This window comes from Euwallacea similis, unplaced genomic scaffold (genome assembly GCF_039881205.1).
Source record: "Euwallacea similis isolate ESF13 unplaced genomic scaffold, ESF131.1 scaffold_55, whole genome shotgun sequence".
Lineage (NCBI taxonomy): Eukaryota > Metazoa > Arthropoda > Insecta > Coleoptera > Curculionidae > Euwallacea > Euwallacea similis.
The window spans coordinates 129,441-273,619 of record NW_027098680.1 but is presented as its reverse complement, the minus strand read 5'-3'; the positions used below and the strand labels follow the sequence as shown (position 1 = coordinate 273,619).

The 144,179-nt window shown below is 35.0% G+C and overlaps 7 long non-coding RNA genes and 2 pseudogenes across 9 annotated transcripts; 6 read left to right on the top strand and 3 right to left on the bottom strand.

The window, feature by feature from the left end:
* Window positions 1–18,288: 18,288 nt before the first annotated feature.
* LOC136418991 (uncharacterized) lies at window positions 18,289–20,269 on the top strand (annotated as a pseudogene).
* A 3,126-nt stretch (window positions 20,270–23,395) lies between these two features.
* Window positions 23,396–28,870, top strand: LOC136418995 (uncharacterized). The gene is made up of 5 exons (XR_010753030.1): window positions 23,396–23,929; window positions 23,984–24,182; window positions 24,232–24,394; window positions 25,463–25,831; window positions 26,513–28,870. It is a non-coding gene; the product is annotated as an uncharacterized lncRNA (long non-coding RNA).
* A 2,358-nt stretch (window positions 28,871–31,228) lies between these two features.
* LOC136418997 (uncharacterized) lies at window positions 31,229–49,088 on the top strand. Its single transcript, XR_010753032.1, has 3 exons — window positions 31,229–31,302; window positions 31,358–31,682; window positions 49,020–49,088. It is a non-coding gene; the product is annotated as an uncharacterized lncRNA (long non-coding RNA).
* Window positions 49,089–68,333: 19,245 nt separating this feature from the next.
* LOC136418999 (uncharacterized) lies at window positions 68,334–69,330 on the bottom strand. The gene is made up of 3 exons (XR_010753036.1): window positions 69,239–69,330; window positions 68,859–69,172; window positions 68,334–68,794 (listed from the first exon to the last, which is right to left on the bottom strand). It is a non-coding gene; the product is annotated as an uncharacterized lncRNA (long non-coding RNA).
* Window positions 69,331–69,441: 111 nt separating this feature from the next.
* LOC136418998 (uncharacterized) lies at window positions 69,442–72,804 on the top strand. Of its 3 annotated transcripts, none has more exons than XR_010753034.1 (5): window positions 69,442–69,970; window positions 70,026–70,220; window positions 70,292–70,418; window positions 71,452–71,712; window positions 72,659–72,804. It is a non-coding gene; the product is annotated as an uncharacterized lncRNA (long non-coding RNA). The 3 variants fall into 3 exon arrangements; XR_010753035.1 differs by lacking the exon at window positions 72,659–72,804 and having other exon boundaries at window positions 70,026–70,115; window positions 70,171–70,220; window positions 71,452–72,208; XR_010753033.1 differs by lacking the exon at window positions 72,659–72,804 and having other exon boundaries at window positions 71,452–72,208.
* An 8,000-nt stretch (window positions 72,805–80,804) lies between these two features.
* LOC136418996 (uncharacterized) lies at window positions 80,805–100,063 on the bottom strand. Its single transcript, XR_010753031.1, has 3 exons — window positions 99,698–100,063; window positions 81,839–81,998; window positions 80,805–81,790 (listed from the first exon to the last, which is right to left on the bottom strand). It is a non-coding gene; the product is annotated as an uncharacterized lncRNA (long non-coding RNA).
* Window positions 100,064–103,743: 3,680 nt separating this feature from the next.
* Window positions 103,744–109,064, top strand: LOC136418990 (DENN domain-containing protein 5A-like; annotated as a pseudogene).
* Window positions 109,065–119,985: 10,921 nt separating this feature from the next.
* Window positions 119,986–123,046, top strand: LOC136419000 (uncharacterized). The gene is made up of 6 exons (XR_010753037.1): window positions 119,986–120,188; window positions 120,261–120,506; window positions 120,562–120,756; window positions 120,828–120,954; window positions 121,687–121,947; window positions 122,898–123,046. It is a non-coding gene; the product is annotated as an uncharacterized lncRNA (long non-coding RNA).
* A 19,671-nt stretch (window positions 123,047–142,717) lies between these two features.
* Window positions 142,718–143,411, bottom strand: LOC136419003 (uncharacterized). The gene is made up of 3 exons (XR_010753039.1): window positions 143,248–143,411; window positions 142,861–143,153; window positions 142,718–142,800 (listed from the first exon to the last, which is right to left on the bottom strand). It is a non-coding gene; the product is annotated as an uncharacterized lncRNA (long non-coding RNA).
* Between the last annotated feature and the right edge of the window lie 768 nt (window positions 143,412–144,179).

The window sequence follows — 144,179 nt, the reverse complement described above, 5'->3', positions numbered from 1 at the left end:
AAATTCGTTTTGTCGGCAGTACTCTACCTTCCAGTAATTCACGCTGTTTCTCGTTCGAAAGACCGATGAAAAAATGAAAAAAAAAAGAACTGCTGTGGAGGACCACCTTCTATCTTTATTCGTTTCTCTAATTCTTCTGTCACGCCCGACTACCCCAGCCGCACTCACTCGACCTCGACTTCCCTCACTTCCCGGTGTTGCCAATTCTTAAGCCCTTCCTTGCTTCAAAGTCTTAACATGCCGCCCGCGTTGAAAAGTTTGTCTTTTCAAAACACTATCCACAAAGGAAAAAGTTTGTTGTGGGTGAATGACAATTTATTTAATGTGTGTCCGTGATCTCATCTTTCACTGGTAGGACACAAACTTTTTTCAAAGATCTTCGAGTAATGTTTCCATTCGATAAACGCACAGACACAACTCTTGTGATGCTATCTGCTCCGAGATGGATTTCTATCACACGCGCCATGGGCCAACGAAGAGGTGGTACATTATCCTCCACAAAAATCACCAAAGAGCCAACTGTTACGGCATTGCTTCCATCCTTCTTTCACTTGGTTCGATCCTGGAGATTAGCCAGATATTCCTTGAACCATCTGTCCCAAAACTGTTGAAATATCTGCTTCAAACGCTGATAGTGGTCCAGTCGATTTGAGGCGAGGTCTTTCAACTTTTTCTCTGGTGGCAGTAGCAACGTGTCTCCAATGAGAAAATGTGAGGGTGTAAGAGGTAAATAATCATGGATATCATTAGACATGGGTGTCAAAAGACGCGAATTTAAGACTGTCTCAACCTGAACCAGCAACGTATACAGCTCTTCAAACCTCAAATTAGCATTTCCGATTACACGTTTAAGATGAAACTTGGTAAACTTTACCGCTGCCTCCCATAGACCTCCCATATGGGGTGAATGTGCGGGGATAAAGCTCCAGTTAATTTTGTCGTTCGCCAAGAAGGTTGTAACCTCATTATTGTAATTTGAATTATTCAATAGATTATATAATTCTATAAATTGATTATTAACCCCAATGAAATTAAGACCGTTGTCGGAATATATCACATTAGGTTTCCCACGTCGTGAACAGAATCTTCTTAATACATTTATAAAACCATTTGTCGTTAAATCGTTCGCTAGCCCGATATGCACTGCACGGGTCGAAAAACACACGAAAATAAAAATATAAGTTTTAATCAGCCTACTTCTCCTTAAAGTATTCTCTTTAACGTATATTGGACCGGCATAATCCACCCCTACAGTACTAAAGGGACGCCCAGGTGTAACTCTTGGTGCTGGTAAACTGCCCATTAAAAAACTGCAGGGTTTCGGATTTGCCTTAGTACATATTACGCATAACCTTACTACCCTTTTTACCATGGTTTTTCCTTTTATTGGCCAAAACCTCAAACAAATTATAGACAATAAAGTTATTAAGCCTACGTGAGCATTTTTCTGGTGTTCATTCGTGATAATAACTTCCGTGAGTCAATGTTTATATGGGAGAATAACAGGGTGTTGCTGATCGTAACTTAAGTTCGCGTTTGATAACCTACCACCCACTCTTAGTACATCATTGCGATCGAGACGCGGGTGTAAGGTTAGAATATGGCTGTTATTATTTAATAGTTTACCTTGTCTCAAACATTCGATTTCTGGTCTAAACAATTCAATTTGAGCTTTCCTTATCAACATATTAAAGGCTTGCTTCAATTCATGTACCGTCAAAACTTCCGATCTTGATTCTAATTTCTTTAGAACTTGATTTCTAAATCTTAGTATGTATGCAGTGACTCGTTGTAATTTTAAAAGTTTAGAGTATCTACCAAAAATATCAAACTTTTCGTTTTCAACTCGCGCTGGGTTTGTTACTGCACTCAGATTAACCTTTTGCGTTTTTAATTCAGGAATTGTGATTAAATCAACCCTTAAATTAATTTCTGAATATTCGCCTTCTATATTTTTATCTGTCCTTAGAAATTCTGGTCCATTGAACCACACTTCGCTGTTAAGTAAATCAACTGGATTTAACCCGCGGCTTATGAGATCGGCTACATTATCTTTGCTTCTTACATGTCTCCATTCCGAGATATTTGAAAATTCCATAATTTTAAAAACGCGATTTGCTACAAATGTTTCTAATTGCGCAGGTTCAATTTTGAGCCAACTTAGTACAATAGTAGAGTCGGTAAAATAAATCGTTTTAGAAATATCCACATTCAGGGTCCGTTTAATTTGAAAGATAAGTTTTGCGAGTAGATGAGCCGCTAGAAGCTCTAATCTGGGTAAGGTCTCCCTTTTAATTGGAGCAACTCTTGATTTCGCCGTTAACAGTTGAATATGTTTGTATCCGCTTGAATCATAAGATGCTAAATATAACGCGCAACCATATGCCTTCTCTGAACTGTCACTAAACCCGTAAATATCTATTCGATTACAATTTGGTAGTAAAACGTGCCTATTAACACTAATTTGATTTAAAACATGTATTTCTGATATAAATTTAGTCCAACTTTCTTCCAGATCCTTTGTTATTGCTTGATCCCAGTCCAGTTTTGAGCGCCATAGTTGCTGGATTATCAGTTTTGCCTTTATAACTGCTGGTCCTATAAGTCCTAAGGGGTCGAACATTTGTGCCACCGTTGATAAAATCGTGCGTTTCGTAATTTTGTTTTTATTTACTGACAGATGAAGGTTAAGTTTTAACCTATCTTGTTGTGCGTCCCAAATAATACCTAATATTTTAAGATCTTTTTGCTTGTGACATAGTACAAAATTTTCTTCTGAGGTTAAATTCTGGCTATCGATATAATTTAACAAATTTATATCATTTGATGACCATTTCCTTAATTGAAACTTCGCGTTATTTAAAATTTCCGTAAGTTCATGGAATATTTCTATTGCTTCCGATTCTAGTCAACACTAGTTAACAGATCATCCATGTAAAAACAAGAATCTATAATTTCGGCCGTGCGAGGATATTTTAGTCTATTTAAATCCGCGAGTTCTTTCAAGCAACGTGTAGCTTGCCATGGTGCACTAGACGTACCATAGGTTACCGTATTGAGCTCAAAAATTTTGATAGTCTCGTTTGTATTTTCCCGCCATAATATTTTTTGAAATTACCTTTCTGATTCATCTACGAGTATGCACCTAAACATCATTTTTATGTCCGCGCTTAAAACGCATTTCTTTAACCGAAGTTATTATGATTATAATCAGTAATATATTTGAAATTTGTGCCGATGCCGACCGATAAGGTTCCACCCGTAATCATATTTTCTTTACGAACTGCAAGTTTGGCGGCAGCCTTATATGATTGCTGGGACAGCAGTATGATAATTGATATTCTACCTATATTTCTTTTAACTCAACACTTTTGTTTTTTTTAGTTAGTCGTAATAAAGCTTTGATCCCATAAACTTGGTTTTTGTTAAACACTTACAACGAAATCGTACGAAGGACTTTGATTTAACAGAAGTTTTAACAAAATTGCGAACAAATTTGACTGGATTGTGGGTCCTACTAAAATTAAATCGTTAAAAGAAGTGCCAGTACTACTTTGTACGCTCGCGTCAAACACTACCCTGCATTTCGTAGTAAGGGCCGTACTCCTAATTTCCGCAGTATGTGACATAAAATAAGCTTCGCTTCGAAAAGTATTATCTAATTCTAAATTTTCAATAAGTGTCATATGACCTAGGTCCTGTTATCGTACGTAAGTGGATACATTTGTTTATTTTCTTCATGGTTTTGCTGGAACCTTGCATGTTGATAACATTCGGCCATCCTGACAATAAAGTGACCACACTCGTGTCTCGTTTCTTTCTTTCTCTCCTTCTTCCTTCCTAAGGAAAGAAACAATATGTACAATAAAAACAAGGTCACGGTGCTAGAGTATCGCCGTAATAACCGCCGATAATGATCATTTTAAGCACTGTCGCTCTGCAACCTGCCCACTGTTGTCTGTCCCTGGACCACCTGAAGACCTGTTTTATGTGTTTGCTAAATATTAAGTACGTTATATACGCTTCTTGCAACAAGGGTCAATGTTCGTCCCAGGAATGCACGCGAGTATACCAGGCTCCAGAACCGTTCCGGAATATCGGAGCTTACGCCCCTATTCCCCGTTCAACCCTATACTCGGCCGCCACTGAACATTAAGCTTTTATGCTCCTTCCTAGCAGTTATTTACCTTGCACTACCATATATGTATTAGAGTTGAATCCAAGGCTTCATATTTTCTACACTGGCCACGCCTAAATATGGCACTTGTGATCTGGTCATCTCTGGAATGTCCCTGACTTCATAGCGATCATTCCCGAATCGCTTTAAAATTCGAAACGGTCCCCGCCGTTTCGGCAGCAGTTTTGTACTCGACCCCATGGATTGAGTGGATGTTATTTTTAAGAACACCAAATCTCCAACTTGGAACCGGTGTGGAGCACGTCTTTGCGCGTCAAATCGTTCTTTTGCCTCACACCCTCTTACGCAAAGCAGTAACATCAATTTTCTCCGGTACATCTTCGAAAGAAAATTTGACCTGGCCCGACACGCGGTAGCCCATTAGGACTTAACTAGGTGTCGCCCCTAGAGCCTTATTTATTGTTCCATTCAAGTCCAGTTGAATATTAGCCACATTTTCATCCTATCGGTCATCCTCCAAGTTGGCTCCCATCGTCGATAATGAATTGAGGATTGTACGATTGTACCTCTCAACCTGCCCATTTCCTCGCGGCAATCCTAGAGCATTTAGGTAGTGAGTGATTCCCCGAGAATTGCAAAATGCTTTAAATTTATGGGACGTAAATGATGTACCCCGGTCACTTATTATTCTTCTAAGCGCTCCAAATAATTTAATCATATCAATGAAACAGTCTATATAACATGACACGTTTTAGTGCTTTCCACCGAGTAGATTAAAATAAACTTTGTAAATGCATCAACGATAACAAAAAAATGAGTGTTTCCTTTTCTTGTCTTTACAAAAGGACCTAAGTGGTCTATTTGAATTGTGTGAAAAGGCCTTGCAATTTTAGGAATCAGATGTAAGAATCCCGATTTTTTATTTCCAGCCGCCTTTTGGTAGAGGCAATTCAAGCAATTTCTTATGTATTTCTTGACAAACCTCCGCATTTTCGGAAACCAATATAGGTGCGCCACTGATTCGTAGGTCTTATCGAAAGTAGAGTGGCCTAGGTCGTCATGGCACAAACGCAAAATTAGACACCTAGCATCTTTTGGAACTACGCATCGTGGACCATATGGCGTTTTTCTGTAAACCTTTCAACCAATTAGTTCATTTTGCTTAAAAGTCTGTTTATTTTCCTGAACATCGCCCGACGATAAAATGTCTTTTAGCTTTTTAATGTCACTGTCACCCTCTTGTGCTGCTAGGAGTCGGTCACCTTCGGTTATATTGATGAAATTGATGCGCATGTTAGTTTCTTGAGAATTAGAAATGGTTTCGGGTATCGGGTTTCGATTTAAAGCATCGGCATGGCGCAGATATTGGCCGGTACGATGTTTAATCTCGTAGTTGTATTCGCTTAATTCCATGACCCAACGACCTATTCTTGAATTTAATTCGGCCTTTCTAAATGCGCTCACCACGGCGGAACAGTCTGTTATGAGCGTAAATTTTCTACCAAATAAGTAGTGACGAAATTTTTACACTGACATTACAACAGCTAACGTCTCTAATTCGAAAGAGTGATATCGCTGTTGTTCTAAACTAGTTTGTTTGCTAAAATAGGCCACGGGATGTTCCTTACCGTCGTTTAACTGCACAAGGATCCCACCAAGGTCGATCCTGCTAGCATCTGTATAAAGGCGACATTCTAACGCGTTATTGAAAATACGTAAAACTGGCTTCTCAATTAGTGCCAATTTTAGTTTGTCGAAATATTGTTGCTGTTTTAACCCCCACTCCCACGTAGCATCTTTATGCAACAATTTACTTAAGGGTTTTGATTTTTCTGCATATTTTGGAATGTATTTGCGGAAGTAACTCGTAAGCCCTAGGAATTGTCGGACATTGTGAACATTTTCTGGGTCTGGGAACTGTTCGACCGCGCAAATTTTATTTTTAACCGGTTTAATCATTGAGTTTGATATTTCATAACCCAAAAATTCTATTGTCGTATACAAAAAATAACATTTGTTTAATTTGAATCTAAGCCCATGTTTCTCAAAGAATTTTAAAACTTCGCCCAAACTATCTAAGGTTTCTTCAATTGTTCTCCCCGGGATAAGTATGTCATCTAGGTAAACTAAAACCTTATTGAACCTTAAATTTCCTGAAATTTGATTAATTATTTTCTGAAAAACTGCAGGCGCGTTTGTCAGTCCAAACGGAACTTTTAAGAATTCATACAGACCATCCTGGGTAACGAATGCGGTTTTGGCAATTGACTCTTTCGCAACTTTTATTTGATAATACCCGGATGCCAAATCTAAACTGCAGAAGTATTTATATCCTGACAAACAATCAATTTGATCTTCTATTAAGAGAAGAGGGTTTTTGTTTGGTACCGTTATTTTATTTAGGGTCCTAAAATCTGCGCAAAGCCTTTGCTCGCCATCCTTCTTGGGAACAAGAAGGACTTGGCTCGCGTAAGAAGAGTTCGATTCTTGAATAATGCCGTTCCTTAAGAGTTCGTTAACGATGTCCCGAATAATTTGCCTCTCCTTTTCAGGAAACCTTCGCGGTCGGTAAATTATCGGAACAGAACTAGTTAGTTCAATGTGCATTTCCTCCATACACGTGCTAACGTCAAACGAATTCCTGGTAAAGGACTCATTAAACCTATTTAAGAGTTCTAAAAGAGAACTTTTAACGCCCGCAGCCTCTATCCCTATTTTCACATTGGTCTCGTCTAAGAGCTTGGGCCGATTGTTAAAGTTTAGGGTGGACCCTATCTCGAAATATGTGATATCGCTTTGTTCCGTGAAGTTCTGTCCAATGAGTATGTCAACGCCTAAAATTTGTTTATCAATAACTAGAAACTTAATGAGCTTCTCCACTGAGTCGATGTTCACGTTAGCTTGTACCTAATGGGTTACTTGTAAATTTTTATCGGATACGGTCTTAATAAATATATTTTCTTTAAGGGGGTAAATTTTTAAATTCAAGAAAGGGATGATGATTTTATTTATTAACGAACATTCGCTTCCGAAATCGATAAAACATTTTAAAGGTTTATTCTCAATAAGAATGTCCTTAATATACTTTTGCATTGACTTACTTAGAGGACGCTCCACTTTTAATTGTCATGTGTTATGATAGAACCCCAATTCTTTACCGGTAATGGCTTTATTGGTTCTGTAGCAATGACGCTTCAAATGACCTTTTTCGTGGCAACCGAAACAACGACTAGAATTTTTGTTTTGGTATTTATCGTGATGGAAAATTTTACCCTGATTCCTGGAAGAATTTACTCCTGAATTTTCAGGGGAGATACGAAGACGAGAATGTCAATTAAGATCACCTTTTTATCAAATATTTTTAAGAAGCTGGCTAGTTTTGCTGGACTTTTAATTTCGGAGGTTTCTACTGCAAAACGAATGTGATCATTATCGATATCACCCATGATTAAATTAACCTTATCCTCCTCAGATAAGGGGATTTTCATGTGATTAATTAACACTAATTTTTCAAACACATATTCATATAGATCTTGATTGGGGCTAGGGACACAACTCAACATTTTCTTCATATCTGTGTGCAAATTTCTTTTAGGAATAAAGTTTTCGATTAGCAGTTCTTTCCACTCAGACCAAAAAAACAAACGTGTCGACAGGCCTCGATACCATGTTTCTACCGGACCACGCAGCTTACTAAACGCCGAGGGCCAGTTACTTGGTCTGACCAGTGATTAATTTGGGAAAATTCATCTACCACATTTTACCATTCCCTAATATCTTTGTCAATAGGATTAAATTCCTCAATTACTACATCATTTATGACCCCAGATCGATTTCTATTTGCAATATTATTCATACCTTGTAGTAACGCTTGGCTTAATGAATAAACAGACTCGTTACCATTTTGCTCGTAGGAGAACCGAGGAGGCGTGAAGCTTTCTTCCGGGTACTGATCTCCTGTCCGAAGGGAATACCGGGATATTTCACGACTTCTACTTCTTGAATGACTACCGTTGCCGGCACTAGGGGAACTTCGGGAGTCTCTGCGTCGGTGTTGCTCACTTCGGTGCGAACGATTCATTTTTTTTTCTTTCTTGGAAAACAGGCAAAATTAACGTCACTAAATTGGCCGTATGTGCACTAAAGTCACTGGATAAGATAATCCCACTTCTAATGTTATCGACGAAGAGAAAGACTTAAGTCTCGGACTGAATTTATTAATTTCACTTAGAAAATGATTGCCAGAGTTAAAGATATAACGTTCCCTTTAACCGCCGGGACCAAATTGCCCTCCATCCCTGGTTCCATCCCTCTCCTCTAACCAACACCGCGCCGCAAACCCAACGTAAGTGGGTATATCTGTTTATTTTCTTCATGGTTTTGCTGGAACCTTGCATGTTGTCCATATACTCACGCATAAACTGTACATACTGTGTTTTTAATTCACTGTCTCTAATCAAGCGAGTCTCTAAACGTTGAAATCTTCTTAAAGCCATACTTTTAGAATAGCCTAAAGTGGCGTCGGTGTTTTAATTGAACGAATATTTCACTATAAACCTTCCATCGTGATTTCGCGTCGTGATCTTCTTAAAATAATCTTCGCAATATTTTTCGGTTTGTGTCAAAATTTGTTTGTCTTCGAATTCTTCTAAATCCCAGAATTTCGTCAATGATTCGTGTAAGACTTTGTTTGATACTTTTGATAAATTGCAGACAGAATGTGAATTTCTTTCATAAAAATTGAACAGACCTACTAGCACCCAACTCAAGCATGTTTCTTGCAGCACGGGTTGATGAGCTCCTAACCTGATTTTTCCATTTTGCAATAAATCGTAAAAAAACTTCTGATCCTATTAACATTTCGATTTCCTTTGGTTCGTTAACCTTTTCAACTGCTAAGTTAATATTTGTAGGAATATTTATCAACGATCTACTAAATCCTACAATAAGTAACCTTTCTGTTATCGAGGGCAACACTAAAAATGATAAAGTTTTTTCAAATTTCTCGAATCGCGATTTTATTGTCGCAAATGTTTTACCAGATATCTTCGTCTCTATTTGATTAATTCCCGATAATGGTATATTTATCTTTTGACATGATAAGTTTAATTTATTTACAAGTGACTGAGAAACTAGATTCGACTGACTACTCGAGTCAAGTAATGCGTGACATTTCACTCAATTTCCCTTAACATCTTGTACTAACACAGTGGCTGTCGATAATAAAATTTGATTTTCTACTATAGTTGTATAAGTTGCAATTTGCTCTGTATTCGATTGATTAGACTGATTAGAGTTTACTTGTTCGTAATCGCGAACAAGTAAACACACACATTCCGTGTTGTGACTTTGCTCAATTACGCGCCTAGTAGGCCGAACTGGATGCGTAGATAAGGTTCCATGATCGCCAGTACAAGCAGATTGCGGTGCAAGTTGAGCCCTTGTAGATAAGGATGGAGAACTGATTTCGCCTATTGTCTCCGTTGTTAAATTTATGACCGGGTTTTTTGTGTATCGTTGCCACTACCATGGTTATAGTGATTTTGCGAGTTCGGGGAATTATCGTTATGGATTTGGTTTCGACCGACATGCAATGATGTATTGTGTTTTAAGTCACATTTTTTGCATCCGCATGCCCGACAATCCCTTTTCCAGTGATTTGACCTTAGACAGTTGCTACAAAGTTTGTACTTGCCTATTTCGTCGTATTTTTTCGATACTGACAAATTGCTAAACACAGGACAATGAAATATAAAATGAGATTACTTACAAATACAACAATTGTTGTTATCGTAATTATTTTCGGTTACTGGAAAAGATACCTTTCGTGTTGTTAAAAATTCTTTGTTTACCGGTTTCATGTGAATTTTTTCCGTGTTATTGACTACATCTCTTAACGTGTCAAGTTTCGCAAATTCATTCGAAGTAGCTTCTAAAGTCAAACATTTTTTTGATAGAAATTCTGTTAAATCTTTAAGAGTTGGTAAAATTTGATCTGATTGCTTATTTTCCCACTCACGTTTCGTACGGTCATCCAATTTTTGTAAAACTAAAGGAATCAACAACGTGTCCCATTGATTAATTGATAATTTTAATTTTTCGAGAGCAGCCGTATACTGATGTAGCGTATCTACAAGCGTGGATGGTATCTACAATCTTATATGCGTGGAAGATTCCTTCAGTACATTTGGTAAATCAAATAAAATATTGTTGACGTGATGGTTAATAATGGCTCTTCGATTATCATATCAATTTTTTAGTATTTCGAGAGCGATAGAGTAATTATCAGCCGTGGCATCTAGAGATTCAATTAGTTTTAATGCGTCCTCTTTGCAGCACAATTTAAGATATAAAAACTTGTCAATTTCGCTTAAATCTGTTCTCTTATGAACTACTGAATAAAAAATATCCCTAAAACTATACCAATTTTCGTACTTTCCTACAAACACCGGCAACCCTAAATCCGGCAGTTTGGCAATCGCGCCCGGACCTGTCGCACGAGGCTTATTTTCATTAATTACGGCGTTTTTATTTTCGTTTTCGGTGATTATTATTCGTTTTGTATTATACAGGGTTATTCACGTCATGCTACACGGAATATTGTGGCTAAAGTATTCGATATTTCGAATTTTTCTTTTTTGCGACGTGTAGAACTCATATAGAGGTACACTCTCAAATTATTTTACTTTTATACAGGGGGTTGTAAATAAGTGAAAAATATCAAAGTTATATTTTTTTAAATGGAACACTCAATATATTATTACCGTTTTAGGTTCCTTGAGAAAAATAAATGTAAGTTTGATTAAGGTTTACCTACCCTAAACCTTAAGGATTTTGAAATAATTGAAATTTTGTAAAAATGTAATGCAAATTTAAAAACTTTGCTTTAAAGAAAGTTTAAACTGGAGTAAGTCGAAATTCACATCAAGCCTCAGACATAAGGCATATTTCATGCCATAGTCATGAAAATTTAGATATCTTATACAGTGTGTCCAAAAAATAAATTGAAAAATGTACTTACTTTAAAGGGTATTAACTTGCTTAATTTAAATGGAACACCCTATATTTTATTACTCCAAGTTTCAGATTGAAATATTACCGATCGAAAACTATTATACTTTCCTATACCTTTAAAAATTAAGATTTTTAAAGAAAGTAGAAAATCCTATTACTTTCTGCATCAGTTGCCACGGTGACATCTAAAATGTCAATATAAAGAGTCATATTTGTACATTCTTTTTTCGGATAATTCTTTATTTATGATATTTTCAATATCATTTTGGTAATTTACAAGACAACTTTCATATTTAATCAAAAAAAGTATCGAGAATACTTTGAAATAATGATCAGATGTCACCGTGGCAACTGATGCAGAAAGTAATAGGATTTTCTACTTTCTTTAAAAATCTTAATTTTCAAGGAAAACTTGCACATTTAGGTATAGGAAAGTATAATAGTTTTCGATCGGTAATATTTCAATCTGAAACTTGGAGTAATAAAATATAGGGTGTTCCATTTAAATTAAGCAAGTTAATACCCTTTAAAGTAAGTACATTTTTCAATTTATTTTTTGGACACACTGTATAAGATATCTAAATTTTCATGACTATGGCATGAAATAAGCCTTATGTCTGAGGCTTGATGTGAATTTCGACTTACTCCAGTTTAAACTTTCTTTAAAGCAAAGTTTTTAAATTTGCATTACATTTTTACAAAATTTCAATTATTTCAAAATCCTTAAGGTTTAGGGTAGGTAAACCTTAATCAAACTTACATTTATTTTTCTCAAGGAACCTAAAACGGTAATAATATATTGAGTGTTCCATTTAAAAAAATATAACTTTGATATTTTTCATTTATTTACAACCCCCTGTATAAAAGTAAAATAATTTGAGAGTGTACCTCTATATGAGTTCTACACGTTGCAAAAAAGAAAAATTCGAAATATCGAATACTTTAGCCACAATATTCCGTGTAGCATGACGTGAATAACCCTGTATATTAGAGAGTAAAATAACGGTTCAATGTCCAATCGGTAATTTTTTTCACTTCGATCATAAAATTCTAGATGTGTTTGCAACTTTTCGAATTCTGAGAAGTCTTCTATCTACACTTTTTAGCCTGATTTCTAATTGAATAATATCGATATTCCCGACATTGCTATTTAAAAATATTTGAAACTGTTCAAGTCTTTCACAAATGACAGAACGTGCATGTAATAATTTCTCGACTTCGATATTTTCATTAGGGTTAATGATCTCCACAACTTTTTCATTCTTATTATTTTTATTTCGTGACATTTCGATTTTTGGCGATCGACAAACTAACCTGGTTACGATAAATAAACACGTGATACGGGATCGATATGGTACGGTTATTACCCCTATACGTTTTTAGAACTGCAACGCTGCAGACACAAATCATGACAAATCAACTGGTGTATAGGATATGAACATGGAAGTCGCATTTATAATTGGAACGTGCTCACCAATTTTCTTCCATCGAGGTAGGTATTGCTTTCCATTTCGTCTCGCTGTTTTCCATAAATCCTTATCCGGCTCTAAGGACCAATGTTTCTTGTTTGAAGCACCGATGAAAAAATGAAAAAAAAAGAACTGCTGTGAAGGACCACCATCTATCTTTATTCGTTTCTCTAGTTCTTCTGTCACGCCCGACCACCCCAACCGCACTCACTCGACTTCCCCCACCTTCTCCCGGTGTTGCCAATTCTTAAGCCCTTCCTTGCTTCAAAGTCTTAACACACGCAAATAGTCTTTCTCTCTCTCTTCACCGAAGTTCAAAGTACATTTAAATCTTCAGTTGGTACAGTCAACTTGTTTTTGTGTTTTATTTTTATTAATAATATATGGCTTGCTCGTCTTTCTATTTTCTTTAGTAATATTTTTCCTCCAACGTGTTCTTTTCTTAGCCAAAGACTCACCACTATCTTCATCTTCGTTTTCTGGAATGTACTCGTCATCACTGTCCGTCATATTTTTAGTTTCCAACTGATTTAAATGTATATCTTTGTTTTGCCGAATGACATCTTTGCTTTGAAAATCAGGAGGGCCAAGAAGGGGTTAGTTGCACTTAAAAAAGTTTATTCACGTTCAGAGTCACGTAATCACGTAAAATAAAGGGTGTCTCTCAAACGTCTTTATAACGCTCTACCATAGGTAATTGAGATCAAATCAAAATAAAACGATTTAACCACATTTGCCTTAGTCCAAAAGTCCAAACTGTTCAAAATGCCCACCATTTACACGCACACAAAAATTAATGCCACTAATAAAATTAAATTGTATTCTTTGCATTACTTCGTCATTGCCCCGAAGATCATTTACTGCATTTTAAATTCGTTGCCGAAGTTCTTCTTGAGTAGTAACAGATGTTCGGTACACCACGGACAGTTACTTAAGTAATTTTTTAATATTATTTTTAATATTAAAAAATAAAAATTTAGAAAATTACATTCCTTTCCATTTACTTTACAAGCGTTTCTCTCGAAAATGATTGCAGTTAGCGACTTGATTAAGGTATACCTTTTTTAAGCAAAAATACCGCGCAAATACGTTTTTTCATCCAAAACTGGTTTACCGTTAAAAACAAAAAAGTTTGAAGGACCTAAACAATTACCTAATGCGTATACATGGGGTCCTCTGCGATTTACCGAAATTTTGTTTTCAGATATGAATTCCTCATCCCGAAAAACTTCCTTGTAGAAAATTTCATGAGTTTTCCTCTTGTCATTTAATAATTATGGCTAAAAATTGAATTTTACATTTCAATTTTGCCACCCTGTAGCTCGATTATTATCAACTTTTAGACTAAGGCAAATGTGGTTAAATCATTTTATTTTGATCTCAGCTACCTATGGTAGAGAGTTGTAAAGACCTTTTAGAGACACCTTGTATATTCACGAGGGTGGTGCTCGCGCCAATCAAGGAACGAACCCCAACCCGAACAATTATTCTGAATTGATTTTACCAAACATACCTTTATGCCATATGTTACAGTTTTCCTGATAATTAAGTTTTTAATTTTTTTTAATATCATCGTTCTTTTCTATAATTAAAGGCCCGTGTCGATAATATACTGCGTGACATAGAAAAGAGAACACCCCGTAAAAATGGTTTAATTTAAATAATTTTTGGTATGCATGTTTGTTTATATGTATAGCAGAAACGATCAAAATTTCACTCATATTTATCTACGTATTTACGAGTTATTCGGAATTTTAGGTTTTTTTTAAATATAAAAATTGCAATAAAATATCAACAATACAACTGGAAAATAACATTTATTGGAGTGTAGTGTGCTTGGAAACTGCGTAGAGATATGCCTAGAACCAGAATAGAGCGAAATTTTCATCAATTGAGCGAGTTTGAGAGGGGTCGAATAGTGGGTCTACGAGAGGCTGGTCTGTCATTTAGGGAAATCGCCACTAGATTGAACCGTAGTGTAAACACTATAGTGAGATGCTGTCAGGGATGGTTCGAAGAAGGGCAAACAGGCAGAAGAACAGGTACTGGGCGACCTCGAAGAACTACAGAACGCCAAGATCGCCGACTCCGAATTATGGCACTAAGAGATAGGTTCGTCTCGTCGAGGACGCTGGCGGATCAGTGGTTCGCTGAGTATGGAAGGCCCATTGGGATACGAACCATTTATCGCCGCATAAGAAGTTTTGGATTGATTTCCTACCGTCCCTATCTCGTGTTACCCCTCACCTTAAATCATCTTCAAAATCGACTACAGTGGTGCCAAGAACGGATACATTGGACTCTGGAATGGGATAATATCGTGTTTAGTGACGAATCCAGATTCTGTTTCGGTATGCATGATGGTCGGGCAAGAATACGAAGGAGACGGGGTGAAAGATGGGATCCTCAGTTTGCAATACAGAGGCATGTCCATCAGACTGTTGGGGTAATGGTTTGGGGTGCCATTGCATATGGTAGCAGGTCACCTTTAGTTTTCGTCAGAGGCAGTATGACAGCCCAGCGATACATCCAAGAAGTCCTGGAACCTCATCTTGTGCTTTATCTGGAAACTCTTGTTGATCCAGTTTTCCAACAAGACAATGCACAACCACATGTGGCTAGAGTGACTATGGACTTCTTCCAACAAAATGCAGTCAATTTGCTATCTTGGCCACCTCGATCTCCAGACCTCTCACCGATCGAACATGTATGGGATATTATAGGTAGAAGGTTGCATAATTTACCCCATCCCTCGCAAACCCTAGCGATGCTGTGTCATGCTGTCCAGTTAGCCTGGAATGAGATCCCCCAAGAGGACATCAATCACCTCATTAGATCCATGCCTAGACGTGTACAGGAATGTATAAGACACCGCGGAGGACCGACAAATTATTAAATTTTTTTTAGTTTTTAACAATTAAATTTGTTCAACTTTTTAATGAAGTATTTGTTTTGGCGTAAACAACATGCATACCAAAAATTATTTAAATCAAATCATTTTTACGGGGTGTTCTCTTTTCTATGTCACGCAGTGTATTAATACTTTTGTCTCTGTAAAATTACATATTACTCTTATGTTTGTAATAATATGTACAGTAGTGGTCAAAATTATATCAACTTTTTAGAATTTCAAATAGTTTAGACTTAACGGTCTAAATTCAAAATAGGTTTTGAAAATATGGTTCTACAATGACTGTTGGTGATAGAAGTATATAACAATAAAACAATAATAATTTGTATACAAAAATAAAAAATATATTCATTGCGACCTGGACAAAAATATAGCAACTTTTCCAAAATAGTAATAAGAAGAAGAGTAATAAAATTTTAACACATTACAAAAGAATTGTTCAATAATTAATATTTTATATAATACCCTCGCTGCTGAATAACTTTTGCACATCTTCGTGGCATTGAATTTATTAAAATGTTGATGTAATTGTTATCGATACTCTTCCAGGCTTCTTGAAGTGTCTGAAATAAATCCTGTAAAGTGAAATATGTATTATTCCGAATTTTATTATCCACATATTCCCACAAATTTTCTATGGGATTGAGATCGGGAGATTGCGATGGCCAAGCAAGAACTTCTATTCTTTCCTCTTTAAACCATTCTGAAACAAGTTTGGATTTATGTTTGGGGTCATTATCTTGTTGGAAAATGCTTCTTAGTGGCATGGTTTCTTCAAGATATGGTTGTAAATGATTCCTGAGGATATCTCGGTACATGAACCGATCCATGCGACCTTCTATTTTGTGAAGCGGACCCATACCAAAATCAGAGAAATAACCCCAAACCATAATCAAACCTTCGCCATGTTTTACGGTTGGTAAAACAAACTTTTTTTGCAACCTTGCGCCTTTGGGTCGTCTAACGTATGATGGGCCATCACTTTTAAATAAGTTAAATTTGGACTCATCGCTGAAAACTACCAATTTCCACTGTTCAGATGTCCAGTGTTGGTAATTCTGCGCAAACTGAAGTCGGGCTATCACGTTCTTCTTAGACAGCAATGGTTTTTTCGCTGGTCGCCTACTAAATAATTCATTTTCCACTAATCTTCTTCTTATGGTCTTGGAACTGATATGAGCTAGGCCCGTTTCCTTTAAATGTGATTTTATATGAGTGGATGATAGAAATGGATTTTTTTGACACATTCTAATTATCCATTTATCAGTTCTTTTTGTAGTTTTCCTTGTGCGTCCTGAATTTTTTACAGCTGCTTCACTTCCTGTTTGTCTGAATTTGTAAATAATTTGAGATACAATTGACTTATGCACACCCAAACTCTTTACAATTTCGCTTTGCCGTTCGCCACTTTTATACCGCTCAATGATAATTTTCCTGATCTCTAATGAGATTGTTTTACCTCGACCCATAATGAAAACCGCCGATTTAATTTAGAATATAAAACGTTTTTAAGCACACAAGTCTGTAAATGAAGTGAAATTTTAAAATTCCAAGAGTTGCTATATTTTTGTCCGGTATTAAAAAAATGTGTTTTGATAGTTTCTTATAAGAATTGTTGATATTTTATTTGGATGCATTTTAAACATCAACAGTTGTGGAAGATAAATAATATAAAAACGTATATTGGGTTTAGCCGAATAGATACATTTTATTTAAAATTTTTAAAAGTTGCTATAATTATGACCATTACTGAATATTTTCCATATTAGAGTTTTAAATTTTAGTTTGTATCAGAATAAAGTTAAAAGTTAAAGGTATAATGTAGCATTATCTGTATGATACATATTCTTTTTATTTATGAGATATAAGGCTCTATTTCAAAAAATATATACTGTGCCTGTTTGGTCCAAATTTGGCGCGTGTACGTGGTTGGGTCGATTCACCCCTTTCGATACGATAACCGTGAACTACGTAGATCGTGGACTGGATTGATCGATTATGAAGGACCACCCTGAGTTCGCAGTCTCAGAGACACTGTTTTCGCGTATAAAAGAAACTAAACCTTTTTAACTTAACAAAGGTTTATTGGTAACATTAACAACTATACAATATCGAGAAATGCATTATTTATAACAATATCGAGAAATGCGTTATTTAAAGAATATTGACGAGAGTTTAACGCGTACGAGTCCGTGATGAAGTGGCGAGAAAAGAGAGCTTCTTCCGTTTCGCACCCTCAAGTACTGGTACGGAGGTGTAACACCCATAGACGTACCCCCGATAAGGCACCATTAGCGGCTTCTAGGCTACCTTGTCGCGTTAAAGCGTAGCACTTAGAGGCACGATCGCTGGGTTTTATTGGAGCCCAGCCATTGTATTCGTTTGGCGGTACCTTTAACTTAGATTCGCAATGTTAGTCCGACAAAGAATAGTGCTGGAAATCCCAATCATAAAATAACTTCCCTAAATCGAAGATGGGTGTTAAGCGCTGGGAATTCCAACAGTATTACCCAATGGCTGGGGTTGTCCATGGGCGTAACATCAGTTTCTTACGCACTTTGAACATTTAAACTAATAAATAATCCAACCATAATCCGTGATAAAACAATACGTCGCAAGTCCTAACAGTGCCAATACTTTTGTACACCACTATACCTAAATTGTAAAAAATTGAAAAACAAACTTGTTTTTTTAAATTTTGGGATAAAATGGATACACCAATAAAAGAATAGATTGAAATTCAACAGTTTAACAAAATGAATTTCATAGTGAGGGTAGAAACTAGTGAGAAAGAGTATTATGCGAATTTGCGAATATTACAAGATATGCTTTTATTTACCCCTCAGGATGAAAGTATATTCATTTTTGGTTTAAGAGAAACCGATATGGATGGTTTTATTGAAATCGACACAAGAGGGTTACAGTTCAATTTACGATATGGAAAACCACCTATAAAAATATTTTTCAACAATACGAGGAACCGATCAAGAGCTATTAAAAAGATTAGATCCCTCATGTGGTAAGTAACATTCTAACCTAATTTTAATCTTTAATATACAGTACAACTCGCTTAATACGAGTACCCAAGGGATAGATAAATTTGTTCGCTATAACTGATTGCTCGCTGTATTGAGTCCATTGTATTTCCAATGTAGTACATATGTACATACGCGTCACGATGCTATTCAAGTTCCTATCTGTTTGTTAATACGATAAGCACAAATAGTTTTGCACAGATTATTGAACTGGTTAATTATAATATAGCAATAATTTCAAATAGATAATTTATTTATAATATATAGCATAATTTTGGAAGCTAGTAATGTTTAGTTCACCTATTAATCATAATAGCCAGGTGGATAGCGTCACAAGTAATTTCGTAAAAGGGAAAAAACGTGTCCGACATGATAGTGACCATCAAAAGGCAAAACGAAAATGTCTGAGAAATGCTGGTATGGAATATATTACTAAGAAAGGGCAAGTTGTTCCTGCAAAATATTTTTAAAACAAAATTTGTAACTGTTTAAAACGTTGCAATGAAATGATTGATAATAACGACAGAAACAGTCTGTTTACTCGTTCCTGGAACTTAAATGACTTCTCAAAGCAATATGCATATATTTCGGGACTTTTCCAGCGACTTGCAGTGATCCAACGCCGCGCAAATGCTCTTGAGGGATTGCCAAAAGGACCTAAATCTGTTACGTACAAATATATCGTTAACATTAGAAATGACAGTATTGTTGTATGTAAAAAGTATTTTTTGAAAACATTTCAAATCTCGAACGGAAGACTTCAAAAACTATTAAAAAAAGAAGAAATAGGTAAGGCACCAGGCGAGGATCTTCGTGGAAAAAAAGAATGTCCTAGGAGAACACCTGATGATGCGCTGAATATTGTTAAACAGCATATCGAAGCGTTTTTGAGATATGAAAGTCATTACATCAGAACTCATAATCCAAATAGTAAATACTTAAACCCCGAACTCAATATTACAAAAATGTACAATTTATACGTAGAATACCACAAAGACAGGGATGTATCTCCAGAAAAAGTGGTTAAAGAGCATACATACAGAGATACATTTAACAAACAATTTAATTTATCTTTCCACAGTCCTAGAAAGGATACATGTGCAAAGTGTGATAAGTACAAAATCCAAGTGTCTATCATATCAAACAGTTTCAAAAAGATGAATTCGAAAATCAGCATCAGCTTCATTTGAGAAAAGTAGAAAAAGCCAGAACAAGTCTAAATGATGACACCGAATTTTTCAAAAAATTTAACAACATTCTCGTATTGACATTCGATCTTGAAAAAATTTTAGCTTTTCCCAAGCTTACTACTTCCAACGCCCACTATAAGAGAAACATGTACATTTATAACTTTGAGATTCATCACACTACAACTGGAGCTTCATTCATGTATATTTGGAATTAAACAATTGCTTCTAGCGGATCTCAAGAAATCGGTTCTTGTATCTTAAAACACATAGAACCTCATTGTGCCAACTTTAATCACATCATCGCGTATAATGACGCATGTATTGGACAGAACAGAAATTTGAAATTATCGCTGATTTGGAAAACAATAGTGGAAAACCCTGAAAATAATATTACAAAAATTGACCACAAATTTATGGTGTCTGGTCATTCGTTCCTACCAAATGACAGAGATTTTGGAATCATTGAGAGAATAGCAGCAAAGTCGGCTCTAATATACACTCCATCTGATTAGGTACGAATTATTCGTAACGCACGCTAAAATAAATTCGACGTGTATAAAATGCACAGACAAGATTTTTTCTCAACCCAAAATTTAGAAAGCCAGATCACAAAAAGGAAATTTAATACCAACAAAATGCCTTTTAAATGATTATAAGTTCAGGGGCTGCGATTTGATAAAACTCCCAATGTGATTATACAGGGTGTTAGTGAAATAACTTTCGTAAATTTAACCACTGATTAAGAACATCATTTTGAACAAAAAAGTTCCTTACAACAAGGGTCGAAAACCTAATAGTTTTTTCAAAAAAAAATGTCAAAGTTGGTAACCGAAAAAGCTATAATAAGGTTTAAAATTTGAATAAAATGTGGAAAAATGTACTTGACACATTTTGGTTGTTTGACGTGTAACAAAAAAACTTAAAATTATTCAACAATAACATTGCTAAAAGCAATTGAAAACTTAATTAATAACTTAAGCGGTAAAAAAAAACGTAAGTGGCAACGCCGCACTGAACGTTACCTAGAAAAAAAAATTTATTTTCGTTATGGTTGTTTTTTATGGCCTTTATAAGGGTCGCTCACCCACGTTGCGGGTGAAGTGATAAGGCATTGGAATGCGCAGTAAACAGATTGACTTAGTACCTCAATAGTACATGAGTTATGTAACCATCTGCAGTTTATCCCATTTTATGTGACATATGATCCTGGGCAAAGATGCCTGGCGCCATGGACATGTGGAGCTTATTAGTGACCATCAAGAAGGGACAAGACAAAAACCACCCTTATTTTTCAAATTTGTCATGGACTGTGTCCTTCCATACTTTTAATATTTTAGTGTTATTTCGGTCTCGTTGAATGCATCTTCTGTCGGTACACGTAACAGATTATTCGCAAAGTTAATTTGGGCGAGCTTTAAGTGATTTTATTCCGACTTATTAACAGTACCTAAGTGACAATGTATTCTGTACGCGAGTATCATGACATGCTTTTGATCTATGTAGAGGTATTACAAAATTCTAAAGAAGTTAGGCGCATTTACTACGGCAATCCTTATCCAGAAAGAAAACTTCCAGCTCGACAAACATTTGTGCGAGTTTCCCAAAATCTTCTGAATACAGGGAGTGTTGTTTCTGCATATCAAGGACACGAGGTCGACAGAGAAAAGTTGGTGCTGAAGCCGAAAAACAAATTTTAAACCTTGTTCAAGAGTTCAACAAGGAGTACCCGGAGTAGAGCATGCATGGACTCAAATGGTAAACATTTAGAACATTTAATGTACCAAAAACAATCATAAATGTGTGCTTTGAATGTGATGTGAGTGGTGTAAAATGTGTAATGTGTCATGTTAAGCTAATTAAAGATGATAACAATAATTTCAAGGTAAATGGCTTTTCAAAATAATAAAATAAGAATCATACAATTTTTAAACTCCATGAATTTAGTGCATTTTATTAATTATGTACTGTAAAATCTATCAGACCCAAAAAAAACGTGTAAAAAGCAAACCCACTTCATGCGGCTACTTAGGTAGGTGTGAAAATGAAATGAATACTAGGCGACGTTGCCAATTCTCAGAAAATGTTTTTTTGATTTTCCAGGGAAATGGTTGTATTTACGACCCCTGTTGTAAGGAACTTTTTTATTCAAAATGATGTTCTTAATCACTGGTTAAATTTACGAAAGTTATTTCACTAACACCCTGTATATAAGGAGACATTAAGTCATATTGTGGAATTTAGCAGCTTAGATCTGAAAAATCGAGCAAAGGTAGAACCCGAACTTCTCTCTCAAATGCTGTACATATGTATGCATTATGTAGGCAACGACTAAGTTAACACTAGTAGGAAGGAAGGAACCGATGTATTAAAGAAGAGAACATAAGATCGAATGAATATTGAATTTTTATAGGAACCAATACTGAATTTGCTACAAGAATTAATATAGCATTTTTTGTATTTCAGGTTTCATGTGTGTTTGGAGACAAAATTAATTCGAAGCTCTAACAGTCATCCTAGTTAATTGGATTATTTACGGAAGTAGGAAGTAACAAAGGAATACAACATACACACAACAACAAAACATTGTTAATCGGATTCCCAACATAAATAAACGGTAAGAAAGCTTTCAAGATTACATATTCATTGCAAATATTGAAATAGTTGCCTGCATCAGTGCGAAACTTTCTATTAATAATAGTTCTAATACATATTTTCAACAATTTAGCGAAGGAACATTTTTCACAGCGGTGTCGTAACTTGATGGCTATGACTATTGTTCAAAAGAGAATTAAATTTATTAGATCATTAGATGAATCAATTGGTGAGTTTGTATAGATATAATAATAATAGGGGGGGTTGTTTATTAATTTTATTTAGTGTAAATCTATGTGTTTGGAGGTAGCGACGAGGTATTTCGACAAGGGGACGCTCTTCTCTAGATTCTAAACCAGTGTTCTAGAGACTTAAATTTGTTTTATTTTTATTTCACAGAGAAAAGAGAAATCAGATGTGACATACATGTAAGATTTTGGTTTTCGTAAAAATCAAACACCATCAAATTTCTAATCCACTCCTTTATTATCAGCAAACACTCAAAGGAATTCAATAAAAACTGAATCCCGATACAACCAGTCATAATCACCTCCGACCGCATTCTTTCTTTTTGAGAAAATTGATAAGCGATATTCCAGCCTTTTTCCCACGGGTACCAAACCCTTCGCCATTTTTCTCTCCCGTACGTCAAAAGAATTCAAAAACAACCCTCTATAATTTTCAGATAGCATCAATTAATCATCTTAATAGAAATAAGGATTGCACGCAGGTATATTAATCATGAACGTGACATGAAATTCTAAATTCTGAGAAAGCCGCTTGCTTTTTTCGATGAATTGATTTTTGAAATAAGAAAAATAATTGTTTAGTGCAAATGTAAATATTATCGTTAAATAAAATGAGGGAAATGTCTGTGGAGTTATTGATTTTTCGACTTGTGACTCCATCTGCGAACTAGGATCGTGAATGCTAGCGGATTTATTGATTTTTAACTTTTGGCGTCATCTGTAAACCAGGATCGCCAACACCTGAAGATTTCTGTGGTTAGGATTAGCTAAAGCTCTATCTGTTAGCTACGTCGAGGGTTAAATTCTAATAGACAGCAACATGGCAAGGGCAACTTCCCGCCCAATTATCATCAATGTTATTAAAGATAAAAGAAAATTATAGAACTTAATTATTACATTATTTAAATAATTAACTTATTCGTACTCAGTAAATGCATCGACTATCTGCAATAAAAGGCCCAAGAAGAAACGAACCAGTTGCATATACCTATTTACAACGTAAAGAAGGATGAAATAAATAAACCTTAAATCCCCCTATCCTTTGAATAATTATTTTTAACAATCGAATTTGAGAGGTGGAGGATCAGAGAAAAGTATTACGAAGGTAAGGACTAAGCTAACATTAATAACTTTAATAGGAAGGAAAGGATAGACATGTTAAACGAACAGTACAAGAGAAGCTCGGAGCACACACCAGTAGATCTGGAACAAGGCTTGAGCTTGATTTATAGATGTCAAAGAGGGCTAGTACGAAGGACGGAGAGTAGGGAAGTAACACACTCAAAGAAAGATGGTTTGTTGCTATAATAGGTAAAAGGTATTTGGCATAATGTAAGATAAACTAGAAATTAAAAACATGATTACACCACTAAGCCGATACTTCAGGTCCTTGGATGGATCTCCAAAGAGTAAGGGGAGTAAGAAAGATACAAGCAACTTTGGCCGAACCTTCCATTCAAAGTTGAATTGTTGCCATGGATGCTCGTTTATTGTTCTACACATTTAGCTATTATAAAAGGTATATTTTCAGCAGGTAATATGGCTGGAAATTTGACTTGAAAAAACCTAACTTGCTAACAAAAAGGTAGCTTTTGTAATTATTTGAGTGGAGTGCTTTATTTATTCCATTTCAGAAAAAGAACATCATTTATACATATATACATATACATGGAAATAATAGAAGGAAATGGTATACTTATTATACTTGCTTGGACAAGTAAGGAGCCATAGATATGTGTCAAAGTTTGGATCATGGCAATCGAATGGTTTATTATAAAATTATTTCTTTACAACAAGGTAAATTTACATGTGGTCTTAAGAGGAATAGGAATTTGTTTCTAATTTATACAGGGTATCTCAGAACTGAGATCAAACTTTTAGGGATGGTTAGGTGCAACAACAGAAGACATTTGAGTATAAGAACCCACATCCAGAAATGTCTCCTTAAAGTGCTACACCTTTAAGAAGTTTTAAGACCATTATGTGCAAAAAATGTGTTTTATCAAGTTTTGGTAGGTTTTATTTTTATTTGTTTGTACAAAATAATACTCATAGTAATTGTTGAAAATGTCGTTCTTGACTGTCTTAAAGCTTCATAAGGGGGTAGCACTTTAGGGAGGCATATCCAGACATGAGTTTTTATACTTTATACTAAATGTCTGCTATTGTTACTCTGAAAAATCCCTAGAAGTTTGATCCTATACTTTTCAGACGCTCTGTATATTGGGCAAGTTTAATTGTGGAACTCGATTAGGAATGTCAGGTATTTTTTGGTAGTAGAAAGAGATTTCACCAATTTATAAAAAAGGAGCAAAAAATGATGGAAAGGATCAAAGGAGTGGTAAGAATAGAATGCAGAAGACTTTAAAAATTAGGTCTCATTTTGGAAGGGAACATGGAGTACTTATTTGGAACACGAAACTACTGTGTAGGGTTATTTTATTTCAAATTTTTAACTCATTATAGTAGTTTGTTTCATTTACAAGTACCATATTGGTCCGATGGGCATTTGGACGTTCACAGTGGAGGTTAGCCATTACACAAATTAATATTGGAAATCATACATACTTATAGGGAATAGATGATATTAATGTTAAATTAGGATATTATACCATAAAGAATAGGATCATCGATAAGGAATATTTACTATTTCAAGAAGAAAATAAATATTATAGATTAATTTTTTAGAATTATTTTGATTCCCTCAATGAAAAGATAATAATAATTTTTTCGCAAATACGTATTGTATAAAATAGAATTTTACGGCCAGTTGCTATTCCTGTTAAGAATTTTTTTCTTGAAGTTGTGTATTTATAGGAAGCGAAAGGATGGGTAAAGGACCTTTTAAATTAATTTCCTTTTTAGGAAGTCGACTAATGTTACTAGAAGATACGGAGAGAGTGCAAGTGGGTGTATAAAGTTGGAAAAAGACTTATAAAGAAATATATAGCAAATAAGATCCAAAGCTCTACAGAAGAGAGAAATGGAAGGCATGTCATGTGCGGCACGGGATGTACGTAAAGTAAGAAAAGGGGATGGATTAGAAGTACACGGTGGATGCGCAGAAGAGGAAAGATACAGGGGAGGATAAACAAGAATGCAAAGTCGTCATTTACGACACACAAGAAGGGGGGGTAAATCAGTTAGCCGTATAACAGAAGAAATTATTGTGCTAGTATATTATTTATGTATTTTTCCTTATTAACTAAGTATGGATCAATGTTGATTTCAACGGTAAGTGTAAATAAAGGAGGAATATAAATTTTAGAAGAAATAAGAGGAGAGTCACTATACAGGGTCATTCATATAATATAATATAATAATAATAATATATAATATATATTAATATAATAATAATATATTAATATTACTTATATTAATACATGTATCGAGTGTAATTTATGAGAAACACATTAGGAAAGATAGGACAACGGAAGTGACTTTACATTTTTTATATTTTATTAGTAGGGAATGGTTTATATAGGGTGTTACAGAATGTTGTGAGGAAAATTTAAGGACAGATTGTACACCCACAAACCTGAAAAAAAGCTCACATAAACATGGGTCCGGAAATGCTTCGTTTTTATAATACGGAGTGTTTTAACTTTTCCGTCTTTAATAGTTTATTTTACATTTATCGAAAACTTGTTGAGATATTGAGATGAGTTTTGGTACATGCAACTGTATCATTAAAGGTCAAATTTACATGTACAAAATTGTTTTCTAAAGTACTTACATCAGTGACGTTCATGCAGGCAAGTCTTTATGTTTAGCGAGAAAAACTGTATGTCACTGGTTTTTACAAAAATTAGTGTCGCTTTCTTAAAGTCAGATTAATTCCGCTTAAAAAGTGCCTCTTAGAAATTTATGACGTTTATAAAAAATGCCAACTAGATTACTATTTTTTAATTACAGTCGAACCTCCATAACTCGAACCTCTATAACTCGAAATTTACTATTGTCCCCTGTACGTTTTGTCTAATTTCACCCGACATCCATGGATGAGTTTATAAATGTTGATGATAATCTTATTACCAGCGAGATTGCTATAGATGAAGAAATTGTTGCTAGTATTAGCAACCAGGCTGAGCATCAAGAAATATCCGATGAAAGCGACAGTGATGATATTCCCAGGAAAAAACCTTCCCTTCACGAAATGTCAAATGCATTTGAAACACTCCAACTTTTTTTTAACATGAATGAAAACACGACAGACGATATATTTCTTTTACTTGATAAACTAAAGAAATTTTATGAGTTAGACTGTGAGAAGAACGTAGTACACCAAAAGTTAATAACCGATTACTTTAAAAAGTGATCACATAACGAATAATTACATACATATGTATAGATTTAAATGTTTTATTTAGTCCAATATGTAATATATTTTTTTTAATCAAATATTTGTATGTGTAATGCAATAAATATTATTTATTTTATTATCCACTCTTTTCTCTTTAATTCGAAATCTCTTTAAGTCGAAGATATTTTGCGGTCCCTTAAAATTCGAGTTATGGAGGTTCGACTGTACTTTAATTGTATCGATTAATAAAATAATTTTTATTTCGAAAACGGTGCGCCACTCTTAAGGAGCTATTACAAAAATGGTAGCTCCCTTAAGGAGCATTTCCGGACCCAAGTTGATCAGAATTTTTCTTCATATTTTTTTTTGTACAATCGCCCCCTGACGTTTGGCCATAGAGTTAGGAAACACCCTACATAGGTACATAAAAATAGTGTCAAACTTGAGAAGGTTATAAGGGACGGCGCAGTAAAGAATTTTTGCATATAAACCCCTATTCGTTTTGGCCAAAACATAATGTTACCTCGTCGATACCAAAAGATTCGGATGTTTAATCCACTTTTATGGTGTAAAGGAAATGCAGTTGATGGAAATACTTAACAAAGGACAAAAAAGTGTTTATTTTTAATGAAATTAATTGTCTTCAATAAAAAAATAGTCATCTAAGTCTTTTAGTATCAACGACATAACATTATGTTTTTGAAAAATTGCTCCAAGGTCAAAACGACTCATTTCCGACTAAAGATTTGTGTGCAAAAATTCTTTACCGTTATGTCTCCTATAAACTCCACAAGTTTGACACCACTTTTTTGATTCACCCTATACAAGATGTCCCAAAAATATACCGACAAACTTTAAGGGGTGATGGGAAACATCAATACAAACTTTTGTCTTTAATAAACATACGCCCATAAATGAGCCGTTCGGGCAGAAAAAAGGCAATATGTTTTAGTAATTATAATCATTTTTTGTTTTTATCGCACTTTTTTTTATCGATAAATAAACAATAGCTTCGTTCAAAACGTTGACCATTTGCAATACGTGAACATCGCCATGGAAAAACATTGTGCATTTTCAATACAAATTTTGATTTACCACACAACAAAATTAATGTTACTATGCCAACCGAATAATGATAAAGTACGTACAATTAACACGTCCTACGGTCTTAAAATTGGCATCTTTGGAATGCTTAATTGTGATAAAGAAATGTTTGTGCTCTCCAACAATAAATATAGTTGAAACAAAACAAAAATTTCAACGAAACACGGTGGTGTCCAATTAAATCGAGAATTAATTAAGTTATTTGATATGACTTAAAATATTTGTCCTACAGCTCACACGTCTCATTTGCGAGAATTAAATGAAACACTCTTCGAGACCCCTTTAAAAAAACAACTTTTATTAAAAAACAGAACCTTAAAACCCTTAAACTAAGACGAATAGCTAGCTTTGACACAAACTTAGGGCAAGTTGAACAGCACAGCTTTGACAAGTACTTAATGTTGCATAGAATTAAACTAAAAACTACAGTTTAAAGCCACACTAAGAACTTAATAATTTTTTTTATTCTAAGCAGAGGTATGCTTTTATATGATATTAAAAGCATGTTCAGCGCTATATGGTCAGCGATTCCTTTGATTGTGGGCTATTTCTCCTTCACCCTTAGTTTTTTCAGCGTTCTCATTGACCATTTTTTGGAGCCTAGTTAGAGGGATGAACTTAAGATGCTTGTATTTTTTCCACTGATAAAATAGGAAACTTAGCACACTTACAATGATAATGCTACTTATGGCTATTAAAACGTAGTGCGTATTGTTGGGAATCATGTTTATTAGGTCTTCGGAATTTACAGGGTCTAAGAGGTAATCCTGAATGGAAGCTAGATTCTCCAAATGTTTTATTTGAATATTTAATGAAAATTTGTTATTTGTGCGTATCGAATTTCAGGGAATTTTGTCGTTACATTATGCATAGTCAGTGAATATTTATGTTGATTAATAATGACATCGCATTGACTTTGAACAATAGAACATTTTTCCACCTGTACCTTGGTGAATTTAAAGCAATTTTTGTAAATTACATCTGATGTTTTAATACAAATTAATAAGACCTTTTTATGTGTCAAAGTACGTACTTGATAATTATTGTGTACAGAAGCGTAAGGACAATCGTTCAAAGAGCAGCCCTCAACATGCGGATCTGAATATACCCATTTAGTACTAATCTCCTTACAGTTTGTACCACAGTTTATTACAATAATACTTACTAGGACTAATTATAATTCGTGATTCGTTATCGGAAATCAGGTATACTAATTTTAAGTCAAAAACATCATATTCAAATATAGGTATCTTAATTACAAGAATGACCATTTCGCTTGCTTCTCACCGAATGTGCATTTGTCAAGGTTGATAGATAGCCCAAATTCTTGCAAACAAGCGAAGACAGATTTGAGGTATTCCTGGTGTTGTGCCTCGTCCGTTGATGCGATAAGAATGTCGTCGATGTACGGAAAACAGAATTCTAGGTTTGCAAGTACCTCGTGCATGAATCTTTGAAAGGACTGAGCTGCATTCCTCAGACCAAATTGCATTCTGGTAAATTCAAATAGGCCGTCTTGAGAATTGTCTCTTTTGAGACAGGAATTTGATGTTAGGCGGGGTTTAGCACATCGTCTAAACTTGTTCCTAAATCTCTGATGATACCAGCACACTCCAAGATCCGCCGATGACGATCTGGATTCAGTCCTCCGTGTCCTGGACTTGCTCCTGCTTCTTCTTATCGGCTTCAGTCGTTCCATTGACTGCTCCAGTCTGCTGATCCTTTCGATCAATTGGAGGGCTTGTGCTTCCTTGACGAAGGCTTGGACGCTATAGGCTTGAGGTTGCACGATCTCATGGATTCTGTCTGCGAGGTTCGCCATGTTGTCCAGGGGCTTACTGCTTCCTGCCAGGATGGGCTGTATGGACGTGGGTAGGTGTTGCATCCACAGGGTCTTTCAGATCTCTGGGGGTACTGCTGCTCTTCCTAGACTCCTTATCTCATTCAACAAATGAGATGGTTTCTTGTCGCTCAACTCCACCTGCGATAGGAGCTTCCTGAGTCTTTCCTTGTCTGACTCAGCAAATAGGGAGATGAGTCTATGCTTGATTTCCTCATATTTGCCGTTGGAAGGTGGGTTGTCCAAGAAGCCCGAGACCTGATCCAAGATTTCTGAGTCTATCGTGGTGACCACATGGTGATACTTCGTCAGATCTACCGTTATATGCGCCAGAGCAAACTGTCTCGAGGGTCCTGAACCAGGTTTTAGGGTTCGTTTTCCAAAGCAGGGGGGCCCGTATGGAAAGCTTGTCTACCGGCGACGTTATGCTGCTCTCTTTCTCCGGGTCCGGGGCTTTAGATGGATGGGACGTCACCATAACTTTTTGCAATTCAACTGATTCGAGTGCTCCTCCAGGGGGGTGTTCTTTCAGAGGGATCACCAATTGTGTGTCCCGTGGTCACAGGATAGGATCGCTAGGCGTTTTCGTTAGTTGTCTACGCCAACATGAATTTCCAAACGGAATTCGTAAAACGGGAACTTTTTGAATGGTTTATTGCAACACTTAGAATAAACTTATATCTACTGTGTATAGAGTATTATTGTTTCCAGTTGTTGGAGTACATGTAGAGGAGACAAAGCCCAAAAGAGAAAAGAGGAAATTGTTGGTGTGATCAACGGTTTTATAGAGTTTTGGTCGAACAATCCGGAATGTATTGCCGGAAATCGTTACGGAAAATGTTTTCCCGCCGTTGTTTGAATTCTCTACAGAACCGAGATGTTGCTCTGATTCGCAGTGCACCGTCACTGTCATTAATAGATGGGTGACAATACACCGCGCTGCTGGCTCCGCCACACAATATTCCGAAGTCTTCCCGGTGTGGTGTATCACTCGAGAGATTGCCCGCTCCGAAAACCTGCACCGGCAAGTGACACTGTCAGGAAAGTGTCGATTGCCGAGTGACAGTAACGGACGAACAGAAAGAGAAGTTGGCCTTTAAAGGGGAAAACAACCGCTAAAAAATCTTTCTTTCTGCTCTGAGCTCTCTCTAGGTAAAGTACCACAACGTCATCCTTAGTATTAGTGATATCAAGCTGTGATAACTAGCGCAAATAAAGTGGTTTAGTAGGAAAAGCGCATATTCAATCTACTGGATCAGTTTCTCTGTCGGGTTGAATACTGATCCTTCCTGCATTTCCACCGGGAACTATAAAACAAATCGAATCCGTTTACTCCATGTGCACGCTACACTGTTACCGACATCGATACATTGGTAAACACACAAACATAACCCCGACACTGCTTTCTGCTATCAACACAGTGAATTTTTTGTTGAGTTAGACCCAACATGGGGAAAGGTACTAATACTTAATTGTAAAAAAGGAAAAAAAACTTTTTTTTTTTAATTTTCAGGTAAAATAAATATGTGTGTGGAAGATTGGATTCATTTCCAACATCATTGTGTACGTAAAATGTCGCTAAAAAAAGTCAGAGTGGAAATCGAGGAGCAGCAATTTTATGCTCGCTTAAAAATACTAAAAGATCACGTTGTCATATTTCCTGATGACGAAGAAATGGACCTAATTGCTTTCCAACCAAGCCAGCTCCGTGGGTTAATAGAGGTGGGAAACAGGGGTATCCAAGTTAATAAACGTTTTCAAAAGCCCCCAATTAAAATCTTTCTGAGGACCCCAGCAGAGAGAGATGTTGTCATGGAAAAGTTTAAAAGCTTCATAAGGTATGTAATATTCTAACCAGTTTTTAATTTTTAACATGCAATTCAACTCCATGTGAGGACTCAAGTGACTGGCAAATTTGCTACAACTGATTGCTCATTGTATTTCCAAATTGAATTTTCAACTATCACCTACAAAAGTAGCAGACCAGTTTGAAATCAAAATCGGTTGGGGTATTATAGGTGAGGTAACTTTTTTGTCACACTCGGCTTGGATTGCTTTTTGTTAGGTTTCTTTTTTGTATTTATCCATCAATATGTCGTATTGATGATCAAATATCATGGGCTTATTGCCAAAAGTGACCAAGTTAAAATAGTAAGTTCTTAGGAAATAGCATTTCAATATTAAAGCTCTTTGTAAAATCAAGAAATTTTGACAAGTATATGAATTTTGGAATATAGATGTATGAGATACCGTATTTTTTAATAAACTTACTAAAATGTAAGTTTTTGAAAAAATATGATTTGGGCATTTTATAACGTAAGATAAAATAATTCAAAATTAAGTTGGTCATGAATAAAAAACCAAAATAAAAATAATAACATTACATTTTATTTTTATGGTAAAATTTTCTAAATCACTTATTGGTTCGGGTATGCTCACAGTTTTTTTTCTTATCCACTGGGATAGATTTATACCAGGCATGATATTTTAGTGGGATGATGTTGTTTAAGCATAGCTTAAGCAGACTATTTTCTTTTCAGGGATTGCTAAAAGTGACATACAATATCAAAATATCTTCGGGAATTTCAGTCACTCTTCCTTTGCCAAAAACCCTTAAGACACGAAATTTAGGGTTGCTGTAATTATGCTAGAAAAGAATACAACTGGGTTTCGTCTTTTCATATCTTGTCACTTTTACCTTTGAACACGAAACTTGATTTTCTAAATCGTCTTTATTACGATTTTTCAAAAAGGCTGACGCCAAATATTTTAACTCCAAAAGTCACAGAATCGTAACTCCTCGACGTATCTTGTCGAGTCGCTTGTCTTATTTTTCACCCTTCTTGAGCGCGCCGGCTTAAATACATTGAGAAAGTCATTCGTTCTTTAGATTTCACAATTTTTTTTTTGCTTTTTCTATGGCACTATGCATAGAGTCCACTTCCATCTAGAAATGGCCTTTCTCTAAAACATTGTGTTGTATAACCTTGATATTGGTATGTCGTATGACATACAACGGTAATACAGCAATGAACTGATTATGATTTTGTTTACTACACGCATCAGAGAATAAACTAATCTCTTTTATAACTTGTGGAATTATTTTAATCCATCTTAACAATGCGGTTCCAATTTCTGCACTACCTCTTTGCGTGGACCGTTTATTTCGGTCCACGCAAAACAGAATACATTATTGGGAAATGCCGCTTCATAAATTGTGAAGTTATTTGCACATAATTTTAACAAGTAATACATTTGAGATATTCCAGTGGCAGGTATCTGAAGTATACTTTGTAAGTCAAAAGTAGCGCTAAAGAAGGTACTATCTATCTTCAGTAGGTCGAATTTTGTCTAAATTTTTCGCATTGATTGCCTCATTTTTTCGTCGTAGATGTTCATTACAGATCTCTTCTGGAATTGTCTTGTTTTCATGTTGCGTACAGATTTCGCACTAGTCTTTTTTGGGGTGGAAAAATGTCATGTCGTAGTTGTTGCAAAATGTTCTCCGCTATGTTATTTCCGACACAAAATGTTCTTCGTTCTCTTCTCTGCACCACTGTACATAGAGGTCACACATTTTGCTAATGGACAAACTCGGATCTAGGTATAACTTTTTACTACTTTTCCGACAATAACGTGATTCCACAGTCAGAAAGCTTTCAATGTGGATCTTTACATTTTTTATTAGATCATCAGGTGTTTTATTTTTGGCAATTCTTTTACACCTCCTGTCGGGCAATTCAAAAACGCCTGTTTCGTTTACCCCTCGTAATGCGTGATCAACAAGTCCGTGGCTGATATATAGTCCAGTAATTCACGCAAATAGTCTTTCTCTCTTCACCGAAGTTCAAAGTTCATTTAAATCTTCAGTTGGTACAGTCAACTTGTTTTTGTGTTTTATTTTTATTAATAATATATGGCTTGCTATTTTGTCTTTCTATTTTCTTTAGTAATATTTTTCCTCCAACGTGTTCTTTTCTTAGCCAAAGGCTCAGCAATATCTTCATCTGCGTTTTCTGGAATGTACTCGTCATCACTATCCGTCATATTTTCAGTTTCCAACTGATTTAAATGTATATCTTAGTCTTGCTGAATGACATCTTTGCTTTGTAAGTCAGGAGGGTCAGGAAGGGGTTAGTTGCACTTAAAAAAGTTTATTTTACTTTAAATAATTTTTCACTTTTTTTTCATAACTATACTTTATACAAGGTGTTCCTAAATATCATTTGCAAACGGAGGGGGTGATTTCCAGACTTAATAATTTTAACCTAGTTAGAGCCAAATTAGCTTTTTATTACTACAAACGCCACTACCAAATTTCAAAAAAAAAATCGACAACAGAATATTTCAGATATTTTTAAAACACCGTTTTTTGAAAAACAATTAATTACCTGTATCTTGGAAACAATGTATTTCCGGACCTATGCTTATAATAATGAACTGTTTTTCGTAAAATGACCTGAGGAATTACCCCCGTTCGTATGTACATGATTTTTAGGAACACCCTGTATGAAGTTAGTTTCACCCGAGTCTATTTTATTTTCTTCCTTGTATAGCTCAACGTCTACTGAATCTAAAAGTAAAATAAATCATAGTTTTACTAACAACTAAACCAACAAGGTATCAAAGATTCTTTATGATAGTTGAGTTATTGAATGTTTTATGCGAGCCCAAAAAATATCGGTGGCCTTTACTCTGTACTATAAATCTATTTAAGTCCGAATTTGCCACTCATTTTTGTACAATATTTGGTCTATTTGTTAACAAAATAATGATATTTACACCATTCAAACCAGAAGGATGACTTATCAAAACATGGTTATCACTACAGCAAAAATTGACCAAGTCGATTTGATCATTTTTATCCATTGGAAATTTGCATTTTCGCTGACATCATAAAATGTCAAAGCTATTTAGTCACTTTTAACTGATGTTAGAAGTACATTATTATTTAATTTGGTGACTTTGGGTGTGTTTACTTGAGTAACGTTATGATGACGTATATGTGAGCTTTCATAAAGAAAGCCATATGGGGTTACTTATCAACTTATTTAATGTAAATGCAAAAAACATGTTGTCTCATAATATTGTAACTTATCCTTGGACATGTGCGGAATATCAGAGGCAGCTACTGGTGCCCCATTGTAAATTAGAAATGGACTAAACTTGTACTAGTCAAAATAGATCATTAGTGGTAAAGATAAAGGTCTGTTTATCATCTCGCCTAAAAACATATGGAGGTGCGAATAAGATGATTAAGGGATGTAAGCGTGGGAAGAATGTGGAAGGTATGGTGACAGGCTTTTTGGAAGAAAAGCAGATGCACCCGGGGTGACCCTCATGCATCAAAAAGGGATTCATTCGATTCCCGATTCTAGAGAAATAAAGAAGTACCGCCTAAACTTGTGTTTTTGTTTCTCTACAAGTTAGGGAACTTCTGACATATATGACTTGGTTAATTCTTTTTGTAATACATCTATGATTTTACCTGTTACTTGGTCACTTTACGCCCACGATATGTACGAACCCTAACACATAAATGTTCGGACGTCGACGTTTAACTTAATAATTGATAAAAAAATTAATAACACCGTTCAAAGGCTTGTTGAAACGAAAAGATTACGTTTATTTATCATATCAAGTGTATTTCTTTAACAACAAAACATATTTGAAGGACAAGTTGAGTTACTATAACAAATGAAAAAAAAACAATTAAATTGGCAACGCATAAATGTTCGGGTTCTTCATAATTTTTGAACAAAAACTAAGAATTAGTAGGAAGTTATGTCGCCTTTCGACTTAATAACTGCCTCTATACGATTAGGCATTGATTTGACCAATGATAAACACGTTTCCAGTGAAAAAATACCTCTCATGTGTCAGTGATTTTATTTTTTAACTCGAAAACGGTTCGTTGTGGATAGTTTCTTAATTTCTACTTCATTTTATGCCATATGTTTTCAATGAAGTTAAGATCGGGACTATTGGTCTGCTTAGAAAGAACTTTTAGCTTGTTTTCCTCAAATCATCTTGTAAATTTAACTGTATGGGATGCAGCACCATTCTGTTAGAAAATGGTAGTCTTCCTCCGGATACAAATTACAAACATGACGCGCTCGGCAAAAGATTTTCTTGTAGATTGTTTTGGTACTTTGCGGCGTTTATAGCTTCATCTATGAACTGAAATTTGTCCAAGCCCCGTGCAGACATGCACCCCCATATCGTTACACTTTTTGGAAATTTTACTGTTCGCTTAATGCAATCTTTGTGGAATGTTTCTGAACTGTATAGACCTAATTACTCGTTTGCGATAATCCCCGACACAAACGTTAAATTTATATTTATTTTTTATAAACGTTAATTCGTCGGAGAACGTGACATTTGACTAGTCCTCTACACTCTACAAACGTTTCGATTTTGCCCATATTAGCCAATTCTTTTTTTTTTGTTTTTCGATAAGAAGAGGTTTTTCCTTAGTTTAAAATAATTCGTTCATATTTTAATTTTGGCAAATAAAGTAATAAAAAACAATTCGGAATGTAATAAAAACCTAAATCGAACTTGTGAATCCGTCTTCGGCATGTTTCTCGCGTAATATTAAGCCCGGTTAATTGTTCCTGTCTGCAGTTATTTCGCGCAAAGTTCTTCTTCGAGATGCTTTGCACACTTTTACAAGTTTTCTTTGAGATCTTAATGTTGGTTGTTTCTCTATATAGTTTAATTATGTATCATAAACTGTAAATTTTGCCAAACTCAGCTCTGCAACGATCTTGCGAACGCTACTATTTTCAATGTATTTTTTAATGATTAAATCGCGAATTTTAGTATTTGTTGCTGCACCACGTGCAGTTTTCACTAAATTATGATCAACAACCAACAGCAACTGTCAGTAAACAGAGATTCCATATTTTGTTTTTAAAAGCCATTCTTAGACATGGGATTTTTAGACGATGTCCGAACATTAATGTGTCACGATTTTTTGCCGAGGTTCAGAGATTGGTTATGCAACCTGGTTAAATATTTACTAAAATCCATACTCATTGTAGATTATAGACAGAAATATTCATAATAATTATAACTTAGCATTTAAATGAAATAAAATTTAGTTTATTTGTTATTTCAAACTGATATATTGCATTAATCGATTGAAGTGTTCGAACATTTATGTGTTAGGGCTCGTATTGCATTTGCCAGCAGTTGGTCGCCGATTTTCGAAAGTGTGGTTTTCGACGGACATCCCAGTACGCTGTACGTTGAGATGTAAGTATGGACACCATCCGGAGGACTCTTCATAGAGAGTCTTCTTTACAATTGGCGACCAGCAACGAAACTTGCTCTGACAGAACAACATAAACAGGCCCGCTTAGTATTGCCCAAAAGTATTTAAATTTCGATGGGACAAATACTATTTTTTCTGACGAAAAAACTTTTTTGTCAAGTGAAAACGTCAGGCTACATTTATGGCGACTTCATAATACTCGGTACGATGAACGCTATATTGCATCGAACAGAAGGTCCGGTCGAATACGAATACGGTTAACCTTTATGAGCGGATGTCTGCCGAGGATTCTGGCGAACTGGCAAGTTTTGAAACAAAGATGAACTTTATCGAGTACGTTTGGATGCTCGACGAAGATATGCTTCCTTCTGTTCGTACTTCGTATCCTGTGGCAGAAAGGCGTGTCGTCAATTGTGTTGATAACAATTGCAGGATACGTCCCGCAAATGTCGTGAGGGACTGATATTACGAGCATCCAGACATAAATAATCTTCCTTGACCTGTATATTCACTAGATTCAAACCCTATGGAAAATTTTATAGAGTCTAATAAACCACATGTGGCACAATACTAACACCGTAATACAAAATTAAGGTTCATAATTTAAAATGGGATGAAATGGAAAGGAAATTAAAGTTTAAGGTTCCCACTCCAAAACCCTAAAATGATTTTTCAAAATTAGTGTAGGTTTTTTTTACAGAGTAGTTCATTTAAAACCGTATCACCCCTGTAAAATCTTTATTTACAGTTCGATTTTGATATATATATATATATTTTTTTTTTTAATTACAGGACATCAAAAATTCTATTTTGGGTCAAATCAGTGGCGTGCTCACTTAAAATCCAACGTTTACTTTTCCGCTTCTTCATGCTCAAAATTCAAGAAAAGGCATTATGGATATTTTTTTACTCATATTACTAAAGAAGTATTGCCATGACAAACGATACCATTTTATAGGAAAAACTGTTTAATTTTTTTTAAAGTAAAAATAGTTTTTTTTAATTAAATCTACGCTACATCTATTTTCTCATTACTCTCTTCTTCATCGATAGTTCTTTTCAACCACCAACACAAATCGTCTAACATTCTATCAAGATTTTTTCCTTTGTATCTATTTTCCATCGTCAAGGCTACTTGATGAAATCGTGCACCATGTTCGTCAGACTCAGTAGTCAATTGCTTTTCAAAATAATCCATATGATAATGAAGGAAATGAATTTTTAGGACATACTCATATTAACACTTTGTTCCTTAATTGCTTGTAAAATACATTCTACTCTTTGTCTGTGTTCATTTTCTGTTTTTACCAAGAAAACCAGTGACAACTTCTTGAATAGCATTCTAAGCAACTAACTGATTTAGATTTAATGAATTAGCAAATTCATCATTTTTCATTAATCTTCTAATATCTGGCCCGTCAAACATACCTGTAAATTATTAAAAAAATTATTCATTTTAAGAATTTAATTTATTTTGTATTATTCTTAACCATTCATTGTATTTATTTTTTACCTTCTTTTACTTTGGCAGCACTAAGTCATGGAAAAATAGATCATAAAGTTGTAAAAGCTGGTTCGTCTGTAGAAAATGTTCTTACGAAATTTTTAATTAGACCTAATTTTACACGGAGTGGTGGCAGCAAAACTTCTTCTGTTGACACAAGAGGTTCATGTATAACATTGGTTGATCGAACATCATAACGATCTCTACGTTTCCAATCACGTTTTTGGTATTGATTGTCTTTATAACGTGTATTCTATAAACATATAAAGCACATGTCCTTCGTATAACCTGCTTGTAAACCACACATTAGAAATATAATTTTCATTCAGAACATAAATGCCACTTATGATTTTCATAATTCACTGTCTGCTATAGATTCTCCACTGATTTATATGTTTCCTTTGTATTTGTATTATAAGCTATTGGAATATTCGGTTTTTTATTGTTATAATATAATAAAACTGTTTTCATGCAAGTTTTTGAAGAATCGATAAATAATTTCCATTTATGAGGAACATATTTGATATTCATTTCATCCATTAGTTTAGGACTATTATTACAATAAACGAATGTACAATTTTCATCATTAGTAGTGAAATATTGTTAAAATGCTGCTTGACGATTACGATAATCAGTTAATCTTACATCTGGTTCTAGTAAATTGTTTTGTTTTAATTTACGTGCTAGATACTCTGAATCATGCTTCGACATATTTATATGTCTTAGTACTTCAACCATCCGCTGTTGTGATATTGGTGTCATGCGATTTTGAGCTTCAAAAGGTTCGTAATCTGAACCTACTTGAAATGAATCTTCAATTGTAGACCGTTTACAAATTTCATCAGGGTTAGGGGTTTTGGTACTGAAATAGTATTTGAATGTTTCGATGGTAGTGTTACGTACTTTGTACCAACATATTTCATGGATCTTCGTTTTATTCCATTTTTTTCTTTTTAGTTTAAACATACATAACACTTTGATTGATCGTGTTCACCTTAAATGTTACAAATATACAATATAATTTAAGTCTTATCATAAAAACAAATGATAAAAGTGTAAATATGTATTTAACATAAAAAAATATCTGGATCACTCCATATCACTGGTACACCAAAATTCATCGATTCTTTTTCTTTTTTCGCTTATTTAATTAGATAACCATAATAAGTTCTACAAATTTTATACTGGGCCCAATTTACGTTATCTATTACTGGCATTCCACAATGTTGCAGATAAATTTCTTTCAGATTGTTATGTATTGTAACTAGACTCTGTTGTATTTTATATTTTTGTAATGGATCTTCTCGAAACAAAACTCGGGAACATTTTTGGTAGATTTTATTCCACTCGTTATGACACACACAACCCTTAATCGTTTACAAAAGTAAAGATCTTGGGATTAAACTGACATTTCAATAGGGAAAGCCACGAGTTAATCAGGGAGGTTACAAAATTGCGCATGCGTCGAGTTATATTATTATAATGGTCATTTTACAAGGTTCCGGGTATCTTAAGTACCAAATCTGGGGGTCAGTACCCATAGACGTACTCCGGTTTCAGGCAATTAACAGATGGTAACTTTCTAAATTCTTAACCCGTAACGTCAAGAGAATTGTAAGAAATGGTGATTTACGGGGGTGTTACAGTTGTAGTGAGATTTTGGCAAAATATGGATATTTTAGACCTTTGCCTTGACGAGGAAAAGGAGGGAAAGTTTTTTATGAAGGGTAACCCTTATTGGAAGATAATGGGTTCCCAACATATGGCCATCCCGGGCATATCACTAAAGTAGTGCAGCCTAAGGGTACATTACATTTTCCACAAACATAACAGTAATATTTTGAAAAACTCAAACATTGATTCATTTTTGATTTTAGTTGCAGAATACTCAAATATTAAAATAAAACACAATTTGTTACTTTGATGACGTTAACAGGAGCGTAAGGGAAATTTATATACAGGGTGGTCTTATGTAATGGTACACAGACTAATGAAAGATACTTTACATAAAAAGAAGAAGATTTGAGTTATGAACCATGGTTCGGAAATCACTTTTGATCGAATTACAGGATGCTAAACTTTTATTGTATTTCTCTATTTTTTTGAATAACTTACAATTTCTTAAAGAACTCGTTAAAATTTGGTACTTAAGAGTAATTTGACGACTAGAATTCAGATTTAATGTTTATTTGGTGGTATTTGTTAGGGGGCACCACTTAACTCACATTTCGCATGTCTAATTTCACATAACTTTTTAGCCACCTACTTTACCAATTTGGTGATTGCTAAAATGGATTCTCCCATATTTTTTACCCAAAAAAGATATACCTTTTAAAAGTCCGTAGGAGTCACCGTTTCCGAAATAATTACATTAAAAAAAATCAGTGCCATTAACTATACCCATTTCAATTGATACCCAAAATGTCAATTTTTTCCTTCAGGGTGGCCTCGATAAGGTCATGAATATTACACCAGAAAAAAAATCGAAAATATGAAGTTGTTAAAATGAAAATTAGAACAATTTATTTAAATACTAATATTTTGACAAACAAGTACCATACGAAGAACAAAAATAAATAACATAGAACTTTAGCACATTAATATCTAATAATAATAATAACAATAATTAGACATGATTAATAAGAAAATATATCTGTTTTAATAATAATTGTTCAAATTCACATAAAAACTATACTTATTTTTTGATAATCTATTGACTATATGGAATTGTCACCGTAGTTCTAAAACACCCTGTATATCTGCAATATTTTGGATTATCAAATTGTCAAAATTGGACTGTAAAGATTTTACAGGGATGGTACGGTTTTAAAAACTCGCAATAACTTCGAAAAATCCTTTTAGCGTTTTGTTGTGGGAACCTTAAACTTTCATTTCTTTTCAATTTCATCCCATTTTAAATTTCTTGTATCACAGTGTAATGAATGTATTACCGAAGATTTGGTGGCACATTGCAACCAAATCTAGAATTCGGTTAAAGGTTCATCCTTGTGTCAAAACCTTGTGAGTTCAATGGGCCGAAAGCTACAAAACGTCATTGACATCTATGGGGGTAACTCACTATTCGAATTGTTTTCGATATTGTTCATATTTAATTTTGTCATTTATTTATATACATTTTAAGTTTATTTTCTGTTGACCGTACTAAATTTCCGAAAAAAATGTGTTTTGAAATTTTTGCTTTTAATGTAAGCATTACGAAAAACACCATTTATTTCGTCTTTTGTTTACAGAAGAACTTGCGACATAGAAATCACTTAATTGTTAGGTGAGAGGTTTGAAACAGTCGGACTATTTAATTCCTAATTCCTAGCAAAATGTTATTGTTATTAAAAGTCTTGAAGTTTATTAAATTGTTCTGCAATATTTTGTGAATTATTGGTCTTGTTTATAATTGAATTTAACATGTATTTTTTTAGGTTTTATCTTGAACAATTAAAAGCTCACACCGATTTTTGCAACTTACAAAATTAAATATTAATATAATGATGTTTTCGTACAATTAATAGCCGAATTAATTTATTTGAAATTTTTCGGCCTGAAAATATTTTTGCAAACTTGGTAGAAGATGTAAAATTCTAAATTTATTTGCTCAACACAACGTTTCTGTTGTGGATTAGTTTTTGTGAACTGATAAAAGGCGCCTTTGCTCGGAATACGAGTTAAATTCCGGGTTTAAGGAAACAAGTAAAAAAAAAATTATTTATTAACTTGAATTACAAAGTCGGATAAATCTATTGCTACTACTAAAGTTAGAAAGCAAAGAATAATTAATTGCCCGGGAAGATCTGCTCTTACTTTTATATATTATTAAATGCAACTCTAACAGAATCTAATGTTACCACCTGGAGCGGGGAATTAGTATTGTTGTATGCGTTTAATTTAAATGGAACAATATGTTAATCATATAAGGGTTTTAACAATATAATTCCTCCCCCCTTAAGACGTTGCAAAATGGGGTTGGTGCGAACTCTCAAGTTCGGATAACGCAATTTGCATGTCTACAGCCGTGGTATCCTGTTTCTTATAATTATTACGATTATTATTACAATTATTATCACTAGACTTAAAATAATATAACTTGCGGCATAGTCAGGGCTGAAGTGGAGTTCCTGGAGTGGTTTAACTTCTAGGCTCTCGGCTTCTTGAATAGCTGCTTGGATGGTATCGTGGCCAATTTTCTTGACTTTGAGTGCTGTACTCTTTCCTTGTAGGTTTGAGATTTCTATTTTTGGCATTTTGAGCTCGAGGTTGAAGTTGTCCGTTTTTTGGGAGAGTGTTTGGTTTTCGATTGATACTAAACATTTTCCACGGGTGATGAGTGTTTGTTCCGTTATGATGTGGACTTAACTAGTCTTGCCACAATTTGTCGCCGTTGCTATGCTTCCTTTTGGGACGAGTAGTACTTGTCCGTTCGAAAGCTGTCTTATGGTTGAATCTGTGTAGGTAACTTTTACTGCTGGGCATTCTTGTACTCCGTAGTTTATGAGAGTTGGAATACACGAGTCCTTTTTAACTAGCATTTCTTCTTGACATAGGTATTAATATTTCTTCGATGTTTGGGCATTCCTTCTGTACGTTATAGAAGCTTTTTGTAGTAAGTAACTGGTAAGGGTATGTAGTTTGTATGGTGTAGTTTTGGATTGAGATACGATACGTTTTATACAATAGAAAAGGTTTTGATTGGACTATTGGTGTATTTATTGTGAATATAATTAGGTCCTTATGTATATTGACACTTGTTGCCATGACTTCGTAATATTTTATTACATTGTCGAACGGGATCTGTTGATTTTCTGGAATGTTATCAAGTATCTGACCTAATTCGTTGTGCTGAAGTATGGTATAATGCATAACGTTTAGTTGCGCGAAGTTTATAGCAAGTTGCAAATGATAAATCAGATCTTTGATTTTCACACATTGGGTATCTATGTTATTTAGAATTAGGTTAAACGTAATTATTTTGTTTATATTTTGGTTTTCTATTGAAACATTATAGGTTTTCTGTAGTATAATTTTCCTATCAAATTCTATGGTCAGTTCCTTGTGAAAAATCTTAATGATATCTTTAAGAACTTGTGCCTGGCTTTTAAAGTTTTGATTGATTGTTTTCTGGTTAGTGTTCAATGTTTCGATATAGGAGTCGTATCTGGCACCGTCATCTGCATCTAAAGTACCATAGAGCCATTTTTGCGCTATACCCATGAAATTTAGTAAACCTCTTTTACTTCTTTTTTTTTTGTTTGACAAGAGTTTCTATGCTTTGTTTAATTTTCTTCACTTGGTTTTTGCATGATTCCACATTCATTAGAAATAAAGTGTTGATTTGAGCCGCATTGCCCTGCATGGTTTGATTGAATGACTTTTGTAAGTTGGTCAGTGATTTTTCTAAGTTAACTGTACTCTGGAGGATAATTAATATCATTTCCATGATAAAACGCTGTGTGGTGCTGATTCGTAACGAAAGCGGTGCCCATGAGGATTGGTAATATGGGGCTATCGAGTGTTGTCATTTGATAAGCTTGCGTTGTTCTTATCAGTAGACCTATTGTGAAGAGGAGCATCTTGTTTCACCTAAAATAGGACGTTGTCGTTTTACGTTTCGTTTATTAAAGTGTCTTTAATTATTGATATTGTATCGTGGGCTGACTTTATCTCTGTGGAATTGCTTGATATAAACTGGGTCTTGTAACTCAGGATCTAGTTTGACGGTCTTCGTTCAATTTTCCTAGTATCCTTCTTTGCTTAGCCCTCATTTTCTCAAGTAACTCTTTGTTCAGTAAGGAGAAAGATTTTGACAAGTCAATTATATAATCTGTAGTCGGCTTACTTTTTGAAGTTTCAAGGAGAATAGTGTAATTTAGGTCGCCTTTAATTATTTGAAATGGTGCTTAATTTGTAACACTATGAACGCTATTGTTATAATTCAGGATGGCTAATGACATTAAGTCAACAATATTTTTGTTGGGATATTGACATTTTAGGCTAGTAATGCTTTCTTTTATGGTCGAGTGTAACCTCTCGATTGGGCTATTAGAATTTGGGCTTCTCGGGGTGGTATAATGGAACTCGATGCTATAGAGAGTGCAAAGATCCGTCACGATGGCATTTTTAAATTCGGCTCCATTATCTGAGGTTATTTTCTTTGGGATTCCATGATTACTAAAAAATGCTATTAATTGGGATGTCACTTCAACTGCCGTTTTGGTTGTGACCGGTAATGCTTGACCGTATCTTGAAAAGCTGTCTATGACCGTCAAGAATTTCTGTGTTTTGACGTGGTATATGTCAAGACACAGATGTTCAAAGGGTTGGGTTCCTATCGGAGTGGGCTTAAAAGTAGTCTTGTAGGGTTTTCTTTCATATTTAGTTCTATTACATATATCGCAGTTCCTTATACATATATTCTTGAACCTCTTTTTCCAAGTTTGGCCAATAAAATCTTTTCTTTAAGACTGCTATGTTCTCTGTCATTCCTCTGTGGGAAGTTTTGGTCTCGTGATACATTTTAATTTTTTCTTTCTGTTCATCTAGATCTGTGACGTCTTCTGGTAATAGGCTAGAGATGTATAATTTAAAGGAATTAGAGTTGAATGTCTTGCGTAGGACATTGAGTATTACTGGTTCTAGAGATTTATTTAAAAAATGTAAGCAATACGTATTGGGTGACATGTATCCCTTTATTAAGTTAATTATCTGATCGTCTGTTAGTTCATTGGGTAAAAAGAAGATTAGTCTTCGTTTATTTGGGAATATCCTGCTTTCTTCTTTACGAATGATGTTATCTCTTGAGTACCTAAATATCACTTGATTAGCGAACGTGTTGATTGCTTTCTTTGAGTAGGGGGCTCCTAGTATTGGGTTTTCCTGAGACGTATGGATGGTTTGGTTATCGTCATCCATGGTTCCCCCTTTTTTTTTGAAGGGGAATGATAATGTGGGATATTATATTAATTTTTGGGGTCTTTTCTGGTGATGTTGTTGGTTTAGGGGATGGAGATATTGGTTGATCTCCTTTTTCGTTTTCGAGTTTCGTTGTTCTCACGAAGGGTTTTGAATCGGAAAAATATTTACTCATTATTTCTTCATTGTTTAAATGGGTGTCTTTTAATATTTCTCTCAGTTTTTTATGGAATTCTTCATCGGAGTCAGTGAGTTTTGCGTCGGGATCTGATTTGACGGTTAGTGTGTTGAGTTGAATAGGTGGGTTGCGAGATAATGCATCGGCGTTCATGTTTTAATTTCCCTTTTTGTACTTGATCTCGTAATTGAACTCGGATAGTTTTAGTCTCCACCTGACCAATTTGGAATTTGGTTCCTTAATGTTGAACAACCACTGCAAGGGTTTGTGGTCTGATAAGATAACACATTTTTTTGCAAAGAGGTATGGTCTGAAATGTTTGGTAGCCCATACAATAGTCAACAGCTCTTTCTCTATTGTTGAATAGTTGCATTCCGCTGGGTTCAACGTTCTGCTTGCGTATGCAATAGGTAAGTCCGAGCCTATAGGACCTTGTGATAGAACTGCTCCTATAGCGAAGTTGGAAGCATCTGTAGTTAGTAGAAAGGGCTTTGTAAAATCGGGATGTTGTCCATTACGCGCTGGAAGCTAGCTGGGGCATTCTTTAAACCGAATGGCATTTTATTGAATTCGAAATTACCGTTTTTTACATTAAAGGCGGTGTTGGCTGTTGAATTCGGGTGCATCTCTATCTGGTGGAACCCTGAAGCTAAATCTAACGTTGTGAAGTAATTACTTCGGCCTAACTTATCCGAAATGTCTGTGATATTGGGGATAACTTATGGGTCGTCGATAGTCTTTTCATTAAGCTTTCGATAATCGATTACCATGCGCCATTTTTGTTCGCCCGACGCGTCTAGTTTTTTCTGGACGATCCAAATTGGGGGCGACCATCCTGTATGGTCGCCCCCACGACATAATCAAACCATACAGGATGGTCTGATTATGTCGTCCTCTAGCATTCGTTGAATCTGGTTTTTTACTTCTTCCTTATGGATGCCAGGGTATCGGTACGTTTTATTATGGACCGGGATTTCATCTTGGGTCTTGATCTCGTGTTTTATTTGATTGATGAATGTCAATTTTTCATTTGGCCTAAAGAATAGTAGTTGTTCGTAATTGTTTAATAATTTCAACAACGCGTGCATTTCTTCTGTATTAAGATGCTCTGCTCGGAGAAATTCTAAGGGATCGATTCTGAAAGAGTTTCCTTATTTTTCGGAGATTATCTGTTCGATGTTGATTAGTTCAAACTTTTGTAGCGTAAATAAGGTACTGGTCTTTGCAAGATCGTCTATATTATTTCTCAAGACAACGAGTTTGTCCGTTAAGTTGTGAACTTCTAAAGGGACTTGTCTATTTTTTACTTCTATTATTGTGGATTGAATCATAAAATTATCTTCTTCGATATTTGGTGTTAAGTTATACATTATCGATTTCACATTATTAGGGATGCCAAAATCGTGTAAAATGGGGATGTTGATTTTTCCTTGGGATTTCCTCGTCCCAAACAAGTAACTAACTCATTTTGAGAGTTGGTTATAAATGTAAGAAAAATATTTCCTTCTTAGGAAAATAAAAAAAACACAAAGGCCATGTATGGTTAAGGGGTCAATTCGGCCCCCACGGGCGATCGATCTGAAATTTTTACCAATTGTCCCTACCACTCAAAGGACTTACCACATAAAATTTCAACTTCCTAAGTCTCACCATTCAAGGGTAGGACGGGGTTGAGGGTAAAAACTTTAAAACGCCATATCTCGAGAACTATTCATCGTACAGCGTGGGGCAAAATGGTGCGTCCTTCAGTAACCACCTTCTTATTTTCATATACTTGTAGATTTATCGGTTGATGTCAAAGGGCTGAAATCTCAAAAAAAAAACTTAGGTGATTTTAGAGGAGTTCGCACTTTGGTACACTAACCATTTTTGCACACTGTGTAGAGGGCCTCTCGAAGTATCTACCCACGTTGAATCAGATTTGTATCAAAATCAGTATTCTTCGACAAAGATTGGGAATAGAATGCCCTCCCATACAAGGTGTCGGAGTCATCCCCGCGTATCTGTTTATCTTCAAAAAATAATCGCTAAATCTTCCACATTCTTCCCACGCTTACATCCCTTAATCATTTTTTTTCGCGCCTCCATATGTTTTTAGGCGAGATGATAAACAAACCTTTATCTTTTACCACAAATGATCTATTTTGACTAGTACAAGTTTAGTCCATTTCTAACTTACAATGAGGCACCAGCAGCTACCTGTGGCATTGCGCATATACTCAAGGATAAGTTACAATATTATAAGACAACATGTTTTTTGCATTTACGTTAAATGAGTTGATAAGCAACCCCATATTACTTTCTTTATGAAAGCTCACATTGTACATGTGTTTATATGGAACTTTTGAGGGAACTTTGTAAATTGGACGGTATAACCGTGATCTCGTATTAACACGTTCAATGCCAGTTGGCATAGGGCGCCTACCCTGTAACACCACTCCCATGGTCAGCGATTTATCTCACGTCGCGACGTCGCATCATCGAGGTGTTGGGTGAAAATTGCTAACCGCACCACTTATATAATTTCGGCTATTTAGCAGTTTAACTACAACCAATACTTGATTGCTGCCACAAACACGCCGGTAAAAATCAAAGCCAAATCGTCAGCGATAAGAATTTAGCAGATCTGTAATCGGATTATAAGCAAAAACGCGATTTCACATCTTTGGCATTGAACGCGTTAAGCGAGTTCTACTGTAGTTACTTTTACTTTATAAACATCTATGAAAATAGTTGAAATAAAAATTGAATGTGTGTCATTCATGTTTTGCTGTGGTTTTGTTTGCTGCTAAATGTAATAGTTAGATACTCTTATTAATTCTTCTGAATACAACCTGTATTTTGCAGTTTATATTATGTTGGATTTCTGATACAAGTGTTCCCGTCCAAAATTCAATAGTCTTTATGTTCTCAAATTTATTGTCTGTAAGAGTCAAGTTTGTTCAATTTATGACTCTTTTTCTGTTAAAACAGGAGAAAGAAGAGTATATGGGTTTTTGGGTTTTTTGTCAGTTGAAGTTGATATTTCACCCATGTAAAAACCAGATGACTGGGACAATAAATCAAGAGAATGGTTGCAGTGTTTGACCTTTTTAATATACATAGATGAGTGGTAAAAGTGTGAGTTTTTAGTAGTTAGTTCGTCACAGATCCTTTGAGCGTTAATACGTGCCTTCTGACTGTAATAAAGAAATTAAAGTTCTAACAGAAGCGTTTTGTCTCAGATTCTTTTATTTCCATACTCCATAATTCAATATATTATGTTGTGTAATAAATAATGGTATTTTTTACAGTGACGAATCCACGTCTTCATCGAATTCCAGTCCGGAGGGATCAAACACAACGGATCCTGGCCCTCCCAATTAATTTTAAATTTATTATAATTAAGTTAAGTTAAGTAAAAGTCTATTAAGTAGTATTCTGTACAGTTTTTTTTTTAAATCTATTTCAACTGCTTTAGCAAGTGTTCGTCACGACGACCTCCCTAAGACCCCCAAAAATCGTCCCGTTACCAGAGACCACCATTGTTGCGAACCCGAGTATTCCCTTTTCTTCCTGACGCCTCTCCTCGCCACACGTTCTTCAGGGTTCCACGAATAACTTTCCCTACCCGCACATATGTATATTTATATACACGTTATTCCCTGTGGCCCTTCATGGTCGGGAACACCCTCATGTTGCACTTTGGCCATGGGGCGGTTCCGCTACATAAGTTATAATAAGGTGTAATGTGCCGGGTTGGAATAACTATACGCGAGTCAAAAATATAACACTTTATTAACTTCTCGATAATACAAGAGCGGAAGCGAGGCGTAAAGATCCTTTTATGTAAGTGTCTGTGAAGATGAGTCATGAAGGTTTCTGCTGGACTTGAGCTTGACTGCCTTTTGTTGTGTAGACGTACCCTATTTATATACATGATATCTACATGGACTTTGCTAAAGTACATTAATAAGGGTAGTTGGAACCTTAAACAGTATTGAGACTTTGAGTCTCAGCTAATTACAATTTGATGGGTTAGTTATATCAGACAAAGGAATTGTGTTTCTACGAAAACATACATTCTAATTAAGTTCTAATATTGTCCTTAGGTTTCCATGAGAAAATAATATAAGTAATAATGTAAGAGATTAATACATATATAATATAATAATACATATGCGCAACCTGGGGTGCTTTACAGCTATTCAACGAAGCCTCCACGACCAATCCACCAGTTTTGGGGGTACCTCTGGTCCAAGAAGGCACGTAATGATAATACAGAGGAGCACCATCTTGTTAAAACGACATAAGCTGGCATTTATATAAATTTACATCTTCAAGTAACTGGGCAATTCTTCTGTTAAGAAACGAAGATAACTTTGTTCATTTAAATGTTCTTTAAAAAAATAAAACGCCCAATTATTTTATTGTAATAAATGCCGCACCAAACATTTACTCATCAGTGGTTCTGATTGCAGACTTTTCATACCCAAAAGGCATTCTCTGTAGCATAATAAAGCATATTACGGCAATTTACGGCTTTACTTCGGAAAGTGGCTTCATCTAAAAACATTTCGTTGGCTGTAAAGAATCGGTACACCTTCAGTAGGGCATTCATCCAATGATAAAACTTGCCACACTTGTCAAAATCTTCTCCGCATAGCTATTGATGTAACTCAACGTGGTAGGGATGATATCTATATTTCGTCGTAGTTCGGTTTGTTGTTAATTGTAAAGTATTACGCATTTGAGCTACTTTACGACTACTTACTTAAGGATTTTCTTGCATATGAAGTAAAATTTCGAGTTCCGTATTTTCATCGGTAACTTTTCTGTTAATCAATTTATGTTTTGGATAATGAACACATCCAGTAGAATTAAACCTTTTCATTAAACTTTCAAAGCTGTGTCCATTAGGTGGAAGTCGCTCATGATATTTCATTTTACATCCGGGTAATTCTAGAAGATGACTCTCACTTACAACTTTTTCGTTTTCAAACTTAGAAAGTTGAAATTTGGAGGGAAGCTATATGAAAATAGAGCTAATTGATTGACATTAATGACATTCATCTAGCATTTCCGGTTTAACCGGAAATTACTTCAATTATCAATTTTTAAATGTAATGCCCTATAAATTTGTTTCTAGATTCTATCTAGAGGTCATTTTTGGTCTAAAAATATGTCATTTAAAAAATTTTTCTTGTAGTTTTTTCGTGTTGAGCTACGCCACTGAGGTATACGTGTCAGGCACAATTTCAAGTCATAATTATGGGGAAAAATACTAATTGGTCATTTTATTAAGTAGTTTTTCTTATGTAAGCAATTTAAATATCGAAAAACAGTTTTTCCCATTTATCTTCTGTTTTTTAATGACAACGTGCTGGTTCATTGCGATTTTCTAAAAGACTATTTTTTTCTAAATTTTTTGATATACCAAAATACCAAATACAATATATGTTCATTTAGAAACGAACCGTTAATTCATAAAAAAAACATTTAAATTTAGAAAAAAATACGTTGGCAGTGGAATACGTCATGACCACCTTCCAAATGACAGAACAAAAGAATAAAATATTTCTACTTATAGAAATTGTGTACAGTCGTGACAATGCAAATGAATTAAATAATAAAAAAATGCAAAATTATACTAAAAGTGAAATCCTGTTAATATTTGGAGAATGTCATCAACGGTCTTCCGATACTGCGCGACTTAATGCGGGAAGATTTCCACTTAGAAATGATCTAGGCCGTAACTATTTTAAAAAATTAGTGGATAAAATAAAAACGGGAAACGCTAATGTAAAAGAAAACTTTATTATCAGTGAAAACAAAGAAATCAATGGTAGATCAATCCAAGTACATCAATTCGTGAGATAGCTCTAGAATGTGAGATTAGCTATTCGTCAGGGCGTCGAATTGTGAAGAAACATACCAATAAATACCAGCCATACAAATATCAACTACATCAGCTTTTACATAGAGAAGATCATCAAAAACGGTTCGAATATTGCAACTGGATTATTTAAAATTTGAACTTAAATCCACGACTTCATTCCATAATATTATTTTTTGATGAAAGCAGATTTATTAATTTCGGATTCTTCAACCGGAGCAATACGCGATATTGGTCTCAAAATAATTTACATTTGATGATGAAAGGTAATCGTCAAGGGCGATTTGGCCTTAACTGTTGGCTGAGATTATTAGAACGAAGAATTGTTGATAACTTTTACTAAAAATATTAAAAGCAAATTGGTTATAGAATTCTTATGCTCGTTTGTAGATTCTATAATTTTCGATGGGCAGCTAACAGGAGAACGATAATGAAATTTGTTAAATGGACAAATATCGGCTTTTTTAGACAATTTACCTCTACAAGAACGTTTTAGTATTTATTTTCAGAATGACGGTGCTCCACCACACAATTCTTTTATAGTAAGAAACTTTTTATAGGAAAATTTTGAAAATCAATGGATTGGTACTAATAGACCAATCAAATGGCCACCTAAGTAATTAAATACTAATAATTTAAACGTATAAATTCTTGTAGATCGCCCGACTTAACTCCTTTTGATTCTTTTGTTTAGGATACTGTTAAAGTACAAGTTTACACCACTCTTTCTAATAATCGAGAAGAATTAGAAGAAAAAATTCGTAGGGCGACAAAATAATATTACCACCAGTTAATTGGACAGCATTATGAGGAAAACAGTTCAAAATGCTTTTGCTTGTCGAGAACCACAAGGTGGTTATTTTGAAGATCTCAATTAATTACTTGTTGATAACAACAAGAATACGGAACTAATCCACGGCCAACATATTTCTTTCTAAATTTGAATGTTTTTAATGAATTAACGGTTCGTTTCTAAATGAACATATATCGCATTTGGTATCAAAAAATTTAGGAAAAAATAGTCTTTTAGAAAATCGCAATGAGACACCACGTTGTCATTTAAAAAACAGAAGATAAATGGGAAAAACTGTTTTTCGGTATTTAAATTGCTTACATAAGAAAAACTACTTAATAAAATGACCAATTAGTATTTTTCCACATAATTCTGACCTGAAACTGTGCCTGACACGTACATATACCTCAGTGGCGTAGCTCAACATGAAAAAACTACAAGAAACATTTTTTAAATGACATATTTTTAGACCAAAAATGCCTTCTAGATTCCAAAAAAGAAAAAAATTTAGAGGGTTTTACATTTAAAAATTGATGATTGAAGTAATTTCCGGTTAAACCGGAAGTGCTAGATGAACGTCATCAATGTCAATCAATTAGCTCTATTCTCATATAGCTTCCCTCCAAATTTCAACTTTCTAAGTTTAGAAACAAAAAAGTTATAAGGGATAGTCATCTTCTTGAATCCCCCGGTATACCGTGCAGCTTTAAATCTGACAAAAAATACTATCTCTTGACATTTGTTTCTTTTTTAAATGTTGCTTACATCACCGGCAGTGCAAAATGGTCAATTTTTTTCAATTGAAACATGAACTGAGTGACACCTTCAATTATCTTTCAAAACTACATACAATGGTGTATCGATTAGTTTTTGAGAAAAACAGGTATAAATTTGGTAAAAAATGTGATACAAGCTCAGTTAGACAGCACATAAAATGAAAAAATTTGTTTGCTAATAGGAAATTGGTTTGTTTTCGATTTTGTGCTCACAGACAATCTTTGGTTAAAAAAAAATAAATAAATGACTAAAAATAACGAAATGTGTGATGTGTAAGTGTATGATATTTTCCAAACTTTCAAAAATTGCCTGTCGAATGGTAAAAAACTTGATATAACTTAAGTTAAATTTCCAAAAAATTAAGATAATTTAGTTGTTAAATTAAAATTTTAATATCGCTCTTCTGTTTTTCATAGCCTGTTTACTAAAAATAATTTAGAAAGTCATATACAGGGTGTTAGTGAAATAACTTTCGTAAATTTAACCAGTGATTAAGAACATTATTTTGAACAAAAAAGTCCTTACAACAGGGGTCGTAAATACAACCATTTCCCTGGAAAATAAAAAAAACATTTTCTGAGAATTGGCAACGTCGCCTCGTATTTACTTCATTTTCACACCTACCTAAGTAGCCGCATAAAGTGGGTTTGCTTTTTACACGTTTTTTTTTTGGGTCTGATAGATTTTGCAGTACATAATTAATAAAATGCACTAAATTCATGGAATTTAAAAATTGTATGATTCTTATTTTATTATTTTGAAAAGCCATTTACCTTGAAATTATTGTTATCATCTTTAATTAGCTTAACATGACACATTACACATTTTACACCACTCACATCACATTCAAAACACAAATTTATTATTGTTTTTGGTACATTACATGTTCTAAATGTTCACCATTTGAGTCCATGCATACTCTACTCCGGGTACTGTTGTGACACCAGCTGGTATTTTATACGTGGTGGGCACCACGGGGTTGTTTTAGTCGGGAATAAGACAGCTCACTGATTCGGTAACTCACTAACAACTTGTCTATTTCTTGTGATGGTTTTCAAAATGGTATGAATTTAAACTCAACAACACTTCACTCTAGACTACCTGTTTTGAAAGACCTCTGTCGGAATACTAATTTTCTATTATTTATAATCATACTCGATATACAAGGTGTTTCTGAACGTAGTACCATAAATTCAACTACGTATTCTAGGTCCTAAAACATGACGAAAACTTCATATAAACCTATATCGAAAAACGCTTCGTTTTCGAAATACAGGGTGTGAAAAGTTGGTTTATGATTATGGTTTTTTATAAATATTTTCGAAACTATTCGAGATTAAGTAATGAAATTTTATACCTTATTGCAACTTTTTGTGCTCTTTCTGAATTTTTAGAAGGAAATTGCTACATTTTAGCAGGGGCGGATAGCACGGGGGGGTAGTGCTTAAAAAGTGTCTATACTTTTTTGTACTTTATTTTATTGGCGATTTTATAAGAAAAATATTAAATTTGAAGATTTTTACACAAAAAAGGTACTCTTGTTGAAAATCAAAATATTCAACAGTTTTCGAGAAAATTGAGATTTAATAAATCGGTGGATGGTACGATTCATAAACATCAAATTTAAAACTGCGTTGGCTTTGAAATGAAACATTAAATGTATTTGACATTTTCGTACATCGAAGAATAATAAACTATAAATATTACAATTAAAACCCAGTTAACACATTCTCAAAGTATCCACCGTTGGCCTGTACACATGCTCGCAGCCTTTTCTGCAAAGAAAACATTGTTCTCGGTTGATGAAGTAATTGTTGGAAAGCCTGTTGAACACGGTATTGTAGATCTTCTAGGGTCTCTACTGGAGTAGAGTACACATTACTTTTTAATTGTCCCCAGACGGTAAAATCAAGTGGGTTTAAGTCTGGGGACCTAGGAGGCCAATGAATGGGTGCATCAATGCCACGACCGATCCATCTGTTGGGAAAATGAGTATGCAGCCATTGCCTAGGCTCTCTACCATAGTGAGGAGGAGCTCCATCATGCATAAACCAAAGTCTTCGCCTTGTTTCAAGGGGAATATCTTCAAGGAACTCAAAAAAATCATTCCGCAGGAATGCGCAGTACCTATTTGCATTTAAATTTTCCGAAAAAAAATGGTAGCCAATAATTCTATTACTTAAAGTTGAAGCCCAAACATTAATTTTAAAAGAATGCTGGTAATGCGTAACTCTGGTTGCTTTGGGATTTTCTTCTGCCCAAATATGTGAATTGTGCGTGTTAAAAATACCAGCCCGTGTGAAAGTAGCCTCATCTGTGAATATGATCCTTGACATAAAAGTTGGGTCATTGTCATTTTGGGCTAATAACCATTCAGAAAATTCTAGTCGAGGACCGAAATCGTCTGGAAGAAGTTCTTGTACCTGGCGCAGATGAAACGGGTGAAGTTGTTGTTCTTTGACAATTCTCCATGCTACTGCAGGTGAAATATTTGTTTGCAGTGCTACTCGTCTAATACTAATTGCGGGATTATTTTGCAAAATTTCTAAAATTTCTTCCTCCTTCCTAGCTGTTCTCACTGTACGCCTTCGTCCAATATTACTTCCTTTGGGTTTGATGAACCCAGTTTCACGACAACGCCTTTCAACTGCTAAAATTGTTCGTCGATTTGGACAGTTCCGATTAGGAAACTTTTCCGCATATCGTCGGACAGTTTCTTGACTATTTCCATAGCACTCACCTAATGTTAACAACATATCTGTGTACTCTGCATTAGAAAAAGTATTCATTTTCTTTAACAATAGTTGAAATAACAAAATGTTCGGGAACGAAAAACCACTAAACTTTATTAATAAATGTTGTTATGTACGCAGGTGTGAAACAAATTTTTCAGTTTCATTTCAAAGCCAACGCAGTTTTAAATTTGATGTTTATGAATCGTACCATCCACCGATTTATTAAATCTCAATTTTCTCGAAAACTGTTGAATATTTTGATTTTCAACAAGAGTACCTTTTTTGTGTAAAAATCTTCAAATTTAATATTTTTCTTATAAAATCGCCAATAAAATAAAGTACAAAAAAGTATAGACACTTTTTAAGCACTACCCCCCCGTGCTATCCGCCCCTGCTAAAATGTAGCAATTTCCTTCTAAAAATTCAGAAAGAGCACAAAAAGTTGCAATAAGGTATAAAATTTCATTACTTAATCTCGAATAGTTTCGAAAATATTTATAAAAAACCATAATCATAAACCAACTTTTCACACCCTGTATTTCGAAAACAAAGCGTTTTTCGATATAGGTTTATATGAAGTTTTCGTCATGTTTTCGGACCTAGAATACGTAGCTGAATTTATGGTACTACGTTCAGAAACACCTTGTATATACTATATATACAGGGTGTCCCATAATTAGGTGCCAACACTTAAATAGCGAAACCTACGTGCAAAAATAATATCAAATTGATAAATAAACATATGTCCTGAAGCGCCCCCTAACGGAGATACGGCCCCTTGAAGGGGGGCCCAATGAGAGAGTTTTTGCTAAATAACTTCTAAACTACCCAACATAAATGTATGAAATTTTGGTATTCTCACAATTTTGACGAGTTCAAGCAAAATATCTTATCAAAGTGTATTAATCTGAATCATAAATCTGTCATTTGGAGGGGCTGGGTTACAAAAACAGCGATATTTTTTTTGTGGATTCAAATTTTTCATTTCTTTGTTGAAAATATGTAAACTTAGAGTTTTTTACTCAAAAAAGGTATTCTTAAATAATGTCTCTAATTGTCACCGTTTTTGAGAAAAATGCAATTTAATGTTCTTCATACATTTCATATTCTTTTCAGTAAAACACTGAAGTAGGCTTTGAAACAAAAGTTTTGCATTTGAGTCATTCTTCCAAGCTAAATTTGGATTTACTCGTATTTTAACTACATAATATGTATTAAAAACTTACAGTTGATTTAGGAATATTAGTAATATTGGCTAGTGATCTTAACGATATCTGGGGATGTTCTTCAATAATATTTAATGCTTGTTCAAAATTGCGATTTTTAAGAGGTTTTCCTTGTCCTTGAGACCGCCTAAATGTACCATATTCCACTAAATTTCTGTGTACAATGACAAACAATTTTCGATGAGGTACTGTCCTGGTAGGATATCGAATTTGATATTCCCGTACAGCCGCACTTGCGTTACCATTGCAGAAACCATAAATAAAGTGAATATCAGCTAGTTCATTATTTGTAAAACGTTCCATAATTCACATTAAATTCAATTTCGACTATTAAAGATTACTTAACTAATTACTAAAAATATTAAACTGTCACATATTTAACAACTAGCTTTTGTTTCAAAGCCTACTTCAGTGTTTTACTGAAAAGAATATGAAATGTATGAAGAACATTAAATTGCATTTTTCTCAAAAACGGTGATAATTAGAGACATTATTTAAGAATACCTTTTTTGAGTAAAAAATTCTAAGTTTACATATTTTCAACAAAGAAATGAAAAATTTGAATCCACAAAAAAAATATCGCTGTTTTTGTAACCCAGCCCCTCCAAATGACAGGTTTATGATTCAGATTAATACACTTTGATAAGATATTTTGCTTGAACTCGTCAAAATTGTGAGAATACCAAAATTTCATACATTTATGTTGGGTAGTTTAGAAGTTATTTAGCAAAAACTCTCTCATTGGGGCCCCCTTCAAGGGGCCGTATCTCCGTTAGGGGGCGCTTCAGGACATATGTTTATTTATCAATTTGATATTATTTTTGCACGTAGGTTTCGCTATTTAAGTGTTGGCACCTAATTATGGGACACCCTGTATATGTTAGTAGGTAGATTAAAATGAGACTATTCCGCAGACAACACTCTTTATTGTTTTCACCTTCCAACGGAACAAAGAACAAAAAAAACAAAAACCGAAAAACTCATCTGGAGCCAAGAGGCCCGAACAAAATCATCTTTCTAACTGCTCTTTCTTCTTTTTCCTTGAACCACGCTCAGACCCTTGTTTATATTAACATCATTAATATCGGGTTACACTGGGCCATCGGCCTAGTGTATTAAGTGAGAAAAAGAAGAAATAGGATCGACTTATAATTCTATTGTTGAAATATTTAATTACTCTAACATATATATATACATATACAGGGTGTCCCAGATAAGGATGAACAGCATGGGGATCTCGGAAACGGTAATAGATACAAAATGGTTTAAATTGGGAAAAAGTTAGGCAATTTAAAGCAAATTAATAATCTGTTTTTATATCGACGAAATTCCGAATGGTTACGAAGATATCCGGAAAAAAACGAATTTGGCGGTTTTCGTTTTTTGCAAATAACTCTTATACGGTTATAGTTAGAGGAATAAAAGTTTTACATTATTAAAGCACTTTTTTGAGAACTGTTTAGCAGTGTTGCCAGTTTTCTTGTTACATCCTTACTTTCGGAGAAAAATGAGTAAACTTTTGATTTTCATATGGGCGTGATATCAATTATTTATATTTTCAAAATCGTCATAAAATTCCCTTTTCAGCCATGCATTACATTTAATATTTTTCTCAGAAACTCTATGAGTTATAGCCATTAAAGCATTTTTTGATAAGTAGGCCATGATTTTGACTTATAGTAATGGTGCACATTAAATAAATGAATGCTGTGGAAACGTCAACATTATTTAAAAGTTGTAAAACCTTAAATGTTGTTATTAAATACATAATTTGAAACAATTATTTTTTTAATTTTAGGGTGATACCAGTAATATATTTATACTTTTAAATAATGTTGACGTTTCCACAGCATTCATTTATTTAATGTGCACCATTACTATAAGTCAAAATCATGGCCTACTTATCAAAAAATGCTTTAATGGCTATAACTCATAGAGTTTCTGAGAAAAATATTAAATGTAATGCATGGCTGAAAAGGGAATTTTATGACGATTTTGAAAATATAAATAATTGATATCACGCCCATATGAAAATCAAAAGTTTACTCATTTTTCTCCGAAAGTAAGGATGTAACAAGAAAACTGGCAACACTGCTAAACAGTTCTCAAAAAAGTGCTTTAATAATGTAAAACTTTTATTCCTCTAACTATAACCGTATAAGAGTTATTTGCAAAAAACGAAAACCGCCAAATTCGTTTTTTTCCGGATATCTTCGTAACCATTCGGAATTTCGTCGATATAAAAACAGATTATTAATTTGCTTTAAATTGCCCAACTTTTTCCCAATTTAAACCATTTTGTATCTATTACCGTTTCCAAGATCCCCATGCTGTTCATCCTTATCTGGGACACCCTGTATATAGGGAAGACTATGACATCTAACTTATCTAAATTAGCGCATTAGGGGTGATTAGTTGGAACTAAACAGAACTTCGACCTTTGGTTGAAGTTGATTATTCTTCATAGATAATTAGGTAAAACATTGATAGCATGTTATTAGGTTGCTATGAGAAAGTAGCATAGAGTACAATCAATATAGGAAGATATATAACATTTCCCATTCTTGAAGAATAATTTGTCTCAGTTCTGATTTTGAGGAAATTTTATTTTTTCTAATGTTTCTTTTCAAAATGGCCCATAAATGCTCAATGGGATTTAAGTCGGTCGATTGCGGAGGTGTTTGAAGCAATTTTGGAACGTTCCAAATTAACCATTCTTTATTGAGCAGAGCCGTATGTTTCGGGTCGTTGTCGTATTGGAATCTATAGACCCTGGGCATACTTAATTTTTCGGCACTTTGCTTGACGTTTCTTTTCAAAATTTCGTTGTAACCGTATTTGTCCATAGTATTTTCAATAAAGTCAACAGATCCAACTCCTCTTGATGACATACACCCCCAAATCATTAAAGATTCACCACCATATTTAACAGTTGGAAGTGTATTACGGGATTATTGTCTTCATTGGCCTTTCTCCACACTCTATGGATTCCATCGGACCCAAAAAGGTTGATTTTGGTTTCATCGGACCAAATGACACTATCCCAAAACCCTTCGTCTTTGTCTATATGCTCTTTAGCGAATAGAAGATGTTTACGGCGGTTTACCTTACTGACATAGGGTCTCTTCCTGGGTACTCTACCATGATATCCGTTTTTCTACAGTACTCGACGAATTGTTTAAAGACATACAAGGTTTCCTGTTATATCTTGAAGAATCAGACGAATTGTTGGTAAACTAATTTTAGGATTTTTCTTAATTTCTTTAATAATTATCCTTTCTTCTCTTTCGCTTAATTTCCTTTGTCTCGGTTTTTTGGGTAAATTTTTAATGGATCCTTGAGTTTTAAATTTATTAACAATATATTGAATTGTTGAGTGCGATTTGTTGGTCATTTCACCAATTTTTCTCAAACTATAGCCTCTTAAAGTCATATTTATGATAGAATTTTTTAAATCTGTACTTAACTGCACTCGTTTCGACATTTTCCAAATGACTAATAAAAGAAACATCAGATACATATGTAAGTGAATTTTTATTCATCGTGAATATATCCAAAAGAATTCTTACAAAAAACTGTTTACTAACATTTAGCTCCCTTTCTAATCAACTGTACGAACAAAAGTGTTGCACGTAGTAAATACGACATTTTTGTAAATTTAATTAATTATCTATGGTAGATTAGAAGATAAAAATTCATGAACATTATATAATTGTTCACAACATATTTATTGATCACAATAATGAAATAAATATTGCTAAAAATAAATTTAAAAGCATGTAGAGAGTCTTTTACATTAAAAATGCAGGTGACGAATAGAAATGTTACATACTGTAGTCTATTAAACCCAATAATAAATGAATTCTAGTAGGTGTCCGAATATTTTTGTGATCCACTGTACATCTCTGGTACCGATAATTTTGCCGATTGTGGTAGCAAAGGGATGCTCCCATCCGAACTCAGTACTTTCGATCTTTGGTGGAAGGGTCCAGATTTTTTAACTCAGAATGTGGACACTTGGCCACCGGAGGAATTTAACTTCCATGATAATTTGATCCTTCGAGTTGGATGAGGTTTACGCGTGCCAATTTACGTTTCCGAATATAGTTAATTGTTGCATTTAATTATTTTTCTTGAGAAATTCCGCCTTGTCCTATAGAGATCGTGGATCACTTCGGCTGCTTACTGGGATGCTCCGTGGCGGAGTGTACAGACGCCCCATTGTCTCAAATTCCAATTAATTTACGCATTTTCGGCTATTTATTTTTCTTCCTTTTGATTGGAGTGACGATATTTAACTCGCAAACAAATTCCGAAAGAATTTCCAGAGTTTTTCTTTCCTCGACCTTGAGCCTACTCTGGGTATATACCTACACGATCGAATCTTATTTTTTCGTACTAAAGAAAACTGACCTTGCGACGACTTTGGGTACATATCAGCACTATCGACCCATATTTTTCGTATTAAATAAAATTCAAAGTGTGCTAAATTGTTCCTTATTTTATTTATCCTTAAATAAAATTTAATAGTTCACTTGATATCACCCCGCTTGATTTCTTCGTATGGGGGCTCGTTAAGAATTAAGTTTATCAACAAAATTTTGCTATAGCACATAAACTGAAGGAGTTAGTTCTGCACGCATTTACCAGTATTATTCCACAAATGTTGACTACGGCGTTAGAATCGACAGTTTCAAGGTGCTATTTATGCCTGGAAAATAATGGCAATTTTTTCGGACATATGCTCTAAATTTAGTTATTTTATTCGTATTCGTTTGTTGTTGTTTTTTCAATTTTTAGAACTTCTGTTAATTTAAATTTATTTGCTCTTTGTGTGTACCCTATTCAATTAGTGCACCAATTCAGTCATTAGATTATTATTAAACGCCTAAATGACACACACCGTTAATTGATATAGCTAATCGTTTATTCTTAAAAATTAAAAAACTACGTACAGGTCCATAATAGAAATTTTCTTGATTAACGCCGAAAAAAAGACTAAAACGCAATTAAACCATAAAGTGTTATACGAGTACATCTGTAATGGGAACTTGCGAAACTAACTGAGAAATACTTTTGCCAGTAATTTATTGTACCTTTTGTAATACCCCTATGGTCACAAATAATATATACAGTGTCACCCATTTAAGATGGAAACACCCCTGCAACTTTTACATTTATAACTCGATTTCAAAGAACCAAGGCTCAAAAGATAGAGAATAAAAAACAATATTTATGCTGTAAAAATTGTTTTCTAACTCATCCGACCAAGGCCTACTATAAATAGTTTTCTACGTCAAAAATCTCCTTATCTCGGACACCCTGTATGTAGATAACTTCTCTGAAAATTTATTGATTTTTCAACCACATTAAAATTAAATGGAATCTCATCGTGTTTATTTAAATCTGTATTATTTTTTGGATAAAATGTTCTATGACCTGTAGACTTTATATGGTGATTTTTCTCGCAATAATTTTGCAATCTTTCTTTGTTTTGCACATTATTTAGAAGTGAATTATTTATTTTTATCAACTTTATCTTATTTTTTTTAATGGATTTTATAACCTGACCAAACTCCAAAGTTTCCATTAATTTTAGAAAAATTAAATAGAGATGTACACATACAGTGGTGTGCAAAATAATAACAGCGCAACAGCAGTTTTGCAAAGGGTTGATTATTAACTTAGATAATGCTTTTTGACTGATTAGATAAGTTAAAAAGTAAAACTTAAGAATTTTTTGGAATTAGCATTTTAACACATTGACTCTGCAAATGGCAAGGTCAATGTGAATAACTTACAAGTGGCGAGAGAATCATCATCATGGATAAGAGCTAGCGAGTTGAGTGAGTATTCAACATGGCTCGAGATATGCAGATAAAGAAAAAAAATCGTTATGCAATGTACCCCAGGTTACGCCTACGTGTTTTCCTCTTGCATTACTTGCATTACTTTCTAATGGAAACCCAAGACCAACGTTATAACCTAATTATTATATTTAATTAAGTATAAACTTAAATTAGTATATTTAATTAGAAACACAATTTCTTTGTCTGATATAGCTAAATCGTCAAAATTGTAATTAACTGAAACTAAAGGTCTGAGTACTGTTTAAAGTTCAAACTGCCCTTATCAATGTACTTTAACAAAGTCCACATATGTATCATACCTATATACTATACAGGGTGATTCACGTAACTGTTTCATTAGAAACTTTTGTACTTGTAACTAATCTAAATTTTTCATATTTGGGGGTTAAGCTAATATAGATACACTTTACTTTTTTAAAATATTTTAAAAATCATATCCCTGCCGGTTATACCGGAAGTCGAGGTCAACTTCCTTATTTCAAATGGAACACCCAGTATATTTTTGCATTTTTGGAATCTAGTGATTAAGCTGATTAAATTCTTATTAGGTACTCCTATACCTAAACCTAACCATTTTAAAAATTTATTGGTTTAAAAGAAAAATCTTTCTAAAACACCATTTCTATCAAATTTAAAATTCTCAGCTATTATTGAAGCAGGCTTTACGAAAATTTGCTGACTTGTTAACTAGATATGGTACATTAGATTAATGTGAAAAGATTTTTATTAAGCATCCCTATACCTAAAATTAACGCTTTTGCTCTAATTTGCGATTTTTTAATAGTAATCGATTCAGAATTAAATTTAGGTTCTAGACATAAAAAATATATGGAGTGTTCTATTTGAAATAAGCGACTTTTTTGCCATCAAAGTTCTTTAAATATGACGTGTTTTTTTGGATACCCTGTATGATATTTATAAAAACTTTTCACATTAACTTAATCTACCATATCTAGTTAACATGTCAGCAAATTTTTGTAGAGCCAGCTTCAATAACAGCTGAGAATTTTAAATTTGATAGAAATGGTGTTTTAGAAAGATTTTTCTTTTAAACCAAAATATCTTTAAAACGGTTAGGTTTAGGTATAGGAATATCTAATAAGAATTTAATCAGCTTAATCACTAGATTCCAAAAATGCAAAAATATACTGGTTGTTCCATTTTAAATAAGGAAGTTGACCTCAACTTCCGGTATAACCGGAAGTTATGTGACTTCAAAATATTTTAAAAAAGTAGAGTGTATCTATATTAGTTTAACCCCCAAATATGAAAAATATAAATTTGTTACAAGTACAAAAGTTTCTAATGAAACAGTTACGTGAATCACCCTGTATATCAAACTATAAATTGATTGTGATTGGTGTTGCGAAAATATTTGAACGTTTTAAGGAAAAAAATTAAAAAAAAAACACTTTGAACAATTATTATCTAAAACAGATGCATTTTTTTATTAATCATCTCTAATTATCGTTATTATTATTCTTAGGTATTAATGTGCTAAAGTTGTCTATTATTTATTTTTCTTCTTATTATACAAGGTGTTTCCTAAGTACGGTACATAACTTCGGGAGCGTATTCTACAGCTAAAATAAAGGTAATTTTGTTATATAAACAGTTTATAACATTTCAAACCACTCCTTTTAAACGCTCTCCAGGTGCTAGTATGTGGCACATCCATATCTGACGAAACTTGATAAATTGAATGTGAACGGTTCACATTTATCTAAAAAAATAAGGAAATGTTACACTTTTTTTATGTATGAAATTTAGGTTTACCTCTGCCAGTAGGTTATTTCTAGTATCATCTTCCATTCTGCTTCCATACTTCATCCTAGGTTTTTCAAAAACACTAAACTCGGCTAAATGTTGATCCAAAGTTTTAAATAATGTTCTATGTGGCTGTTATCTTTCTGGATGTAGCTCAAAATATATTTGAGCTGTTTTCGTACTGTTCATATCAAATTTGTAATAAAGTCTTAACATATCTCGTTTTTCTTCACTTCGGAAGCTAATTTTCATTGGCAATCTGCACACGCACTCTAATCTCGCTTGAGGATTTCTGTTATATAATGCGAACAAAAGAAAGTCTTTCAATGGAGTCAAGGCCAACTATGTAATATTTCTTTTTATTTAAATATTTCGACTTTTAAAAAAGTAAATTATAAGAAGTTGTATATCAGGGAAATCAGAATGAAACGCACTATTTTTCTGGCGAAAAATCCAATATGGCGCCCATAAGAAAAAATAAACTTGATAATGATAACCGAAAGACGAAACGTCGGGTGGCAAATCTGAATATGGCATCGTGTAGCTGAGAAAAAGTGGCAATGAAAATGTGCTTACGGATTTAACCTTTCTTGTCAAATAACGCTAAAAAATAAAAACGGAATCTCCAATTTTTAGTTTTTCTGGGATATCTTCGGAAGTACTCGGAAAATTAAAATTTTGAAAATGGTATTCAATCAGGTGCTAGATTACGCAACTTTGCCCCCATTTAAACTACTTCGTATCTCCTCTAGTTTTCGAGATTCCAATGGTGAGGGTCGAATTTGAAATATCCTGTATACTTATTTCATTTTCTAATACGCTGTTTCAACATAATCATAATACACGGTGTCAAAAAAGAGTATATTCTAGTAGTTTTGATGGAAAGATAATGTTTTAGCACATGGTTTCTTTCCAAATAATGATGAATGTTGAGGAATTCATTTTGATGAATCGAAAAATTGGTATTTTGGTGAACCAAGCAATACATCTGATGGACAAACTAATTTTTATACAGTATTATTACACGAGATTAGGTATTAGGTATTGAACATTCTGTAAATAATAATTCTATTATGTACGCTTATTATAAAGGTGATATTGATAAATTAACTCAAGATAATACATAAACCGTGCAATATTTATATGAAAGACCCGATCGATTAAAATATGAATTAATACCAACAACAACTGTTAAAGTGTCGACAAATAAACAAGTTATTACGGAACAAACAAATTCAGCCGAAGGCAAATTCAACCAAGTCTCGTGAGAGATTTTTAGAACCTAATTTACCAGACTGTTATAACTTATTCTTATAATTAGTTAAGTGTGTGGTGCACGTAATTTAGTCCAGGTGCTAATTGTGAGTACCTGTTTTATTTTCTTAATAATTAGTTTATTTATAGGTGTATTAATATCTGGTTGTTATCATAGGTAGTGTAATGGAACTCGCGAAACAAAACTCGGGAACACTTTGGTAGATTTTTATTCCGCTCGTTATGACACACACAACCCTTAATCTTTTACAAAACTAAAGATCTCGGGATTAAACTGACATTTCAATAGAGAGAGCCAAGAGTTAATGAGGGAAGTGACAAAATTCCGGGAGCGTCAAGTTATATTATTATAATGGTTATGGTCAAAATGGTTATGGTCCTTTTACAAGCTTCAGGGTATCTTAAGTACCAAATCTGGGGGTCAGTACCCATAGGCGTACTCCGGTTTTTGGCAATTAACAAGACAATCCACCGATGGTAACTTTCTAAATCCTTAACCCGTAACGTCAAGATAATAGTAAGAAAAGATGATTTACGGGGGTGTTGCAGCTGTAGTGCGATTTAGCAAAAATGTGGATATGTTAGACTTTTGTCTTGACGAGGAAAAGGAGTGAAAGTTTTTATGAAGGGTAACCCTTATTGAAAGATAATGGGTTCCCAACATATGGCCATCCTGGACATACCACCAAAGTAATGAAAATTCATAGGCGTAGCCTAAGGGTACATTACAGTAGGTTTGGCAAACCACCAATTATTATTATTTTTTAGAGTATTTGTGAATAGTTACTTTTTGTCAAATTAGTTTATTTAAGTAGTTGTCAAGATAAAATAAAACAGTTCTTTACTACATTCGCGATCATCAACATCTTTTAACCACACAAGGACAAGTGTATACATATACCCTTTATTGTTTTTGAGATTGACTCACCCCTGTATTAAGTTAGAATAAATCATTTGTCGTAAAAGATAAAGGAACTGTTTATCATTTTGGATCGAACATAAAATGCTGCAAACGATTCACTTATCAGTTCGTTTAACACAGGTGTGAAGAGAGTGATTGAGGTTTGCAAGCATGGGAAGAATGTGGAATGGTGTGTGTTAATTCTCTTGAAAACAAACAGATGCCCTCGGGGGTGACTCTGATGAATTTTTAGTATGGTGGGACATTCGCTTCCCGAAGAAAGCTGAATAAAGTTGATAAGCAAGACGGGCGTGCGTCTAATTTTAACCAAGAACCTACTCTAACAAGACTCATTTATGTTCAATAAATCATTCAGATAATTTATTATTAACTTCAAACCACCATTTGTATTATGTCACAAAAAATAAGTTTGGATAATGAAAACAAATGACAAACAATACAGAAATCCAAAATTAATATCTGTATGTAAGATTTCGGTATCGTTATGAAAAGAAAAAAAAAATAAAACAAAACAAGTTTTGAGGTACTCCTTTACTTGTCAAGAACCAAGGCCGGAATGCCCTCCGATACACATATCTTATCCACCCCCGAGCGCACCCCTCTCTTTTTAAGAGCATTGATAAGCCACATTCCAGGCTTTTTCCCACGATTCCCTGACCCATCATCAATTTTTCTCTCGCCTATGTTAAGGAATTCATAAATAACCCTCTATCGTTTCCTCATGCTTATGTTAGGAGTAATTTACGGCTAACCTCCATGTCATTCTCACATGGTATTATTTGATAGTCTTAACATAAGCGAGGAATGCTCACATGTATATTTACCGATCATAAAACAAATCTCTCACATCTTTCAAAGACCTTCTGGAAAAGTTGTAATTATAAATGAAAATAAATGTTATTTTATTGGGTTTTCTAGTTTTCAAATAAAGCATTCTAGAAACGTTTGAGTTAGGAGTACCTAGCAATAAAAAAAATTCAGAATTTTTTATTCATACACAAGCCGCACTTTTATATTTTATGGTAATTATTATTATATTGAATTGAACAATTGTACTATGAATCCAAAAGAACGTGAAATTATTAATGAACTATTTTTTGGTATTTCATCTGATGTAAATACTGTTTTTCAATATAGAAATGGTATATTGTACTTTTTTGAAAAGGATAACAAAGTGATTTCATGTGAATATGATGAATTTTTAAATATGATAATAAAAATTTCTCCATTTAATTTTAGTACTTTCAATATTCATTGTCCCAATCTAGGTATTTTGGAACAACTGAAAACTTTATTAAATAAATTGAGTTCTCATAGTTTAAAAACTGATTAAAATAAATAGCACACTATAAAAATAAGTTTTTTGTCATAAATTTTATTCCCAAAAAAAAAATAATTCAAATATTCAAAGACATTCGTTGGAAACTTCGTGTTTCTTAAATAGATCCACACTCTCTGCTGGCTTATGACCATATACAATTTTAAAATTATTTAGCGGTAATTCAAAATTCTCCCATAAAAATCCCAACAGTCTAAATTCACTCTTCGAAAACATGTTCAGAGGGATTTCCAAACAATCAGTTAGAACAAAAATTGGATGAGCATTCTTGTTTAGATCTTTATATAATTCCCAATAAGTAACCATAAAATTGTTTTGATCAAAATACCATTCATCTAAAGATTGTTTTTTAGTTTCCAAGAATTTGGTCCATTTGTTATTCCATGTTGTACATGACTGGTTTTCTACACATTTTGCTACAAACATCTTAAGAAATTCTCTTATATGAATTTTTTTATGTGTTTTTAACACTTCCCAGTTTGCCTCTCTCTAAAAGGTAACAATGGAAATTTCCATTAAATAACCAACAACAATCAATATCATATTAACTTACTAATTTAATTTGAAGGCGTTCATTTTCATGTTTGTATTGGACCTTCAATAATTCAGTATCTTTTTTTGATAACTCTAGATCCTTTGCTAGATTCGCAATCTCTACATCCTTCGCTAGATTCGCAATCTTTAAATCCTTTTTCGCAATTTCTAGATCCTTTTTCGCAATCTCTAAATCCTTTTTTAGCAAACTTGCAAGTCCTTTTTCACCATCCATTATCCTTTAAAAATCAAATTACATGTATTATTTTTATTTTCCTACTTACCAAGATAACCTAAGGCCGATATTCTGACATATTTCAAAATAATCATAACCTAAATGTGGCAATTAAAAAAGATTCTTTTCAATTAAAATATATTATCTTAAGATTATCAATTTACATTTCCAGGCGACTATCGTGTGGTGGAACGAATGAAACTAAAAAAAAACCGGGTAGATATCACATTAACAAACGTTCATAAGTGGACAGCCCCAAATCGCAGACTATCACAATGTGGTGCTCTACTCGAGAGGTCTTTCATTCCGTGAACCTGCACCGACAAGTGACACTGACACGTTGATCTCACTTGACTAGTGACAGGAGCTAGAGGACCCAAAGGGGTGACTAGCCCTCTAACAGGAGAACAACCCCCTAAAAACCTGTCTTCTGAAATGCTACTCCTGAAAATCGTAAAAAGTGTCATGGAAGGCAGGATAAACCGGTTGGCTTTCGCAGCCATTAAATTGGCGAGCTGTGAGATATCTTAAAAAAGAGAGAGCGAGTCCCAACGACGACTGCCACGGATAAATCGAGGATTCATAAGCACCGAGCCTGAAATCCTTAGAAAATACGGGGTTTGTTAGTGGGTAAAAATCCCACACAGGCTGGAGTACGAGCTTCAGTACGTCTTACTGAGAAGATTTATTTTACATTAACAGGAAGAAACTGAGAAATGTCTTAAACGATCAGAACAAGAGAGGCCCGGAGTACATCGGTAGGTCTGGAACAATGTTTTGACTCAATATATGGGTATCTAAGAGGGCCAGTAGTGAGGACAGAGAATGTGTGAAGTTTTACACACTCAAGGAAAGATGGTTTGTTGCTATAATAGGTAGAAAGGATTTGGCATAAGGTAAGGTAAAGTGAACTAGAAGGTACAAAGTTATACCACTATGCCAATACTTAAGGTCCCTGCATGGATCTTTGAAGAATAAGGGGCCAGGAAGATATAAGTAACTTGGGCCAAACCTTCTATTCAAAGTTGGAAAATTGCCATGGTTAATTGCTCATTAATCTACACATTTAGCTCTTATAAAAGAGATATTTTAATAGGTAACATGGCTCGAGCTTGGAGTTGGAAAAACCTAACCTACCAACAAAAGGTAATTATATGGGTGGAGTGCTTTATTTATTGCCTTTCAAAAAAAAGAACATTGTTTACCTATATGTACAGGGAAATAATAGAAGGAAACAGGACACTTATTAGATTTGCTTCGACGAGGAAAGGGCTATAGATGCATATTGAAGTTTGGATCATTGCAATTGAGGGGTTTATTATGAAATTGCTTTTTTATAACAAGGTAAGTTTCCATCAATTTAGGAGGAATAGGAATTTGTTTTGGGTTTCTATGTTTTACGAGTTTAATCATGATACTTTATTAGGAATTTGCTAGGTATTTTCTGATAGCAGCAAGACATTTCACCATTTTATAAAAAAAAGGAGCAAAAAATTGTGGAAATGATAAAAGGTGAGGTAAGAATAGATTACTATTGGGTTATGAGGATAAAAGAAAACACACTAATTACTAATGATTTTCTATTTTCTGATATGCGCGGTCCGCTGGATTTTAAAAGAGTGTCTTATTATATCAAGACATAGAAAAAGAATGAATTTATCAAGCATCGCTCCAGATACCCATACATCAAACCTGTGTGTTTATATATATAATCCTGGAGGGACTAGACGAAACATATCTATCGAAAAATAATTTATGTGTCTGATGGAAGTGATACTTTCATAAATTTTGCCTTATGAAAGAAAGCATTATTCAACAATTACAGATGACCTTAAAGATTAGGTATTATTCTGGAATTGAACATAAGAGTACTTATTGGGAACATCATACTACTGTACACGGTTACTTTATATTGAATTTGTAACTCAATATAGTAGTTTGTTTCCTTTTACAAGTACAATACAGTGCAAGTTTTTACAAGTCACAGTGCAGTATCTACCATTTTACAAATCAATATTGAGAATCGCACACACTTATGGAGAATAAATTATATTATCATTAAATTAGTGGATACCATAATGAATAGGATCATCAATGAGGAATATTTAATAGTTCAAGAAAAACATAAACTTTATAGATTAATTTTTAAGGAGAACAAGTAGATACATTTTTGTTAATATCGACATTTCAATTTTTTAAGAAATTTTTATTTCCAAAGTGGAAAGGTACTATTTTCTCGACATAGATATTGTATAAAATAAAATTGTAAAGCCAAAGCCAGTTGCTATTTCTGTTAAGAAATTTTCTCGAAAATTGTACATTTATAGCAAGTAAAAAGAAGGTTAGGTAGGGCCTTTTAAAATAATTTCCTTTTTAGGAAGTAAATTAATATTACTACAAGAGGGAGTACAAGTAGGGATATAAAGCTTGAAAAGAACTTGTGATGAGAGTGAGAAACGTACCAGATAAGATCCAAAGCTTTAAGGAAGAAGAAAATGAAAACAACATTGTGGGGCGTTTGTAAAGTAAGGGAAGGGGAAGGATTAGGAGTAAATGGTGGATGCACAAGAAGAGGAGAGATACAGGGGAGGATAAACAGGAATGCAACGTCGTCATTTACTACACACAAAAAAGGAAGGTAATTCAGTTAGCCATATAAGAGAAGAGATAATTTTCCCAGTATATTATTTATGTATTTTTCTTTATTAACCAAGTAAGGATAATTGTTGATTTCAACAAGTATAAGGAGGAATATAAATTTTAGAAGAAACTAAGAGAACCTTTTAGAAGAAACAAGAGAAGGATCCCTATAAATTAACGTTACTTATATTAATAAACGTGTTGAGTACAGTTTATGTGAAACACATTAGGAAAGATAGAACAACGAAGGTTACTTTATATTTTTTTGTATTTTATCAGTAGAGAATGGTTTATGTAGGGTGTTTAAAAATAAAGGGTTTAGGAAAAAAGAGTGTGATTCCTTGGCCCATTATAAGAAAAAAGTTCCTATTAACATGGGTCCGCAAACGCACAGTTTTCGAGATACAGGGTGTCAAAAAATAGGTTTATTTTCAGTTTATTGACGATATCTCACGAACCGTTTGCGATACCGATCTCAGATTATGTTCACATGTTAACAGTAGTATTAGCTACATTTCAAGTACTAATTAAATTTTTTCCATATGTCAGTGGCGGACATTTTATAGTTGCGTGATATTCTTTTAACTAAATTAAAAACTTCACTTTTTTTATCCCATGTACCCAAGCCAGGAAAATGTGTACTTTTATTATCTAGCATGCATTATACACCGACAATTGATGGAAACAAACCAGAAATAATAACCTATTACAATAAGACAAAATGCGGCATTGATACTTTAGATCAACTTGTATATGAGTACATGGTAAAAAAAAATCCAACAGAGGGCCATTTGCATTTTTTATGAATGGTATCGACTGCTGTGTGTAGCTTCCTTTATAATTTGGACAAAAACTTATTCAAAATGGAATGAAAATAAAAAGCACAAAAGAAGACTGTTTTTGACTGAGATTGCAGAAAATTTAGTAAAACCGCATATTCTTAGGTGAACAAACCAAAAACACAGCAAGTCTGTTGAAAATGCTATGGGCCACGTGTTGAATGAACAAGAATCTGTAGAAGCAAACTGCAAGTTATATGGATTCCGGTCTTGCAAAGAAGCGGAAATGTCACATTTGTCCCTCTAAGAAATCAAGACTCCAAAAACATTTTTGTTCCAAATGCAATAAATAGTTAAATTAAAATAATTAATGCTTATTAAAGATTTTTTGAATTTAAAAGTATACGAGTTATTTATTTCCCATTATAAATGGTATGTGTCTATTGGACACATAATATCCGTTTGTGTTATGAACTTTAAGTGACTAGAGTTAATATTAATAATATTAGGTGTACAACTTTGCTTCCGCCGTTTTTTTTTCCGAATTTCGCGATTTTATTGTAAAAAACTAATTATACCTTTAGGATCCAAAGTATTGTCCATCGCTGGCCACTACTTTCTCCCATCTTTCGGGCAGCATACGAATCCCGTGTTGAAAAAATTGGACATCTTTTGAAGCGATCCACGATTCTATCCAATTTCTTACTTCTTCATAAAACCGGAAGTGTTGGTCAGCTAGCCCATGTGCCATGGATCGAAACAAGTGATAATCAGAAGGAGCTAGGTCAGGAGAATATGGCGGGTGGGGTAGGACTTCCCATTTCAATGTTTCCAAGTATTTCTTGACCACTTGCGCAACATGGGGTCGAGCATTATCGTGCTGCAAAATCACTTTATCATGTCTCTCGTTGTATTGCAGCCGTTTCTTTTTCAATGCTCGGCTCAAACGCATTAATTGGGTTCGATAAAGAGCACCTGTGATTGTTTCAGTTGGTTGTAACAGCTCATAATATATTACGCCGAGTTGATCCCACCAAATACAGAGCATGAGTAGACCATGAATAGAACCATGAATAGACGGTTTGGCCGTCGACGTGGAAGCATGGCCGGGATATCCCCAAGTCTTTTTGCGTTTGGGATTATCGTAATGAACCCATTTCTCGTCCCCAGTCACAATACGATGCAGAAATCCCTTCCGTCTTTGCCTTGCAAGCAACTGTTCACAAGCGAACAGACGCCTGTCAATATCTCTTGATTTCAACTCGTACGGCACCCAATATCCTTGCTTCTGAATCATTCCCATGTCTTTGAGGCGTTTTGAGATTGTTTGTTGAGTCACTCCCAATGATTGTGCCAATTCTTGTTGACTTTGACACGAGTCTTCGTCAAGTAATGCTTCCAAGTTCGCATCTTGGAAAACCTTCTTTCTTCCACCGCTATGTTGGTCTTCGACGTGAAAATCACCGTTCTTGAAGCGCTGAAACCACTCACGACATGTCCTTTCACTAATAGTGGCTTCCCCATAAGTATCTGAGAGCATTCGATGAGCCTCAGCAGCAGATTTCTTCATATTGAAGCAGAAAAGTAAAACCTCCCGCAAATGACGAGAATTTGGCTCGTACACTGACATTTTCAATCGCGAATAACTTTATGATGAAGACACAAATAGACTAATATTTTTATGAGGTTATGTTAACAGGTGCCCAAGGCTCCTGCATGCCCACATGGGGTTATTTATTTCGATCATTACTTACCGCTACATACATCTATTCAAAAACGGCGGAAGCAAAGTTGTACACCTAATATTAACTGCCTGTTCTTTGTCCCTGTTGACCTAATTTTCCCAGTTCTGGTGAGTTCTTCAGAACCGTGGGAAAAGTTCCTGCTAGTCCCTATTACAAAGGGACCAATAGTTTAGTGTCACCCAATTAATTAGCACACATGGCCATTTAAGTGCGTCGTGGTAATAGTGACCCCGTTCGACAGTGCTTTGTCTTCAGATGGCCCTGTCAGCTTGCCCTTCATCTTATTGTCTATCCTAATGTTACTTTTACAAAACTTAAGGACTAATAAATCTCCGACATATACTACACTCAGCAGTCATGTTCAGTTGGGCGGCATTTGTTCTGTGTGTGCACCACGTTCCGGTCATCGCAGCCTCCACTCATCAAAAAGACCACCAGTTCTCCATTGACGAAATGCTCACCACGACTTTCCCCAAAAAACTATTCAATGAAATCGGATTGAACCCGTGCAAAGCCAATAAGTACACTTTTCCCTTTTAAATTGTCGATATGGTCTCTAAGGCGCGGATTTCCGGCAGATATGCCGTAAGTTATTTTTGATTGCTAAATATACAGGATGCCTAGAAAGATCCAGAAAAGGGATCAAAGCTAGAAGTTAAAAAAATCAAGCGATTCAGATGAACTTGCCTCATTCAAAAGCTTTTCGTTTACGTTCGACAAAGTGCCAAAGTGTTATTTTCGATATTTTGCAACGAAGTGGCAAGCTGCGAAAAAAATTCGCATCTCCAACAGTTTTCGAGATATTTTCAATTAAGTGATTTCGTGTGTTGGGAATTTCCCAACATAAAAATACCCCAAATGAATTATTGGACCCAAGCAATTCCACAATAAAAATAAAAAATACACTAGACCAATCTTCAACCGACCATTACGTGCCGAACTGCAGATACAGTCATAAGACCCGACCATCTGTGTTACTGCAGTTCGGGCTTATAACCAAAAAAGAGCGGCCATAAACCATCTTGGAATTTCCAACCTTTCGTTATAAAAAGAAGTCGAAGGCAGCAACGGGTGTAATTGGAAAAGAGGGTTGAAGGTCCTAAGTCTCCCACCAGGAAAAGAGGGGGTGTCCCTTTTGGGAGGCTCGGAAGTCCGCACCCGAACGCACTCTAAAAAGAAAGCTCTCCAGGAAAAGTCACAAAGAACTCATCTCGCGATATACACCACAATACCAGATCTCGTGCAACCCGTGCTTAGTTTTTGTGATTACGATTCTTGGCTCTCTTCTCTGTTTGCGTCTGTACTAGAACTATAGTGTAAGTAAACGTAGTGTTAATTAGTGCGACGGTGTTTCATTTACTCTTGAGACCTTTGAACCCGGTAAGCCGTCTGGTCCTTCGATAGAAAAGAAATCACACTAGCGTAAGTGAATTATTTCGTAGGTGCCTAGTGAGGCAGTCACTACTGTTAAGCAGGATCTCAGGAATCCCCTGGCCTAAACACCGTGCATTTTCAGATATTTGTTAATATTACTTTTTTAACGCGCCCGATGTTAAGGTTCCTTCGATAAATTAAATCACGAAAATAACAATTTGGTTTACGAAAGTGGACTGTATTAATTTTCACTTATTTAAATAATGACAAAATGTTGGTCTAAGTAGGAAGCGGGAGTTTACTTAGTTGGACGGATTACGAACTATGTTTACGATCACATATCTAGAGCGAGCACTCGTCAAAGAGAGCAAAACTACTACGCTCATCCCTTAAGTACTAAACCTGAGGAACTCCAACCAGGGGCGCACCACTACCAGAAGCGCTTACGGACATGACCGTACCTGATATCATAAATCACAGTCATTGGATGAATAACTATACATGTCGCATTTATTAGTGCAATATTATATTTATTGAAGACTTGCCGAATTGCAAATCGCGGCAATGGTCCAATTTAGAAAGCTTCTTTTGACAAATAGCGTATTTCCCAGCCATAAAGATCCCTTCGATATGGCCTGATGGGTACGGTTGTCTGGCATCCAGATGGAATCCTCTAAGTAAGTATCGATACACATGGGCGTAACTTAAGGGATGAAAGTACGAATAAATTAAGCAAGTAAGCAACTGCACCAAAAACATTAACCTAAAGTTCTTAACACTCGGTATAATACGGTAACGTGAAATTTTTCGTTCAGGTCAGTAGAAAATCACAGTTCCAGTTTGTTCCTGTTTCTATTAGTTCGGGTTAGTTCGGGTTGATTCAGGTAATTCCAGGTTTCCTAGCGTCCCCCCCGTGTGTTTCCACCTTGACGAGGTGGGGGGACTTGAGCGTTCCCTGATACCAGGGGCCGGGTCCGGAGTCTTGGTGTCGGATATGCGCAACTCACAAAAAGCCGAGGCATACCGGTAGGCGGGCTGGTAGGGAGCTGACTAAGAGAGACACCGGAGAGGGCACCGCAGCCCCCCATAGGGGAGGTTTCGCCTAACTCTCCCTCCCTATGGGCAAGGAGCCGCTACGCCGAGGGAGATGCCACCCTCTCCCCGAAGTAATGCTTAACGGCGGTTCCGGGGAGGATCTAAGGTGAAGAGGGGAGGTTTTTAGTGGGTAGGTGCTCTCCCTTCAGGGCGGTGTATCCCACATAACCCGGTCGCCAGACCACCAGGTCGGGTACCTATGAAGGTTTTCCTTCCCTATATAAAATAAAAAAAGGTTTTCTAGCATAAGGCGGTGCTCTGAATGTGAGTGGACCAAGTCCGGTTTTGCTCTGTCCCAGATGTTTACTGGGCACGGCGTGTTTGGTAAATACCTGCGGCGAATTGGCATAGAGCGCAGTGACCACTGCTGGTTCTGCGGGAGCGAAGCGTGTCGGACACCTCGGAGCACACGGTTTGGAAATGTCTAGAATGGGAGGACAATCGTGTGCAGGCTAGAAAGAACAGACTTAACTTCAACCGAAGCCCGATCGGGCGTGAATTAGTAGAAAGCGAGGCGAAGTGGCTGGCAATCTAGAGAATAGCTGGGCGAATCATGTGGATTAAACGTGAGAAAGAGAATGAAAGGAGAAAGAATACAACGGGTAATCTTGGCGGCGACTAGCTCGCGAGGGAAGAGAATTTGAAGCCCTAAAGGCATGCCGAAAGGTAATTCCAGGGCAGAAGAAGGGAGGTGGTTTTAGTGGGTAGGTGGGTGCAGGGATTGCAGTCAAATTCCACACTACCTGGCTGTTAAAAAAGGTAATTCCAGGTTACTTCGAGTAAATTCATGTTAGTTTGCGTTAGTTAAGGTAAGTTCGGGTAATTTCGGGTAACTTTGAGTAAATTCAGGTTAGTTAAGGCAGAGAAGCAAGCGTGCGAGGACGTGTATTCGATGCACTTCTGCAGTATTCGTGGTTTTCGGCTGTGGTTCGGTTTTCCCCTCCCTTGTGAGTCCTTCCAGGACGTTGGAGTGGATTTCTCCCCAAAGATTCGTGGAAACGCTGTACCGGTGGATCCGAGATACAGTCAAAATATTCCGTATAAGTGTTCGGGTTTGTGCTTGTCGAGGGAAGATCTTCTATGTTGAGAAAGTACTGAAATGTTGACATTCCACATTAAACAATAATTAGTGTAGGATAATAATTAGAAGTTCATATTACTGAGTGTAAATTTTTCGTTACTGGTATATACATGTACTGTTGTTAATACGACCCCTTGGCTAAAAATAGAAAAGGTTGGGTGGTCAGGAAGTGGCATCCAATTTGCTGCTGCATAAAAAACTATTGTAAATACATAGTTATATCGGAGTGGTTGTGCGTAGGCTGTAAATAGTAATTTTAAGGGCGATTCGCAAACTCTCTATTATCGAGTTTATTAGAGAGGTTGCGAAGTATGGATAAAGATAAAGATGCACCGGAAAAGCCCGGAACTTCGAATAGAAGGCTCAGATTGAGACCCGTGACTACCCCTCCGTGGTTCAATATGGAAGAGGGTTTCGATTTCACGGTTTCTCCCAGCGGAGCTGGGGAATACAGTTACTGCTGGGATGAAAAATCGGGAAATTCTGTGAAGAAAAGGAGAAGGTCGGAAATGAAATCCCCAATAGATATTGAGTGGGAAGAGAGCGAAGCAAGCGACTCTGATTACAAATTAGACAGATCCAGAATGAAGGAAATGAAAGATTTAATTAAATCAATGGACAGAGTCATCAAAGAACTGTCGAAACAAGTGGCACAAAATGCTAACACTAAAAAAGAGATTAAAAAAGGTATCTTATCGTTGGAAAAGAAATCGAATCTCTTAATCACCGTTGACTATGTGGATACAATAGACAGAATGTGTGACGTCAGACCTAAAACTAAAACTGATAAACTAATTGAAACAAAGTGCATAAGCACGCAAACCGAAAATTTAGAGATTACGCCTGAAGAGATTGAAATGAGAAACAAAATAGATCAGTTGAGTGGACATATGCAAATCGAAGAAGTATTTGAAGTTGTAAGCACTTCTTGGCCCAACGGTTGTTACAAAAGAACCAAGGCTGTGAAAGGGAGTATTCTTGAACAGGAAGAAAGAGATGTAATAATTATCTCAGATGCAACGCATCAACAAAGTAAACTCCTATAGATTTTAGCAGAGAGTAACAATAAGTTAGGTAATATCATTAAAGCAGACAAACTGGCTACGGACAAAGTATACACACTTGTACAAAATAACTCGCTCATAATTGAAGATGATGTAAAAGAAGATTTTTTCAACAGGCATACGTTCATTGTAGGTTTGGAAAAAGAAATTAGTGGTATTAACAAGGTGCAATCCGTCTTGAATGACCTAACGAAAATTAAGGAAGCCGCCAAGGAAAATAAAAAGACAAATTTGGCTTTTGCCTGCACATCATCTAAGACTATAGTTTTAATTAGAAGACTTCTTGAGTTGATTTGTAAAGATACGGATGATGAAAATATATGGGTCTACGGTGCACCGACTGAAAGAAGGAGGCCGGTCAACGTAGATCCCGCCACTGAAAAGGAGATTAGGCAAACCGATGCAATAGAAACAGAAGAATGGAAAATAGCCGAGAGGAAAAAATCCTCCGACTCGATTAAGATTAGCATCGATAAAGAAGGGGGAAATTATGCCGATGTTGTGAGGGCTCTTAAAAAAGAAATAGATACGGAAAAACTTGAAATAAGGGTTAAAAATATTAGAAAAACAAAAGAAGGTAGTATCCAGATTGATTTTACGGGACAAAAAGATAACAGAAATAAATTCATGGAAGAAGTCAAAGCTAAATTGGGAGATAAAGGCAAAAGCGAAATTATTAAACAGCTAAAAACGCTGTTTATCAGAGATGTGGATGAATGCACGGATGAATTGGATATCAAGGAGGCGGTTACCGAAGTAAGTGAACCATTGGAGGAAATTAAAATTGGAATGGCATTAAAGGCTAACAGGGCAAACAAAAAACATGCGTTTGTCACTACCGGGTTAGAAGTTGCAAATAAAATTTAAAAAGCTGGATATCTCAGGATTGGCTGGACTAAATGCAGGATTGAGGAAGCCGATGCCCCACTCAGGTGTTATAAATTCTCCAAATACGGCCACACAGCAGGCAAATGTGATAGCAAAACCACAATGGAAGGCAAATGTTTAAATTGCTGTGAGACCGGGCACGTAGCAAGAGAATGTAAGAACGCTCCCGTTTGCTACGTTTGCGATAGTAATAAAGACCATAAAGCACAAAGTATGAACTATCCCTCGTACAGCAAGATTGTACAAGAAAGGAGGAGGACACTAAGAAAGGGAGTTGTAAATAAATAAACAAAATGTTAGTAAGAACTAAGGGACACAAAAACAAGAATAGGAGCTATTTAAATGTAATTCAACTTAATTTAAATAGATCAAGAGCGGCACATGAAATGTTAGAAATACAAATAGATGAGAATAATGTAAATGTTGTTATCGGTTGCGAACCTAATGTTAATTTATTGAATTGCGATGTCGTTGACATAAGAACGAATTGTTTTATTAGATTAATTAATTGTAAATATGTTATAACTAAGTTTTCCGGCTCAGGGTTTGCCTATTTGTTTCAAAGAATTATATGATTATTTCATGTTATTTCTCACCAAATGAGGAAATTAATAAATTTATAACCATGCTGGATGATATGTCGACTCACATCCGCATGTATAGACATAAAAAGATTATTATCGGAGGTGATCTGAACGCGAAATCACAGATGTTTGGATCGCCCGTTACAAAGGAACGAGGCATGGTACTTGAGAACTGGGTGGTGGCTCATGGCCTCGTCGTCTTCAATCGGGGCGATGTGCCCACGTTCGCTGGCAAAACGGGGACGTCAGTTATAGACGTCACCTTTGGAAATTTAAAGATAAGTAATGAAATACAAGAATGGAAAGCCGTGGAGGACGACGTGAACATGAGTGACCACAGAACCATCAGTTTTCAGATTTCGCAACAGGATTATATAGGAAATGTAATGCACGACAAAAAAGCCAATGCCAAATGGAAATTAACACCCGGAAAGGAGGCCAAATTAGACGAACACATCAAAGAATTATTTGACAAATACAACGTGATGAACGGCGGTGAAACGGCAGAAGCAACCATCAAACGCATAACGGGTTTATGCGAGAAACTCTTAAGACACGGCAAAACTAACAAAACACCAGTATACTGGTGGAACGAGGACATTAAAAAATGTAGAGAGAGTGGCATTAAAGCAAGGAGACAACTTAAAAGGGCTAGGAAAACAAAAGACACGAATAGAGCGAGGTGGGAAATTTTATGGGATAATTATAAAGACTGCAAAACACAACTCAAATATGAAATAAATAAGAGCAAAAAGAATAAATGGAAGGAATTATGCGATGAACTGGAGGAAAACATATGGGGCAAGGCATACCAAATTGTGATGAAAAAACTTAAAATGAATAAATATAATGTGATTCTTATAGATGTAATAAAGGAACAAATAGTACTATTATTCCTCACCAAACCGAAAATAACGTGGGAAATATCGCAAGATGGAGACGAAACAGTGCTGTTGATCAACGAAACAGAGCTCATCGCTGCACTTGATGATATGAGTATTAAAAAAGCGCCAGGGCCGGACGGCATCGGGCTGGATGTCTTGGGCAAAATAGCTAAGACCCATCGAGACTTTTTCGTCGGGTTATACAACAATAATTTACAGCAAAGAACGTTCCCAGTCATTTGGAAAACAGCGAAACTAGTATTAATTGAGAAACCTAAAAAAAAGGAATCTGACCTTGTAAGATACAGACCTATCTGTCTCATAGATACGGCTGCCAAAGTATATGAGAAGATCATCGATAATAGACTGAAAACCGAGATAGAAGACAAAAATTTATTATCAAATAGACAATATGGTTTTAGAAAAGGTAAATCTACAATTGACGCTATGACACAAGTTATGGATACTGTACATACAATTAAGTTGAAGGCGGTTAAGAGTCAGGACTTTTGTGTTATGGTTTGTTTAGATGTAGAAAATGCGTTCAATAGCGCCCCTTGGGATGGCATCGTGAATGTCTTCCTGAGAAAGGGAGTTAGTAGGTACCTTGTCGATCTGATTAAGTCTTACCTGGACAGCAGGATTATTATCGCGGAGGGATGTCCTCCGTTTGAAATGAGCTGCGGTGTTCCCTAGGGTTCGGTCCTCGGTCCGACCCTGTGGAACTTGTTTTATGACGACATCCTGAGAAGGGAGATCCCGCTGGGTGTTGACTTGGTAGCGGACTTATCTGTAATTATAAGAGCTAAAAATCGCGATAAATTAGTAAATAAAACAGCTATCATAATTAAAAAATTAGTGAATAAACTAGAGGAAATGGGTTTAAGAGTAGCCAAGCAAAAAACGGAAATGGTCCCGCTGGAGGGTAGGAGGAAAATTAGGTCGATGAGCTTTAAATTGGATAACAGTTTAGTCGTAAGTAGTGAATCAATTAAGATGTTAGGGGTGTACTTTGGCCGTAATGGCAATCATGGAACACATGTACAGAAAATGTCAGAAAGGGCGCATCAAATAATTAATGCACTCACTAGACTAATGCCTAAAACAGGAGGATGTTCAGTTGGTAAAAGAAGGACCCTTGCGTCGGTAGTTATATCGACAATATTATATGCTGCACCAATTTGGGGTGCGATTTGCAACAAAAAAGTACATCTAAATAAGCTAGATCGAGTAAACAGAAGACTGTCGATGGGGATCGTCCAATCTTACAGGACGATCTCTCAATCGCCAGTTCAAGTGTTAGCTGGAATGCCACCTATCGATCTACTAATCGAAGAAAGATTGGCAATATAAAAATATGGATCAGAATACAGAAAAGAGGCCAAAACACGATTGTTCGAAAAGTGGCAAAGCAGGTGGAATGATTGCAAGGAGTTTGCAAAATTTTTTATAAAGGATGTACGTAAGTGGTCAGAAAGGAGATTTGGCAATCTGAATCATTTCAGGACACAAGCTATATCTGGACATGGAATATTTGGAACGTATTTAGAGAAGTTTGGTAAAGCAACCACTGATTAGTGCTGGTATTGCAACTGTGTTGATACTCCAGAACATACGATATTTATCTGCGAAAGATTCACAGAAATAAGAAGAAGAGCTCACATTAAATATGGTCGCAGGATAAATGACAGGAATATGGCTTGTGTCCTGATAGAAAATGAAAAAAGCTGTGAGATAGTGATGGAAATGATAGAAACAATAATGAGGATTAAATACGAACATGAAAAACTCAGAGAGGAGGAATCTTATGGAAGATAAATAGGATATTATGGGCTCCGTCCATTCGAAGTAATGTCAGAATGGCGGTCCCGAGTAGAAGGATGTCAGGGGGGAAAGGGGATTTAGTCGGTCGGAGGCAATCATTCCCCCAACCCGACACGAAGGGGGCACCCTAGATCGCTTCTTAGCCAAGTCCCCGAAGTCTGTCAGCAGATTCCTCTCAACCCCCTATAAAAAAAAGGTTAGTTAATGCAAAAAACTTCTATAAATATTTTATGAAAATTTCGCTCCTTTCCAAGTGCGTATTTCAATAGTCACTGCATGGTGTAAATATCCATATCTGTTCCTAAATAATATTGTCATCAACTTGGAAGACTTCAGAAAGCACTGGGTTCCTAAGAATATGAAAGATTACCGGGAGAAGAACACCGCTATATCGGTTAGTGCGAAGAATATTCTGGGGAAAAAGAAGATTTGGTAATAGAAAATTAAAACGGAAATTTTGTTTGGGAAAATCCTTTGATGGTCTTCCTTAAGAGGAATGTGCGCACGAGGGACGAGCACAGAATCCAGAAAAGAGCATCAATTACCACTATAAAAAAACGGTTGTGGGACTTCAGGATTGTTCCTTACAAAATTGATGAGACCTAGAGTTCTTCCAGGAAAATCTTGGCCAGGCAGGCCATGAGGCACTGGGAGAACCACACTGAAATTCATCGAGAGGAACAAGAGCGAGGACGATGATTACATGTTTTTCACCAAAAGAGACTGCGGGTGAGCTCAATTTGATTTCACTTTTAATATGAACGAGAAACCCCAAATTTGAGGCTCCAAACCTCATAATGTACAGGGTGTTCGAAATTGTAGTTTCACCACCCCAAACGTGATGAAAATCGCTTTTAGAATAAAGACTTAATCATGCCACGTCTTTAGCTGCTATTCTTTCGACAGAAAACGGGGAAATGGGGCTCAGATTTTGAATATCGGGGACAAGTGCGCAAAATTCGGTGTGATCGTACACGAAATAGGCCACGCGATCAGATACTACCACCAACACACCCGGCCGGACCGAAATAACTATATCCATGTGTTTGAGCACAATATAATAGAAGATTAGTTTAGTGGTCTGCTTCTTCCCTTAAGGGGGAATGATCATAAAATCCTCGTAGATCAGAAGAACAACTTTCACAAAATGGGCTTGGACCAGGCGACTCCGCTGGGGCAGAAGTGTGATTATGACTCTATCATGCATTATGCTAAGAACGCCTGTGCGATAAACCAGTTTCTGGGCACCATCCAGCCCATTGGAATTTCCCAGTGCAAGAACCTTCCGGAGAATGGTCAGAGGGTTGCTTTAAACACTGGAAACATCTAGCAGACGCTGAAGTTGTACATTTGCCCTAGTAAGTCCTCAAGTGTATGTTTCAACTCATTAACCCTTAACTACTGTGGTGCGATCATGATGACCGCTGCATATCTCTCAACCTATAGAAGTCACCCCCCTCTTAATTAAAATTATTTCTAGCGCCAATGTACCTTCAATTTAGTGCATTTTAAAGAGCTGGTAGGAGTGCTGTGTCCGTACAGCGCTTTTTCCCATGTTTACGTTTAGTTGAAATTTGTTTGCGGTCACAGTGACCTCACCGCGGTAACTGTGCAATATTTTAGAATTTGAGATTTCACAGATATTTTCTTTTTTGATGGCTAATACGATGAAGGACCATCCAAAAGAATTCGCTATGGCGTTCCAGAGTTTGAGACAATTGCGCAAGAATGCTTAGACGAAATTGACGATATCAGTGACATGGATAGTTTTCTTATATCGTCTATGCACCATTCCAAAACATTTTACGATGATATGGGGAAGCCCGAAATAATTACTTATTACAATTCTACTAAAGGCGGAGTAAATGCTCTTGATGAAAAATATGCTAAGCACCCAACAAGTCATCGCACCAGGAGATGGCCCATGGTACTTTTTTCCGCATCTTAGGTATAAGTGGAATCAACGTTCATATTCTCCACTAGAGTTATGAAAATAATACTGCGATGGAAAAAACAGATTTTATAAAGATTTTGGCTGACGAACTGGTTAGACTACACCTAGAACGAAGACAAAGTAATCCAAGAATCTCTCGCGAACTCGGATGAAAAACAGTTGGAACCAAGTGATACGGATAAACTTGAAAAAAGAAAAACATGTTATACATGTCCTTCAAAAAAACAAAGAAAAACATTTCATTTGTGTCACCTATGTAAGATGCCGATTTATCTAGAATGTTCTACGAAGTTGTGTATAAACTTTAAGTGGAATTTGTAATGATTTTGGATGCTGTGATTTTTTACAAAGATAAGTTTTTGGCCTGATTTAAACTTTTTAATGTTATAAATGTTAATGTTTTAAATGTTAACTTGGACTTTAATCTAAAGGAACAAGTTCTTAATTTTTTAAAAATAAATTTTGTTTTTAATTATGATTCACTTAAAAATATGATTACAATTTTTGCTTAAAAACGCTTTGTGTCAAAGAACTCAAAATTATTATGCTTTATTTGTTATTTTTTCTTTAATAGAGTGTTTTGTTTTTGTTACCAAACCTTCTTCAATTTGTTAGAAGAAATAAATCATTAAAAACAAAAACATATATTGTTTTACTTTACTTTATTTAACGCGGTCACCATGACCGCACCACATACGAAGCGTCCCAAAGGGTGCACCACAGTAGTTAAGTGTTAAGGTAAGTCGAATTATACAGGGTTATTCACGTTATACAGCGCGGAATATTATGGCTAAAATACGAGGCTTTCAAAAGGTTTCACTTTTGGGTTATATGGGGATCTATTATGGCTACTTTTTTATAATTATTTTCATATTATACAGAGTCCCCAAAAACCCTAAAAGTATCAAAGTTGTGTTTTTTTTTAATGGAACCCTCTGTATATTATTACATTTTTGGATCCTTCGATCAAAATAAGTGTCTGTTTTAATAAGGTGTACTATACCTAAAACTTAAGGTTTTTTAAATAATTTGAATTTTATCAAAATTTGACCTAATTTTTATGTTTTAAACATTTAAGAAGTATTTAAGTTATGCAAGTGTAATTTACAGTGTAGTGTAACAATAGATCATGTTTTATATCCCAATCCAATCATGATAAACTTGCCATTTTATACAGGATGTGCAAAAATTAAAACTAATCAAATAAGAACTTTAAGTGACTATAACTTTATTAATTTAAATACAATGCTATATTTTTTAACTTACCAGGATATGTAATTTTTAATTACCTATTGAATGGTATTAGGGTGTTCATAACTAAGTATTTGCGTTTTTACAGAATACGCTAAATAATTGTTCTTTGCGCGATTTGGTGTTATTTAGTTCAAAGTTCTAAATCACATATCAACTATAACATAAAACAGAAAAAAAATATTTATAATAGATGTTCGAAATGTCTACCGTCTATTTCTAGGCACTTACAAATTCTTTTTTTAAAACCACTACTAATTCTGAAAAGCATTTGCGGAGTAACAGTTTCAAACGCGTCCCTTATACGTGTTTTCATATCTTGTGAAGTTGTCGGAGGCGTATTGTAGACAATTCCTTTTATGTATCCCCACAAAAAGAAATCTAGTGGAGTTAAGTTCGGTGATCTAGGGGGCCAATTTTGATATACATTTCTTCCAATCCACCTTTTTTTAAGTTTACATTCTCCAAATATAAAAATCATGTCAATACGCTCTTCTTTTGGGTAAATCTTCATTTTAACTATGTAACATCACAACAATATTTGAAATAACAAACGATCTAAGCGTCCAAAATTACAAAAAACAAAGTACGCAGACTAAACTGACAGATTAAATAAATTATCTGACATTTAGGAAATTTAGGCAACTAGATACTAGAATTAGCATACATTGGAATTTTGAACTAAATAACATCAAATGGCGCAAAGAACAATTATTTAGCGTATTCTGTAAAAATGCGAAGACTTAGCTACGAACACCCTAATACCATTCGATAGGTAATTCAAAATTACATATCCTGCTAAGTTAAAAAATATAGCGTTGTATTTAAATTAATAAAGTTATAGCCACTTAAAGTTCTTATTTGGTTAGTTTTAATTTTTGCACATCCTGTATAAAATGGCAAGTTTATCATGATTGGATTGGGATATAAAATATGATCTATTGTTACACTACACTGTAAATTACACTTGCATAACATAAATACTTCTTAAATGTTTAAAACATAAAAATTAGGTCAAATTTTGTTAAAATTCAAATTATTTAAGAAACCTTAAGTTTTAGGTATAGTAAACCTTATTAAAACAGACACTTATTTTGATCAGAGAATTCAAAAATGCAATAATATACAGAGGGTTCTATTTAAAAAAACACAACTTTGATACTTTTAGGGCTTTTGGGACACCCTGTATAATATGAAAATAATTATAAAAAAGTAGCTATAATAGATCCCCATATAACCCAAAAGTGAAACTTTTTTAAAGCCTCGTATTTTAGCCATAATATTCCGCGCCGTATAGCGTGAATAACCCTGTATACGTTTTTTTGTTTCTTTCTTCAAGTAATTGATTTGATTTCGTTTATGCATTTTCATCCAGTCTTTATTAATCTACATCGACTTACTCAACCTCCCTTTGGACTATTCTAAATTCGTATACAGGGTGATTCATTGGGAATGGGACATAGCGAAACCCGAGATAGAGGACATCAAAATATGACGATTGGACGCAACATGCCTTATATCAATGTTGCGCGTTTCAGAGTTACAGGGTGTTAAAAGTTAAAATTTTATTTTAAAATTCTTTAATAACTTTTTGTGTTTTCATAGCATCAACACCAAAATCGGTGTACTTAGGTTTTGTAAGATGCCAAATAAGGATTTTGATCTAATTTTTACGAAATGTTTAGAGGGCGCTAGTTACAACCCACCGCTTCGATATATTTGGTCATATTTTTTTTTATGAGTGCAACTAAGGTCAAATTTTATTCAATGTATTGAAAGAGCGTTTATTTTTACGCAAAAAAGGTATTCTTATTCAATCCCGATATCTCTCTTCGTTTACGAGATTTTTACCTATAAGCTAATTCGTGTCGTGCCATTTCAAATCCTCAAAAAGGGAGGTGGCTGTGATTCATTTGCATAGCAACGCATTACTTAGCCATTGTTACTTTAGCTTGTCAAAGTAATTAGACTCTTTTCTTGTCATTTGCTCTTTTTAAGTAAAAAATAGTAATTTAAAAGTAAAAATGCCAAGGCATAATGACTTTTCCTTTAGTGAGATGCGCTATATGATTTGTGTTTTTGCTCAAATGCATTTTAACGGTCGTGCTGCAGCACGTAGTTATTTTGAATTATATCCCAACCGACAACAACCCAATCACAAATTATTCAGAAACCTGTACAATCGTTTGGGAGAAACAGGCTCTTTTCGCCTTCAAAGCCAAAACAATGATGCTCGAAGAACTATCCCGGTTGAACAGGAAGAGGAAGTTTTAGTACGAATTGCTGAAAATAAAACATTAAGCACACGACGGTTAAGTGCAACGATGGGAATGAGTCAATCGTCTGCCTGGAGAATTTTACATAAAGAAAAATTCCATCCATGTCATTTAACACCTGTTCAAAATTTGCTCGCTGAAAACCGTTCTGCTCGCTTAAGATTTGCTCGATTTTTGCAAGAGAAACAAAACGAAGATCCAAATTTTTTGAACAAAATTTTATTTACTGACGAGGCAACTTTCACACGCCGTGGAATTTTCAACTGGAAAAATAACCATTTATGGGATTCTGAGAATCCAAATGCTGTACGAGAAACACATTTCCAACAGGAATTTAAGATAAACATTTGGTGTGGTGTAATAGGTGACTTTTTTATTGGTCCTTTCGAACTTCCAGCCAATTTAAATGGCCTTCGGTATTTAAATTTTTTGCAAGGACAACTTAACGAACTTCTCGAAGATGTTCCATTATATTTACGTCAAAATATGTGGTTCATACAAGACGGAGCGGCTCCACATTTTTCTCTCCAAGTACGCCAACATTTAAACAATGTTTTTCCACGTCGATGGATCGGTCGTGGAAGTGAATTTCCGTAGCCTGCGAGAAGTCCAGACCTCAACCCATTGGACTTCTTAATATGGTCAAGTATGAAAGCAATTGTATACAAAGGGACAATTAATACTCGCGAAGAATTATGCCAAAAAATTCAACAAGCAGCTGATGAAATCAAGAACGTCGATATGCAATTTAGAATAAAAAGATCTTTGAGAAAAAGGTTAGTAAAGTGCATTGAGGTGGAAGGTGGTCATTTTGAACATTTGCTTAAATAAAACTTATTTTTAATTTGTTAATGGCTTTTCATTTGTTTAATGCGGCAAAATATTTATTTGAAAATTAATAAAACCGAGTTGAAATGGAAGGACACGAATTAGCTTATAGGTAAAAATCTCGTAAACGAAGAGAGATATCGGGATTGAATAAGAATACCTTTTTTGCGTAAAAATAAACGCTCTTTCAATACATTGAATAAAATTTGACCTTAGTTGCACTCATAAAAAAAATATGACCAAATATATCGAAGCGGTGGGTTGTAACTAGCGCCCTCTAGATATTTCGTAAAAATTAGATCAAAATCCTTATTTGGCATCTTACAAAACCTAAGTACACCGATTTTGGTGTTGATGCTATGAAAACACAAAAAGTTATTAAGGAATTTTAAAATAAAATTTTAACTTTTAACACCCTGTAACTCTGAAACGCGCAACATTGATATAAGGCATGTTGCGTCCAATCGTCATATTTTGATGTCCCCTATCTCGGGTTTCGCCATGTCCCATTCCCTATGAATCACCCTGTATACAAATTTAGAATAGTCCAAAGGGAGGTTGAGTAAGTCGATGTAGATTAATAAAGACAGGATGAAAATGCATAAACGAAATCAAATCAATTACTTGAAGAAAGAAACAGAAAAACGTATATAATTCGACTTACCTTAAGGTGTACTTCTTTCGTGAGAACAATGCACTTTACCAAACTTGAGTTGATTTTCACCGAAGATGGTTTGACCAAGATGATAGCTTGTTCTGATTGATGATCGGTCGGACGGCAAACGGGTACCCAGTCACTTTCCCTTTTTGGAAATGCTTCACCTATCCAAAATTCAATGGCCTTACACTGAAGCGGATTAGTCTTGAAGGATCTGCTTGAGCCAAGTAAAATAGATCCCATTGACTTGCCACTTGGAACCTTTAGGAACTCTGCTTGTGTGTCAATAATACTTCGTCAATGTCTTCGTGGCTCTACATTTTCGACGTGGATTGTTGTTTACTAATTTTCCGGATTTTCTCCCTTAACGATAAGATCGAGAAAAGATTTTTTCGAGGGGATTCCTTCCGACTGCGCCAGTCAAGGTTTTATAACTTGAACGTTCTTTGGGAAAATTAGTAATTTTGAATTTTGAACAAAATAGGAGTTTATTCTTAGTCAAAGATACAAGTGGTTCTACCTTAATATGCATTAAGCAGGATAATTTGTGTAATTTTGTGGCCAAGGGAAATAAGATCTTCACAGATGCCGCTATTAGTTTTTTGCCTAAACAATATTTTGGCCAATTAGATCAGCCTGCTGAGGTTGCATAAGCTTCACTCATTCTCAGAATAATGTAACATTTATAAGTACCTACCATTATCTAATTTGGGTTTTTGCAATCGATAATTAAATTTTCAAAATATTTTCCTATTTTACTTAAATTATTTTATTCCCTTTCCTTTTAAATTTATCTTTTGCGACATACAGGTATCATCAGTTCAAGTAGAAATATAGAAATTATGCAAGTAGGAGAAGGGCCGCATAAGGTTTTATGTGCCTCTGACAAAAATCAAGGAAGTGGGTTGCGAAACTAGTAGCTGACGTGGGGGGATGTCAGTCCCGCCAACGTAACTATTTCGATACTTAAATTAGTATGGGTTTTGCTGCCTCCAGGGCCATGAAATTTTTTTTAAATATCGGAACAAAAAGCAGCACTGTAAATAAATGAAAAAAAAAAACGATTCACTCATCACTTATATCAATAAAAATTCTGAAACGGTAAGACGTGTAGGAATATTCAGGACCAACTCCATCTACTTCAGCCGCTAGTGTCTCGTCTCACTTCGTTAGTCTTTGTTGGAGGTATATTAAGCCTTATGCGATCTTTTCACAATCTCTTTGTGTCCACATGAACTGGTGATACCTGTATACGAGGTACTATACTTTAGATGTTAATTTATAAAGGAAATTATTCGTTTATTTGGACAAGATTAGAAGAATCTTTGGAAATTGGACGAAGAACCTATACCCCTGGCAACTTATATACAGGGTGGCCCATTGAAAATGAAACAGAGGCATTTGCGGGTACTTAGAAATGTATATTTGAAAAATGCTCGGACAAGTAAACTTTATATTCGAGGGGGACACATTATAAACGTATACTCGCTCCTTTCACTTCAACACCCTAGCCGGGGTGAGTTAAACCCTTAAAATCTTAAATGGAAAGTATGGTCGAGTAGCACCTTGTTTGAAAGGTCTTTCGATTCTCGTTATAATGATACCCAAATTAACTAACTTTTATTCAGTAGTTTTCGAGAAATTTGGAAAAATGTGATTAAATTGCCAACAGGTGGAATGCTCTGTTAAAATCGTAAATTAGGAAAATAATCAGTAGTGACTATTAATTGTAAACTGACCAGATTAAGTTTAGTTGTACTATTTCACCAATTGTTATTGCTTTCGAATAATAAAAAAAAATCTACTACATCTTATCAGGTAGGTAGAGGAGGCAGAGGAAGTAGAAAAAGGCGAATGGAATTTAAACTTTGAATACATTTAAAAAAAAGAGAGATAAAATATCACCGCAGCTATTACAGTGAAGTATTCAAATGTTAGATACCGAATAAACTTCAGCATCGAGTTTAAGTGAATTAAATTTGAAAATAGGAAAAATTTTACAATGGTGTATTCTGTAGAGGAAAGAGTGGAAATATTAGGTGTACAACTTTGCTTCCGCCGTTTTTGAATAGATGTATGTAGCGGTAAGTAATGATCGAAATAAATAACCCCATGTGGGCATGCAGGAGCCTTGGGCACCTGTTAACATAAACTCATAAAAATATTAGTCTATTTGTGTCTTCATCATAAAGTTATTCGCGATTGAAAATGTCAGTGTACGAGCCAAATTCTCGTCATTTGCGGGAGGTTTTACTTTTCTGCTTCAATATGAAGAAATCTGCTGCTGAGGCTCATCGAATGCATCAGGACATGTCGTGAGTGGTTTCAGCGCTTCAAGAACGGTGATTTTCACGTCGAAGACCAACATAGCGGTGGAAGAAAGAAGGTTTTCCAAGATGCGAACTTGGAAGCATTACTTGACGAAGACTCGTGTCAAAGTCAACAAGAATTGGCACAATCATTGGGAGTGACTCAACAAACAATCTCAAAACGCCTCAAAGACATGGGAATGATTCAGAAGCAAGGATATTGGGTGCCGTACGAGTTGAAATCAAGAGATATTGACAGGCGTCTGTTCGCTTGTGAACAGTTGCTTGCAAGGCAAAGACGGAAGGGATTTCTGCATCGTATTGTGACTGGGGACGAGAAATGGGTTCATTACGATAATCCCAAACGCAAAAAGACTTGGGGATATCCCGGCCATGCTTCCACGTCGACGGCCAAACCGTCTATTCATGGTTCCAAAGTCATGCTCTGTATTTGGTGGATCAACTCGGCGTAATATATTATGAGCTGTTACAACTAACTGAAACAATCACAGGTGCTCTTTATCGAACCCAATTAATGCGTTTGAGCCGAGCATTGAAAAAGAAACGGCTGCAATACAACGAGAGACATGATAAAGTGATTTTGCAGCACGATAATGCTCGACCCCATGTTGCGCAAGTGGTCAAGAAATACTTGGAAACATTGAAATGGGAAGTCCTACCCCACCCGCCATATTCTCCTGACCTAGCTCCTTCTGATTATCACTTGTTTCGATCCATGGCACATGGGCTAGCTGACCAACACTTCCGGTCTTATGAAGAAGTAAGAAATTGGATAGAATCGTGGATCGCTTCAAAAGATGTCCAATTTTTTCAACACGGGATTCGTATGCTGCCCGAAAGATGGGAGAAAGTAGTGGCCAGCGATGGACAATACTTTGGATCCTAAAGGTATAATTAGTTTTTTACAATAAAATCGCGAAATTCGGAAAAAAACGGCGGAAGCAAAATTGTACACCTAATAATTTCTCTTTATTTCAAAAACGACGAGAGTGCTAATCGCACTGCGGGTTTGTTCAATGAACAATATCCAAACAGACATGTTGGTAGAAAGTACATTTTAGAGCTAGTTGCAAAATTTCGACTAACCGGATCAGTACTCAACAAAAAACGGGATCCTGAACGTGAATTTACAATTAGAAATGAAGCTGTCGAAATTGAAATCTTAGGACAAATAGCTGCAGACCCAACTTTGAGCACGAGGAAATTAGCTACAGTTAGTAACATCGCTAGAACAACTATTCAACGAATTTTGAAACATCATAAATATCATCCATACAAGATTCATCTAGTGCATCAATTGAATGAAGATGATTTTGATCGGCGGATGGAGTTTTGCGAACGTATGACTGCAAGGATAGCTGCTAACGGAAATTTTTTATTCAATATCTGCTTTTCGGATGAATGTACTTTTTTTCTAAACTCTACTGTCAATCGTCATAATTGTCGCTATTAGGCAGATAATAATTCCAGAATTTTTCACGCTGTCCACACTCAAACTCCCCAAAAATTAAATGTTTGGGTAGGTATTTTTGGGGACCGTTTGGTTGGACCAATCTTTCTTGATGGCAATCTGACAGAGGAGACGTATGTGGAATTACTGGGGAATACTGTTTATCCCTTACTCATTGACATTGTTGAACATGATGACCGCTATCAAGACAACCAATTAGTGTTCCAACAAGACGGAGCTCCTCCACATTATGCACGACGTGTTAGGGAGTTTTCGAACAGAGAGTTTCCAGAACAATGGATTGGGCGAAGAGGTCCTATAGAGTGGCCGGCTAGGTCTCCAGACTTGACTCCGTTAGACTTCTTCTTATGGGGCCATTTGAAAAGCAAGATCTACGCAACAGAACCGGAGTCTCTGGAAGAATTGCGACGACGAATTGTTAATGAATGCCGTCTGATAACTCCACAGATGCTTCAAAATGTTAGGACTCGTTTTGAACAGAACTTGTATTATTGTATGGAAGCTAATGGTGAACAGTTTGAGTATCTTATCAATTAAAAGAACTTTTGTTAATGTATTACTATTAATTTTCCTAATTTACGATTCTAACAGAGCATTCCACTTGTTGGCAATTTAATCACATTTTTCCAAATTTCTCGAAAACTACTGAATAAAAGTTAGTTAATTTGGGTATCATTATAACGAGAATCGAAAGACCTTTCAAACAAGGTGCTACTCGACCATACTTTCCATTTAAGATTTTAAGGGTTTAACTCACCCCGGCTAGGGTGTTGAAGTGAAAGGAGCGAGTATACGTTTATAATGTGTCCCCCTCGAATATAAAGTTTACGTGTCCGAGAATTTTTCAAATATACATTTCTAAGTACCCGCAAATGCCTCTGTTTCGTTTTCAATGGGCCACCCTGTATAGTTAATGATTAATGGTTATTGGCTTAAAGGTTAACCACGTTTTCAACCGCATTCATTCATTTACTGCTTAAGTCTTAAGGTTCACGAAATGTAATTAGACTATCCCGTTTGGAGCTAAATGGTACCAAATACAAGTTCGAGACCAATTTTACAAGAGTGCAAGAAATATACATATATAATATAATATAAGTTAATATTCTGTAAGTCCTCACATCTAACTTATTTTTGATAAAGATGCAGAAAGTCATATCTGTAGCTTCACTTTTTTGTTCCAACCTTCTATACTTGAACCCTTATTGGTTCTTAGCCAAATTGTATATTACAACAAAAATTTCTTTTATATTCTTGCAGCAGTGGTGAAGATTCTGGCATGTCATCTGACATGTCATCGGACTCACCAGGCCCACGACAAAACGAACAAAACCCACCAGCTAACTGACCAGAGAAAAATTGTACAAAGGTAAAAAAAAAATTTATAAAGAAAATCAAATATCTTTTTATTTTTTAACAAAAGATGCCCCTAAACGTCTTCCTCCCATTATGTTGTGCAAAGAACTTTTTGGGAAAATAAAAAAAAAATTTCGGAATAAATTTCTGTAATTTTCCACAGGTGGGTACCTGGGGATTTAGAAAATTTGAGTTGGTAAATGTGGTATTTTGGGGTGTGGGGTATAACAGCCCACCTACTACTGACGTTGACAGAATTGATCCAGCTGTCTTAATTTTTGCACTACAGAGCATTTTTAAAAATGTTGTATTTTGGGCCTCCCCCTATAATTTGAATGTGCGTCAAGCTATTGAAAATATAAAACCAGTGTCGGATAGAGATTTTTACATAAAATCCAGTGGCACATTCAGATTTTATTTGTAATTCATACTTTTCGAGATATGAACCGAACTTGTGTTTTTAATGGGACACCTTGTATATATGTGCAGGGTGTCCCACTAAGATGTTCGCGGAGGATAACTCAATAACTATTAAGCTTAAAGAAAAAGTGTAAAGACAAAACAGACTTAATTTTTTCAACACTACAAACTAAAAATATTTACGTTTATACAGGGTTCAGCATAAAGCTTGTGCAAAATGAAACTTCTTTATTTCAAATGAAACACTGTATATATTTTTGCACTTTTGGATTCCAGGCATTAAACTGATCAAATAACCATTAGATTTTCCTACACCTAAACCTAACCGTTATTGAGATATTTTGATTTAAAAGAAAAAAATTGGCAAAACACCATTCCATTAAAATGTAAAATTTTTAGCTGTTATCAAAGTTGGCTTTATGAAACTTTGTCGACATGTTAACCAGATATAATAGATTAGGTTGGCAGGAAAAGTTTTTATAAATATTATACAAGGTGCCCAAAAAAAAATGTCGCATTTGAAGAACTTTGAAAGCAGAAAAATCGATTATTTTAAATGAGATACCCTGTATATTTTTACATGTCTGGATCCTAAATTTAATTATGAATCGATTTCTATTAGGGATCCCTATGCCTAAAACTAACGGTTTTGCCATAATTTGCGATTTTTTTATTATTGGCTAATAATATTCCGAAATACCTTAGTTGCTTTGGAAAAATTGAAGTAAAAAAAACAACACAATTAATATATTAAGTATATTTTAACAAATGTTCTATATGTCCACCATTTTGTTGTGAACAAATACGAATTCTTTTTTAAAATGAATCATATACCTTTCTTAAAGTTTGCACATCAATCGTCTGGATTATAGTTCTAATTCTATTTTTCATAACGGTAGTGATCGTTCGATGTTTGGAAATTTTTGCCGATATATCTTACTTGCTAATAAGCAATTTCCATCACTAGCTCCAAGCGCATAGACCATTTGTATTAATTAATTTTTAGAAAAATTCATTTTTTTAAATCAATAAATAATTACTAATCAACTAATTAAGCTAAAAAAATCAACGAATTAATCAAAAGTTAAAGAAATGACAAGTCAATATTTGCTTGTTAATAATAATAACTAATTTGTTAATAATAAAATAATCGTTTGTTAAATAATATAAAATGTCATTTATAGAAGCAGCTATATTTTTCCAAGGCAACTAAGATATTTCGGAGTATTACTAGCCAATAATCAAAAAATCGCAAATTATGGCAAAACTGTTAATTTTAGGCACAGGGATCCCTAATAGAAATCGATTCAGAATTAAATTTAGGATCCAGACATGTAAAAATATACAGGGTGTCTCATTTAAAATAATCGACTTTTCAGCAATCTCAACAACGGTTAGGTTTAGGTGTAGGAAAATCTAATGGTTATTTGATCAGTTTAATGCCTGGAATCCAAAAGTGCAAAAATATATACAGTGTTTCATTTGAAATAAAGAAGTTTCATTTTGCACAAGCTTTATGCTGAACCCTGTATAAACGAAAATATTTTTAGTTTGTAGTGTTGAAAAAATTAAGTCTGTTTTGTCTTTACACTTTTTCTTTAAGCTTAATAGTTATTGAGTTATCCTCCGCGAACATTTTAGTGGGACACCCTGTATATATACCTCTTCTGATTCCCCTAATTCTCCCCATTTCAAAAATACAAAAATCGATATGGTTATTTCAAAGAATAATGTCACAAATTCACGCTGTCTGCTAGAATAGTGACTAGAGGCAACCATATTTAAAGCAAAATAATTATTGACAATTATAATTGTCAATAATTATATTAACAGTCAAAATCTAACTAACAGTATACATTATGAAAGGACTCAACATATAATCTCGTTTTTACAACATAAATATATTACTAACAAAAACAAATTTGCCACTTTTTTTAACTGCATAATGATGTAAATTTAAGCAAATGTTCAAACTGAATTCCGTTCACGTCTTCGTCATATCCAAACATTTTTCATATAATTTGGATATTCTGTTTAAGGCGTTTAAAGCCACTACCGGGTGTCTTTCTATGTAGGTATTGCAAAGCTTCCTCCACAGCAATGCTTAAACCATCCATATTTTCGTGCTGTCTTCGATAAATCCCGTTTTTTAAATACCCCCATAAAAAGAAACCTACGATAGATATATAAAATATATACAGGGTGTTTCAGAGTTGCGGTGACAAAAGCCTAGGGGAGATTCCTCTGACCAAAACAAGAAAAAGTTTATCATTTATCGCTTAGAAACGCATTTACCTATTTGAATAAAATTTTTACGGTTTATTAAAACAACTATTGTACACCTGCTGGACCAGTTAGGTTTGATCCAGAATTTCTAGAAGCGTACCCGGCGAGCAAGTCGATTGTTTTTTTTGCAGGAAAACCTATTATCCCGTATTTTTTGCTTTTTTTATGTGATATTCAGATGACCCCAATAAAAATAGTACATTTTTGGCTTTTTTCGTTGTCTTGCTTCGTTTTCGAGAAAAAATTACATTGCCATACCTCGCCATGTTCCTGAACTGAAAAAAACACAATTTTTTTAAATTAATAAGTGATGACATTACTACAACAAATGCTCAAATTGAAATTGCATTATAGTTTTCCCGTATGAAGTTATAGTGGGGTTATCTGAATATCATGTAAAACTTTTAAAAAAATACAGGGTTTCACAGGGTTCAGCTAGGTTTTCCTGCAAAAAAACAACCGACTTGTTCGCTGGGTACGCTCCTGGAAATTCTGGATCAAATCTAACTGGTCCAGCAGGTGTACAACAATTGTTTTAATAAACCGTAAAAATGTGATTCAAATAGGTAAATGCGTTTCTAAGCGATAAATAAAAAACTTTTTTTAAAACAACATCCTGTATCTGTATTTTATATATCTATCGTAGGTTTCTTTTTATGGGGGTATTTAAAAAACGGGATTTATCGAAGACAACACGAAAATACAGATGGTTTACGCATTGCTACAGAGGAAGCTTTGCAATACCTAGAAAGGGTTTAAAAAAATGGCACATTTGTTTTTAGTAATAAATTCATGTTATAAAAATAAGATTATATGTTGAGTCCTTTTATAATGTACACTGTTAATTAGACTTTGACTGTTAATATAATTATTGACAATTATACTTGTCACTAATTATTTTGCTTTAAATATGGTTACCTCTAGTAACTATTCTAGCAGTGTCAATTTGTGACATTATTCTTTGAAATAACCATACCGAGTTTTGTATTTTTGGAATGGGGAGAATTCGGGGAATCAGAATAGGTATACATATACAGGGCATCTCATTAAAAACACAAGTTCGGTTCATATCTCGAAAAGTATGAATTACAAATAAAATCTGAATGTGCCACTGGATTTTATGTAAAAATCTCTATCCGACACTGTTTTTATATTTTCAATAGCTTGACGCACATTCAAACTATAGGGGGAGGCCCAAAATACAACATTTTCAAAAATGCCCTGTAGTGCAAAAATTAAAGACAGCTGGATCAATTCTGTCAACGTCAGTAGTAGGTGGGCTGTTATACCCCACACCCCAAAATACCACATTTACCAACTCAAATTTTCTAAATCCTCAGGTACCTACCTGTGGAAAATTACAGAAATTTATTCCGAATTTTTTTTTTTAATTTTCTCAAAAAGTTCTTTGCACAACATACGACGAGTGGGAGGAAGACTTTTAGGTGCATCTTTTATTAAAAAATAAAAAAGTATTTGATTTTCTTTATAAATTTTTTTAATTATCTTTGTACAATTTTTCTCAGTTAGCCGGTGGGTTTTGTTCATTTTGTGGTGGGCTTGGTGAGTTAGACGACATGTCAGATGACATGCCAGAATCCTCACCACTGCTGCAAGAATATAAAAGAAATTTTTGTTGTAATATACATTTTGGCTAAGAACCAATAAGGGTTCAAGTATAGAAGGTTGGAACAAAAAAGTGAAGCTACAGATATGACTTTCTGCAACTCTATCAAAAATAAGTTAGTTGTGAGGACTTACAGAATATTAACTTATATTATATAGTTAACATCTTGTTAGCAACTGTTATATTCTAATTACAGTTCATATTTTACCTGTTTGTTCTGAACATCCGGCAAAAGGCGGTTTTTGAAAGTGGTGAACCAAAAACGATGTCCATATATACACCAGGGCTCCGGAAACGCACGCTACACATGGTCGAATAAAAATCATTCTTGTGGCTGCGGCGGCAGGTAAATCCAAAACAGTCTCAACATTTTCGGTACGAAGAACGAACTCTTGTGTAGGGTCTGGCCAGGGTACAATTCGGATTACACTATGTTCGTCAATTTCTTGGATCGAAATATCTGCCTCCAAAGCGTGATTGTTACAACAATTAATTGATACACGATATTGTCTGTTTTGCCTGGCCATCTTGATCTGTGTGATATTTCTGGGGTTCAAAGATAACATAACCTTCAATTCACTGTTTAAGGCGTGCGCGCAATCAATCGCGTGGTAATATTGGAATGAAGAAAGACAACAGTTCACGAGATCTCCCAGACATAGCTTGATAGCTTCTTTCATAGATGGCGATCGCTCGATAAATTTGTTCAGATTTTTATTTTAAAATAATAATAGATCAATTTTAACAGATTTTTATTTTAAAATAATAATAGATCAATTTTAACAGATTTTTATTTTAAAATAATAATAGATCAATTTTACCAGATTTTTATTTTAAAATAATAATAGATCAATTTTAACAGATTTTTATTTTAAAATAATAATAGATCAATTTTAACAGAATTTTATTTTTAAATAATGATAGATCAATACAAATTTAAACAGCGATCGCCATCTATGAAAGAAGCTATCAAGCTATGTCTGGGAGATCTCGTGAACTGTTGTCTTTCTTCATTCCAATATTACCACGCGATTGATTGCGCGCACGCCTTAAACAGTGAATTGAAGGTTATGTTATCTTTGAACCCCAGAAATATCACACAGATCAAGATGGCCAGGCAAAACAGACAATATCGTGTATCAATTAATTGTTGTAACAATCACGCTTTGGAGGCAGATATTTCGATCCAAGAAATTGACGAACATAGTGTAATCCGAATTGTACCCTGGCCACACCCTACACAAGAGTTCGTTCTTCGTACCGAAAATGTTGAGACTGTTTTGGATTTACCTGCCGCCGCAGCCACAAGAATGATTTTTATTCGACCATGTGTAGCGTGCGTTTCCGGATGCCCTGGTGTATATATGGACATCGTTTTTGGTTCACCACTTTCAAAAACCGCCTTTTGCCGGATGTTCAGAACAAACAGGTAAAATATGAACTGTAATTAGAATATAACAGTTGCTAACAAGATGTTAACTATATAATATAAGTTAATATTCTGTAAGTCCTCACAACTAACTTATTTTTGATAGAGTTGCAGAAAGTCATATCTGTAGCTTCACTTTTTTGTTCCAACCTTCTATACTTGAACCCTTATTGGTTCTTAGCCAAAATGTATATTACAACAAAAATTTCTTTTATATTCTTGCAGCAGTGGTGAGGATTCTGGCATGTCATCTGACATGTCGTCTAACTCACCAAGCCCACCACAAAATGAACAAAACCCACCGGCTAACTGAGAAAAATTGTACAAAGATAATTAAAAAAATTTATAAAGAAAATCAAATACTTTTTTATTTTTTAATAAAAGATGCACCTAAAAGTCTTCCTCCCACTCGTCGTATGTTGTGCAAAGAACTTTTTGAGAAAATTAAAAAAAAAAATTTGGAATAAATTTCTGTAATTTTCCACAGGTAGGTACCTGAGGATTTAGAAAATTTGAGTTGGTAAATGTGGTATTTTGGGGTGTGGGGTATAACAGCCCACCTACTACTGACGTTGACAGAATTGATCCAGCTGTCTTTAATTTTTGCACTACAGGGCATTTTTGAAAATGTTGTATTTTGGGCCTCCCCCTATAGTTTGAATGTGCGTCAAGCTATTGAAAATATAAAAACAGTGTCGGATAGAGATTTTTACATAAAATCCAGTGGCACATTCAGATTTTATTTGTAATTCATACTTTTCGAGATATGAACCGAACTTGTGTTTTTAATGAGATGCCCTGTATATGTATACCTATTCTGGTTCCCCGAATTCTCCCCATTCCAAAAATACAAAACTCGGTATGGTTATTTCAAAGAATAATGTCACAAATTGACACTGCTAGAATAGTTACTAGAGGTAACCATATTTAAAGCAAAATAATTAGTGACAAGTATAATTGTCAATAATTATATTAACAGTCAAAGTCTAATTAACAGTGTACATTATAAAAGGACTCAACATATAATCTTATTTTTATAACATGAATTTATTACTAAAAACAAATGTGCCATTTTTTTAACCCTTTCTAGGTATTGCAAAGCTTCCTCTGTAGCAATGCGTAAACCATCTGTATTTTCGTGTTGTCTTCGATAAATCCCGTTTTTTAAATACCCCCATAAAAAGAAACCTACGATAGATATATAAAATACAGATACAGGATGTTGTTTTAAAAAAAGTTTTTATCGCTTAGAAACGCATTTACCTATTTGAATCACATTTTTACGGTTTATTAAAACAATTGTTGTACACCTGCTGGACCAGTTAGATTTGATCCAGAATTTCCAGGAGCGTACCCAGCGAACAAGTCGGTTGTTTTTTTGCAGGAAAACCTAGCTGAACCCTGTGAAACCCTGTATTTTTTTAAAAGTTTTACATGATATTCAGATAACCCCACTATAACTTCATACGGGAAAACTATAATGCAATTTCAATTTGAGCATTTGTTGTAATAATGTCATCACTTATTAATTTAAAAAAATTGTGTTTTTTTCAGTTCAGGAACATGGCGAGGTATGGCAATGTAATTTTTTCTCGAAAACGAAGCAAGACACGAAAAAAGCCAAGAGATAAAAATGTACTATTTTTATTGGGGTCATCTGAATATCACATAAAAAAAGCAAAAAATACGGGATAATAGGTTTTCCTGCAAAAAAAACAATCGACTTGCTCGCCGGGTACGCTTCTAGAAATTCTGGATCAAACCTAACTGGTCCAGCAGGTGTATAATAGTTGTTTTAATAAACCGTAAAAATTTTATTCAAATAGGTAAATGCGTTTCTAAGCGATAAATGATAAACTTTTTCTTGTTTTGGTCAGAGGAATCTCCCCTAGGCTTTTGTCACCGCAACTCTGAAACACCCTGTATATATTTTATATATCTATCGTAGGTTTCTTTTTATGGGGGTATTTAAAAAACGGGATTTATCGAAGACAGCACGAAAATATGGATGGTTTACGCATTGCTGTGGAGGAAGCTTTGCAATACCTACATAGAAAGACACCCGGTAGTGGTTTTAAACGCCTTAAACAGAATATCCAAATTATATGAAAAATGTTTGGATATGACGAAGACGTGAACGGAATTCAGTTTGAACATTTGCTTAAATTTACATCATTATGCAGTTAAAAAAAGTGGCAAATTTGTTTTTGTTAGTAATATATTTATGTTGTAAAAACGAGATTATATGTTGAGTCCTTTCATAATGTATACTGTTAGTTAGATTTTGACTGTTAATATAATTATTGACAATTATAATTGTCAATAATTATTTTGCTTTAAATATGGTTGCCTCTAGTCACTATTCTAGCAGACAGCGTGAATTTGTGACATTATTCTTTCAAATAACCATATCGATTTTTGTATTTTTGAAATGGGGAGAATTAGGGGAATCAGAAGAGGTATATATACAGGGTGTCCCATTAAAACGCTAGTTTGGTGCATATCTCGAAAAGTATGAATTACAAATAAAATCTGAATATGCCAATATGCCACTGGATTTTACGTAAAAATCTCTATCCGACAATGTTTTTATATTTTCAATAACTTGATGCATATCCAAACTATAAGGGGAGGCTCCTATAGTTTGAATATTTTCAAAAACGCCATGTAGTGCAAAAACTAAGATAACTGGATCGATTCTATCAACCTCATCATTAGTTTGACTAAAAAGTGACACTGGTTCGCGAAAACCGCATCCCTCTATCTTTGCTAATAACAGAGATATCCCAAGATTACAACGAAAATGGGACACTCTTCGTAACGCAATGTACATTCCCAGAACTGATTTTTTAACGTGTGTCAGAGATCGACAGGAGTTAAATATAAACGCTTGGAACTTAGTATATGTTAAAGCGGGTAGGTTTTATTTTTAATAAAATACACATGCGTGTTCTCAAACAACTTTATTCTATCCTTTTCGGGAATCGAATGCCCCCCATACCAAAGATGCATCAGAGTCACCCCCGAGTGCATCTGTTTATCTTCAAAAGAATTAACACACACCATTCCACCTTCTTCCCACGCTCGCAACCCTCAATCATTCTATTCACACTTATGTTAGGACAAATTGATAGGTGAATCGTTTTCTGCATTTTACGTTCCAGCCAAGATGATAAACAGACTCTCTATCTTTACGACTAATGGTTTATTCTAATTTAATATAGGGCTAAACAATAGGAGGTATATACATATGTATTTGATTGTGGAAACTAGTTATAATATATATTTATTTTCAGACGTTTCACGGTTAACTACAAGTTTAGAAAGCTGGAACAGCCCCGCAAGCGACCGAACTAAAAGCGACTTTCCCGACTTGCCCAATAGCATATTTTTTGATATAACTAACGTCCAGGCAATGCCGGACGTGAAAACGGGCATTGGATTTACCAGAGCTTGGGTTCGATTGGCCCTGGAAAAGAAACAACTGTCCAAACATTTACGGGCACTATTACTGGACCAGGGCCTTCTCAAAGAGTTATACAAGCGATCTGCTTTCGTGCGATGTGAAGAGGAAAAGGAGCAATTTTTATACCACTTGCTCTCTCTGAATGCAGTGGATTATTTTTGTTTTACCAGTACGTACCCGACGACTGTGATACCTTATAACGTCATGATAGTTCCCAATAAGAAAGGAGCCTACACGTAGGCAAATGTATGGTTGGTTTTGTCCGGGACATTGTCAGAAACTCAGAGAATTCAAGTTCCCAAAAATATATACAGTTTCGAGTATAGAAACAGGAATTTGGGAGTTTTGACTACTTTGAGGATTGGACATGATAATTCCGGATTGTATGCAAAGTGGACGGTGGACTATGTGTTGGTGAGGAATGATGTGACAGAACATACCTATAAGTAAGTTTTAAAATCCAAATCTATCCAATTTTTCCCTCATAGTACATTTTTTTCCATGTAAACTTTTGTACTTAGAATTGCACTGTATATTTTGTGACTTACATTGTTTTTAGGTTTGCGTGTGGTAGATGGTTAGGTAGAGGCGTAAACGACGGTTCAACGGAAAGACTCCTGGTCGATAATCAATTTCCTGTCCCCGAAAAAAGAAGAGGAGGAGAATAGACCGACCGGTAGCCTTGGGAGAAGCACACCGAGAACGCGATCTCCAGCCCCCTCACCACCCCGGTCTGAGCTGAAGGCCTCCGAATTGCAGTACATGTTGGGTTAGTACAGTTTATACGTACAGGAATATACAGAGTCGACACTATTCCCTGGTAAAGTAAGTATTATAACGAGGAACATTACCCTGGTTTTCTATCAGGTGTCGGTTCTGTATAGCTGTGTCGACTAATATTTTCAAATTTGTTTTCAAACATTCGTAATAACATTTATTTTCTTTCTTCATTTGTGATTTGTGATTTTAACCCCATATTGTACGTTTTGATTAACAAAGAAGACATCAAACAAGTTCATCACTATCATTTAACGGAATGAAACATAAACTCTTGGCCGTTAAATAATCGTTTAAATTTGAATTCCGTAAATCTTGCCTTTTCACTCCTGTATTTCACGAATGCTTAGGAGACTGCGTTAATAACATTGTCAAATGGAGATACACCAGGAATTCCGAAAGACACACGACCCTTACTGCTCTCTTGTGCAGTGAAGATGGCCTAGTCCAATGTCTCGAGAATGTTTTTCTTTTGGGATTCAAATCGGCAAGGATGTTTGTTGGAAAGAACTATCTGTGGGATTATTTTGGTGAGTGAAAGAAAGGGGTGTATAATTTAGAAAAATATGATAAGTGTTCTCTCCGTGTAAATGTTGTTTGTGTTAAACTTCAAGTACCTAATAATTTAGCCTTTGATGTATTAGTGCGTGTGAAAGATCAATTCGAGCAAAACCTGATGGATGAACTTTCCGGCAACAAAACCGCCAGTTTGGAACGAAATCATCAAGAAACCGTCGCAGTTTGGAGATGCTACTGTCATCTCCTCGATGAGATCAGGCACACAAGCAAAAATTTGGGAAAAGACGGGAAATTCCAGCTGTTTATTTGCTTAGGAGTGCGGTAAGTGGTGCACTCAGGGTGTGTCAATTTGAAAACTTCCTATCCCTATTATCTCGAAATGACTTACAAAGCGACAATTAAATGCTCCCCTCCACTTTCACTCACTACGTCATGAATATGTAGGATCGCGTTCCTTGTAGATAAGTGTTACTTTTACGTTGGATACGGGTTAGATAGTAGAAGTTATCTTTAAGATTGTCATACCCCTGGGGTACGACCCTGGTGGGCATTAGTTGAGGCATGGGAATTTCCCATACCATGCCTTGTCGGTGTTGGAAATCCCCGCAATGAACCTGGTCGGCATTGGAACTGCCTGTAATATACTTCGTCGGCATTTAAATTGTCCTTGACAGATTCCGTTGGCCCTATAGTGGCAGTTCCAATTCCTAGCTAAGACGTAACGGTTTGATGCGGCGGAAGAGCACTTTTTGTACCTTCATTTTCGGTACAAAAAAATCGCAAAAATTAGGGACCAAAATGATGCTGTATCTGGGAAACTAAAAAGGATATCGCTAAACAATTTTCGTTTCGAGCTAACTCGATGATCAGCTTATCCTGTATTTCGAATATCTTATTTGTCGTGCTACCACTGGGCTAAATCATCTAAGAATCGATATCTTTTGCAAAGATACGAATCATAGGACGAATGATAATAACTTTACACTCTTTTTTGCGAGAGAACAGTTCAGCGGTCTAGTTATGGAAACGATACGCGAAACGAAATAATACATAACGTGTGTATGCTTAAAGAAAGCCATATAAATAGTAAGAAACATCACTTAGAGTGGTCATCAAGACAGAAAATGATATTAAGCGAAGCTTAAAATAGGCTCAATAATCAAACATCGGTCACTTACCGCAAATAATCCTTCTGGAATTATGATCTGCTTGGAGTCTTGTCAAGAAAAACTGTCATTCCGCAGATACTCAGAAGAGAGATTTCAGTTACTATTTACTTTCGATACAGCACGCACTACACTGCCCGGTTTCACGTCCGCCTATGGCTTTTTTCTTTTCGGTCACCAAAACTTTTACTTCAATTCAATTTGAGCTTCTTCCAAGTATGCTACTCAGCAATCGTACGGCTTCGGAAACCCGAATGCAAACGAGATGATATTCCCGGCATTGTCGAATAAAATCGAATTTTAAACGTGCGATTTTTACCCGTTTTCAATCAAACACAATCCCGTACAAGCATTCATTACATTTCTATTTAATTAACCTTCAAGTCTGCACGAATTTTTCCAAATTTTTTGCACATTTTCAACCGAAATTTCATCATTTTCTCGAGCTACGCAGGAAGCAACACGAAGACGCCATTAACGCTGACAGCGAAAGTGTTATTCTTTTGTTTCCAGAACCTTCTTAATCCAAAGCGTCACTTTCGGATGACGTATTATCGCAAAACTACGTGTCGATTTGTTTGTGTTGAAAAATCGATATTCGATCGAGCGGCCCTAAATTAAAAATAATCTTGAAGGTGGTCTGCTCAGCTTTGGAAATTTACAATTCGGCAAAAAAATTGATCAAAATTGAGTGTTTCCTGGATAATTTGAAGTCCAGTTGTGCATGTTGTTTTACGTAGAGGAACGCGCCTCAAAAAGAGAAAAAAATAAGCGCCGTATCCAACGAGTTTTTTGAACAAAAAAACACCCGATTATTAGTTCATTCCATTGTAAACAAAAGTAAACAATTAAAAAAATCATATTCTACATAGAGCTTACATAGAGATACTTTTCGAGAGCCGAGGAAGATTATTAGATTTTTCGATTTGATTGCAGAGAGCATCTATTGCACAGAATGCTAATTCCGCTGTCATCCTGCAGCCACCCAAGAAATGTACGAAGAAAACTCGTTTCTGCGTAAACGCGCGCTACAAACGTTTCTGACTCAAATATTGGCTCCTCTAGATGAGTTAGATGTAGTCTTAGAAAACTCAGTTACCCATGGCATCACCTCCCCTTCGGCCCACATTTAAGGATAAGAAAAATCGATGTTCTTCCCGTTTTACTTAAAATTTAGAAAGTTCTGTGAATAGTTATTAGGTCTGAAGTGTGAGGGCCTTTACTCACTTTATGCTGTGTTACCGTGTATTTTATCAATAGAAATTATATTTTTTTATAATCATTAATTGTGATGAACCAGTGTAGGTTTCTCTAGTCTTGGGATTGAAGTTTTCCCGGTCTGATATTATATAATATAATTAAGCTAGTAACTCTATTATTTTTTCGTAGAAAACGCAGTATTCTGTGTATATTTTCGGTCGATAAAAGGTTATTGTTATATTTTTTATTATGGTAATATGTGAGAGTTGTGTTTCCAATTAGTTTTCGATCATTCTTATTTCATGGCTAGCTTTAGTATTTTTCAACATGTGGAATATTTGACACTGAAGCACCGTGCTCAACCACTTCCTAGTACAAATATATCGATTTATTGCGTTGATATTTCTTTACCGCTGAGATTGAATAATTTGATATTCGTATTATTGAGTAGAAATTTTTATTTATCATTTACGACTTATTTTATTGTATTAACAAATGTATTTTCCACTACAAGCTTTAAAAGACACCATTGTTAGGCGTGTTGAATTGAGAAAACGTGAAGCACGTACATTTTCTCCCATTTTTTCTAAACCAGATGAATAAGAAGTTAAATCATCCTTTGCTGTTTTATCTATAGTTGCCATAGAGATTAATGTCAAATGAAATGTTGAAGTCCTTGAAATTATGATTCAAGACACATTGCCTTTGTGTGTTTCGGTTTACTACAATTTTATGAAATCTAGTTAAAATTGATAGTGCAAAAAATCGTATATATTTACACCACGGTTGTGAAGTACTCGAGACCCTCACGTCTTAGATCCCTCAACTTTGCGCGATTCGGGACTTAAATTTCGAGTCATTGTTAAGGCCCATAATTTAAGTCCTGCACAACAGTTATATGGCTATTTCACCTTACATTGTAAGATTTAGCTATGATTCATCATCTATTGTACGTGCCAAAATGACGAATACTAAGTTTGGCCATATCAGCAACTAATTAATATAAAAGGCGAAACCATGTAAACCAACAGTTAGTTATAAGTTGGCATTCAAACTAGATGTAGTTATCTAAAAGAATCTTGTATCGCTCTAATGAATAAAGTTTTAATATTTTTTAAAACATTCATTTCACGATCAGAAATATAATTGGCGCAGTCGTTCGGATTCTTTCGGAAGTGTTTTCATTAAGTGATCATTCGAGATAGTGAAGTTGAATCGTTCATTCTTCCACTCTACGACACTGTGACGACCTTCTTCTGTGTTAACAGTTAAGAAAGAAGTGATAACTACAGCAACTTGTAACCTCCTGGATTCAATCGCTGAGTTCCAGTATCGGACGAATTGGCATAGCTAGCGTCCACTACAAGCAGCTATTGGTGCTTTGGATAGTTTATCTCTCCTTCATCACAGTTACTTGATACAGGCACGAGACTAGAGATAGAATTTACTGTAAGTTTCGATCTATTCTCTTATAGTTGGATAACCTGTTAGTTAAGTAAAAATAACATTGTTTATGAAAAAGTTCAAAAAGGAACTATTAGGTGATATTACATATCCCAAATCAATAACACTTAAAAAGAGTGAAATAAATAACGAAGATCAAGAAGAACTTCAAATAAACTTAGATAATAGAAGAAAAATGGCTGATGCATTAAGGTCAACAGTTAGTCTATTAAAAACTTTCGACGGAACACCCGCAAAGTTAGAAACGTTTATAAATCAAATAAATATTTTTCATGCTAGATACTATAATGCAGACCCTTCGCAACAAGAATATGTAAACTTAGCTATTAAATCAAAAATAATTGGAGAAGCTGAAGATTTCCTCTTAACAAGACCAAATTTAACACATTGGAATGAAATTAAAATAGCTCTCAAACAAAAATTCAATGACCCACTCACAAGAGCAAATCTCCAACAACAACTAATATTTTTAACTAGAAAGAATGAGTCGACACAAGACTACATTTTGAAGTTAAAAGCGTTAGTAACTCAGATTAACACAAAAATATGTACAGAGGTTAATAACATCGAAGCCCGTGCAATATTAATTTCACAAAATGAGTTAACTGCTACTCAAAACCTATTATCAAACATTTCAAATGAATTGCGAACATTGTTAATCGTTCAAAATCCTCAAGATTTGGATCATGCAATCGACATAATTAATAATTATGAAATATTAACAAGTCAAAACAATTTCAAAAATCATTATCTACAAAATACACAGAATAAGTTTAAAACTGTACAATCTGAACAATCATACGTAAGACAAAGACCTAAACCTCCTCCATTTACATTATCACACAATGTAAAACCACAATTTAAACCCCAGTATCAAAACCCACAATTTAAACCTCAGTATCAAACCCCACAATTTCGATCTCAGTATCAATTGCCTAATCCACTCAACAAATCATACTTCCAAAAACCATTCCCAACACAAATAAGAAACTCACAACCTCAACCTATGTCTGGAGTAAGCACTATACCTCCAACACAAAATATTCCATTAAATAGACCACAAAACAAACAATTTCAAAAACAAACTTTTCAAAATCAATCTCGAAACCCCAAATTTACTTTTCAAGAATTGACCCATATAGAAAATAATCAAGAAAGCAATTCTTATCCTGATGAGATAGATTTTTTACCAGATGATGATGCAGGATTTGAAGAAAATATAGAAATTGCAGGAAATCAGAATGAAAACTTTCAAATACAACAAGATGAAAATTTTTATATGATAGCCTCTCAGTCAAAACCTCACACTTAAAAACAAAACCAGCAAATCAATTACCATATATTGAATTACCACACCAAATACGCCTATTAATTGACACTGGTTCACACTCATCAATATTACGCCCTTCAATTGTTGAAACATTCTACCCTGAAACTATAATTCCTTATACTAGTACATTATACACTTGCACAGGATCAAGAAAAACAAACGCAAAAGCAAAAATCCCAATACTATCTTGTTATGGAATATCTAACCCAATAGAGTTCATACTTTATCCCTTTCATGACTATTACGATGGCATATTAGGAATAAAAGACATGAGAAATTTGAAATTAACTATCGATTTGAAAAATAAACAATTAAAAAATGAATATTTAAAAATACCTTTCAAATTTAGAACTAACTTTGATGAATTTCGAATAGAGATCCCAAGCAAAACAATTAAACAAGTTTCATTCAAAACAAGTTTACCTAATAATACCAATTGGATAATACCTCAATTTCAAGACGAAACAATTGAATATCCAACAACTCTAGTACAAATAAAAAATAATCGCTACAACATTGATATCACTAATCACTCTGAAAAAAGCATTGCATTACAATGTAACTCACAAGATCATCTACCAATGGAACCGATTGAAATCAATAATTATGAAATAATTGATTTTGAAGAAAACAAAAATAAACAGAATTTAATATTAAAGGAAGAAGATAAAATTAATGATATAGAAATATCACAACTAATCAGATACGATCATTTAAATAAAGAAGAAATAAAAGGTTTATTTCAAGTAATTAAATCATGCCAAAAGGTGTTGCACAAACCTAAAGATCCTCTAACCTTCTCAAATAATGTTAAACATGTAATTTCAACCACAGATGAAATTCCCGTCCATACTAAAAGTTATAGATATCCCTATGTTCATAAAGAAGAAGTACAGAAACAGATCACACAAATGTTGAATGACAAAATAATAGTACCATCAAACTCCCCGTGGAGTTCTCCAATTTGGATAGTATCAAAAAAACTAGATGCTTCAGGAAAACAGAAATGGAGACTAGTGGTAGATTATAGGAAACTTAACGAAAAAACTATCGACGATAAATACCCATTACCAAACATTACAGATATATTAGACAAATTAGGAAGAAGTCAATATTTTACGACATTAGATTTAGCCAGCAGCTTTCATCAAATTGAAATGGACCCTAAAAGTAAAGCAAAAACAGCTTTTAACGTTGAAAATGGACATTATGAATTTAATCGTATGCCCTTTGGTTTAAAGAACGCACCAGCGACTTTTCAAAGAGCAATGGATAATATTCTCCGTGGTTTACAAGGAAAAATATGTCTTGTTTATATGGACGATATTGTAATATATTCAACAAGTCTTCAAGAACATTTAAATTCACTAAAAACAGTTCTCAACCGTTTAATTGAGTACAATATGAAAATTCAGTTAGACAAATGTGAATTCTTAAAGAAAGATGTTGAATTTCTTGGACACATAATAACACCCGAAGGTATCAAACCAAATAAAAAGAAAATAGAAGCAATAAAAAATTTCAAATTACCAAGTACACAAAAAGAAATAAAATCATTCCTTGGATTAATTGGTTATTATCGAAAGTTTATAAAAAATCTTGCAAAAATAACAAAGCCAATGACTAATTGTCTAAAGAAAAATACAAAAATAATTCATAACAAAGCATTTATCGAATCTTTTAACCTATGTAAAAATATTCTAACAAACAGTCCTTTGCTACAATACCCAGATTTTTCAAAACCATTTATATTGACAACAGACGCATCAAACTATGCAATAGGTGCAGTATTATCACAGGGAACAGTAGGAAGTGATTTACCAATTGCCTATGGAAGCAGAACTTTAAGTACTACAGAAAGTAATTATTCCACAATAGAAAAAGAATTATTAGCAATAGTATGGGCAACGAAATATTTTCGACCATACCTATTCGGAAGGAAATTTATTATCGTAACCGATCACAAACCATTACAATGGCTCTTCTCAATTAAAGAACCAAATTCAAAATTAGTACGATGGAGATTAAAGATTCAAGAATATGATTATACAATACACTATAAAAAAGGAACCCAAAATGCTAATGCTGATGCATTATCAAGACCTCCAAGAGAAATTGATCAGGAAATAAACCCTATTGAAGTTCAACCACCATTAACTCACATGTCAGCAATGTGCGAAAAAGAAAAAGAAAATAATTCTGAAGACCAATATTTATGGCTTGACAAAATCAAGTATTTCTTTGATTCGCAAGAAGAATTATTTGATAAACCAAAGAAAGTCTTTCCAAAACAAAAAATTAACGTAATATCCGATATTCAAATTAAACCACCAAAAGAGAAAGAAGAAATTAAAGATAATCAACCATCAACAAGTAAGCAATTAAAAGAACAAAAAGTATCAACAAAAGACTCCGAGACAATTACGATACATTCAGCAAATGAAAACCCTATATTAGGAGCACCCTATGTTAATAAAAGTGTTAATTCTTATAAAAACCAGATAATCTTTAAATGGACAAATAAAGACCATCCTTACGTACAAACCAAACAATTATTTAATACAAAGAGAAGAATATTCATGTTTATCAACAAAGAACCTATAACGGAAGAAATCCAAACATTAATAACAGAGTACTTGCCACCCAACCTGTATTGTATGCATTTCCCTGATAAAGAACTAGAACCCTTAATATTACGAATTTTCCAAATGACATTTAAAAATAACACATACCAACTATTCATTTCAAATTTATTACTAGAGGATATAATAGAATTAGACGAACAAAAAGAAATCATAGAGAGATATCATACAACAAAAACATCCCATAGAGGAATAACCGAAAATATTGCCAACATTAAACAAAGATATTATTGGCCAAGTCTAGAAAAAGATGTGATAAATTATATCAGTACATGTGAAATATGTCAAAAGGTAAAATATGAAAGACACCCCCATAAAATAATATTTAAACCAACACCAACAGGAACAAAACCGTTTGAACATATTTACATGGATACATACTCAATTGCAAAACAGAAGTTTCTCACAATTCTTGATAATTTTTCCAAGTTCGCAGCAGTATACCCAATTAATGAAAATGCTGTTGAAGTATGTCAAAGTTTGATAAAATTATTTGCACATCATGGAACGCCAAGTAAAATTACAACGGATAATGCACCTTCTTTTAAAAATGCAATGGTACAAGAACTATGTCAAACTTACCAAATAGAATTACATTTTACCACGCCGTACAACCCAAATTCAAACTCTCCCATCGAAAGATTTCATTCAACCTTACAAGAAAGCTTAGCAGCATTAAAACAATATCATAAGTCAAAAACGATTCAAGAATTAGTTGACTTAGCTGTATTAAATTATAATAACAGTATTCATACGTCTCACGAATATACCCCATTCCAAGTTCTTAAAGGAAACTTAAATTATCAGTTAAATTTTGAAAAAGATTTGAACCAATTACAAACAAATTATATACATGAAATAAATGAAGTATTGCAGGAATTAAATAATCATATCAATACTAAATTAAACATTAAAAAAGCTATGAAATTATCACAATTAAATAGAACTTATAAAAATGACCCTGAAATACCAGAAGGAACACAACAATTACTAAAAACACCTAAAAAATTAACACAGAAAATAGAACCAAAATATAAACAAACTACTTTTGTCAACCAAAGACATCCAAAAGATATTAAGACCTGTGTTTTGTTTTCAGATGTTCCTCATATTCCTAATTCCTCTGCTGGTCAAAGCCCAGTATACGATAGAAGAACTCAAAAACCCATTATTACCAATATATCAAGGTCAGAGTTACGCGATAACAAATTATCATCATGTTTATTATCACGTAAACCTTACAAACATGCGTAATTGTATTCAAACGATAGAAAAAACCTTATTACAAGTCAACACAACAATACAAAATCTTAATATCCCATCATATCAACAATTACTCGTTAGAACGACTAACTTATTAAGACAAACAGATTCTATCAAGGCTTTTATACAACACTACACTACCCCTATGAGAGTTAGACGCGGTTTACTTAATATTGTCGGAAAAGCTCATAAATACTTATTTGGTACCCTTGATGCTGATGATGGTGAACGATATGATAATTATATCAAAATCCTAAGAGAAAATCAAGATACACTAAATCAAGACATTAGTAACACACAGACAATTGTGAAAAAATTAACTAAAAGAAAGATGCCCCAAGACAGAAAATTTCTATTTATGTTCAGAAAATTTATTAAACTCAAATGAACCCTGTATATTTGAGACGATAAATTTAACTAATCATTGTCCACTAATTCCTGTCAACATAAGTAAGATTTCAGTTACACAATTAGAAGACAATTCTTTAATAATAATCCCACAAGAACAACAAATTCTTCAATTTAAATGTCCACAACAGACGACGGTTGAAACAATAACAAAACCATCCCTCGTCTTACCATCAGAATGTACCGTTGAAACAAATAATCGATTGTACGAATCACAGAAACCACAAACAGTAAATCTACGATTAAAGTTGCCAGCACTTACACTGAATACAACTTTAATACATGATATTAAACCTTTGGTACTAGAAAGTTTACACCTAGATGACATTCGCAATGATTTAGAAATCGTTCAAAATCTTAAAACAAACTCTTTAAAGAAATTCGATGTTATCAACACAAGCATTTCTACAACACTAATAATTATTGTTGTTCTAGTAATTATTTGCATCATTCTTTATTATGGTTATAATTATTACCGTAAGTCTAAAGTAACTAAAAAACCTGTACAAATAGGCATAGAACTACAACCCCTCGAAAAGTTAACCACCTTTTCTCAGTCTTAAGGAGGGAGGAGTTATATGGCTATTTCACCTTACATTGTAAGATTTAGCTATGATTCATCATCTATTGTACGTGCCAAAATGACGAATACTAAGTTTGGCCATATCAGCAACTAATTAATATAAAAGGCGAAACCATGTAAACCAACAGTTAGTTATAAGTTGGCATTCAAACTAGATGTAGTTATCTAAAAGAATCTTGTATCGCTCTAATGAATAAAGTTTTAATATTTTTTAAAACATTCATTTCACATTCATCAGAAATATAATTCAACCTTGGTGTTTAACATTCTATTTTACATCATCGCATAGGGTGGATGAGCAAGTATCCGTTTATCATTTTAGTTACGACCGTCCTTTTTCTTGGAGCCTGGTCCTCACGTCATGTCTTGCCTTCAGTCTTGTACGAACGATTAACAAGACTCATACAGAAATACCAAAAACGACGGATACATTATTCAAATATTTACTTCTTAGCCGTTTTCCAGTCAACCAATTTGCCACCTGATTTATGCACAAATCTCTAGGCCAACAGTTTTTTTGCTTTGTCGGGATAGATAACATGAGGTTTTACATCCATACATACATGTTGTTTTGCTTGTTGATGTAACACGATCGTGAAATAGTGAGGACAAAAAATCATATTTAAACCAGGCTTAAGAAAGAAGTTTTATTTCTCGTTTTTATGTACATCTCAAATTGAGCCGAAAACGTCTTTGTATCTCTGTCAGAGAATACATGTTTTTAGCGGGACATTTTTGGTATTTATTTAAAAAATAATAAACTTTAATATCATCGTATTTACCATTTCCTAGTAAAGTAAATGTCAAAATACCTGAAGTTCTTATGTGATCGGTCACACCATTATATTTCCGATAAGAGACGGTGAACGGTGTATTGTTTTCCTTTCGTAATCAATTAAATCGTGCAGTTTATATTATATTTGTACCTACTAATAATTTAAGAATCAGAATGAAAAGTTAAACTAGATCTATATTGCCGTAGATATTGTATGTTCGAATATTGACCATTATATTATAAATTGGTATTAAAGTTTGACTTTATTTCCTTATGTTAACCCCAAGCGATGAGAATCAAACGGAGAGTATGTGGTGGTTTATGGTAAATTACTTTATTATATGTCGAGCAGTTATTGTGTATTATTGTTTACCACTGATCTTTATATTTTTATGATTAACTTGCGCTTGTAATAATTATTATAAATTATTTATATTAATTGAATAAGATCTAATTGATATTTAGTTATTGAATTATTTGGTTCAGTATAAATGATTTATTCTTCAATTCTGATTATAATGAAAACGCCAAAGCCGTTAACGAAGGTTGTTGGCGGTGAAATTTCTGCCACCTAAGGTTTATGATTCGTTCGGCTAAGAATTCTGGGTGAATAAAGGTATGCACCATTCTGGTGTATAACAAGTAATAATTAACGGCAGATGTAAGAGCATTGATTTAGAAAATTACCGCAATGCAAGGTCATAGGTGTACTGAAAATTTCGAGAGGAAAACAGACACGGGGTTTTCTTTAATATCGTGCTGGTATTTCGGGGCGTGATGCCTTAGATGATATTTCATCATGAAGGATAATTCATCTAAACACCCCTATCTACGCATGTCCTCAATGAGCCGATATTATTTTTTATACCTTGAAGACATTCAGATTCGTTGATGGGAAAATCAATAAGTTGTTTATTAACCAAAATGACCTTTATGATCGATAATAAAAGCCGATCGAAATTGTAAGAAAAGACTGAAGACCGAACTTAAAGGTGTTATCTACTGGGTTATTCTAGTGATTGATAAAATAAATTGCGTAATTATCGACGATAATTCACAGAATGAAAGATTCTCGAGCGGTGTAAGATTAACAATGGAAAATCTTAACATTATGGCGAATGAAATTAACCAAAGACTCTAAATGCAGAGAAGACGAAATGCCGGAACCAGAAGTGGACCCATGAAAGAGGCGAGGAATGAAGAAAGATTACGAACTCACTTTTGAACATAAAGTAAAAGATGGCCACCTTATAGACATGCAATCGTAGATTGCTTAAAAAGTAGAAACAATAGTGAATCCAATAGTGAACGTGTTTCATCTAGTCAAACAATTGCAAAAACAATAAAAGAGATCCGAAAAAGTGATTCTACTAAATTAAAAATGTGTAGAGTGTCGATTTCAATGATTTCGAGGGCATTTTCTACTTACATTTTTCTGCACAATAAATATTTGACTTACTTATATTCACTACAAGGTACTTCAAAACCCAACCAATTTATTAGCATCATTGAAAGTTTTTTACACAATAGGTATTAAAAGAAGACTATTTTTCTCGTATCATTTTATTATAAATTGTTAAAGCGGGTAGGTTTTATTTTTTAATGAAATACACGCACATGTCCTCAAACAACTTTATTCTCTCCTTTTTGGGAATCGAATGCTCCCATACCCAAGATGCATCAGGGTCACCCCCGAGTGCATCTGTTTATCTTCAAAAGAATTAACACACACCATTCCACCTTCTTCCCACGCTCGCAACCCTCAATCATTCTATTCACACTTATGTTAGGACAAAACTGATAGGTGAGTCGTTTTCTGCATTTTATGTTCCAACCAAGACGATAAACAGACTCTATATCTTTGACGACCAGTGATTTATTCTAATTTAATACAGGGCTAAACAATAAAGGGTATATATGTGCTCGATTATGGGAACTAGTTATAATATGAACTATTTTCTCGTGTTTCATCTGATGTAAATGCTGTTTTTTGATATAGATATGGCATATTTTTTAAAAAGAATAACAAAGTGATTTCATATGAATATGATGAATTTTTAAATATGTTAATAAAAGCTGCTCCATTTGATTTTAGTACTTTTAATATTCATTGTCCCAATCTAGGTATTTTGGAACAACTGAAAACTTTATTAAATAAATTGGGTTCTCATAGTTTAAAAACTGATTAAAATAAATAGCACACTATAAAAATAAGTTTTTTGTCATAAATTTTATTCCCAAAAAAAAAAATTCAAATATTCAAAGACATTCATTGGAAACTTTGTGTTTCTTAAACAGATCCACACTCTCTGCTGGCTTATGACCATATACAATTTTAAAATTATTTAGCGGTAATTCATAATTCTCCCATAAAAATCCCAACAGTCTAAATTCACTCTTCGAAAACATGTTCAGAGGGATTTCCAAACAATCAGTTAGAACAAAAATTGGATGAGCATTCTTGTTTAGATCTTTATATAATTCCCAATAAGTAGCCATAAAATTGTTTTGATCAAAATACCATTCATCTAAAGATTGTGTTTTAGTTTCCAAGAATTTGGTCCATTTGTTATTCCATGTTGTACATGACTGGTTTTCTACACATTTTGCTACAAACATCTTAAGAAATTCTCTTACATGAATTTTTTTATGTGTTTTTAACACTTCCCAGTTTGCCTCTCTCTAAAAGATAACAATGGAAATTTCCATTAAATAACCAACAACAATCAATATCATATTACTTACTAATTTAATTTGAAGGCGTTCATTTTCATGTTTGTATTGGACCTTCAATAATTCAATATCTTTTTTCGATAACTCTAGATCCTTTGCTAGATTCGCAATCTCTACATCCTTATCCTTCGCTAGATTCGCAATCTCTACATCCTTATCCTTTGCTAGATTCGCAATCTCTACATCCTTATCCTTCGCTAAATTCGCAATCTCTACATCCTTATCCTTCGCTAGATTCGCAATATCTACATCCTTTTTCGCAATCTCTAGATCCTTCTTCGCAATCTCTAGATCCTTTTTTAGCAAACTTGCAAGTCCTTTTTCACCATCCATTATCCTTTAAAAATAAAATTACATGTATTATTTTTATTTTCCTACTTACCAAGATAACCTAAGGCAGATATTCTGACGTATTTGAAAATGATCATAACCTAAATGTGGCAATTAAAAAAGATTCTTTTCAATTAAAATATATTATCTTAAGATTATCAATTTGCATTTCTAGGCGACTATCGTATGGTGGAAAAAAACCGAGTCGATATAACGTTAATAAACGTTCATAACTGGACAGCCCCAAATCACAGACTATCACAATGTGGTGCTCTACTCGAGAGGTCTTTCATTCCATGAACCTGCACCGACAAGTGACACTGACACGTTGATCTCACTTGACTGGTGACAGGAGCTAGGGACCCAAAGGGGTGACTAGCCCTATAAAAGGAGAACAACCCCCTAAAAACCTGTCTTCTGAAATGCAACTCCTGAAGATCGTAGAAAATGCTATGGAAGGCAGGATAAACAGGTTGACTTCCGCAGCCATTAAATTGGCGAGCTGTGAGATATCTTAAAAAAAGAGACACCGAGTCCCAATGACGACTGCCACGCATAAATCGAGGATTCATAAGCACCGGGCCTGAAATCCTTAGAAAATACGGGGTTTGTTAGTGAGTAAAAATCCCACACAGGCTGGAGTACCAGCTTCAGTACGTCTTACTGAGAAGATTTATTTTCCCCAGAGTCGTGTCTCCAAAAAAAAGAGGACTAAGCTAACGTTAATAACATTAACAGGAAGAAACTGGGAAATGCCTTAAACGATCAGAACAAGAGAGGCCCGGAGTACATCGGTAGATCTGGAACAAGGTTTTGACTCGATATATGGGTATCTAAGAGAGCCAGTAGTGAGGACAGAGAATGTGTGAAGTTTTACACACTCAAGGAAAGATGGTTTGTTGCTTTAATAGGTAGAAAGGATTTGGCATAAGGTAAGGTAAAGTGAACTAGAAGGTACAAAGTTATACCACTATGCCAATACTTAAGGTCCCTGCATGGATCTTTGAAGAATAAGGGGCTAGGAAGATATAAGTAACTTGGGCCGAACCTTCCATTCAAAGTTGGAAGATTGCCATGGTTGATTGCTCATAAATCTACACATTTAGCTCTTATAAAAGATATATTTTAATAGGTAACATGGCTCGAGCTTGGAGTTGGAAAAACCTAACCTACCAACAAAAGGTAATTATATGGGTGGAGTGCTTTATTTATTGCCTTTCAAAAAAAAGAACATTATTTATGTATATATACAGGAAAATAATAGAAAGAAACAGGACACTTATTAGATTTACTTTGACGAGGAAGGGCCCATAGATGAATATTGAAGTTTGGATCATTGCAATTGAGGGGTTTATTATGAAATTGCTTTTTTACAACAAGGTAAGTTTCCATCAATTTAGGAGGAATAGGAATTTGTTTTGGGTTTCTATGTTTTACGAGTTTAATCATGATACTCTATTAGGTATTTGCTAGGTATTTTCTGATAGCAGCAAGACATTTCACCATTTTATAAAAAAAGAGCAAAAAATTGTGGAAATGATAAAAGGTGAGGTAAGAATAAATTACAGATGACTTTAAAAATTAGGTATTATTCTGGAATTGAACATAAGAGTACTTATTGGGAACATCATATTACTGTACATGGTTACTTTATATTGAATTTGTAACTCAATATAGTAGTTTGTTTCCTTTTACAAGTACAGTACAGTGCAAGTTTTTACAAGTGCAGTATCTACCATTTTACAAATGAATATTGGGAATCGCACACACTTATGGAGAATAAATTATATTATCATTAAATTAGTGGATACCATAATGAATAGGATCATCAATAAGGAATATTTAATAGTTCATGAAGAACATAAACTTTATAGATTAATTTTTAAGGAGAACAAGTAGATACATTTTTGTTAATATCGACATTTAAATTTTTTAGGAGATTTTTATTTCCAAAGGGGAAAGGTACTATTTTTTTGACATAAATATTGTATAAAATAAAATTGTAAAGCCAAAGCCAGTTGCTATTTCTGTTAAGAAATTTTCTCGGAAATTGTGCATTTGTAGCAAGTAAAAAGAAGGTTAGAGGGCCTTTTAAAATAATTTCCTTTTTAGGAAGTGAATTAATATTACTACAAGAGGGAATACAAGTAGGAATGCAAAGCTTGAAAAGAACTTGTGATGAGAGTGAGAAACGTACCAGATAAGATCCAAAGCTTTAAGGAAGAAGAAAATGAAAACAACATTGTGGGGCGCTTGTAAAGTAAGGAAAGGGGAAGGATTAGGAGTAGATGGTGGATGCACAAGAAGAGGAAAGATACAGGGGAGGATAAACAGGAATGCAACGTCGTCATTTACTACACACAAAAAAGGAAGGTAATTCAGTTAGCCATATAAGAGAAGAGATAATTTTCCCAGTATATTATTTAAGTATTTTTCTTTATTAACCAAGTAAGGATCATTGTTGATTTCAACAATAAGTGTAAGGAGGAATATAAATTTTAGAGGAAACTAAGAGAACCTTTTAGAAGAAACAAGGGAGGATCCCTATAAATTAACGTTACTTATATTAATAAACGTATCGAGTACAATTTATGAGAAACACATTAGGAAATATAGAACAACGGAGGTTACTTTATATTTTTTTGTATTTTATCAGTAGAGAATGGTTTATACAGGGTGTTTAAAAATAAAGGGTCTAGGAATGAAGGGTGTGATTCCTTGGCCCATTATAAGAAAAAAGTTCCTATTAACATGGGTTCGCAAACGCGCCGTTTTCTAGGTACAGGGTGTCAAAAACAGGTTTATTTTCAGTTTATTGACGATATCTCACGAACCGTTTGCGATACCGATCTCAGATTATGTACACATGTTAACAGTGGTATCAGCTGCATTTCGAGTGCTAATTAAATTTTTTCCATATGTCAGTGGCGGACATTTTATAGTTGCATGATATTCTTTTAACTAAACTAAAAACTTCACTTTTTTATCCCATGTACGTGTGTAAGTCAGGAAAATGTGTACTTTTATTATCTAGCATGCATTATACATCGACAATTGATGGAAACAAACCAGAAATAATAACCTATTACAATAAAACAAAAGGCGGCATTGATACTTTAGATCAACTTGTACATGAGTACATGGTAAAAAAAAATTCAACAGAGGGCCGTTTGCATTTTTTATGAATGGTATCGACTGCTGTGTGTAGCTTCCTTTATAATTTGGACAAAAACTTATCCAAAATGGAATGAAAATAAAAAGCACAAAAGAAGACTGTTTTTGACTGAAATTGCAGAAAATTTAGTAAAACCGCATATTTTTAGGTGAACAAACCAAAAACACAGCAAGTCTGTTGAAAATGCTATGGGCCATGTGTTGAATGAACAAGAATCTGTAGAAGCAAACTCTACAAGTTATATGGATTCCGGTCTTGCAAAGAAGCGGAGATGTCACATTTGTCCCTCTAAGAAATCAAGACTCCAAAAATATTTTTGTTCCAAATGCAATAAATAGTTAAATTAAAATAATTAATGCTTATTAAAGGTTTTTTGAATTTAAAAGTATACGAGTTATTTATTTCCCATTATAAATGGTATGTGTCTATTGGACATATAATATCCGTTTGTGTTATGAACTTTAGGTGACTAGAGTTAATATTAATAATACTTTTAGAATTATTACATGAAGACTTGTCAGAAGTGTTTGCAGTTACTATGGTTTACAGACGCTCATAATGTATACTGCGTGACATACAAAAGAGAATACCCCGTAAAAATGGTTTGAATTAAATAATTTTTGGTGGGCATGTTTGTTTATATGAATGGTAAAAACGATCAAAATTTAATTCTTATTTATCAACGCATTTACGAATTATTAGGAATTGTAGATTTTTTTTACTATAAAAATTCCATTAAAATATCAACAATATGAGTGCAAAATATCATTTATTGGTGTATAATGTGCTTAGAAAGTGCTTAAAGATATGCCTAGACGCAGAATGCAGCGAAATTTTCATTAATTGTGCGAGTTTGAGAGAGGTCCAATAGTGGATCTACGAGAGACTGGTCTGTCGTTTAGGGAAATCACCACTAGATTGAACCGTAGTGTAAACACTATAGTGAGATGTTGTCAGGCATGGTTGCAAGAAGGGTAAACGAGTAGAAGGACAGATACTGGACGTTCCCGAAGAACTACAGAAAGCCAAGATCGCCGCCTTCGAATTATGGCTCTAAGAGATAGGTTCGTCTCGTCGAGAACGCTGGCGAATCAATGGTTTGCTGAATATGGAAGACCCATTGGAATTCGCATCATTTATCGTCGTATAAAAAGTTTTGGACTGATTTCCTACCGTCCCTATCTTGTGTTACCCCTCACCTTAAATCATCGTTAAAATCGACTGCAGTGGTGCAGAGAACGGATACAGTGGAATTTGGAATGGGATAATATCGTTTTTAGTGACGAATTCAGATTCTGTTTGGGTATGCATGATGGTCGGGCAAGAATAAGTAGAAGACGGGGTGAAAGATGAGATCCTCAGTTTACAATAAAGAGGCATGTCCATCAGACTGTTGGAGTAATGGTTTGGGGTGCTGTTGGTCAGCAGGTCACCTTTACTTTTCATTAGAGGCAGTATGAGAACCTAACGATACATCCAAGAAGTCCTGGAACCTCATCTCGTGCCTTATCTGGAAACTTTTATTAATCCAGTTTTCCAGCAATGCACGGACAATGCACGGCCACATGTGGCTAGAGTGACTATGGACTTCTTTGAACAAAATGCAATCAATTTGCTATCTTGGCCACCTCGATCTCCAGACCTCTCACTGATTGAACATGTATGTGATATTGTAGGTGGAAGGTTGCATAATTTACCCCATCCCCCGCAAACCCTAGCGGCGCTGTGTCATGCTGTCCAGTTAGCCTGGAATGCGATCCCCCAAGAGGACATGTATCATCTCGATAGATCCATTCCTAGACGTGTACAGGAATATATAAGACACCGCGGAGGACCGATAAATTATTAATTTTTTTTTGATTTTTGAAAATTAATTTTTTTCGATTTTTTAATGAAGTATTTGTTTTAGCGGAAGAAACATGCCCACCAAAAATTATTTAAATCAAATCATTTTTACGAGGTGTTCTCTTTTCTATATCACGCAGTGTATTTTTTTCATTTACAAAGACTTGATAAGGACGGAAGGACAGAAAAAAGGAGTATCGAGGTTTAGATATGAAAGTAATTTCCAGGAGGAATCAAGAAACTGAGAGATACCCATATGATCATAATAAATACCAGGTGATGCTATTATCGGGTGAATTTGTAATTTAGAAACATCCTGGCGAGTGGGGCAGATCCCATCGAGAAGTAGGATGATTAATTTGTAACAAAGACTAGCTTTAATCTGTCTTTGTGCACTATTACTTGTTTGTTGTTTACTAAAATTGTCGAGTTGACGGGAGAGTTGATTTTTGTGATTCTATAAGGACCATCATAATTTTGTGTTAACTTCCTGAATTTACCTAGATGTATGACATTATTTTCGAGGTAAACACTATCATCTACTCTGAAGGCTGTTGGTCGAGATTTTTTTATCGTATTGAGTTTTATTTGCTTCCTTTAATATAATCAGATTTTCACGGGCTATCTGATGACTTTGTTGAAGTTTTAAAATCAGATCGTCGATGTAGTTATCATAGGTATATTTGAATTCTGGTTTCCTAGTTATTTGTGATGGTAAGATAGATTTAAATCCGAAAATCAGTTCGAAAGGTGAAAATTTTGTTGAACTATGAATAGAAGTGTAGAAAGAAAAAGTTGCAAAATCTAACGAAGAATCCCAATCTGTTTGATCCAAGTTTACATAATGTTTTAAGTAATCAGTAATAATAAGATGAGTTCTTTCCAGAGCTCTTTTCGTTTGCGGGTGATATGCGGTGGTTGTGATATTTTTGATCTTGAATAGTTTCGAAATTTCTTTAAAGAATTGTGATGTGAAGTCACGACCTTGGTCCGTGAGAATCGATTGAGGAATGTCAAGTTTACAGATGAAATTATGAACAAAGGTCTGGGCGATGGTCAAGGTTTCGTGATTTTGAATTGCATATACTTGGGTGAATTTAGTGAGGTCGTCCTGTAAGGTTAAAATAAACATATTACCGGATATTATTAAAAGAAGAGGACCTACTATGTCTAGAGCTATTTTCTCGAAGGATTTTTCGGAAATTGTGGTAATTTGTATGGTTTGTTTGGTCTTTTTCCTAATGAGTTTAGTTTTTTGACAAGACTCACATTGCCTTATAAAATTCTTGATATCACTTTTCATATTTTTTCAATTGTAACACTGCTTAATACGATTTTAAGTTTTATGATAGCCTAAGTGGCCCGATGAAGGAATTGAATGGTTTTTCTCAAGAATGATTGGAATTAATTCTGTTGGTGGTGAAATAAGGACATGATGAGAAACGGTTATTTCTATTTTAGAGTTCTTAAAGATGTACTTAAGCATTGCTCATAGTTGCCTGAAATCAAGCCTATCAAAATGAACGACTAGTCTAGATAAACTTATCGATTTTATATTTACTGAAATTAAAGTTTACTTTAATTTAACTAGAAGTTCAAATAAAATTTGATAGGAGCCTTTATCCCGAAATGTTTGTTTATGGATAAGGTAAAATATGTGTTTATCGTTTTCACGGAGGTGTTTTGTTACCGATTTCCAGTGTAATGGAACTCGGGAACACTTTGGTAGATTTTTTATTCCGCTCGTTATGATACACACAACCCTTAATCGTTTACAAAACTAAAGATCTTGAGATTAAACTGATATTTCAATAGAGAGAGCCAAGAGTTAATGAGGGAAGTGACAAAATTCCGGGAGCGTCGAGTTATATTATTATAATGGTTATGGTCCTTTTACAAGCCTCGGGGTATCTGAAGTACCAAATCTGGGGGTCAATACCCATAGGCGTACTCCGGTTTTAGGCAATTAACAAGACAATCCACAGATGGTAACTTTCTAAATCCTTAACCCGTAACGTCAAGATAATGGTCAGAAAAGATGATTTACGGGGATGTTGCAGCTGTAGTGAGATTTTAGCAAAATGTGGATATTTTAGACTTTTGTCTTGACGAGGAAAAGGAGTGAAAGTTTTTATGAAAGGTAACCCTTATTGGAAGATAATGGGTTCTCAACATATGGCCATCCTGGACATATCACTAAAGTAGTGAAAATTCATAGGCGTAGCCTAAGGATACATTACACCAGATAAAGTGTCAATAACTCGGATTTGAGATTAAATATATCAGTTAGTTGGCTAAATGATTTTTCTTCGGAAGAGAAATCTTTTGAAATGCAGACAACGTAGTTGTCAGGTTTTGACAGAAGATTGCTATTAGGTTCCGTGATTTTGTCATAGGTTATCAAAGTTGTATTGTATGCCTTCAGGAAATTGTCGTATGAGAGATTTGTGGTTACTAGATTGATAGAACTCGTGATATATTGGTTTAGGGTAATACGGCTTAACGCGTCGGCGACTTGGTTCGTTTTTCCTGGCCAATATTTGATAATATAATCGTATTCTTCTAGAAGGAAACGAAATCTAATTAATCGAGAACTAAGATCCTTGACGATAAATAACCAAGTTAAGGGCCTATGGTCTGTATATACAGGGTGTCCAAGGGAAAAGTGTCTACCCTGAATACCTTCCTTATTGTTCGTTAAAAAAAAATGCCAAAATACGTCAACTTTGGTAGGGAGGGGGACATCATTTGGTGAAAAAGTCGTTTTCGAAATGTCATCCCTCTACCCTTGGAAACTACTCCTTCGAAATTTTCAAATTGGAAGAGGGATTGTATTATACCTCGTTTGAAAGGTAATTTTATTCTCTACGTTGTCAAACTTTTATTTCTTATTTTTATCCTCCGGTCTTTTAGAAATTAAGCGAAAACCAAATGATGAATGTTCATTCTATTTAAATGGTGAAGTTAATAGACATAATTGTCGTTACTGGAGCGATGTCAATCCTCATTTGTTCCGAGAGACCCATACACAACAACCTCAAAAATTGAACGTTTGGGCAGGAATTTTGGGTGATCACATAGTTGGACCATTTTTCATTCCTAGAAACTTAAATGGAGAAAACTATCTACAACTTCTACAGGATGCCATATCTCCCAGGATAACTGAAATACTTGAACAAGATCCCCGCCTGTTAGAACAAGAATTAGTTTTTCAACAGGATGGAGCACCTCCACACTGCACTGCTGCTGTCCGACAATTTCTTGATGAAGAATTCCCTGAAAAATGGATTGGCAGAAGAGGTCCAGTAGAATGGCCTGTAAGATCCCCTGACCCCCGGATTTTTTCTTATGGAGACATTTGGAGACCAAAATCTATGCCACCCAATCTGATTCCGTCGAGGAGTTACGTGCCCGAATCGTTGAAGAGTGCAGATTAATAACACCAGAAATGTTAGGTAATGTGCGACAACGTTTTGAGGATCGGCTGTACATGTGCATGGAAGTCAATGGAGGTCACTTTCAACATTTATTACGATAAAATAAATAAAATACAAGTAAAATGGTTAAAATCAAGTTATTTGGTTTTTGTTTAATTTCTACAAGACCGATGTACAAAAATAAAAAATAGAAGCTTGACCATGTAGAGAATAGAATTATCTTTCAAACGAGATATAACACAACCCCTCTTCCAATTTGAAAATTTCAAAGGGGTAATTTCCAGGGGTAGAGGGATGACATTTCGAAAACGAATTTTTCACCAAATGATGCCCCCCTCCCTATCAAAGTTAACGTGTTTTAGCGTTTTTTTTTTAACGAACAGCAAGAAATATATTCAGGGTGGACACTTTTCCCTGGGGCACCCTGTACGTTGAATTTCCTACCATATAAATAGGGGCGAAAATGCTTTATGGCCCAAATTATGGCAAGGAGTTTCTTTTCTATCGTGTTATAATTGGATTCCCGTTTGTTTAAGCTGTGACTAGCATATGCTATCGGGAGATCATGACTGATTTTACCCTGGAATAGAACAGCGCCAATAGCTAGATCGCTGGCATCGGTTGAAAGGTTAAAAGGGGTAGAGAAATCGGTAAACCGAAGGATTGGTTCTTAAGTTAGAATCTGTTTCAGTTGATTGAACGCTTTCTGTTGTAGGCTAATCTCGATGAAATCGGTGTCTTTTTTAGGAAGTTTTGTGAGAGGTTGAGTCAGTTCACTAAAATTGGAAATTAATCTGCGATAATAGCCTGCTAGGTCTAGAAAAGCTCGATTGTCCTTTACGTTTTTTAGAATAGGATAATTTTTGATAGTTTGAATTTTGTCAGGATCAGGCTTTACACCAGTTTCAGTTATTAGGTGTCCCAAGTACACGACTTCCTTACGAAGAAACTCACATTTTTCGGGTTGTAGTTTGAGGTTGTAGCGGGACAAGCGTTCGAAGACTTCTTTTAGACGAGCATTATGAGTAGTGAGATCTCCAGCGTGGATAATAATATCATCAAGGCAGACGAAACAGCGATAATTTTGGATACCGGCGAAGGCGGAATTCATAAGCCTTTGAAAGGTAAAAGGGGCATTTCGTAGACCAAATGGTATGCGTTTGAACTGGTAATGTCCGGAAGGGACAGAAAATTCGGTTTTAGGTACATCGTCTGGATGTATTTTGACTTGATGGAATACTTCTTTTTCCCTGCTTCTAAAGATTTTTTTGGGACGACTAAAATAGGAGAATTCCAAGGTGAGTTTGATGGTTCGATTACGTCTTGTTCTAGCATTTGTTGGATTTGTTTATGGACTTCGGTTTTGTGAACTTCGGGGTAGCGGTAAGTTTCGACATTTACTGGAATATCGGTTTTAGTAGGTATTTTATGCATTATCAAGTCAGTGTAAGATAATAAATCGCCTTATAGATGAAATATGTGATGATATTCGTGACATAGTTTGATGAGACAAGCTTTTTCTTCGTTGTTTAGATGGTCGGTGCGTAAGCACGTTGAGATTTTGATTAAACGATTTGGATCGAAGTTTTTAAAAGTTGATTCGATATTGAGGATATTGGCGTTAGTCTGGGGGTTTTCTTCTATTTCGATTTCTTCAACATTGAATTTGAGTTGTATGATTTCCATAGGTTTTTCAGTGATATTCATTATTGAAGTGAGGGCTTAATTATTGCTATCAATTGAGACTATACTTTCGCATAGAAACACACTATCGGCGATTTTGGATTTTGGAAGAATACCTTCGTGATTTGGAGGAGTGTTCGAGACGTCTATTTTGACTGTGTTCGCATCTTGCAGAAATAGTGATTGGGTGTGTATTACATTCGGATACAGGGGCATTCGATTCGAACGAGAGACATGGGAAATTGGGAGCTGGTGACCATAAAATAGCATTAGATCGGACTCACAGTCAATAATGGCTATATTTGCTATTTCTTTATTTCTTTTTTGTAAAATCCCTCCAGACAAATTAATTAAAGTATTTGTGATATCTGAGTAGTATTTATATTCACGGAAGGCGAGCTAATTTTAAAAATGCGTTGTAAATATTCTGAAGTTCCTGCTCATTTAAGTTTAAGTTCATTAAGCGTTAATTATAAAATGAAATAACGAAGGAAGATCGCAATGTAAAATAGCCAAAATTGTTGGTAGAAGCAGATCAACGGTCCAATCTATTATAAAAAAATTTTAAATATCGAAAATAACTGCAACATTGTCAGGAAGAGGAAGAAAATGTGCCTCAACCGAAGGCATGAAACGAGAAATTATTAGAACAGTGATAATAAATCTAAGAGTTACGGCCACAGATTTGACAAAAAGCGTCGAACATCATTACGGACTAGTTGCACATGTTGCAACAATAAGAAAATTATTAAGAAACAATGGTTTGAGGTCACGAGTAGATACGAAAAAACCATTCGTTACTGAAGTGAACAGAAAGAAGCGTCGGAAATTTACTCAAATGTATCTGGTCCAAAGAATTTTTGGAAAAACATTATATTTACGGATGAGACTAAAATTGAGCTATTCGGAAAGCAAAAAAAGTTTTGGTGTACAGAAAACGAGGAAAATCTTACAAACTTAAAAATATAATCCCAACAGTGAAACACAGAGGTGGTTCTGTTATTATCCAGGGGTGCATGTCTTGATACAGAAAGGGTCGACTTCATTTTATTGACGTGATTATGAATCGCTTTGTCTATTTGAACATCCTTAAGAATAATTTACACGAAAACGCGGATGATATGGGAATTTTAGATAAATATGTTTTCCAACAAGACAATGACCATAAACACAAAACTCGGATAGTTAGGGAATGGTTATTGTGTAATACACCAAAAGTGTTGGAAACGTCACCTCAGTCACCGGATATAAGTCCCATAGAACATTTGTGATCAGAACTGAAAGAAAGAGCGAAGAAACATCAAATATTTAATAAGGAAGAGCTAAAAGCCAGATGTCTGGAAGAATGGGCAAAAATCCCAGTGGAAGTTGTCAGAAAATTAGTTGAGTCAATGCTTAACAGGTTGGGAGAAGTTATAAAATCAAAAGGATATCCTACACGATACTGGATTGAGACATTTCGCATAAATATGACAGTAGAAGAATAATTTTTCTCTTCTGGTTTTTGGTTTTTAAGAATTTGTTATTTATTTTTGAAAGATATTGTTTATATTTTATTTGCATATTTGAGATAAAAATGATACATTTTCGTTTATGAAATAAGGCTCATATAAATTTAAGTAATTTGGATTTTATTCCAATTTTTTAAATATTCTGCTAGTGGACAAATAATTAATCTCGCGACTGTTGCAGCTGACTATATAGAAACATGCGAAGCTTGAGGAGTGTCATACTTTTTTTAAACAGTTAAATCGACTTACCAAAAAAAATTGTATTGCACGTTAAATGTGGCACTTCACGGAGGCAGCAAACGTTGTAGAAATGAAATGAAATGAAATATTGGCTATATTCCTATTTTTACATATATAGGACCCTGAACTTTTTTGCCCAATTCCATTCAGCATAAAAAAATGTAAGAATTAAATAAACGCTCTGCGTTGCCTTTTTAAGAGCCGTTTTCTCAAATCAATATTTTCAAAGGGAGGACACGAGTTCGGGGATATAGAATACCCTATTAATATGTTACCTGAGTAAAAAGATGGAATACAACACTCAATCCTTCAAGAGAAAAAAGGCATTAAAGGTACGCTATGTGTTTTAAATATTTACCTGTTTATAACGTTCAGGAACGAACGGCGCGGCGCGGTGGTTAAAGTAATTGCCTACTACGTCATCGTCGTAGGTTCAATTCTCCCTCCGTGCATTTTTTTAAATTTTAATGTTGTTTAAATTATCAATAAAATATTCGAATAATTAATAATTACTTAAAATATTTTATTTTATTGATTCAAAATAGGCATGTTAAACGTTATTTTACTTAATTATAAAAATATCTGTCTATAAATACCTTTTGAGGTTCGGGTAAAATCATATCGTTTAGCAAAACCGTAAAATATTTACGAAACTATAAGACTTACAGTGCTTATAGAATTGCAAATTGAAAACAAATTTATTTTATATTGTTCGTTTATAACTATTTTAGAACAATCTTTATTATGAGATTTATCATAAAAACAATTGAAATATAAATGTTTTCTGCATGATGCACATAATATGATAAACGGTATACTTTGACACTCACAATTTTTTTTAGTTTTAAATGTGAACTCTGTATTTTTCCTTGTACAATAACTAAAAAAAATTGTATATGTTAAAGAGGTACGCTATATTCCAAAAATTTCATTCAAATCTGTGACCCCAAATTCGCGTCCTCCCCTTGTTAGAGATTTTACACACCTCACTATTCTCGGATTAAGTAAGTTCTTAAGTAATATGCATGACAAGGACACCAGCACGTACAGACCATAGAGAGTGTTGTTTTTGTATGATAATTTTCATACAGTAATGTAGGTCAAGGCTCCCTTCAGAATCATTTAATCTGGATTAACCAAAGAATAATAATCACTATTAGGTACTTTGTCCAATACCGAAATGCCAACCCTGAGGTTAATGAGGCAACACAGGCAAGGATATAACTGTAGTGTGCCGGGTTGGAATAACTACAAGCGAGACAAAAATATAACACTTTATTAATTTATCGATGATGCAAAAGCGAAAGTGAGGAGCAAAGATCCTTTTGATGTGAGAAGACGGGTCGAACGTTTCTACGTTTCTACTAGTTCTGATTTTTCTGTATAGACCTCCCCTACATATGTATATAGGTATGATACATATGTATGTGGACTTTGTTAAAGTACATTGATAAGGGTAGTTTGAACTTTAAACAGTACTCAGACCTTTGGTTTCAGTTAATTACAGTTTTGATGATTTAGCTATATCAGACAAAGAAATTGTGTTTCTAAATAAATATACATTCTAATTAGATTGTAACATTGCCCTTGGGTTTCCATGAGAAAGTAATGTAAGTAATGCAAGAGGAAAACACATAGGCGTAACATGGGGTACATTACATAACGATTTTTTTTCTTTATCTGCATATTTCGAGCCATGTTGGATACTCACTCAACTCGCCAGCTCTTATCCATGATGATGATTCTCTCGCCACTTGTAAGTTATTCACATTGACCTTGTCATTTGTAGAGTTAACGTGTTAAAATGCTAATTCCCAAAAATTTCTTAAGTTTTACTTTTTAACTTATCTAATCAGTTAAAAAACATTATCTAAGTTAATAATCAACCCTCTGCAAAACTGTTGTTGCGCTGCTATTATTTTGCACACCACTGTATGTGTACATCTTTGTTTAATCTTTCTAAAATTAATGGAAACTATGGAGTTTGGTCAGGTTATAAAATCCATTTAAAAAAATTTGATAAAGTTAACAAAAACATATCACTTCTAAATAATTTGCAAAACAAAGAAAGACTTTGCTAAATTATTGCGAAAAAATTCACCGTATAAAGTTTACAAGTTATAGAACATTTTATCCAAAAAATAATACAGATTTAAATAAACACGATGAGATTCCATTTAATTTTGATGTGGTTGAAAAATCAATACATTTTCAGAGAAATTATTTACATACAGGGTGTCCGAGATAAGGAGATTTTTGACGTAGAAAAAAATTTTAGTAGGCATTGGTCGGATGAGTTAGAAAACAATTTTTACAGCATAAATATAGTTTTTTATTCTCTATCTTTTGAGCATTGGTTCTTTGAAATCGAATTATAAATATAAAAGTTACAGGGGTGTTTCAATCTTAAATGGGTCACACTGTGTATATTATTTGTGACCATAGGGGTATTACAAACGGTACAATAAATTTCTACTAAAGGTGTTCCTCAGTTTGTTTCGCAAGTTCCCATTACAGATGTACTCGTATAACACTTTATGGTTTAATTGGGTTTTAGTCTTTTTTTTCGGCCTCAATCAAGGAAATTTCTATTATGGACCTGAACGTAGTTTTTTAATTTTTAAGAGTAAACAATTAGCTATATCAATTAACGGTGTGTGTCATTTGGGTGTTTAATAACAATCTAATGACTGAATTAATGCACTAATTGAATAGAGTAAACACACAAAGAGCAAATAAATTTAAATTAACAGAAGTTCTAAAAATTGAAAAAACAACAGCAAACGAATACGAATAAAACAACTAAATTTAGAGCATATATCCGAAAAAATAGCCATTATTTTCCAGCATATATTAAGCATAAATAGTACCTTGAAACTGTCGATTCTAATGCCGTAGTCAACATTTGTGAAGTAACACCGGTAAATGCGTGTAGAACTAACCCCTTCGGTTTCTGTGCTATAGCAAAATTTTGCTGATAAACTTAATTCTTAACAAACCCCCATACGAAGAAATCAAGCGGGGTGATATCAGATGAACTATTAAATTTTATTTAAGGATAAATAAAATAAGGAGCAATTTAGCACACTTTGAATTTTATTTAATACGAAAAATATGGGTCGATAATGCTGATATGTACCCAAAGTCGCTGTAAGGTCAGTTTTCTTTTGTACGAAAAAATAAGATTCGATCGTGTAGGTATATACCCAGAGTAGGCTCAAGGTCGAGGAAAGAAAAACACTAGAAATTATTTCGGAATTTGTTTGCAATTTTAATATCGCCACTCCACTCAAAAGGAAGAAAAATAAATAGCTGAAAATGCGTAAATTAATTGCAACTCAAGACAATGGGGCGTTTGTACATTTCGCCACGGAGCATCCCAGTAAGCAGCCGAAGTGATCCACAATCCCTAAAGGACAAGGCGGAATTTCTCAAGAAAAATAATTAAATACAACAATGAACTATGTTCGGATACGTAAATTCGCACGCGTAATCCACATGCGGTTCGAAGCCTTTGCTACCACAATCGGCAAGATTATCGGTACCAGAGATGTACAGTGGATCACAAAAATATTCGGACACTTACTAGAATTCATTTATTATTGGGTTTAATAGACTATGTACTGAACGGGCAAGAAAAATTTAATTGCCAATAAATAGATTAAATCTTTCATACTAATATTTAATAAAGTCATAAACAACAAATATATACAACTATAGAAATAATAACAAACCTGTTTAAATAACATTTTTGTCAAATCACAAAAATATTCGGACGCCGGTTTAAACATAACAAAAAAAGTTAATAATTGCAATCCTTCTAAAAATTGACCTTCTTTTTGGTTCCGAATACTTTGCAATCGGCGTAGCATGGAAGAAATTAATTTTGTTATAAATCGTGTATCAGTTTTAAGCCATTCTTCAGTTAATACTCTTTTTAATGTTTCTTTATTTGTAATCTGATGTTGTCGAATTTTCCACACGTTCTCAATAGGGTTGAAAGATCCGGGGTTTGCGGTGGTGTTTTATCACATCACAGACAATTATACAACAACCATTCTTTCACTGTTCGAGCACTGTGCTTAAGATCATTGTCTTGATAAAATTTAAACTGATCCAGTCCATTTTGTCAGCATTTTTTTTTTAAGATTTTGCTTTAACAAGTTGAAATAATATATTTTATCCATTATTCCCTTAATAAAAACCAATTCGCCCACACCTTGCGAGGATATACACCCCCAAACCATTACAGAACCTCCTCCGTGTTTAATCGTGGGACATAAATTGTTGTTATTTAGCTCAGTATTTGCTTTTCGCCAGACTACTTGCCTACCATCCGATCCAAAAATATTGAATTTAGATTCATCGCAAAAAATAACGTCCTTCCAGAAGTCCTCATCCTTAGAAATGTGTTCAGTGGCAAATTTTTTATTTTTCTTACTTAACCAGGGCTTTTTCCTGCCTACACGACCGTGGAAACCGTGATCACGAATACATTTTCGAATGGTCACCGTTGATACTTTCTTTCCATAAAATTTTTCCATTTCCATTTGCAACTTAGGGGCACTCAGTTTAAGATTTTCTCTCACTTTTCGCATAATAAGTCGGTAATCTTGTTCGAGAGAATTCGTGATTGCTTCAATGGCATTATTCGATTTTCATTTTTATACTTCGATATTGTGTCTCCTACCGAGCTTTTACTTAGATTTACCATAGCACCTATTTTTTCGGTATGAATAACCTTTTCGTAATTGAAAATCACTAACTGTCTAATTTCAAAACTAATGTTCTTCTTATTTGCGATACGACCCATTTTTCAGATGATAATAAATTGCAATTCGACAACGTACTCTATGGACGTGTATGAAAGTGGTTCGTGACATAAAATTCTTTGCAAAATAATAAAAAAACTGTTGACTTGCGAACAAGTAAATTGAGGTCATTTTATGGTAAGAAAAATACCTTAGAAATTCATGATTGAATATTTTTTGTCCAATTCTTTCAAATATCCATTTAAAACGGTAAGTATAATTAATAAGATTTGCTGTCCGAATATTTTTGTGATCCACTGTATGTTGCCTCGTTCATTGGTCCACGAGGAAAAAATTAATAAAACACCTTATTATGTGATAAAAATCGTATTTTTTTTTTATTATTTTTTTAATTTTTTTTCTATTAGATGAGTTGAAATATGGAGTCTCATAAGTAAATAAAAGGAGAAGTAATTTGGGCGTACAAAGCATAAAACTGATCAATGGGAAAACCCATATCCAATTCTTGACAGTTTGGTGAATGAAATTTAAACGGAGAGTTGAAAACAAAAGGATGTCGAGCTCAAGACCGGGTCAAAAAGGGATATATCTCAGGAGTAGCAATTATCGTGTAGAATATGGCTTCTTTAAGGGCTCTCTGTCACACATTTCTTTCTCACAGATTTATTCCCCAAATTTATAAGCCTTTTTGAATTAAACTAGAATCACTGATCCTTTTATTCTGATCACAGGCAAACGATATGGTGATGTGGCGAACCTCTACCCTTCAGTAACTCTTTTCCAAGAAAAACAAATTTTATAAGAAAATATACGTAGTTAAGTACCTTTTCAACAATATGAGAATTTTCCGCACCGGAAGTGAATATTGACATTCGTCCTTTCCGCAGCTCCACAGTTACATTTGCCTGAGGACTGTCCAAGTAAATATTCACCTCGGGACATCCTTACTGTAGTCGTTGAGGTAAAGCAGCGATATGTAGCGAAAAGATTCATATGCGTGCTGAGAAAAACCGACATTTCACATGCTTTTATTATATAGTCTTTCTAATTAACCAGTACCTCCATGAACGTGCCAACATTCAACGTGAAATCATACCAGCTTTTGCTGTGAGACTCAGGAAAAACATCGTACATGTTCGGAAAAGTTTAGTCGCATCGAGTCCAAACGATTCTGCAATGGCTCTTTGGATTTTTTCCCAAAAATGTCCAAGTATGAAACATGGGGGTAGCTTCAATTAGAAGTTCTTTACCGGACAGATTTGTAAATTTTCAAATCAGTGGGGGCGATAAAGTTCATTTTCACGCTTTTGTAGAAATTAATGAAGTTTTCCCCATGAGATAATGTCCCAGAATGCAGGTCCATAATTGTTGCCTTGCCTTTGGAACCACCCAAAAACATACCTGTTAATTTGTAAATGTAACATTTTGATTTGCAAATGTTTTCAAGACGGTGTCATATTCTAAATATCAAGATGGCATCTAAGTAAACTGTCGCCATTTTACGACAACTTAAAGCAAAATTGAATTGAAGATAATCCATATGGAGCTGCTGATATTTTAATATTATACTTTTTTTGCCAACCACTCTAAAATATCTGTCTTATATTCTGTGATTATTTGATTACTGACAAAGCAACCACATTTCCTTGGAATGCAGCCAGTGTACTGTTTTACTTCATCCATGTAGGATTTGTCGCACTCAACGTGATGCCCTCACCCATCATGTGTGTAATCAAATGTTGCTGAAACATTTTTTAGTTTATTCTGTAATAATAATAAATAATGAAAATATACCTAAAATTGTATCTTTCCCACCTTTTAAGAAGTACCTTACATAAATTAAGACCCCAATGATTATGATGATTCTACTAAATATTCTTTGCCCATTAAACTTTGGTAAGGGGCCATATTTACTTTTTAGGAACATGTTAACAAAAAGGTAATAGGAGGTAATGCTTATGTGATGAGTAATTGAAATTTACTAGGGGACACGTTTTCCCTTCAACTTGTCTTGTGCAGTTTCTTCAGGATGAAGCTTCGACGTCTCCTTAGTGTTTTCCTGCCTTTTGCAGATCTCCAATTCAGTGCTCATTGTCCTTTACATATGTTAGAAAAAAGTGAAAAAATAACTCCCTTTATTTTTAAATATTTAATCTCTATAAAACTATGTTTATGGAGTAAGAGAGTGCTTGTGGTTTATGCGACACCACCAGAGCAAGTGCCCTTCTTTCCTTCTTCAAAATCTCCTTTTTTTACCTAAAACCTCAAAAGTGCCCGACATCGTATGTTCTCTGTGTCCCTGACAGCTCACAAATTTTAACATTCCAAAATGAAGGTGTAGCCTCAGTTCATAAATTAGATAAGCTCGACATGGCTACAATTACAAATTACACAAAACAGAACACTATCATTAATATCTAATCCTAAGAAAAGGGGCCCTTGTCCTTGTCACCGGGTACGGTGTCGAAACATGAAGGGAATGCTCACACGTTTAATACTTTAGCTATAACTATAGAGCCTTTGGGCTCTCAAGAGGGACAAGAAAATCAATATGTTTGACAGAGGGGAAATGATCAAACTTGGTTAAATGGAGACTTCAAGATTATTATGTTGATGAATAGAGGTGTTATATTTAATTGAGAAACAATTTTAATTTAAACTTTAGCTGAAAACAAAATTATCAATAAACTTCGAGGTTATGGAAATTTGTAGATGTATTTGAGGTTGCGTGATAAACAGTTGTGGTGGTTGTGGCGGAGACAGCAGCACTGTAATGGATTACTTACTCTACAGCTATGGAGTCCGGGAACATGCACCGACGAGTGACACTCACTCAAGCGACACTGGATAGGTGACAGTACCCGGAAGTGTAGAAAGGGTTGGTTGCCTTTAAAAGGAGCAACAGCCCCGTGGAAGCTCTCTTCTACCTCAGACTCTTGATCCGACCTTCGTGCTATACACGTCGCTGCTGAACGCTTACTACTCTGGTTGATTTAGTCAGTTATCTTTATTATTTCAATATATTTATTTTCGTTATAAAATAAGTGAACGATCCTGTGTCGTGTGTTTTGATCGCCCTAGCCACTCCTAGACAGCCGATCTGAAAACCCCACGTAGACAATCAGGACATTGGTGACCCCGACGTGATAGGCGCCCCACGCAGACCCAGAACCCCGGAAATCAGCCTTGGCAAAACATGTCGATGGGCAAGGGTACCGGCACTACCGCTGTGTCCGATGCCGCAGCCTCTTCCGCACATGTGGACAGGGTGACTCTACGAGCCCCGCCGTTTTGGAAGGCGGAACCCGAGGCATGGTTCTGGCAGTTAGAAACCCAATTCGCCCTGGCTCATATTACCAGCGACACGACGAAGTATCATAACGTAATCGCAGCCCTCGACCACGAAGTTGTGACTCAGGTGATGAGTTTTATGAGAAGCCCACCTACCAGTGACAAGTATGAGGCTATCAAGCAAAAGTTGATTACGTTATATACTGATTCGAAGGAGAAGAAGCTCAAGAGATTACTCTCACAAGCAGAATTGGGCGATAAAAAACCCTCTCATCTGCTCAATGAAATGATGAGACTAGGTTCTGTGTCAGAACCATCTGACTGGCTGAGAACCCTGTGGTTACAGAAATTACCACAGTCTGTTCAGGCTATCTTGGCCACCAGCAACATACCCCTAGATGAATTGGCAAACTTGGCTGACAGGATAGCCGAAATTGAGCAGCCCCACGTTCTTGAGGCTAAACGGACCAGCCAGGACTCAAGCACGAACGCTATTGTGGAGGCTATACAACATCTCTCTAGGCAAATAGAGGAATTAAAAGTACGGAGGAGACCCAGGAGCAGGTCCAAGACACCCAATCGAGGACCAAGTGAAACAGGACACTGTTGGTATCACTCAACCTTCAAAGCAAAAGCTAAGAAGTGTGTACAACCGTGCACCTACAAGGGGGAAAACTAGAACCCGCGTCACCTGAGGTGACCAGCGACGTGGGGCAACCAAATCGTCACCCAGATCAATCACTAACACTTTCAAGTAACGTAAGTCTAGTCAGTCGTAGGTTAATGATTAGGGATCCTGTAACAGGATTAGTTTTTCTAATCGACTCTGGGGCGGACGTATCCTTGTTGCCCAAATCAATCAGGGATCAACAAGGCCAATCCCAGCAGGCTTTATATGCAGCGAACAATACCCGAATACCCACCTACGGTACCAAACGGTTAACGATTAGTTTAGGGTTACGTAGATCATTTACGTGGGAATTCATAATCGCTCGCATCGACCATGCCATTGTAGGGGCCGACTTCCTTCACCATTTTGGCATCTTGCTCGATTTGAGGCACAACAGGGTAATAGACGAAAAAACTAGTGTATATTACAAAGGCAAAGCTGAATACCTCAGCACCTATTCGGTTCACACTATTCCTTCCTCCTGCAAGTACTCCGACATCCTGCAACAATTCCCAAAGCTCACCACATTCTCTCCAGTCCCAAGCGACGTTAAACATAGCGCCGCTCACACTATCCTCACCAACGGCCCTGCCATTTCTAGCAAAGCCAGACGCCTAGCCCCTGACAAACTCCAGATAGCCAAACAGGAGTTCCAATACCTCTGCGATATGGGTATTTGCCGACCCTCCAAAAGCCCTTGGGCCAGCCCCTTATATATGGTTACCAAGAAAGCCCCGGGTGAGTGGAGACCGGTGGGCGACTACCTCCGATTAAACGCAGCCACAGTGCCTGACAAGTACCCCATCCCCAATCTCCATGATTTTTCGCATTTCCTAGAAGGGAAAACGGTCTTTAGTACCTTAGATCTGGTACGAGCCTATCACCAAATCCCAGTCGCAGAAGAGTCAATCCCCAAAACAGCAATTATAACCCCATTCGGTTTATTTAAGTTCACCAGGATGCAATTTGGTCTGAGAAACGCAGCCCAGTCCTTTCAAAGATTCATTCACGAAGTACTCGGAGAACTAGATTTCTGTTTTCCGTACATCGATGATATTCTTATCGCTTCTAAGGACGAGGCACAACACCAGGAACATCTCAAATCAGTCTTCTCCCGTTTGCAACAATTTGGGTTAACTATCAACCTTGACAAGTGCGTATTCGGTGAGAAACAAGTCAAATTCCTTGGTTATTTAGTTTCTTCGGAAGGTTCCACACCTCTTCCCGAAAAAGTAGCTGTCATCTCCGACTTTCCTGTCCCCCAAACGGTTTCACAACTCAGACGATTTCTTGGCATGCTCAACTTCTATAGGAAATGCATCCCTAAAGCAGCTCACCATCAAGGCATTCTGCACCAAATGCATAACAACTGCAAGAGGAATGACAAAACTCCATTGGTCTGGTCGGAGGAAGCATTAGCCGCATTCAACCAATGCAAGCTGGATTTAGCCAACGCTACGGCCTTGGTACATCCTAGCTCCACAGCCCCAATTTCCCTCACTGTCGATGCATCAGATTACGCAATGGAAGCGGTCATCGAGCAATTTGAAGAAAACATTTGGAAACCTCTAAGTTTTTTCTCTCGCAAGTTCTCAGATACCCAAAGGAACTACAGTACATACGATCGGGAATTACTCGCCATCTATTCGGCAGTCAAGTATTTCCGATATCTCCTAGAAGGCAGATCCTTTGCAATTTTCACTGATCATAAGCCTCTTACTTTTGCTTTTTTCCAAAAGTCTGATAAAGCTTCTCCAAGGCAAGTCAGACACCTTGATTTCATCTCGCAATTCTCCACTGACATTAAACACATCAGTGGCAAAAGCAATATTGTTGCTGACACGCTCTCCAGGATTACTTCAATATCCACACCTCAAGCGATAGATTACGAAGCTCTAAGTCAATACCAGTCCACCGATACTGAGTTACAAGAGATCCTCAAAAATCAGAAAGCAACTTCACTGCAGCTCAAACAATGTAACATACCAGGTTCTGATTCTTTGATCTACTGCGACGTTAGCGGTTCTAAGATCAGGCCTTTTATCACAACAAATCTCAGAAGAACGATTTTCAGCAAGTTTCACAATCTCTCACATCCAGGCATTAGAGGAACTACTAAGCTCATCACCTCACGTTTCGTTTGGCCTGCCATGAACAAAGACATCCGTGACTGGTCTAAAGCCTGCACCAATTGTCAGAAGGCTAAAATCCACAAACACACTGCCACCCCATTGAAACAATTCCAAATTCCCGATGCTAGGTTCCAAGACATTAACATTGACATAATTGGTCCACTACCCCCTTCTAATGGTTTCGTATATTGTCTCACTTGTATCGATCAATTTTCATGCTGGGCCGAGGCATTCCCCATGAAAGATATGTCGACCGACACGGTTGCCAGCACATTCTACAACAATTGGATCTGTAGATTTGGTACACCCCGCAAGATCATCACCGACCAAGGTCGTCAATTCGAAAGTTCTCTCTTTGCAGCATTGTCCATACTTCTAGATTGCTCACGAGCCCGTTCCACCCCATACCATCCTATGACCAATGGTAAGGTGGAAAGGTGGCACCGTACTCTCAAGGCAGCAATAATGGCCTATGCAACTGAACGCTGGACTGAAGTCCTGCCTACTACCCTGATGGGTTTACACGCCACCTTGAGAGACGAAATTGGTGTCTCGCCAGCAGAGATGCTGTATGGCACCCCCCTGCGTCTTCCAGGAGAATTTTTTGAGTCCGCTCCGTCCTCCACAGATCCCACTTCATTCGTTTCCCAATTGAAGCAGAGGATGCAACTTTTACAACCAGTGCCCAGCAAACACCATAGCAAAAGGAAGATCTTTGTGGCTCCAGAAATCAACAACTGCACGCATGTTTTCGTTCGTAACGACGCAGTCAGGAAGCCACTACAACCCCCATACGAAGGTCCCTTCCCTGTTGTTAGACGAGCTGACAAATATTTCTCGATTTCAATCAACCATCGGGAAGTCAATATCTCCAAAGACCGACTCAAACCAGCATTTATCCTAAGTCAAGACCCTACCTCCCATGATCATTCTTATGCCCAATCGGACCCTATTCACAACCCAAGTCAGAAGCGGGTACGATTCAACTTGTGCTAGATTTTCGCTATTTATGCCTGTTGAACTTCCAAATGTAAAAATTTGTAATAGCTTTAGGCATCCTAGTTATAAGTGACATTTTGTATTTTGGGGTTATGTAAGGCGGTACTCCGTATCTGGGAGGGGAGTATTGTGGCGGAGACAGCAGCACTGTAATGGATTACTTACTCTACAGCTATGGAGTCCGGAAACATGCACCGACGAGTGACACTCACTCGAGCGACACTGGATAGGTGACAGTACTCGGAAGTGTAGAAAGGGTTGGTTGCCTTTAAAAGGAGCAACAGCCCCGTGGAAGCTCTCTTCTACCTCAGACTCTTGATCCGACCTTCGTGCTATACACGTCGCTGCTGAACGCTTACTACTCTGGTTGATTTAGTCAGTTATCTTTATTATTTCAATATATTTATTTTCGTTATAAAATAAGTGAACGATCCTGTGTCGTGTGTTTTGATCGCCCTAGCCACTCCTAGACAGCCGATCTGAAAACCCCACGTAGACAATCAGGACATGGTTTACTTACTCTACAGCTATTGATTTCGGGAACATGCACCGACAAGTGACACTCACACGAGCGACATTTGATAGGTGACAGTACCCGAAAGTGCAGAAAGGGTTGGTTGCCTTTAAAAGGAGCAACAGCCCTGTGTAATCACTCTTTTTCCTAACAGTCTCTTAACGGCTGTGTACCCTTATATCTAGACGGTAAACTCCACACAATATAACCTCTTAATACCATTGTACCAAGCTGTGATAAATTATGCAGTCAGTGTAAATAAAGTGTTAAGTTGGGATTCAGTGTATTTGTGTTCAGGATCAGTTTCGTTGTTGGGTTCGAATACTGATCCCTTTC